We start from the raw sequence: 115,675 nt of genomic DNA on the forward strand, positions 1-115,675 counted from the left end.
GCTTGGTTTCACATTAAATGATACAAAACCTCTGTGTTCAGCATAATTTCAACCTGAAATCATAAATCTGCTCACAGTCACTCAGCCTAGGATCATGGAGAAAATTTTAAAGGGCCCAAATGGAGGTTTCATAATTAAGCTGTCAGCAGGTTTGGATTTCATTACAAACAATTTGAACAGTTCTTTTTACAAAAGCATGCATGAGCAACTGGCCAAAAGACCAATCACAACTGAGTCATGCTGTCACCAGAAGGAGGACATGAATTTTTTCTACTGATAATGGAACAAAATGCTAGTAATATTCACCACAGGTCTTCTTTTTTGGACAAAACAAGTCATTTATTGGTGCTCAAGATTAGGATTTTGGCAGCTAGACTAAAAACTTTCAGAAAGTTAACCAAACACAGCACCGATCTTATACTGTAAAAAGTCAATGAGAAGGTAGTAAATGCACCATGAGCTATCAAACCAGGAGCGGCTGTCTGTGAACCTAAAGAAGACAGCAGGCTAATGTCATGTGTTGGAGGACTGCCTCCTATAGAACTAGCAGAAGCCATAAAGGCTGGAGCTCCTCTGTCCAAACGTTCATGGCTTTTTGATCGGTATTGAGCGGAGCATTAAAGAAAGAATAATTATAAAGACTTCTCTCTGTTAAGAGCTATGCTGCCATTTTTAAAAATTAACTTTTTAAGAAAATGACAGGACTCTGAAGGCCAAAATAGCTGATATAATTTAAAAATGGGGAGATTATTAAACCCATGAATAGAATTTGAGAAATTGTCACGAAACTGCAGCATTCTTACAGACATATTGTCCATGCTCAAGATATATGACAGGACTCTGGGCACCTATGTGTAATATATCTTAAATGACTTCCTAGAAAGGTCTTGCTAAAAATACTGCTGTCTGTCTTCATAATTGAATGGCTCTAATATGTGCCTTTTAAAATGCTTATGCCCAGAAATTGTACTAAGGCTACTATAGTTCTAGAAGTTTCTTACATGTGAAAAAAAATCAACTATTTTAATGTGATATTGATTATAACATGATATATTAATTCACAGTGTCCTTCTGAATTTTTATGTCTTTAATGAATAAAGGGAATTTAATTTAAGATATTTATTTTATACTTTTCCTGAAACACAAGGGAATGTATTTCTCTTGATTGAGAATTAACTATTCTTTTGACTTTACAAGTTTCTTTGAAATATCCATGTACTATTTTCCAGTCTTTCACACTGGGTATTTAAGTAAAATATTGGAAGAAGACATGATGGTTTTAAAGGAGAAAGAAAAATCAATAGGCAGCTACTTAGAGTATTGCAGTATGCAGATAAGCAGCTTTGCTAAGTCTGAACTTTGCACAGCAACATCAATACAACTTGTAGAACAATGAACTTCAATACAAATGCTGTGGAGGGAGAGTGCAGAAATGCTTCTTATAAACAGAGCTGTAAATGGTGTTAATGCATGTTGACAAGAGCCTGCTTGAGTAATTTACTGTGTTCAAATACTTTGCAAACCAATTCTTAGCAAGAACTGCTTCAGAAAAAAGGCATGGAACTGATGTGTCCTATTTGTGTGAAATGCAGCCTTCCACCACTACAAAACTGACATGTTTAGAAAGGCTTCATTTCCACAAGGTGTATTCAGATAACAGGTTTTTGGTTTGTTTTTTTTTTTTTTTTAATTGTGTAGAATTAAAATGTCTGTACAAAAAAAAAAAGTATTTCACATGTTGTAAATGTTTCAGTATAAAAGATTAGAAGTATTTTGTGAATCATAGCTTCTTAAGTGTATGCTACAAGGATTATATTGGCATGTGTCCTGGATAACTGCATTACACTTATGAGTGGTGAAGGCATGACTAAGGTATTGGTTACACTAAAGAAAGGATGTGGTGAGTCTCAGAGTTTTAAGTACCTACTCCTTATGCCTCAAAAAATAATTCATTGCATACCTGGCTATTCATTCAGCTTTCTAAAATGCAGTAGTGATAGCCTTCAGACTTTGCAAACAGTGAGTGGGGCTGAAATAGTAATTCCAGATGTAAAAGACAAATACTTCTGTCAAATTTCTGTGTTTGCTGGGAACACTGGCTTCTTGGAAGTTCTTGGGCAACCCTTTGGAGAACTTCAACCTTGTCCTCACAGCTGTATCTGGAAGGTATAACTAATGCTCTGCCAAACTCCTGGTTTTTTTTATTTCTGGGGAGCATCTCACAGTTTTTCTTACTGAGTTTTTCCTATCTTTTAGTATGTATATAGAGTATGTATGTATACATATAGAGTATGTATATAATACAATTAATACAATGCTGGAGACTGGCTGGTTTAGGTCGGTCAAACAAATTGTTAAAATAATCACTGGTCCCCCAACTAGTAGCTAGAAACTGGCTTCAGAAAGCTCTTAGAGTCCTCATAGCTGCTGCCCCCTTCTCTGTAACTTGGAATGCATGTATGTTGTTGGGTGGCATTTGGGTGGACAATTGTTTTTCCCTTCCCTTCCCTTGCTTTCTTACTCCTCAAGCCCATTGGCAAAATCAGATGAGAAATCAACCTCTGGTTATAATACCAGGAATTAATTTTCATTGAAGGAAATCCTGGATGTTCTGGTAATGTCAACATTGAAATTTAAAATACATAGCTAGAAAATCTAAGGAAAAATATTATAATTAGGGTTAAAACCCAAACAGTATAAGTATGGGAAGCAGTGATCTCAAGAGTATGCATCTTGTTTTGATTCCTAGAGAAGTACATCCCAGCAGAACCTTCTGACTGTTAACTAGATGAATTATAAGTAAAAAAAAGTAAATATGTTCACTTTTATGAAAATGTAACTGCTAAATATTTTTGCTGTTTACCTATTTCTACATTTTATAACTATGAATATCACAGTTGTGGGAAAAAGTGGAACTGAATGTTATTTTAATTAAAAACATTATGAAAATTGACACTTCATTGCAACATAAGCAATTTCAACTACTCTCATTTAAATGTTCAGAACAGTTTTAATATCTCATGTTGAGATAATTGTAACTTTCTATAGATTGCATGATGTCATACATTGATCTTGACCCAGAAAGAAAAAAACTTTTAGCAAGCAGCCTTCAGTATACAAAGGGAAAAAAAAAACCCAAACAAAACTATGGTGATATAAGATGCCTGAGATCAGATCCAGGAACACACATTGGTATCTTTTTCAATCCTTGCAGGTCAATTATTGCACATGACCTCAGGTCAGTTTTTCTGGCCTGATGTCTCCCAAATGTCACTCAAAAGTTGTTCTGTGTCCAGAGCACTTTTATTATGCAAGCCCCAACTCAAAATGCTCGAGGTTTTTTGTTAGCTTTGTTTATTTGTTGAGGTGGTTTGTTGTTTCTGTTTGTTTTTGTTTTTGGTTTTTTTTTTTTAATTTATGGTTCAGAACAGTTTATCATAAGACCTTTAAACTAAGATGATGGTATTACAAAATGGCCAGCTACAATTTCAGCTCTGTCTTTCCAATGCTGTGATACCTCTGAGTCAAACACATTAATCCTACATGACAGTCAGGAAGAATCAAACTGTTCTTGTTGCCCTTCTGTCTTTCCTGGATACTTAAAAGTCTATCCACACTTTAATGCACTGAAATTTTTACTGTTATATTTGTTTTATTGTAAGTGTTTTTAAAATCATGGACTTACCAAGAGCTGAAAGAGCTGGTATAGTTGAAATACACATTAAAACAGGCAAGAAGCTTTTTGCAACATATCTGGTATCCTTTAGATCACTTTCTTTTAGGGATCTGAATTACATAATTTAAGAGAATTTAAAAATATTTTAGTATTTCTGCTTCTAGTAAAGTTGTATTAATATTTTTGCTCATGCTGTCCCTGTTAGCATGGAAAATGTCTAACTTCTCTTGCCTCAGAATAGTTTTTTCAGCTAGCTGCCTGAATTTTGGTACTTATATTTGCCTCACTCGTCTTTGTTGATGGCGCAGGTTAAAGCTGACTGTATACTTTTTCCCTAAAGGTGAAGCATTCAGCTTCAAGGAAAATTTCTTACCCAGTGGGAAAGCCACACAACTCTATTTGCCCAACTGCAACAATGCTGTGCTGCTCAAAAATCCGCTTCCATGCATTTTGCAGGTCTTTTCAATGACAATGAACCAAGATATTGCTACTGTGCACTTTGATTGTTTCCTGCACTTTTCTGTCCGGTAGTGGGAGGTGTAAATCTAAATGTGACTTTCAACATTCTCCACTCTGTCTGATGGGGATTTTTTATTTGTCACATCTCTGCCCTCTGTGACTACAGTGATTTGTTTCTTTTCTGTCCTTCTGAGAGTAATGTTATGTGATGTTGATTTGAAGAACTGGCAGAGAGGCCAGTCGTCCATTTATCTCAGAGAGGACATTAGAACTAAATCATTACTCAGCTGCTGAAATAAAGGAATTGTGCAGGAGCTGCTCAGCAGTGAGGGCTGTAAGCTTGTTCCCAAAACAGTCTGTCTTACTGAAAAGTAACTTCTGTGTGAATGAGGCCCTGTTCATCATCCAAATAAGTGAAAAGACTGTTCTCTGATGCATCTTAAGTGCTTGCTAACGTGAACCACTCAGAAAATAGGGTGTACATTTCCAAGGGAAATCCGGGATCATTTCTGATCATCATTTTTGCTTACTTCAAAATCTCTGGACACATTTGGAAAAGCTCTACTTCATGGGTATCAATTTGCAGTTTATGAAGCTGGGATGCCAAATGTACTGTTTCTGCAGTAGGTCATAATTCAACATTCTGAGTACACAGCAGTGTGCTGTTGATGCTCAGCTCTAAGAGAGGGGGTGGGCAAAATATGTGAATCTGATTTCCAGGACTGACTTCAGCAAAGGAAAATGTAAATAAATGGTGAGCTTTTATATCTTTCACAACAAGGACTGCTTCCCTATTTATTCCTCTTTTCCTGTATGGGAAATAGAGCTTTTTCTACATATTGCTGCATGCCATCCTTTCATGTTTCCACTTCTAAAGATTTTTTCTTCCAAATTTTTCATCTATTAGGTTTACATATGCAGTATTATTTAATCCCAAGAAAGAGAAAAGCGCTTGATTTTCATAGTTTTAAGTTATGAATGTTGTCATTTTGGGGTATCTACTTCCCTTTTGACTAGGAAATTAAATTTCCAAAGTTTACATGTTCAGTTCCTCTTTCCAAACCTACTGGGTGTATCTATCTCAGATGCAGTTATATTTTGAAGAACTACTTCTTCATATAGAGGAGAATAAACAGCAAATAGGCAATGATTTATTTTGCCTCTTGAGCTTCAGTGTTTGAAGACATTTGTTATCTGGTAACAATGACTCAGGTAGTTATTAATGAGTTATGAATGATGTTAAGCTCTTTTTATTCTGTATTAATAAGAAATAAAATGACCAATGAGACCTTTAATAAATGTATATAAGTTTAGTTCCCTGAACTTCATGAGGAGCAGTCATTCACAATTAACATATGACAAAAACATTGAAATTGGGGGTTCCAATGTCAGAAGATTAAAAATAATGCTTCTGATAACACAATGTCTCCTCAGCAGTTTGGAAAATGGACATGTAAATACTCTAAACATATTTAAAAGATGTGATGCCACAGTGTTATGATGAAATGCAAACCTAATGCACAGGCTTGGTTCACCAGCATTGGCTTTTATATGTATCAGCAAGCTGAGACAGATTTTGGTGACATTTAACTTTATGCTTATTCTCTTGAGATTTTTGAGGGTTGGTTTTGGGAAAAGAATAACAATATTCTTTTTAAATGTGGTCTGAGTACTTAAATTTTGTAGGACATAGGGCAAATAATTTTAATTTTTTCATCCACATTGTTCTCAGTAGTGTTTTCCATACTGTGTTTGCTAAGCAAATTCTACCTGTGATAAATGTAAGCAGTGAAAGATGGAAAAATATTCAGAATTTGAAACTTGTTCTGCACTGATTTCCCACCTAATCATTATTATGTTTCTTTCAGAACTGTCTCTGAAATGGAACTCCCTATACAGGCAGTCACTTATATGCATTACTAACTCATGTTACTTGATTTTTGTGATTTTTCCCAAGATAAGAAATTGGGGCAGGAACATTGCTGTTTAAATTTTATTCAAACTAATCAATCAGAACAGAAAATGAAGACATTATTAACATTCAAACTGCATTTTCACATCCCACAGACATGTTTTTTATTATTATGACTAACTGTGTCAGCAGTCAGACTAGACATAGACTCGTTGCCAATTAATATAAAAATTCCTTTCTTTGATTTACTAGGAGAGACTGAAGGGACAGAATTGTTTTATTTTAGTTCATGCATTTCCTTTCCCCAGGCTTCACCTGATTGAGGTATTTGCTCTCTGTGGGTCAGTGTATTTTAAAGTTATTAATTACTTCACTCCAATCTATGATACTTAATTAAAGCTTTAAACAGAAATAAATTGGTTATGTTTGGTGAAAACGTTGTCAGTCAGATGGGATTTTAGCAACATAATAGAGCCGATACATTTGTTTTGTTTATAGCGATACTGAATGACCTTGAAGTGTTCATCTGGCCAATGTGGACTCTTTAAGATAAGAACCCAATTTCTTTTCTTCTCTTTACCTGGGTTAGGATTAACAGTCTGCATTATCAAAAGGATATTAGTACATGACAAGCCTACAGATATTTTTTCCGTTGCTTTCCTTGCTGTCACTTAGAGCCAGCATGAAGGCGCTGTCAGCAGAACTCATGTATTTGACTGCAGCTCTGGCTGAACAGAGAAGATGGTAGCTTTAATATTCACCCTCCAAGATCTGTTATTGCATTTCTTAAAGTTTCTTTGTGTGACTGACCGAACAATGCTGTTGTTCTGTTGCTCTGAAAGGCAGAATTCTGAAATGAAAAAGTTATTAGATTGAAACAGACATTTCCCTGCATCCTTAGAACCATCCTTAGAGAGCAACCAGATTAAGAGTTAGGTATTAAGCTCTTCCAACCCTCTCTCCTTTGCTGGAATGATTAAAGTCCAGAGGACTTTGTAGCTGGTATCATTTAAAACCAGCTGGGCAAGTAAAGCATTTTCAACATGCCACAAAATATTCTGCCCTTTTCTAGACATCAGTGATAGCTACTCTGCTATTTCTATACTTTTCAGTTGCCAGCCAGGACTAGGAACACATGTTCTTTCTGTAATAAAAATAGAAACATTTCAGTAAATAACTCTATTATAAACTACATTTTTATCCCAAATTCCACATTTAGGCAACATACCATGATTCCCTAGTTTTCATCCAGCTGTTTCTCTAAGGTTAATTCTCTGTGAACAGAACTAGCTTTTGATATCCTAGAGAGACTTTTATACCTTTTCAATAACATAGATGCTCTGTTTTCTTTGGAATAACTAATATGGTCTTGTGAGGTGCTTCCTCCCATCTTCCTCCCTTCTGTAGTACAAATGCACTCCTTTAAAGGCAGCATCTGGGCCAAAGTTTTCTCCTGCTTATATAAAACCAAATGTTAAAAATGAATTTTAAAAAGGTCATTGTTTGGGCTATGAGTGCCAATCTGATATAGATGTTATTCAAAACTGAACACAAGCAAATGCCCTTTTGGCTAAGATCGAATTTAGCTCTGGTTTAATATCTGATTTATCTTACATTTAGCATTTTCTAGGTTAAAGCTTTAAAAAAATGGTATGTAATTTTCAGTAACTTTTTTTGTGCTGTGTACTTTTGAAGAGCTGGGCACCAGCTTTTAAGATGTAGTTAGGTCTGTGTATTGACTGTAAGTTGAAAACTCTTACAACACCAAGCAACCCCAACATTCACTAGCCTGTAAACAATTGCAGGGTATCACAGCTTGCTATTCTGCTGATCCTGAAAGACAAACCTTCTCCTTATACCCTGATATTTTCTATGTGGATGAGCCTCACACTCGGAACACTCTGGAGGTTCAGATTGTCAATATGTACCTTGCTGGTTGGAAAATGCTGTCTCCAGGCTCCCGGGACTGCTAATGCTCAGGAAGCAAGCTGAGCTGAAGCACTCAAAGACACAGAGGAAATACAAGGCAAGGAGATGAAAGAGGAAATGGAGAGACAGAAAATGCATGAAAATATTACCCTCCAAGTCATATACTTGTGTCATGTGGAGCCTTTTCTGCACAGATTTGGCAGGCCCTTTAGTGGAACCGATAGCTCTCTGGCAAGAGGAGAGGCATAATGTCAATTTGTCTGAGTTAAAGAGCCAGTTTAGTGGAGCATGGATTTCAGTGTACCTGAAAGGGGAGGCATGGATATACAAGAATTTCTTGTTTATATTCCCATTGCGTAAGAGAGATTTTCATAGAGATTTTATTGCATTCAGCAGAGATTCCTAACACAGGAAAATCTTGCACAAGGTATGCAAGTCCATGGCTTCATTGTATACTTGGCTGGGTTACTGAATATTAAATCTTGTGTGTACATGTAAGCACCGAGAAAAGATGCAGAGACACATAAACCTAGGTGTGTATCTATTGCATCTGCAATTTTTTCTTTGGTGTTGAGATTGTAGTCTGCTTTATTTTTCCAGAAAATGCAGGAAGTTGGAAAATAATATAGGCATCATAAACTATGGAAAAGCAGACAGTATGCAGCCAATCCAGAAAAATGAAACTCCAGACTGTGAGAACTTTTTAAAATTGTAAGATATTTGTAGTGCTCCAGCCTGTGCAAAACAGATCAATAAATTGAAAAGCTGTTGTACAGCAAAAGCTTGATCAGTTTGGGTTTGCAATTATCTTTGACTCAGTAATTACATAACTCTGGATCCTTTCTACCTGTCATATCCTCTGACAATTACTTTATATCCCTTAGTGTCACAACGTCATATTAGTTGATAATGACTTTGCTAGGGTCATATCTTGCATTTTATAACCTGTTTCCTATTTTACATCTCTAGTGTGGACCGCATGATACTGTGTAATGTTAATAAATTCCCTTCAAATTTAGAATCTCCAGCTGTTTGATACATAAAAGTGGCATTTCTGATCTGTTGGTTGTTTATGAAGGTCAGAACCCAAGTAACATGTAACAGGGAAACATTCTGAGGCTATAAAGAATTTGGTTTCATTAAATACCTTAGATATGGCTGGGATTTTTTATTATTTGATGCAAGACCTTCAGATGACCTAATTTAAACTGCACATAGGTAAATTTTCTTAGTCATATTAATTTTCCCCATGTCCATGCAGTCAGTGCTTTACCTTTCCTCTTAAACCAGGGAAGGAGTGATCAGCTTGTGGAGAATAATATCCTCAGCATATCTGAGGGAGTCGCATGCAGAGGGCCTCAGTTATTTTAAGCCCATACTTTTGTCTAGAAGTAGTAAACCTACTGTGAGGAAGTTGATTATTATGGGAAGTAGATGCCAGTGGACAGCAATGTGGATAAAGGTGTTAGCAGCATGGCCAGGTATTTTCTCCATTCCCAGGGTGCAGGAGCAGCACTGCTGCTGGGCAAAGGCTCAGGTGAACACTCTGATGTTACCCATATTCTGGTTGCTGCCTTTATAAATCCCATTGCGTGGACACAGGGGTCAGTCCTCTGAAGGTGCTGTCACACGATAGGGGATGCTGACATTACCAGTGCTCCCCTAACAGAAGGCAATATGTGGGTGTGAAGTGGGCTTAGAGAACATAAGCTCTGTACAAACACCGTGCTCTTTCTGCAGGTTAATCAGGTCTTTAATAAAAGACCATGAAAATGTCAGCAGTCTGAACAAATAAACCAGAATTGTAACTGAGTGTTCATTCAAACAAAGAAATAGAAACCCTTTTTTTATTAATGTTCTTCGCACAGAAAGAAAATGGATTAGAACTCTACTTAGAAAATGTTTATTTTAGAAATATTATCTATAAATTTCATAACACAACTGAATATACATTACACATTAATCTTAAAGAGATGATCATGCTTTAGGCCTGCAGTACACTTTTTTAATGACAGTTTTTTCTTAGTAAACAGATTAAATAAATAGAAGAATTAACTAATTAAGCAATGCTTGGTATAGGATTAATTGAGTGATGGTAACGACAGGAGAGAGAGGATGATAATATTTTGTATAAAGCAAAAGGCCAATCATTTATACTTTTGGTCAGAAATATAAAATGCTCTTTAGCCAACCTTTTCTTACAGGTAGTGGTGAAATACAGTTATCCATGGAAATATATTTTTCTGAGTACTAGATGATGAGACTGAATGGTGACTGGTCTTAAAAGATCCCACTATTGTATCCTGAATTCTATATTAGACATAACTAATTATCTTTCCAGTTAGTCTAATTCCCATTATACTGTTCTAGAAGGGGCTGGGGGAGGTTTATGTGTGTTGTTTTTTTGTGAAGGTTATTTTTGAAATCATATGAAAACCAAGCTGGCAAGCCAGTTTGATTGCTTGCTCTTCTTGTAACACTTCTCTCACTATTCTACAGTGTTTTAAAACACTGTAGTAAATTTTCTTTGGGCTTGCTTACCTGTAAAATAAGGTTAATATAATGACATAGCTTCTAATCACTGGAAATTAGTTTGGAAGACAGGAAAGCTATACACTTTGTACACTGCAGATAGGTGGAAATACAGTTAGTAAAACAAGATGGATTAAATTGCAGTGAGGAAAATTTACATTTAGTATAAGGAAAAACATCCACTCTTTAATATGGAGATGATGAAACATTGGAACAGAAAGCCTCGCCAGTCCTTGTAATTTTTTCTTTGTTTCAAGAACTGGTAAGACAAATATTAAGAATGACAGTCATGTCTGATCTTTCTCTGGAACCGGGGATCGACTGTGTAACTTTTGTAGAAGAATGAGTGTGGAAGGAATCATGCATCACCTATCTAAAAAGACTGATGAGAAAGTCAGTATGCACTTCATCATTTTTCACTGTATGAAATGGTTTCTGCCTTTTTTGTTTCTTTCTTTCTTTTCACTGTTTCCAGATGAAATGGAACAGGGTTTCCTAGATTCTATCATTCTATGGATGTTGTCAAAGTTGATCATACCTGCAGAACCACGACCACATCTTCTGGATCCTCCCTGTGCTCTCAGATTTGCCTTTATTTGCATTGTTCAGCTGGAGATAAGGTTAAAAAGAAGATTTATACTTAATGTAATGCAAGGTTAAGTCTAACTGACATCTTGTTTTGGCAAGGCTTCTCCTCTTTTATATGCTCAGCTCTAAGCTCTGGTGTTTTTTGGTGTTTTTTGACACAGGTGTGGTGTAGTGCCATCGTGTGGATTCAGGATGGGTGGAGGCAGAAAATTGGCTTGAAAGACAAAAGCAGGTAGTTTGAATCACCACAGCCAAAGAAATGACAGTGTTATTCTAGATTATCATGTTCTGAATAGCCAGCCCTCCAATATTTCTTGAATAGTGAGCATCATTCAATCTAGTAAACTGTAGAAGTAATAAAAATTCATAATTGTAATCCAGAATTTGTCACAAGCAAAACTATAGATTAAGAAGAATTCTTTGTAAGTGCTCTTCTCCTTTCCTAAATGCCTTTTTTTTTTCTGCATATCTATCATGCTTATTGCATGATCAGTGTAGGTTGGTATACTTGCAAAAAAGTTTTGTTCTTTGCATGATAGTCTTCTAACTAAGCTCAGCAGCATAAATAGTGTTGATTATGCCAGGACAGTGTGTTTTTTCTGTCCAAAATGGGGCAGAAAAAAGAGATACACAGAACAGTCGTAATGGAGACTATCAACTGCTTTTTACATGGAAGCAACTAAGTCTGGAATGGGGCTTTGCAAGTAGTCCCCTAAACAGGATCATATTTTGTAGAATCTATTAAAGAAAAAGACATCAAAGAGTGGGATGTGAATTTACATATAATGTGATACATTGTGTTGTAATTTCCCATGGAAAACAAATGCTTTATTTTTTGCCATGTAGAAAATAGCAATGCATATTTTGAAACTTTATAATGAGCTAAAATAACAGTCTGGAATTCATGCAACAACAGCTTAAAACCCTCTAATGTCTACATGGTTAGATGGGTAAATTCCTGTTGGGTAGCTGATTCAGCTTGCTGATTTTGGACCAAAGCATAAGAAAGTTTTCATCGATCATTAGTCTTTGCAGAAAGGTGTTTGAGTGTCTAACAGAGTTCCTGTTGGGTACTGTCCCTGTCATTGAACATATTATCCAGACATTAATGTTGATAGCTTTGCCAGTGTGTTTATGAGAAAGGCCAAAATCTGAAGAGGCACAGACTAAACTAAGTCCTTCCTTCCTTCCTTGTTATGGCCTTGATACTGTACGTGAATAGGAAACCTATTATTACCTCTGCAGTGCCTGTCTTATGGATTAATAGCAGAATTTAATCTCCCTGCGTGTTAACATGCACTACTCTCTCAGCAGCAATAAATTCACACAAAGGTACCAGCAGTTCACCAAAAACATTGAGTTCTGTGCTCTTTTGTTTCACCTCAGGTGCACTATGCCTGAGATTTCATATGAGTGAGTCTGCTTGATGACTAGTACATGAGAGAAGCCACATTACTGCTTTAATTACTTATAATGAAGGATCACGGGATGGTGATGTCATCATTTTAAGGCTGGCTATGTCTAAGTGCACTGCCAGGAAGAGGAAAGTTGAATGATGATTTATGTACCTTGGACAAAATTCAGGTAAAAACCACTTCAAAAATGTTAATTATTTGAGGTCATTTTTTATTATATAGGATCTGTTCTTTAGAATTTCTTCCAGGTTAATAGTGTTCAGCCTGGGCTGGTTTCACAAGAAAAAGCATCAACTGTGTGGGGGGAGGGAAAAGAAAGGGACAAAGGGTGTGATTTATTGACGTGCACTTTGCTATTTGTCACTAACAAAGAGATGGTTCACAAATGTCTCAGACTCAAAGCTGCGATCTGTCAGAACTGCTGAGCTGGGGAAATACTACCACTAAGCAAAAATAGATTGGTCAGCAGTTGCAGACTTCTCTGTAAGCAGGTCATCCCATACTATCTGCATGGGCAGCAGGCAGACCAATTTGCGGGGTTAGGAGTAAGGTAACTTTGTTGCTGTTTATCAATGTTTATCAATTAATGGTTTTAATTAGTTACATCATTGACTAAAAAACCCCTCCCTGATAAATTGATTTTTTTTTTCTGATCTGGCTTACACTTGCTTTATTACGAGGCGATTTTTCATTTGAAATAAATACTTTATTATCAAAGTGCAGAAGGTTTTTATCACTTCTGAGGGAGTGGAGGAGTAAAAGTGTGCAGAAGCAAAGGAATACTGACATCTGTCTGGAAAAAAGATATTAAAGGTACTACTGATCAGTGTTAGCCTGATAAAAAATATTTGAAGGCTCTGTGAAATAGTTGTGAGGGTCCCCACATTTTTTGAAGTCTACTGCCACTTGCAAAAAATCAACATTTTTCAATGATGAAAGGGATTTGGTTTAATATTATAAATATTTTTACAATTCTCCTATGCTTTGTGATACTGTTGATTGCATAATCTCTTATATTTACTAAACAATAAATCTAATACATATTTACACCTCAACGCCTCAACTCCAATACAGTTATATATATATACACATACATCATAGAATCAGAGACTATTCTTAATTGGAAGGAACCCACTCTGAGCCCTACACAGGACCATCCCTAAGAGTCACACCACGTGCCTGAGAGCATCAACCAAATGCTCCTTGAACTCTTGAAAAAGCAAACTGTTACCATGGGTAGTTATGTGCATATGAATTTGCTCATCATGAGCCTGAGGAAAGCTTTGCTATGGTTAGCAGATCCCATCACAGTAAATAAGTGATTATGAGCCATTGACTTGGCTCATAAAATCCTAATCCACACATGTATGTCATTATAGCTCGTGATAGTATCTCTGGAGTGGTAAATACACTGTATGTGTCACAGGAATGATTTTGTAGACTGTCTGGAAACACTGGAAGAGTATCTTGAGTAAGTTGACCAAGACTTCTAGGAAAAATGGACTGAGTTGTATAGTACATACTGGGTTGTAGGACTTTGGAATGCTAAGCTGGAAAGTATGAGCCTTGAAAAAGGGTCTAAGCAAAGCGATTTTTCCTGGCATATGGACCAGGATCTAGTTTTATTTCTCTTCATCTCAGTGGCTTTATACTGTTCTAGCATTGAATACCTTTATGTTCCAGGGTCTGTCATTGACCATGTTGGCTGTTTCCCTTGACTGAGAAAATGTTCCTGCTTGCTTGTTTCTGTCTTGAGGAAAAAAATTTATTAGACTAGTGACCCACAGCACCAAGACAGTAATGTGACTGAAGTTCTCCAATGACTATTGTGGGTACATCTGCAGGCCTAGAAGTCTGACTAACACCTGCAGGATCAGAGTGAATTACACATTTGTGGTTTTCAGAGAATGGAGATTTAATGAGAAAACAGCAAACTGACTTAAGATGTAGCAGCCTGGTAACGGATTTTCAACCAGTGGGTGTTTAGTGATGACTGTACATTGCAGGGAATGAGGAATGTACATAGCTAAGCTTACCTGGGGCTCCCTGCCAACTTCCAGCAGACAGGTAAAATTTTCCTTTGTCTTCTTCTGCCTGTCAATACTGTGGTCCTGGTCTGTATGTACTGACTCTGAACTCTGTTCCTAGTTGGTGACTCTGAACAACTCACTTTGTATCACAGACCACCTTTGGGGTCTCTTATTGCAAATGTGTTTTTCAATAACTCCCTTTTGAGATGAATAATAATAATAATGGAGAGCATGTGGTTAATGTTCATGCAACACTAAGAGAAACAGACATGAGTTATTTCCATGAACAACTCTGTATTTCTATTACAGAAAGATAAATCACAAGCTTATTTTGCACTGGAGCAACAAAAGCAAACTATGTTCTTCTAATACGTGCAGTGAACTTTTTTTTCTGGCATCTAGATAGAAAGTAGTTGAAGCACTTTTGCTGCAGGAACTATGCAAATAAGAAATACTCCATGCCTGCTAAGATGTCATAGCTCTGCTTTTTGGTACCTGATGGTTTAAATGCCTATTGCTAGCCAAAGGTTCTTGAGCCAGTAGCTAATGAATTGCTTTCTGCAAAGGGAGAGCATTATGGTAATTCTGATACCCGTGCAATATTTCCAGCTACGAGTCTTTGCTAAGCTTTAGATCACCCTTATGCAAAAGCAGTGAAGCAGGTGATGTGCAAAAGGGAAAACTGTCACTGCCAGATCCTGTGTTTCAGAGCATGTCCACTCACACACTGGAGACACTGAGAAGCTGCCCCAGCCAGGCTCTGAGCTAAACTGGCTGGTGACAAAATCACTGGGTTTATTCACTGGACCCCAGTGCAGCTGATGAAACCCTCTACTGCTAGTTGTGGACTCAGCATTTTTATACTATGTAGGGGGGAAAACGTTGAAGAGGAGGCACATTCTAATTTGGGGAAAAAAATTACTCTGTTGCCTTTGCCTTTAAACTAGGTCAAGAGTCCTGTTCCAAATGTTGCAAGCTCTGACACCTGGGACTGGCTTTAATTTCTGACTAAGGAGATTGCAGGCTGAGCCATGAGGGAGCTGCTTGCTGATTTGTACTGGGTCATTGGAAGGCAGCAAAGCAACTTTCTCAGGTTCATTGCCCAGCTTGGAGCAATAAGGCCACTCCTGTGGGCTCTATCAACAGCAGCTCTGGGCCACTCTGTCTGCCACTCTGCTCTGTGACTTGTAGCCAGTCTGTAGCAGCCAATACCAAAGTCTAGAAATAATGTGGGCCTGGAAGCCTAATTTTTTTCAGGAAGCAGATCCTGGTGAGCCCTATACAGGTAACACATCTTAAGTCAATCCTGATATTTCACTCAACATTTGTGCTAGAAAGGTGGCTCTTGGACAGGACACTGACAAGTACTGAGCTTGTCCTGCCCTGAGGGTGTCCTCCTGAAGAGCATTCACTGCTCCCATGCAGTGATGCATGTCCTTAGTTCAGGTCCCTTCACTGTGCCTCATGCGAGCCCTTGTGCTTTTACGTCTGTATTACACATTCTTCAGGGAAGCACTTGAACACTTGGTTGCAAAAGGCTCATTAGCAGACAGAAATTACACAGAGAAGTACAACAAGATGTAGACAAGAAGAACATGAACCTCAAAGTTCAGGGAGGAAGTTGGAAGTACAAACAAAAAAACTTCAGAGGACAAATCTTTAGTGTGATCTCATAGTGGAGATATTTTGAATTCCGACTCATGTAGGATTGTGTAGTGACATTAAGTCACCCTGCTTAAGTCAAGTTCTGAGTCATCTTTATGAAGTCACTGCAGGTTTCTTATGGCAATAATCAATAAAAACTTCTTTACAGTCTTATTTCAAGCATTTTCTGGAGGGAAAACTATTTTCAGGAGTTCTCTCTCATGGGTAATGACAGGAAGTTTGAAGAGGATAGGTGTATAGCTGACACAGGTACAATGGCATTTCAGGATGTATTAAAAAAGGCTGGATTAGATTCACAATGAGTGCACAGAGCAAATTAACTTTGTCTGAAAACATCCAGCAAAAATAGTTTGATTAATATTGTAGAACAAGACTCCTACGCTAACAGCCACAAATTTGGGATCTGTGGGACATTTGGGTAAATCTTTGACATCCAAAATGGAAGATGCTGAAGGCAGTAGGTGCTTTAAGATTACTTCTGGGTTGTGATTTGAGATTTTTTGTTTAATAGCTTAGAAGAAGCTATTACTCTTAACTTCACGCTCTGATAATGTGGTTCCAGTTGGTTTGTGCTAGAGCCTCCTGTCATTCTCTGTCTATTTAAACTTCAAGTTCCCAGTGACTTGGAAATCAGTTCTGACAGAGCAGGCATTCTTGTTTCCAGTCTTCTACAGAACAAGATGTCAGCAGGTGACAACCAGTGCTTCCTTAATATAGTTAACAAGGTTCAAAGCACTTAATCCATGGCCCTTGTGAATGTCTTGCTATTCTGACACTGTTTCCCACTAGCATCTTAAGCAGTGGGTATTGAGGACTGTCAGCTTAATGTCTGACATTGTACTTCAATGTAGACTGCTTAATTTCATCTCTAATCTGTAGAATCTTGTTAAGAATTATTGTGTTAGGCGTTCAAAAATAAAGTAGATTCACCAAAGGCAGTACCCGCTTAGCTTCTTGGAAGACTCTATTGAGCCAGTCTCAGGTACTTTTAACCTGAGACTGAAAACCTGAGACTGGCTTTAACTTTTTACTTTTCTCTTGTCTCCTGGCCAGTGGCATAGAAAGCTATGTATGCTTTGTTTCAAACAGGCAATTTTTTGTTTAATTTGATTTGACATTGAGCATCTTTTCCATGTAGATATACAGCAGCCTCTGAAAAAATTGCACACAGCACCTCTACAACAGATCCTAATAGAGCTGGGATTGTGGTCAGCAGAGTAAAGATCAATTCCCTACAAAATAATGTGTAAGTAGTTACTATTACATAGAGGGGACAAACTGCATTATACATTATTCCTTATCACTTTAGGCTGTTTCTGTGATACCCCCACGAGTTGTCAGGGTACCTTCAGGAGACTCAGCCTGCCAGAGTGGCTGGGGACTGCACTGGCTGCACATGCCAACACCTTGTATGTCCACACCCTTACAACTCTGCTCTAGGACCTTGCTTCTTACAGTCTCCATGACTGTTAGTTAGAGACATTGCTGCTTTTTAATAGACCAGACATCCCTTTCATTCAGGGATGCCTTATGCAAAGCATTTGCTGCAGAAGCAGTATAAAAAACTCAAGACAAAACCACCTTCCCCACGGGAGCACTTCCTCAGTACATGTTGATGAAATATGTCAAGACTCTCTAAATTGACTTCTTAGGTTCACTGCACAGTTTCTCTTTCAATCACAATCTTTTGTCCTGTCTGTGCCTTAGTTGTATATATTTTGTTACTCCTTCAATGGTTGATTTATTGGTGGAGAGACCAGCTGTGCCTAGTTTACATGAACTGTGATATAGGAGGCCTGAAAAGGTCTGGTTTAACTTAGAAATATTGGAGCTGTAAAATTGATGATTGCAGGTTGATAGAGCACTGATTTACCTGATTTCTGTTTGCCTGGATCAGTCAAACCAGTTTCTCCCAGGTGTCAACTGACCAGTGTTTCAGTGTAGAAAGTGTAATGGAAAAAAGGGCCATTTCAAATTGTCATTTCATGAATTTTTTTTGTCAGAATCTAAGGGACAAAGGCAAATATTTCCAAGTTTTCTTTTCCAATTATTGTAAGCCTCCTCCACAACTATTGGCCTGCATCAAACACCACTTTGTGTGGCCTTGCTTGTACTCACTGAGCTCTTAGTTTTAGTTAAATGCCGCTGTATGTGCTAACAAAACTGAAACAGCTGTGTTAAATTGCTCTGAGTTGCAGTGGTTAGAAACAATAACTGTTTCCATCATATATGAAACTCCAAGAAAGACAAATATCTCTGAGCTAGAATACAGGATGCTCCACAGCCCAAACAAATAGAAACAGACTCCGAGTAGCTGAACTGACCATGATGACTTCAAAAAGAAATTGCCTAGCTGTTGATAATAGGAGACATATATGACTGTCAGCTCATCTCGTAATAGGAATAAATTAAAAATATGATGGTAACCTACTTTTCGTTAGCTGCTTTAGGTACTTAAAGTTTCTCTTGTCTTTCTCCCCTGGGCTCTGATTCCTGCTCTTTGAGTTCATGGAAGTCAAGGCACAAAGGAATAATAGAATGAACTTCTAAGGGTTTATATTATTTCTGTGCATGTGTGTAAAGGTAGGCATAATTTCACTAAAACAGAAATCTATCATTCCTTCTATCTGAAAATGAGAAAAATAAACTGTCCTTGGTGATTTGATTGCAACACTAAAACAAAAAAAAACCCATTACTTTTATAACCTTTTAAATACATGTTTTACACTGGTAAGAGTTTTACTGTTATCTCGTACTGTTGTTGCTGGTTTTACTAGGGAAAGTGCAAGTCAGAGCCTTGTGCTATGTAATGGGTAACTGGGCAGAGACCCTGTCTCTTCTCCTTAAATAAACCTTATGTAAGATTTTGCACTTTCATATAGGTAAGTGTATCTTGCAGAAAAGAAATGGTGTCAGTGTATACTATGGAAAGCTGTCATGACCTGTCATTTTGAACAAGGGCCTCAGGGAAGAGAGGTTTGTTCCCATTCCCTTGAAAAATCAATCCACATCTGCCTGTGCATTAAGCTTCTAACTAAAAGAACTTGCACCCTCAGCACTTTCTGAAGACTTTCTGCTAAATCTCCAGAGTGGTCCGTTTGACCAACGCGTTCTGCACTGTACAGAGCCTCAGGGCCATGCAGGATGTTAGAGGGTCAGGGACCTCGTGCTACAGGGTGAATCCCTACTGGGCTGGCCAAGAGTTAGCAACGCTCATTTTGCTTTTTGTTTGCCATGATGATTTGGAGAAATTTCCAATCCTTTTAAAGTTCAAGCTATGATCAAATTCCAAAGTCAAAGAACAGATATGAGTTATGGCATTTTTTTTTGCTGTGTGTCATTCTTGTTTTGAGGCTTGTCTTCTTTTTTTTTTGCTTTTTTAGGAAAACCAGGTTGCACTAATATGCTTGGCATCTTGGTCATAGTTACCTATTGTAATGAGTACAAAGGACTCTTTTCCTTTTGAATAGTTGGTTTTGCCACTTAAAATCTTGTAACTTATGCAGCACTCATTGTGGCTCCATGTGATACAATTCTGAAATTTTAATTTTAAAAAGTTTTAGGAAATTACATACTGGAAAAGCCTACATAAAAGAACAGTGTCATAGTATTAGGCACTCAAAACATGAACAAGATTTACCTTTTCAATCTGAATTCACCCCCTTTGTTCAGAGTGTTTGTACATGTAATTGTATATTCTTGCATTTACTGGACTCTGGGCTTACTCAATGCACAGGAAAAACAAGAATTCTTCATGAGTCTCAGGTATGTTATTTTAAGGTTATATCTTTGGGTTGAATCCTAGGAATTTACAAGTTTGAGCACTAGTTCTGACACATTCCTAGCTGTACCTGAATGAGACTTCTACGGCATGTCAGTGAGCAAATAAAAAATGCATGGGGCAATCTCAATCCTAACATTTCCTCACAGGCAAGCTCTTGATTTCATTTTTAATGTAATGCTCTTTAAATGTAGAGACCGTGTGCATGTGTAATAGAAAAACACATCCTGTTAGATCGATGGAATACAGGGGCAAACGTGCCTCTATAAACCATGGCGTAAATGAAGATGTGTGACCGAACTATCTGAGTGCTCTCTTTTATGGCCATGATACCATATATTTAAGGTTACAGTACAGTGGGAATCCAGATCTCTGGAATTGCCCTAGGATCATATTTCCTGGTTTCTAGTGATTACAATTTAGTAACATATGGTGCTGAAAGTAAATCAGATTATGTAGATCATTTAACCCAATACAGGTTAACTTAGAGGTGAAGTCCCTTATAAGTCCTGATTCTGATATTTTTATACTAATTCCTATAATGACAAAATTAATTGTTATTCCATTGAATGTGATCTTCTCTTCATTAACTTTGGTGTGTCTTCATGCTTATATTCATAACTGAATAATGGTCATGATTTTATCAGTTCTTCTCTGACAGAATTTGACCTGGTAATTTTGGAGACTGAAGACTCTCAGGTCACCATTTCCCCTGATGGCACTGGGGCTAACCCACCAGTAACATTAGGTATAGTGCCTCTATTCTGAACCTATGAAGGTTTGAAAAAAGCGAGGCCCTCTCGTTGTCACTGTGGCATGTACTGAACCTTGCTGTGGGTGGCAGGAAGAGTAGCACTGCTGGGAAATGTCTCTTGGCTCCCTCATGCAAAGCTGGCTGTGCCTCTTCTAAGGAGCACTGAGACAAAGTTAGACCTGACAAGATTTTGGAGCTTAGTTGTTGAACTTAAAGCATAGGAGATTTGATACTGCTCAAGAAAGATATACATCTTCAGTCCAATTTAACTGCTTTTCATACTGAAACCCAAATATTTATATATTTTCAGTTACTTTCTCTACCATATTAGTTATTTCTAAAATTATGATATTTGAAATGTCTTTTCTAGATTTGCAAACTACATTTGCTTTTCAGGTTTGAAATCTCTAGGGTATAGTGTGGTTGTATTTTCAAGCTCTCTGCAGCCAAGAGTAATAAGGAATGAAAAAATAAAGTGAAAGCTCAGCTTCACAAATATTTACTGGTAATTTAGGATGTATTGCAGCTTTATCTGGTTGTTACTATTTCAAATTAAATTGGTAATGGAGTGTTTTTTAAGATCACCTACAAACTTCAGAAATAGTTGTAGTGGGTAAATCTGACTGTACCTTGGACAGAATCACTCTCCAACACATTCACCTCCCCCAGGTCACTCTAGGGGTAGTGCAGCTGGCAGGGAGCAGGAAGCTTGCCTTGGTCATAACCCAGGCTGGAAGTTCTTCATGAACTTTATGAACAAGTAGGGAATTGAGGTTATACATCTCTCATATGGGCTGTTATATTTGACACCAGATTTTAAGAAAGTGGGATGAAAAGAATATTTTATTGTTATGATCATAGTAGTGTACTATCTGCTGGAAATGGACCTGGAGAAGAGTCAACAAAGGATGTTTTCTATTTTGTTAGCTGGTTTTAATTTATCAGCTGCCAGCTTCAATATATTTCTCTAACTAGTTGTTGGAAAAGTATCTACCCCCTACCATTCAGATTCTGATGAGGGATATGTGAATATCCTTGTGCGTGTTCATAACATTTCCAGGCAGATCCCAAATGTTTGTTTAAAAGCTAGAAAAATCCAGCCTTCAAAGTTCAGAACTTTACTGCTCATACTGATGCGAAGAAATTTATCATGCCAATATCTGTTAATATCTCAGGGAAATTAATGCCTCTTGAGTAATGGGATAAATGTTGAGCCTCAATGCCAAGGTGCCCGTGGGTTACAACTGTTGGGTTTATGTTATAGTATGGTTCCAGGCAAAAAGGATTGTCTCTGCAAATGAGATAACCGTGAGTCATCAGCCCCGCTCCTGTCCCTGATGCTAGCTGGGGATATTCCTGCGGCGGTGGAACGACAGCTGCCGGCACAGCTCTGCTGGATGCCCTGCTACAGGCACACCAGGCCTGCAGGCTCTCTCACACGAGGCAGTGCTCATCATCACAGCAAGAGGTTTACATCCTCATCCACTCACACTTCTGTAATCCTGCTGCTCCACGAGAGTACAAAAATCATAACTTTGGATTTCACTGAGTTTGGAACTTCCATTACCGAAAGTACAGCAGTCGAGCGCCAGTGTGTATCACAGTGACCTTCACTCCAAATGCCTTTTTCTGACATAATAGCTGCATCCATGGCACTTCCAGGACAATCCTTAGAACAATGACATGAAAACTGAGCTTTTATTTCCTGACAGTATTAGAGGGTTTTTGTAACAAGATAGATGCAATATGACATCAGATTCTGAACAGAATTGAAACAAAAAAGCACCTGTTGTGCAAATATTGGGAGAATTTGTTTCCTCTCTGCATGGAAATGCTCCAGCATAGTCGTCCTGTGCTTCATGGAAACCTGCAGCAATAAAGGCAAGCATTTGAAAATTTCAGATAAATGGTTAGAGACCTATTTTGGTACTGACTTCTGATGGCACCAGAGACTGTGATTTATGATTTCAGGATGGTTTTGATAGTTAAGTTTATGCTTTCACTGAAACAATTGGATGGCCAGAAATCAGGAAATTTTTGAGGCTTAATGTATTTTCAAAAAGGCTTTATATTAATTTACAGTGACACAAAATACTGCTGTTGGAGGAACTTAAGAATTTTATTGCCAAGAAGCAGCAGTGAGGTCAGATGAGAGCAATCCTGGTGCAGCCAGCTCCCAGGAGGGACACCTTTGTCAGGTCATCAAAGGAAACTGGTTCTTCCTGGTCATGGTCTTGGCCCAGGGTCTGCTTTCCCTCATACAGCATCTTCACTTATGCCAGTCTCTTGTCACTGTTTTCACAAGAATCCGGGTTTTGCCTTGAAATCTGTTTATTGGACAATCCTAAGCTCTTGCTTGTTATCAGTTGTTAAACTTCTTGTTATCAGGACAGTCTGTAGCACTTTCTTCACAAGTATCACTTCTTTCCTCCTGACTTGAAAGAAATAGCTTCTTGGTTCCCTTCTCTAGGTGCCAAGATGGAGACATCTCCTAGCACAGGTTTGCTGCTTCTTCATGGTAGTCAGCACTTTCAGATGAGTATTTTGGGAAAACACACTGCTTTTAACTCTTTCAATGCTCTCAAGTGGACAAAAATTAAATAGATAATGTATGTGGATATTGTGCAGTTTATATGTTAGCAATATCTAACAAATAGAAAAGAAATTGACAGAAGGATAGGAAAATAAAGCCCAGTGATTGTGGAAAAACATGTATATAAGAAGTTTAATTAATTATGACATGCAGATAAATTCTTTGTCACTGTCAGGATCAAAGTTTAATCTGTCCTTTTACTATTAGATCTACCTCAGGAAGAGTATCTGTTCAGTGCCACCGTAGTTGTAACTGTATGAAAGACTTGACAGTTTGATCACAAAATAGTGTTGAATGTTAATAACCCGTTTTTGTAGGTTTAAAATAGTTTTTTCCTACATGATCAACAGCAGCACCTCAGACTGAGTTTCTACAGTAACCAACTTCATAGCATGGGAGAAAAAAGTATTTAAGCCCTGAACTGATCAAGAATTGGATTTTAAATACAATATTCTAGGAAGGGTTTTACCTGAAAATATTTCAGTGTTCATGCATGAGTGTTTGGAAAACATGGAAAGGTGGAACAGTCCTGACGTGTCCTGCCCTGATGCTAAATGAACATGATCTAAGAATTGTGATGAAACCAAGAAACAGTTATCAATCAGCATCAGTTTCAGGAAGCATTATTGTATCGAGACATCTCATGGTGCCTTTATAAAAGAAAAACCTACAATAATTTAATAGCTCGGCCTGCTGTGCCAAATAAATGAGTCAAAGCAGGGGGGTGAGGGGGGGAAGAGAAGGAGTATGAGCCATAGTTTCACAATTGCACTAGCCTGCAGGAAAGTGTTGATTTACTTCCAAAGTATTTCTGCTAGGAGAATGATGGGAGATGTCACTGCAAAGCTTGAGCTTTTCTGGGAAATTAAGGACACCTTGCTTTTTTTATTCTCCATTTACAAGCACAGATTTTCATTCAGTTTTCAAAAGGCCTTCAGACAAAGAAACCAAGTGAATGACGTGAAAGTGTATTTTATGCATAGCGCAGCAGAAGTTAGCTGTTGGAAAGAGATAGTTGCTATAGGCTTGTATGGCTCATGTAAACTCAAGGGCAGATGGTTCACAGCCTGTGTTGGGCCTCTTCAGGGATGTGGAAACCAGGCTGGGCAGGAAGGGTTTAAGATTTTTCTCCTGAAGTTTGAATTTCAAGTGGAAAATTTAAAATGCCTCCATTTTGATAGGCTTTTGCAGGGTTTGAGAGATGCTGCAGTTATGTTATTTTTGTCTTCTGAATGGTAGGCTATGTTTTCTGGATGAACTATATTTCCTCAATATATAAAAATTGCTGACATAAAGGACAACAACTTCAGGAAGAATGGTGACTACATTAACATGAGAGACATGATCACAGTAGCTGGGACACAGAAGACACGCGTATTTCATCCAAGTTGGCCAGCGTTTTCCAGGTGTGTTGTGTGTAAGCTACAATCCTCTGAAAACAAATAAAACTGCTTAGCTTAAAAGCCTGGAAAACAAATGAAAAAATTATTCTGGTGACCTTACTTCTGTTCCTTGCATGACGAACATGATGGCATCTAAAACCAGTTTTAGTGTGCTGGAGCAGAGCCTGAAGCTGGCAGAAGAGTACAGCTTTGGCTTCAGTTGCTGAGATGCCAGAAGAGATTGTAAGTCCTTGAAATTCTTCCAAGAAGTCACTTTGTCCTGGATGAAAACTGGCATTTATCAGTTCAGATGATAGTGGTGTATTTTAGATGGCATCAATATTGATTTGTATACTGCACGAGCTTTTAAATATGATTTAAGATAAAGCTTAGCTTAATGTAAGACATTTCTCCACAAAGCATTGATTTAATGTTAATGTTTTATGTGTTGCTTTCTTTGCTATAGACTTTCCTTTGGTTCACAGAGACTTCCCAAGTAACCTTCTCAGTTTCCTCTTTCAGGCACTTGCAAAAGCCCCACAAACACTTGACGTGTGAATAAGTACTCAAAAGTTTAATTTATACTATGTGACAGGCAGCTTCATAAGCATTTAATTAATGGTGGTCATTATTGTTCCTCTCAAATTCATTATTACCCTTCTAGTTGCTTCGACTTGGCTTATTGTTTTCCCAAGCCTTATGAAGACTTAGGAAGAAGATTTAACTTGATGAAGATCTAGCAGAAAAGTCAAAATAGGTTAGTTCTTTTACTATTCCTATAGGATAATTTCTCAGACTTTGCCTCTTAAAGTGCTAGGCATTGTAAGCAGAGTCCTTACTAACCTAGAGAGAGAATTTCCTATTTGAGTTCTATTTAAATAATCTACAGCAATTCTTGCTAGGTGCAACGGCACGGAGGATCAGTCTACTCTGTGTGTCTACTTGACCTTGCTTGGGCGTTTCAGAGCGTGAAGGCTGGGGAAGCCGAACGCTGTAGCTACTGATCTGTGAATCCTGACGACCAGATCTCTGGAGCAGCGCGGCTGTGTGGAAGCAGCATCAAGCTTTCGGGAGATGAGCAGGAAATAAATATCTCCTCGGCAGGTTGAAGATGCCCTGACAGGAGAGGTGCTGGGAGAGGGGCAGGGTTTGTATCAGCTGGCAGTCGCTGCGGCCCCTCCAGAGCCTGCGCGGGCGCGGTGCCCGCGGGTGTCGGGAGGCTGCGCCCGCCCCATCCCGGGGCTTCCCGCGGATCCGGTGCGGCTGCGGGGCAGGGGCCAGGCGCTGCGGCGGGGCCGCCGGGCGGAGGCAGCGCCGGCAGTGGCGCAGCGGGGGCTCTGGGCGGTGTTTCTGAGCGGCGGCTTTTTCGGAGTGCTTTTCTCGGCGAGCCCGACCTGTTAAAGCGTATTTCAGCTTTGGCTCGGTTAGGTTTCCCACCCCCCACCCCCTCCCGCTTGCGGTTTAAAAGTGGCGTTTCGCCGCTCAGCGGGACGCGTGCGTTCCGGGTTACTTTGGTTGCCTGCCAGGTAGCGCACATCTTCTACAGCATCCTCCTACCATCAAGCAAAAATTGTCTCCTCTCCTAAGGATTAATTATTCAACACGTTTAATGTGTTTCGGCTGACGGGGAAGACGGCCACTCGGGTACATCCTGGTGCCGCAGCGCCTGTCCCCGCTTTGTCTCGCACCTGGTGTGTTTGCGCGGCTCGCCTGTCTTCCTCCCCCCGAGCCGCCGCCTCCCGCTCCTCCCGCCCGCGCCCCGCTGCTGCCCGCGGGGCCGGGGGGACGCGGGCCGGTGCCCCGGGACGCCGCGGTGCCGCCGCCCGGCCCCGCACCTTGCCCGCGGGGATGCGCGGGGCGGGGCCGCCGCCGCGCCCCCTCGGCGGACGCTCCGCGGGCGGGGCGGGGCGGGGGCTGCCGGCCGGGCGGGGCGGCCCGGGCAGAGGGGCCCGGCGGCCGCGGAGGAGGGGCCGGGGGCTGGCCGGAGCCGGGCGGTGCCGCCGCCCGGGCAGCGCGGGGGGCTCGGCGGCGGGCGCGGCGGAGCGGGGGCTGCGCTCCTGACTTCGCTTCTCCCCGCAGAGCCCGAGAGGCGCCGGCACCGCTGAGGGAACGAGGCGCTTTCTTCCCGACCGGTGGCGGCGGGGCGGCAGCGGACCGAGGGAAGGACCGGCGGAGAAGCATCCCGGCGCGGGCTGTCCCGTCCCTGCCCGGCTCCGTGCGTCCCATCGCGGCCCGCAGCCGCCGGCCCGGGCCATGGGCCGGCCCGACTGAGGGCCCGCGGACCGTCCGGCAGCCCGGCCGGTGCTGCCCGGAGCGCCGAGGCGGGGCCGCAGCAGCGCGGGGAAGATGCGCTCGGCGGCGCGGACAGCCGGGTTCCTCCTGCTCTGCGGGGGTAAGTACCGCCGAGCCCGGCACCCCGGGAACTTTGCGGAGCTCAGGTGGCACAAGCGGCTCGGTCCGGCTCCGAAAATCTTGCCACAAATACAGACGAGATATAAATAATCCTGATGCGTTTTCTTCGTTTTTTAAAAGCTAAGTTAGAACAGATGTGAGTTTGCTTTTCTCTGAATTTATGATGTGAAAGGGAAAATATTAAAGTATATTCCTATTTTAAGTTTTTAAAACATGATTTCTTCTCTGCTATCCCACTCCCAGAGCTTTTTGTATCATTAGATAAAATGCGTTTTGGATTGGTAAATGAAGATGACCAGAATATAAATAGTGATTGGATTGTAACTTAGATGATGCTATCCACAGATGTCAAGTTTCTAAAACAAACAGAAAATCCATTATATCTCTTTTTCTTCCATATGGCTTTGTTTGCTGATGGATTTCTGACGTTTACATGAATAAATCAAAGTTGTATGCTAGAGAATGCAGTACAACCTTGCACATCAAAAATGCATTTATGAAAAAAAGTAAAGCCCAAACTAGTTCACTAGTTGTTCTAACAGTGAGTGGAGTGCAGTATTAATTCTGCCCTTGTAATTCCCCATAAGCGACTGACTCTTTCCTTCTTGTTATTAATTCAGATTAACTGTATTAATTTGCACCACTTTAAACTACTTTCAGTACATGCAGATATTATAAAGCTCCTAATTAATTTTTTTAATTTTTTTTTTTTACTATGCTAAAATATTTTTAAGTTGCCCATGTGTTTTCGCTTCTTAACACGTTGTTGTTAAGGCCTGATTTTTGTAAAATCTCACTAGTAGTGAAGTTTAGGATATAAGTAGATAAAATGTGTAGGAGTTACGGCATCTAAACACACACATCTAGTAAAAAAAAATAAAGTGGGTTGCATCCCAAGACATTTCACTGTCAGGAAGAATTAGCCGTACTTGTATTGCTAATGGATGATCTATCATGCCTACTTTGCTTTTATCTTTGGCAAATCCATTTTCTTTAATGTTTTTGGCAGAATTAGGAGAAACGTAATTTATGTAAGTTCCTCAGCTTGAGGGGTATGTTTTCATTAGCCAAAATGATTCACATGCATTTGTTTGAAGATGATTTTTAGTGATTTCTGTTTAAGCTGGACAGATAAGCTTTCTTCAGTTCATGCCGTGATACCCCAGATTATTGCACATCCTAAACTAGCTGGTGTTAGGAACTCCGGAGCTGCTTTCTCAAATGGCTTTTTTTTTTTTTTTTTTCCCTGCAGCATTTCCCTTTCAGTTGGACCACCATTTGATTTTACTTTTAATTGTACAACTTTACATGAATTTCATTCTGAAACTCTCAGATGGGGAAGGGGTTCTCTCTACTGAAGACAGATAGCTAAACCTTCCTGAATATCAGACCTCAGCAGTTGGAAATAGTTTCAAAGGCTTTTTATTATTAAACGTAGCCATAAATTGTTAACTTTTGGATCTGCCAAAAATATATTTGGAGGAATATTACAGGAGCTAGTTTATTTGAGTAGAGTAGGCTGCCAAGTAGATTTTTTTTGTATATTGCTTGCTTATACTTAAAGTTGCAAATGTTTTGTTTATGCTCTCAGCTTTGACTACTGCGGCTTAATACTTGGTTTCCCTTAGTTTCTACTAAAACTGTGGGGAAGGAAAGTTGTGTACATTTATGCCCACACTTTAGGGGCATTGTATTCATAGTTATTTCAGAAAGTCTGGCGTATTAGCAATGTTCTATGGGGTGTCTGTTGATAGAGAAACACTGCTTCACATTTACATGTGCAACGCTAATTAGCTTATATGCAATAAGAGCTGAGTTTACAGCATTATGTCTTGGAGGTATTAGCAAAACCCCTGCATGCATAGAGTTCTAGTTCAGGAGCACAGCTGTCTTAGGAGTGATGATGCGTTCCCATCGTGGGGAATACAGTGAAACTTCAGTGGGCTCCATCCTGGGGGAAAGCCAGGGATTCTTCAGTGGTAACTGACATGCTCTTGCCAGGTGTTGTGAAGTCTTTTCAGCTGAGCAAGACCTCATCATAGAGGATTGCCACCCAAAGTTAACCTGCAGGGATACCCTTGCACTCAATTGTTATTGGTGCATCTTTGATTTATATAAAGGTTTTGGAAAGCTTCAAACTGCCGTAGTCCATAAAACGTGTGCTCACAACAAACCCAAAGGCATTTTACTGAGTGAGCTGGCATAGTCAATCTGGTGAACGTGCTGTTAGTAGAAAGGATTAGATTTGGTTATTTTGTATTGGCGGGCTTCAAAAAGCACACTGGCCCATTTGTTCTGAAGCAGAAAGGCACAGCCTTGGCGTTTCTGTGCCACGGGCAACGTGTGAGTCTCCTGCAGGCACTGTCCTTAACGTGCAGTAGCCTAGAAATAGCAAAAATAAAAGGAATGTTTCTTCCCAAATTAAGGCTTCTGTCTCTTTTACCAATTAAAAGAAATATGCAGGGTTTTATTTTGGAGTGTGCACATGTCTTTTTCGAAAGTTTTGCATCTTGTCAGTTGTAGGACTTCAGGGTGTTTAGTTGCCTGTCATGCTGTCTGGTTGGTTGGTGCTGGAGTTTTGATTCTGAAAGCTCATTGGTATCAGAGGAGGACCTTGTTCAGTTAAATGTAGAAAAGAATGCCAGTGGGAAAGACTTGGTAGGACTGTCTTGTCTGGAAAGTAATTTTTGTAATTAAGGGGAGTACTTTTGATGAGATAATTTTTCTTCAGTGAATAAAACACAGTTTGTAAGCATTGGACTATGCAAATTTTTTAAAATTGGAAGGGAAATCTCCTCCTGGAAATAATAGGGTTCCTACTTCAACAATGTGCTCTTGAATGCTTATTATTCAAACTTTTTTTCTATTTTATTGACTGTGATATAAAACTTCTGGTGAATGTACTAGTTCTGATACTCGTTTATGGACTGTTTGGGATCGATTCTTACAGTGCATTTCCCTGCTGCTAAGAGTGCTGCTAATGTTTTGACTGGTTACAATTTAGAGCAAATCCAGGCTCAACTCATGCATCCAGATCAAGGACAGACCAACTTCAGAAACCAACTGCAGATACTGGCATTCTTCTCCCCCAAGTGTGGATTATTTCACATAATATTTGTATTTCATGATAGAAAATGAGTGCTTTCTCTAGGAAAAGAATACCTATGTGATTCTGTCAAATAAAAGATCTCCTGTGCACTCATACTTTTAGATCAAACCAGTGCTGATCAGTTCAAATGGTGGAGCACAGACCATTCATTGACTTCAGTCAGGAACTGGCTAAGACATAATTTGTGTGCCTCCTTTTTTTTTTTTTTTTTTTTTTTTTTTTTAACAGCTGTCTATCAGATAATGTATGATCAGGATTTTACATTGTAAAGTAAAAATTCTTCTGTTTTATTATAACCCTGACTGTGGGCAAAGGGAGTCTGTGGAGGAGCACGAGAGGCACTTCATTAGATCTTCTGTCTTAATCAGGAAAGAGCAAAGCGTTACGTGGGAATTTCAAACCTTGCTGCTCTTTTTGATAGGAAAAGGAGCATTAATCATGATGCTTTGGTTCCTTCCTACTTTGTTGTTTTTCTCTGCCCAGAGGTTCAACATCTTACCTTCTGGCTCTTCCCCAGGTGGCACGTGTCCTGTCTCTGGTCACCTGCTGCTGCCTGCATTGGACTGTGAAAGTGCTGCTTCACTCGCACAGCACTCGCCAGGGTTCATCCCAGCGCTCCTACCACGGAAGGAGCCTGGGCTCTCTGTGGCCCTCTAAGCTTCATGTCTCCCCTCATTTTACTCCCATTGTCAGGTCCTTCACCTTCTAGTTTCTTCACAAATGAAATTTTGCAGTGGAGTTCACCTCCTGCAGTGTTTTCCCTTTCACAGAAAGTAATTTACTGTGTAGGTTATTTTTTAAATTCATGCTAATTGGATCCATATTTGTGTTATATTTAGTTCCCTTCTCATTGTTATGTGCTGCCTTCTCAAGGTGTCAGTCAGGGCAATATGTGCTATTGGCTTGATTATTTCTGCTAGTCAGTTAGTTGCATTCTTGGTCTTTGGCTTCATTCAAGGGTTTTGTTACTATCATAGAGACAGTATAAAGGAAATGAATATGACGATAACAAAAAGCCAGCATTTTAATGCTTAAAGCTCATTTGTTAGTCTTTGATTAACAGATGAGATTCCTCATAGCATTAACATCAGCAGTCAGTCTGTATGACAGTGTGGGTTCAGCACCTGAATGCAAGATGCACGTTCAGTAGCATGCCCACCATCAGTTTTTCAACTGTATGTCATGTTATAGTCTCTTACATTTTTGTTTTTTTTACTGAAATGACAGACATGGCTGGTGAAAACACATGTATTTTGTTAATTTTCATTTTCTTCCATTTTCCCCAATTTGGCCCCTGGCAGGAGGGAGAGGATTTGTTCACTTTTTGGTGTGCTTTCATGTTTGGCTTGGCACGGCTGGTCCCACTCCTCCAGGCTGCTTTCTCTCCCATAAAGCAGCCTAGCAAACACAGATATGCCATGGGTTGGAAGAAATCCATACTATAGAATCTCGGTGTTTTCTGGAGAGCCTTGTTGTGCAAAGGTCATTTAGAGCCTGTCTGCGGTGGGGAGAGCGTTTGCTCTCTTCAGACATTGGCATCCTTCAGCTCTCCAGCAGAGCTGTAAGCGGTGCCAGCTGGTGATGGACTGCAATTATCTCTTGGTTTTGAAATTTAAAAATTGCCTGACAGTGCTTATTGAGCATGGGTATTTGTTTCAGGAGCATTGCAAAACTTACCTGAACACAGGCGGCGGTTCCCTGTGGGAGCAGGCTGGATATTAAGACCATCTTCTTCCAGGATTGAGGCACGTTCGTGCTGCAGTCTGTTCTTAGCTCTTACTTTCTACTTTTGTTTGGTTTGGCAGAAGCAAAGCTTAAAAATTCACCAAAATATTCTAAAGAAACTTTGGAATTGTTTATTCTCCAGATGATTTTTTTTTTTTTTTTTTGGTAACGGTCTTATATTTTGGAAAGCAAGCAACTGAAGCATTGCAAGGATAAATACAGCATTTACTGCAGGAGAAGGACAGATTTGAGGTTTGCATATTAGTTTGATTAGATCAGGGTTCATATTCAATTGACAGCTGTGCTACACATTTGCTCAGTTGTCTCACACTCTCTCTCAGTTTTCTGTAAAGTACCACCATCAGTTACTTTATCCTTAGAATATCATGTGCATTGTTGATTGACTAATGCAGTTCCAATCTGGGTGATACTGGAGCCTACGCAAAGCAGGGAAAACAGTGGGAAATCTTACAGAATCTCTAGAGTGATAATGCATCAATGAAAAACAGCATCGGATGTTCCACAATGTTTTGGCAAAGTCATTATGAGCCTTTTAAAAAGTTTTCATGTAGTTATGTTGCTAATTAATAAAGTTATTAAGAAAGTTTTTGTTAACAAAATAGTAAGTCAGCTGAGGTGTAAATAACCAGATGGATTTTGATCCTTTGGGAGCTCAAGATTTTTAAAAAAATTGTCTAAAGCTGTCTCTTTTTTCCTCACATAAGGAGAAGACAAAGCTGGTTTTCTTAAAAGATTACTTCATAAAAATGGCTAAATAGTGTCAGATTTCTGGATCTTGAAATGAGACCATAAACATACTAGGAACATTTTAACCGAAGAGATGCTCTGTAAATCTGCTGAAACGAAGATGATCATCAGCGCTTTAGAGCCTAAGGGAAAATTACAGTGATTGCAGTCAAAAAAGGGAATTGGAAACTTTGCTGGGGTAATAGTGCCAGAAATGTTGTTTGACTGAATTAGTTTAGAAATTTGTCTGATTGTAAATCAGGTGATTGTAAAAAGAAAATGGATGTATTACTCCTAATGGCTGTCTAATGGCTTTTCAGTCTATGCATTTAGAAAACTAATTAAACAATATATTTAACTGATATAACAAAGTTGCTTGTGTTGCTGTAATGGGTGGTTGGGTTTTGGTTGTTTTTTTTTTTTTTAATGTCCATTATGGCTTTTTTCTAAGTGAGACAAATTTCAATCTCAGATAATAAAATTAAATCTAGCTTTTTCTCCTAATTCAGAGGCACCAAGTTTTCTGATATGGACAATTCCATTATCTGTTCTTTTCACTTGTGAAATGGAAAGACTCATTTTGATGTGAGTAGACCAGAATTTCATGTATCTCCAAAGCCCCTAGTTTTGCCACTGAATAAGAGCAGGCATCCTGTGGTCCTGTCAGTGCCATTCTGAGGGTGTCTTGGAGATGAGACTTAAATCTCCCAGTGGCTTAAAGACACAAGTAATGGTTTCTCTGGATTTGGGAGGAGTGGAAGCTACTGTGGGTAGTTCTTTACCATTCCTGCATAAAGAACTGATACTTTCATTTTGGCCCCTAACAAAGACAATACAGAGCAGCTTCCTTTGACTCCCTTAAGAGGTGATACTTCTTCACTGATTGGCTTCTGGAAATTTTTTGTCTTTGTTGATGAGGTGCCCTTCCATACCCTATTAGACACTGAAAAGTATTTCTGTGCAAAGAGAAGTAAGGATGTAAAAAATATCAATGGTTCAGAAGATGTTGACAATGGATTTTATTCTCGTAAGTTCTCTTTCCACCCCTACCACTGTGTTGCTTAAAACTTGTCTCATGTTAAAATTACCTCTGTGTGTTGCTGCTGTGCATTTGGGAGGAAGGTTCTGACCGCCAGTGTTCCGCCTGTTTGGTGAAGAAGGGGAGTAATAATTTGCATTAACACAAATAAAATGTAACATAACATCGAAGAAAAGCTATTGTTTACTGAAATATAGCCCATAACAATCTATGACTCTAAAAAGCTGATTAAAAAAAATTAGATTAATTATGTCTATTTGGATGAGAATAGCCAGTATAGCATGATTAATACATATGTTTATGGCAGTCAGTCATCTCAGAAGACCAGAGGGTTTGAAATGTATATGTACTCTAGGGCAGCAACCAGGCTGTCTTTTGCACAGCATAAAAGCAGATACTAGAAAATTATATGAACACATTTATATTGCCAGATTGTGGTGTACAAGACTGTAAGTCAAAAGTGTGCTGTTCATGAAATCTGAATAACAGTGAGGGGAAAGGAAAGAATCCAAAGAATTCTCATCAAGAAAAGGCCTAAAGTTTTTATTTTCATAGGAAAAGTTTATTTTCCAGAGGGAAAAAAACCCACAAAAATTAAAATTGGGAGTAGTGGAAGAAAGTGGATTTGCATAAAGGGCATTGGCTGCCATGTAAAATTTGCACTGTGATGACTGGGAAGTTCTGACAGGACCTTTGGAGAAAGTATCCAATACTGATTTTTAACAAAACAGAGTGCTGCTTTGGCCCCTGCAGTGAGAAGTTATAATTTTGTAAAACACTTGAGTGGAGCCTTCTCACATCTCTGAAGTGCTTAGGCATATGCTTAGTTTTATCCCACATCAGCAAAGCATTTTAGAGTGGGACTGCTGCATCAAAGCCCCGTAAAGAACTGCACAGTTCCCAAAGTTAAAACTCTCTGGCAGTACATTCACGGGCTGGATTTCTCTTTGCTCCCATTTGATGTCTAGTTCCCCTTTCGTGGTGTGTGCTGTCTAACCATTGAAATGACTCTGAGGTGCAGGATTTCCTGTTGTGGGACCAACACCCCAACAGTCAAAATAATATCTCCAGTTCTTTTGCTGCATGGAGAATACAAAGATTCATCTAGTTTGGAAAGTGTTGCATGTGTTATTACTCAGGCACGTAGGTGAGGTTGGTTTGCACAGAACTCTGTTTTGCCTTGGTTTACAGTATCAGGGCTCGTTTATTTAGAGCTGGTTTGGATGTCTTTGTCCTCCCTTGTTTGCCTGAGGTTTAGGTACAGTGTTCCTGACCACTTGGTCAGTATGGCTAGGCTAAGATACACATCTGAGATTCTTTTCACTGACAGCATGAACCAAATTCTGTGTGTCTGTGTATATAGCAAGAGTGACTCTTTTGACTGGATAGTTTTAATGAGTAGCCTTAATAGTCTAACTTTCCTCAGTTAGACCAGGGGAGATGTCCTTAAGCCTTTCTGTAGGACTGTTGTTTACCTGGGCTGTAGATTTTTTACAGCAATTTCTGGTGCTACCTTGGCTTGCTTCTGCTACCTTTGAACTGTGAGTTATGTATTGGGTGCCCCATTTGTATTTTGATAGTCACAGTGTGTTTGGAGAGAAATACAGAAACAAATATTAAAAAACCATGGTGATTGTCTGTTACTGCTTTTCAGCAATTCTGGATAGAGCTTTCTCTAGCTGAGCTCTTGGATGCCAATGAAGTAAAAAGGACTGAGGAAAATTATTTCTGTAAAATGGCTCATCCCAATTGATTTTATGAAACAAAAAAAGCAATGAGAGTGTTTAGATTTTGGGTTTGAACATACACGTTTTAAAGTAATGAAGGGGAAACAATATGGCTGTAATATAAATTTTATTGCACATTTCAGTTCAGCGTTGCTGACACACTCTAGATGAGAAGGCATTTTAAACAATTTTATTGCTTTGGTAAACTTTTGCCTTTGTGAAGATTAGAAAAGTTGTCTTAAATTGCTTTGCTGAGAGGACTTTCTGGCTAGTGAGAGAGTTTGTAACATGTATTTTCTAGATTTTTTTTTAGAAAAGGAGACAAACCCCAAACCTGTAGATTTAACAGCAAACAGGATCATCTTAAGAGACTGTGAGAGATAACCCTTAAAAGCTCAGTGAAAACCAGAAACATTTATAAAATTATTTTTTCTTACCAAGGCATTGAAGTGAGCCTGTTGGAAAATGGGTCTTTTTTAACTATTTATTTTCTTAGATTCTAGTCTAATAAAATTTGAAATGAAAGTTGGACCAAAAGTTTTAGGGCAGTAAATGTCTAAAAAAAATAAGCAGTAATAGCCTAAGGTTTTACTTATCTTTTTGATGTTGCCCGTCCACCTCTTTTTTATTTTCAATCTTGCCACCATAGACTATTTTTATTTGTGCTTTTATAATTTTTCCAATAATTTCTTGAATCCTCATTTTCTTGGCATCATGCAGTTGTGTGTCAATTTTTTAGTTTATCGGAAAAATTTTGTCCTCTGTCTTTGCACAGGCAATTTTGGTATCGTGGCAGAGCCATCCTTAATACCTGGCAATTAGAGAGCAAAGGGGATAAATCTGTGCAAGTCTCTACTTTGGCCTTTCAGAATATGTTTGTCCACAACACAACTTCCAGAAGACAATAAAGGAAAGGTACATTATTTAAATATTTAGATTGGTCATCAGAAACTCAGTTTAGATTGATTACAGTAGTTATATTTGTCAGTGTAATAAGAATGGTGGCAAGGACTTTTACTTATTTTATAAAATGTTCTGTTGTTGAAGAGTCCTTATGACAAAAGATTTTTTTTCTCCTTTCCCTGGTAAACCTTGGTAATGGTATTTAGATAATGTAAAAATTAGTGCATAGAGTCACACCTGACACAATAGTTTATTTCCTGATGATGCCTGGCAATATCCAGTTTTGAATGGTGCATTTTGGTCTTCATACTTCTTGAAATGCAAAGAAATTTAGAAAATGCTGTTTTTGAAGAAAAATAGAAATGAGTGGCAACATTTATTTACAAAGACAACTGAGAAAGCACAGAGTTTAGAATTTTCAGTTTAAGCTGAAGTATTACAAAAGTGGATATACTGGTGGAAATTGAGTAATGGTGGAAACAAACACTTGGGAGATAGCAAGTGATGCAAGGGAAATATTTTGATGGCAGAGAGCTACGAGGATTGTTGGCTGCATTGTGGGGTTTCTTTTAATTGGGAATATCTTAAGAACAAGTGGGACAGCAGTGTATTCATGTTGGTTATATTTAATCAATCCTACCTTAGATGAGTTAGATGACCTCTTTTGGAAACTTCTGACTTCATCTTCTTATGGTTTTGTGCTCGGGGTGTTAAAAACAGGACAAATGCAGCCTTTGTATGTCTGCTGAAACTAATGTCTGGTGTTTCGTCAATCGGGGCTCCTTATGAGATCATGATAACTTAGTCTGCAGTAAATGTAACTTGAGAGTTAATATCAAAATACTTATATTGTTAATCATCAACAGCTGAATAGACAGGAGTTAGATGCCTTTGATGTCAAGACGAGCTTCTGGAGTTTCTGGTTTTCAGAATATCCCCAGGGATATATTTGATATGTGGTTGTCTTTGTCTTCTCAAAAATCAATTTCTAATTCCATGCTCAACATTCTCAAATCCCACCAGTGAGTTGGGGACCTCACACTACCACTGAGCATTTCCAATTAAGGCCTTAGAAAAGTCTGTATACATATGGCCTAACCTCGTCACTGAGAAGAGTAAAGAGTGCTGTTTTCTTCAGATAAAAAATGAAATGCATTGAAGTGATGATGTTTGTTGAAGTAGACACAGGATTTGAGGATCCATTTTCTCAAGAGTTAAACTGGATTTATGATTTGGTAGGCAGTTCTTGTTAAATAAGAATTTAATGACAGCAGAGAGACCATCAAAAAAATTAGCAGTGGGAATATAACTTTACTGTCAATATTTTCCACCCTGAATCCTAAATTGCCATTGCCAGGACCATTTATCTGTCTTTGACATCAGCTGCTAAGTCACCCTTTTACCAGTGTAATGCTTTGTTAGATTTTGATCTTTGAAAAACTTCAGCTTATGTTTTTCTACTGTTGCTTCTGTTTCACAGTTAGCATCTTCCACTGCATTCATTATAGCTTCACATGTTTGTGTTTAAATATGCTCAATTTAAAATGGGGTTTGGGACATGAGCTACTTAACTACTGTTGGTTGGCAGCACTGGTCTCATGGAAGGAGCTGGTGATAAGGTGTTTTACAAAACTCCAGGGGAATGTGGTGCAATCCTATAATGTTATCCTATTTCCCATTCTTAGAAGATTTTTGTTTACCCTATACATGCCAGCGTGACATTATCCCACTCTGAATGCGAGAAAGACAGAGGAAATCTATTTGAAAAAGAAAAAGACTGTTCCTCCTTTCCAAGAACTAAACTCAATCCTAATTAGTCTTGATTTGAAGCAGAATTGTTACCTTGCCACTTTTTCTGCCATTTGGACAGAAAGCTACGCGTGTGTGGAAAATGAAATTGCACTGGGTGCGTGATTACCTTTCCAAATGTCCTGATAGAGAGTGCAGACACTGTCACAGCATCTGTGTTTGTTTAGGCATGTGATTTTGTCTGGGACGAATGTTTTATTTGGATTTTTTTCCACATTTAACTTTTGAATAGCTTGTGAGTCCAATCTGTCTCGCAATAGAATGAAAACATTAAGCCTCAGCTCTTTCTGCATTCATTAAGAAGATAGGAAGGAGCATTATCATGGCAGAGGTGATTCAGAGAAACTGCAGAACCTAATTTTTGCCTTTCCACACCAGACACCTCTATCTAACAGCTTTAATTATGACTGCCCGTAGATACTGGCAGATAATGGGTGTAGATACACCCCTGGATCAGGGAGTGTATTGCCTGAAGCCTTTTGTGCAAAGGCCTGCCTGTACTTTTTTTTGTTAAATGTCCACATGGATTTAGGATTGACCAGAGATCCAAAATATAACCCTATTTAGAAAGAATGAGCTTTAAAAAATTGTCAGTGAGATAAGAAATTAAAGTAATGAAAAACCACAATGAAATTAATTCAGCTGCTACGTTTCAGCTGCTACATTCCAGCTTCTGTACCTGTTTTATTTGCCTGGGGAAATTTCAGCAAAGTGAGTGTTAAAATGCTTGTTTCTTTTCTGTTCCTTGTGCCAGTTTTACTGGATGAGGGAAAACAGACTGAAGCTTAGGAAAAACCAGGAAACTGTTAATCCAAAAGTACTGTCAAAAGCAGAATGGGCAAGATTTTCAGATAATGGTTCGCTTCTATGTTTAATGCGGTCATAGTTTTTTCTAGCATTACTTAATGAAGATGGATTTCTCACCTAGATTTCAGATAACCTGGAGACTGTAAAATAATTAAAACAAGAATGCAATTGTCACTATTATTAATAGTGGTTTTTTTGTTGGTGTTTTTTTTTTTTTTTTTTTTTTTTTTTTCATTTAAAGATGCCATACATGCTTCTGGAGAGCACAGTGGGACTTAGTTTCTATTCCTTTTACCATGGTGACTTTTCCCAACGTCAAGTCATAAAAAACACATTAGGTGACAACTTCAGAGTTTGCAAATCACTTTGGAAGAAAAACTGTAGGAGTAAGGGATTGTTCCATTTATCTCAATGAGACATTAAATCTGAAATTTTAAAGTCATTGAAGTGTGGTCATTGGCAGCTTTCTCACTGCTGATGTTTTTGTAGAGCTGTCTGGGTAAACGATTTTGGATTGTTGTGGGAACAAATGGCCAGTGATAGTCATAGTGATCTTTGCCAGAGTTAGGTCAATATTTAACAAGGTCTTCAAGCCCTAGTCAAAAATCACCTAGCAATCCTACCAACGGAGTATCACACAGAAACTTTGCATGGGCTCCGTGTTTTAAGTATCCATGGGAATTTTTTTATAACAAGATGTTGATATGGTGATATATGAAGTGTGAAGTTGCAGAGTGATATAAAATGAGTACCCTGGAAATTAAATAAGCCACATGGACTGTTTTGCTGATTTTTATCTCCCTAAATAATGTTCCTGTTATTTTGCAAATGCTGGTGGAGAATCAGGTGCATTTAAGGCACTTTGCATTTTCTGGAGTCTGCGTTTCTCATTATGAAATTAAGAGCCTACTTACCATCAAGTACACAGATAAATATACACAAGTTTATTTGGGTTTACCCTTTCTGGAGTGGTACTTCTCAAACTGTGGTTTCCTTCAGTACATGGTTGACTTATAGTGGTGGTCTTTGTCTCAGTGTCATTGTTTCTGTATTGTGCCTCTGGCAGTGGAATACCCATGGGAAAATGTGTTACCTTTTGATCACTGGTTTTTGAACTGTAGGTTTCTGATGGACTGTCAGCCATGGTAAAGATCTGAGATGCCTTATTAAACAACTGTTTCAGTATTGCTTGCAATTAAAGCCTTGATGATAAACATGTATTTGGTCATAAGAAGGGGATGAGGACTGAGAGACACACAGTGATACAAAATGCTGGGAACCCCTTTTGTGACAATCTTGCATAACAAAATTTTTGTTAAACAGTTTTGAATACACAACTGCTCCTTCCTTTTTTTTTTTTTTTTTTTTTTTTTTTTTTTTGAGGGGATTTTAATTTTTTGTGGAAAATACTCAGTTATATATTTACATGTATATGCACGTGTGTAAAAATAACAAGTTGAAGAAAAAAGTAAAAGTAAAGAAGCTTCTGACTGTCCAGTAGCTTGGGGGCATTTGCTGCTATTCTTTAAGCACCGAAAAGGACTTGGAACTTTCTGAAACAGTGGACATTTTCATTATAGGGGGCTTAAAAAGACATTCCAAAATAAGTTTAGAATCAAACCTTTGTCAGAATATATCCTGTCTGCAGCTGTTAGGTTACTTAGTTTGTTTAAAAATGAAAGTTGTGAAGTCAGGATTACTCTGCTGGATCTGTAAGGTAAGGATTTCCTCTTTGTACACTTTGGCCTGTCTGATGTGGTCTGGGCACTGATGTCATACTTAATATATTATATTTTAGCAGCGGCTGATGAACACCAATTCCTGTCAGCAGAGCTGGATGCATTTGTCAAGGGAGAAAGTGAGAAGCTGCCGTTTTGCATCACACTGTCACATCTCCCAGCACTTGTGGTATTAAGCCCTGCTTCCCTCACACTCGGTATGCAGAATGAATGAGGCTGTTTTAGTATGACTTCTGGTTTTATAGTTAGCTGAACTTTGAAATTGTCTCCTAAATCATCCTTGCCAGTAGCATTAACTACCCCTTTGCTGGTAGTCAGAGATTATTCTGCAGTAAGTTAAAGGGTAACTCATCTTCTTTTGTGATGACAGGAAACATGGAGGGATGTAAAAGATAATGGCTAATTCAAAGCAGAGCACTCCACTCTGCTTCTGGAAATCCATCAACTCCATTCAAACACAGATCTGAAATTTTGCAACAAACTTGGACATCTCTTTCCTTTTTGCTGCTTCAGTAAATTGGTATTGGGGGGAGGATGGTGCAGATGCCTGTGAATTATGATGCCTTTCATTACAAGGGGGTGAATTGCACATTAGCCTGGCATTCAGAAACCTGGAGGTTTTAGCCACTGTGCTTTTGGTGTTTCAAAAGAGGTAAAAGTGTGATGCAAAGTAGATAAATGATGTGATATTAAAGAAAGGTCTTTATCCTTCCTTCTCCTTTAGCAGCACCAAAGCTCTGAAAATAGATCATTTAAAAATGTTCTTGTGCAGAGATGAGTCATCCCAGCTGTACGGCTGGGCCAGGTAGTGAGCGACAGGGCCAGGTGGAGCAGAGGAACAGCAGGTGAATTGATCCTTGGGTAAACACCTGTGTTTGCTTTTTTAAAATTTTCTTGGTAAAGACAGCTGCAGCAAGGGAGCAAGAAAAATCTAATGTAATAACAAGCCATGGAAGGACATTTGAGGGAGTTACTTTTTTCAGAAACAAACTGTATCTATCTGGCTCTCTTCACATGGAAGTTCCATCCATGCTTCCTGTTCGTTACCTGGGGTTGCTTCTGCTAAGTAAAATCTTGCTGTTGTGGTTGACACCCAGATTGTTGCTCCTGTCATTAGCTACCTCAAAGAAATGATACTATTTTCTGCAGATGGAGGAGTGGGATCAAGAAAACATTTCTGCTGAGTCAAGAGCATTACCTTTTCATTTACTGTGTTCTTCTGGAGCAAGGCATCTTGTAAGACCTTGAGCAAAACACATGAAAATTCTGGATCAGACTGTTTGCTCATGAGGAAACATGGACAGTGAAAAGACTGGGTGGAAACAGGAGCAACCCACTTTTTAAATGTTTTAAAAAACCTTAGGAAGCTCTGTGTCCAAGACAGTTTTTAAGACATCCCTGTGCTCTGGGGAGCTCTGGAGATGGAGGAAAAAGACCAGATTCTTCTGTTACAGCCACTCTTAATCCTTGAGTATAGAAATAATTTACTTAGGCAGCATTTAGGTATGGCAGTCAAAAGCACTGTAAAAAATTATGAAGTAGATTGGTTTTGTTAGACTATGATTATACTTATTCACAGCTCTTGATAGGTGTCATGTACTGTGAAGCATTTTTAATTTCCTGAGAACAATGTAACTTAAGATATCTTTCTTCACCAGGCCATTTGATTTATTAGAAAACTGCAAGATCCATGTAGTGCAGGCTCTGCTAGTGATTGTTGTGTATCATTCCTGCTGTGAAAAAGTGGAAGCATGGCAGATTGCATGTGTTAAATTGATGCACATTTTAATATGCTACATACAATATGTCTTATACATGCTACATACATTATATATTTCTATATAAGGTGTGTCAGACATAAAGAAAACAAATATTCAATGCTGTCCCTACACAGTCTTTGTAAAGGATAGTGGGAGTTGCCTTACTGAAGTGCTGTTTCTTCCTACGCTGCCACATGCAAAAGAGATTTATGGAAAATAGAGGAAGCAACACTGATGAGAGAAACAGATTTACAGTGAAATCCACTATCACAATATAGCTACACTGTTTAGCAAACACCTTATGGAAGACAATACAATGTGCCAACAAGACTGCTTTTATTTTACAGTATTCCTTTACAAGCTAATAGACAGTGTGCTTGATAAAATAGTCTTGTTATGATAGATGTATTGTCATTATAAATAAGTTTTACTAAATGAATTAATTTGTTTCATTTACTCCTTAAAAAGTCAATATGTTACTGGAGAATTAAGCAGTTCTTTGCTGTCAGTGTCTTAAATTCTTAAGGGGGGAGAGGTAAATAAATAAATGAAATAGTAGGAGATAAGATAGGCATCCACCTATGATGGAAAATCTTCAAAAAGAGTTGAAATTTTGTCCAAACATTGACAAGCACTTCTGCCTTCCGAGGCTTGGATCGGTCCTTATGACTCACACCCTTATGAAAAAAAGAATAAAATTTAAAATGTCTGAATGTTTGCATTCACAAGCTTATTATCCATGATAAATCAGGGAAGGATATTTTGCACAAAGTCAGCTATTGTCTGAAAAGTTCATAGCTGTTTAATAAAACAAGTAATTGGTATTATTTTGTTGCAAGGATGCACTTTTTTCCCAGATAGTAGGCTTGCATGATTCTGACTTGTATGGTTCAGGTGCTTTTATTGGCAGCTTTCATGATTTATGGCTTGTTGAGAGACATTTTATTTCCTATTCAAGGTAGTAACAGCTTAGAGTCTTCAATTAATCACTTTTATAAGTAAAAGTGTGCTGGGTATTTCAAGAGCAATATTCAGGCCGGGTTCCTTGAGAGATCCAAATTGTCAAGAAAACCAAGAACCAAGTGGATGAACACAACCTAGTGCATGCAGATATATATGAGCCAGAGAGGATTAAGGAGGCTGTAGCTGTAATGTCTAGACTAGCATTTGTGACTGCTAATGCACTGCTAATATGGGTCTGTTTTTTCAAACAGAGGTGTTCAGAGGGGGCTCAAGGTCTATTATGAGTTTTCCTCCTGTGACAGAAGTGAAATAACTTTGGGTAGGATCAAGCTTTGTGGATTTCAGCTGCAAAACTCTCATTAAGTTTCATTTCACCTTTTGTGTTGGTTTTGAGACCCTGTCAGAATTGCATTTGGCACAGCGAGAGCAGTGAGTTCATTGAAGAAATAAAGAATTTTAAAAAGCATGATTGCTTTTACAGTCTCATGGTGTGTAGCCTGGCAGGACAAGTGTCTGTGCCCAGAGACTCTGTAGTTCATATTCTTGCACTGATGATTAGATCTAATTTCTTAATAAAAACATTAAGTGTGGTTTAGGGAAAACATTGCAGTGAGATGATTAGTGGTGGAAGGAAAAGACATGCTCTTACTGGAATTCAAGTGCCTTCCTCTGATTTTAAGGCACACAGTGATGAATATGCTGCTGCTAATGTGTGTTTTTCACTCTTAGCCTTAGAAGTTGAGAAACACTGAAGAGGCATGAATATAAAAGCCTGAGAAACTAAACTGGTGTAGGTATCTGAAGGGAGGTTTGTTCATACTTGAGAGAATAATGATAAGTTGAATGAACAGGTTATTGTCAGAGCTTCTGCATTTGAGGATTCTTTATATGGGAAAGAATAACCTCCATGATCTCATGGAATTTTGGCTTCTGAGAGGGCAACACACTGGCTTGTCAAGAAGAACTTGATAGGCTGCAGAGGACAAAATGTCAGATGAGGAGTTAGGAAAAATGTTTTCATTTCAGTTCTTGGCCATATTTCTTCCACTTTACCTGTTACTTCCTTCTCCAATTTATGGCAATGGAGATCCAGTATTGTAAAAGCTCTTTGTGGTCTGTGAATGGAAAAGTACTCTTAGTTCTAGTAACTAAATATTACAGTCATCTTGTTTGCTATTCTCAAGTATTGCTGTAATTTTTTAACTATCTCAGTATAAAGGTTAGTGAAAAATCCTATCTTTGTTTCTTTAAAGAGATATTTCTGATCAATTTCGTCATGTGAGATACTGCAACACTGGCGGAATGATGGAAGAAGATAAATGCTGTTAATCCAGTCTTTTGTTGGTTTAAGTAGGATTCTCTGGTGTGCATTGCCTCCATTTGGAAGAATCAGGCAGTACTTTTGCCTCTTGTAATATGGTATTTGTTTAAAGGCAGGATTCCAAATATATTTGTTGGCTTTTCTCCTGAATCATGACTGTAACAGGGACATGGATACCTTAGAGAGCTAAATATCCTGCAGTCTGGTTTGCTACTGATGTGCATACATAATTTCCACTGACAGTAATGGGAGTTACATGTGTATAGAAAACAAAACAGACCCCTTAAAAATGTTGGTTAAGTAATAAAAGCTAGTCTAAAGAAAGGGTGGAAGTATAGAGTGGGAGGGAGACTTTTTTTTCTTTTTTCAATTTGCTTTGTCTTTAACTTATCCTCATCCCACTCATGTTAGCTTAATATTTTTTTTTTAATGGATTCCATCCTGATCTATTATGGTACGAGGGGTAAGAAATAGGTAATCAGAAGAAGATTTAAAAATATATTTACTCCCTTTCCCAGCTCCCAGAGGAGTGAGATGTTCCCCTGTGTAGTGGTGGTACCACAGAAGAGCCTGCCCTACCTATGTGCTGCTGAAACTCTTCTTCATGATGCAGGAAATTGTAGCGTTGCCCCCGCAGCAAGGGCAGGGCTGCAGAGCCCCCTGCCACTGAATTAGTGCATCCCAGCAGCATCCAGCATCCAAAGTGGGAAACTGGCTATCCCACTGTGTTTATTGGGAACTCTACTGTCCTTTGCATGCTCTGTGTTATTTTGAACCCTGAACACAGGAAACATAACTTCTTTGGAGGCTGTCAGACTTGGAGTGTTTTCCTTGAGCTTCATTGAGAAGGGAGAAGCAAATTCCTGGATAGTTAGAATCAGCGCTCTGCAGTCTGTCCCGTAATTAAATTCTCTGCAACCTGTGTGTTTTCATTGTTAATCAATGGTCATTTGTCCTCAGAAGTAACTAGCTCTGGGGAATGTAAGAAAGAATAAAACTGTTCAGAACCTCAAATGTTATACAAAAGGCATAAAATTAAAATTGTCCTTTTCCAAAATAGCTGAGCATTATGGCATCTTGATAAAGGGAGTGCTAGAATATGTTCTCTTAATAAACCTCAGTAAAACCTCTAAAAATAACTACACAGATATATTCTAAGTTGATTACCAGTAATTGAACTGACTCAATGTAGTTGGATGATGTCATGTAAAATATTCCTCTAAAGTAATTTCTGTAGACAAGCCATTTGAAGTCCTCTTGCAGGCAGCATAAACATCTTCGTGTTGCTAAACTGAGCACTCGGACTAAAGCACTCAGCAGGAGAGCTCTGACATCTCTCTGTTTTATCTCCCTCCTTTGAGCCACTCTGGCTTGCCTGTAAGAGGCTGCTTTGCAATGACAAATGTCTCATCCTTGTTTTAGTGAAAACCTGAGAACTCTGTAGCAGTTTAGACCTGCTAGTTGTAGAATAAGAAAGGCTAAAGGTGGAAAGGACTTCTGGAAGTGTCTGGTTTCCAAGTTTCCCTGCAGTGTGCATTTCCAGTGTTCTGTCCAACTTCAGCCTGAGCAATGGGGACTGTTCCATGGCCTAATTCATCTCAGGAGAAGGAAGCTTGGAAAATGATTTTCCAAGGTTTTGGTCTTGTTTTTGCATTTGCTTATATGTTTCCTTGTATATTGGCTCTTGTATTTTTATAGCCTTTTAAAGCTTTGTAGTTAGTTAATGCAGATAAAATCTTCTTCCAAAATGTGTTTAGCTTGGATTGTTACTTTTATGGAAATGGTTTAATAGCATGGGGGTTTTGCTATGTTTATTTTTTTTTCTTTTTATTTTCTCTTTTATTTTTTGTTTCCTTGTTTGTTTCTTTTTTTTGTTGTTTGTTTATTTGTATTTGGGTTTTTGGGGGGATTTTGGTGACATTTTTTTGGTCGGTTGGTTGGGTTTTTTGTGTTTTGAGTTATTCTCTGGGAGCCAAGACATCCATGACTGATTCAAGTGTTCAGGGTGCAAATGTAGATTTTACAGAAATAAAGTGCTGTGTCCCTGCTCTGAGATTTTTCTATTTACTGACCTAGCTTGGTTTAATATAGAAGCACCTCAGAGGTTTTCTTCATCAGCCCTCTGTATTCCTTCTTCATGCCCTGAGGTACTGGCATATCAGTAACTCTTGGGCAGTTTTGTTTACTGGGGTACCAGTATATCAGTTACTGAGTAATCATTTTGCTGATACAATGGACAAATTCAGTCTGAGATTTGCAGATGCTACTTTTCCCTTTACCACATCTGGAACTATGCCCTGTGAGAAAATGCCATAATTTTGCTGTTTTTTCCCCTAAGGCCACAAGTTGTTTGTGTGGGTTTTTTTTTTGTTTTGTTTTGTTTTTTTGGGGTGGTTATTTTTTTTGTCCAGAAAGGTTGGTCAGTGAGTGATTCAGTAAAGCACTGATGTGCAAATCCTGACAGAAATTTGCACTAACCTCCTGAACCTGTCAAAATGCCAAAGGCACTGTTAGTTAGGATGCTGCTCTTAATCAAGAGGCCTGGCAAGGCCAGAGCTGTGGCTTCTGTTCTTGTATTATTAAATATCAACAGCTAATAGTGTGCTTAGTTAGTAGTAGTTGATTCTTTGAATGATAGCTTATGGGAGAAGAGCACATCCTGTGTATGAGGGGAAGAGTCATTAACTTCCCCTTGAATAATGACATTTAGGAGCAGGCTTCAACATGCCCATGTTTTGCCCCTTCCCCTGTTCGCCTTTGAAGAGGTGATTTCCTCTTTCTCTCGTATGTTGCTTTGCCAACTGTCCTGGGTTGCCCCCTGAAGCATTGAGTTCTGTTTCCCCAGAGGCCTTGTGACAAGTTTTCCTGCTGGAGCATGAACCTAGCTGGCTGAATGAGTATCCTTTTTGAAACCTCTGTTCTCTGTGCACTTAAGGGACATGTCTGTTGTAACCTTTTGCAGAATCAGATGCTTGCCTTGCAGGTTTGAGAGTTGCTGGTGAAAGCTATTGCCTTCCTAGGCATGGAACACAGCAGGACATGGACTGACAGATTTTGGAGTCTTCCTGTCGCTTAAAGACAAGTCTTAGTCATTCAGATCAGGACTGAACCTATAGTGTTTTGAGAGAGGCTGACAATGCCATTTTTATGTGCAACAGTGCACTCTATTCATCAAGGAAATGACCGCAGAAATGTGTACCCAGCTGTCTCTGTATCAGTAGCATCTATGCATAGCAGCTGCTGATGTTTGTGATCATTTCCTATCAGGCCCTTCTTATTTTGGTGGATAAGCCTCAAAATAATTAGTTAAAATCTTGGAACTCAAGGACACCTAAGAGCCAAAATCAAAGCCACTTCAGTAACACTATTGTTGCATTGCCTTAATCCAGTAAATTTAAGCCGACGTTGAATGATGTTCTCTCAGGGAGTTTGAGGCAGTATTCCCTGCAGTCCTTGTCCTTGAGTATCTCCTGCTGCAGCCCTGGTCTCATGCCACTCAGCCCAGAGGAGCCTCTGGAGTCCCACAGCACCCTGCAGACCCGGGTTAGCTCCATGCGCTGCGTGGGTGTCGGGTGCTCACATCTCCAGCTGCTCAGGATATGCCTGCGGCGCTGGATGCGGAGCGTGCCTTGGCCATCAGCAGATACCATCTGAGCAGGGTCCTACTCTAACACTTGGATTTCTTGTTGTCATTTTAAAATCTTTGTAGCTGTCTCTTCATCATAAAGAGACCTTCTGGCTCTTCTAAAGTTGTTTTTGAAAGTCCTTTTTGTACAATTTTACAAGAATCACAGTAAGAAAAGATATTATATCGTGGCCAGGGCTTTAATCTATTATTTATTAGACCTCAATTAAATGAGGTGCCTGTGACAAAGCAGGGTGCATGGTGTTGGTTAAGTCCCCTGGGTCCCTTGGTATGCAGTGTATCAGAACTGTCAGTGCAAAACACTCTTAGAGAGGAACTTCCTATTTGGACATAACGCCCTTACTACTTCCAGCTTCTCTTTGCAAAGGAAATTGTGTCCTTAAAAGCAGATTATAGGTGGATTAGGTCTGTACTGAAGACGTACCTGTGTTACAGACTTCACCTGATGGACATAGTTTTGTCATTTAGATATATCCTTAACCTTTCTGTGTCCCAGTTCTCCAGGTGTAAAACAGGGATAAGATTCTTGATAACTCAAAGTGGAAATACATTAAACATTGTGAGACCACTTAGTACTACAGTGATGGGGAAGAATTCTCTAACGAGGAGATAAAATTTCACATTTATGTTTTTAAGAGCTTGGCAGTGCTTATCCACACAGAAACTACACCACAAATTTGTGTCCATTCTGTGAAAACCTGCTGCAAAGAGGGAATCTTTTGCATCTTAGAATAGCTTAGAGCTGTTGTAGACCTGCATATTCAAGATGTCCTGTGCTTTTCTGTTTGGGCCAGTAAATATTTCTCACCCTAGTGCTGGAACTTCATTTTCTTGTCCTAAGTCAGGTACTGTGAAAAGAGTATAAGGTCTGTGGAAAGGATGAAAGAAATATGCTGGTGATTGAAAAACTTTGTTTCTACTAGCAACCAGGAGTAGGTAAACAAACATTACTTCTTTTTTTTCTCCCTGTTGATGTGATTTTAAACCAAATGAATGCTTACCCAGTCAGTACAAAAAGCATTCCATGATTTGTGCTGTTTTGGTTTGGGAAGGAGGAGATGTGGACTGGGAGACTTCGTACCTTGAGATTTTTTGTGGATATTTTGCTCCTCATAGCGGCAGTCCCCATCAGACACTTCTCAACAGCCTTAGTTTTTCAGTAACCTTAATCATCTTTCAATGGATGTTACTTTGAGAGCAGAACTAACACACTGACTACTTACAGTGGATGGAATGACATTTAAGATCAGGTTTGCCTTTTTTCCACCCTCTTGACAGTGTACACAGAACTGATGTAGCTGACAGTGGTGTGATCCAGGGGGCCACTCTAAGTGGCTGCTTTTTCAACCACTTGTTAGAGCTCCCAGTCTAGGCTGTACTTCTTGAGCCATTGAAGCCTTCTCTGTCAGATCAGTGACTTGGAACAGTGATCAGTGCAGCAGGTTTCTCATTTTGCATGGTTTCCTGACAGGAGGTAGACTTATTTCTAAGAGTTGATAAAATCAGAACTCTGTTACGAAGCTCCCAGTCTACATCCGTGTCAGCTGTGTATTAGCAGGATACCTTTGTTTTCTAAGGTGTGTAGATTGATACTAGACATCCCCAGTGCACCTCACATACTTAAACTGACAACAGTTCTAATGAACTACTCATTTACTTTGGCCCTCTTTTTTTTCTCGTGAGTAATACCAAGCCAATACCAACAAATTGTCTTAATACTTCAGTTTCATGGTTAGTTGGTTGCTCTTGTTTTGAAGTTTTCCCCTCTAGTTCTTTGAACAGTTGCAGTAGTTGTCTTTACATGGAAAACAGGCGAATTTGTAGTCATTACAAATAGTTCAGAGGGCAAACCCTAATAAAAGGGAGGAGTTCAGCAATATGCTTTCCATGTTTTAAGAATGTATAGAATAATACAGGCAGAAGAATCAGGGACAAATTATGCCCAAGTAGTGTATACTGATAAGACAGTCATTGATGATTTTTTGTATGTGGCCACCTAACTATACATCAGTATCTTTTGGATGATACACTGTACTCTTTGCAATTACCCACGAATTTTAAGAAAAATAAAACCCAATTGAGTAAAATAGTATGCAGAATGTAGCATTTTCCTGCTCAAACTGGTGTTTTAGTATCAATGAAGATTGATTTAATGGTATTTTCCTCATAAGAAGAGTTCAGAACACCAGTTTCCCATTTTTTCCTAGTATGTTGTCCAGGAAAACAGAATTGGAGTGAATTCTGTTAAAGTTACTGGAAAAGTCATGGAGGCTCTCCTCCTGGAAAGAATAATGGCAAATTTCACTGGGACATCTGTTTGGTTATTTAAAAAAAAATGGCATGATGTTAGCTTGACTTTTTTCAGAGTGGTTATTTCAAATATTATTTGGTTGAAAATAAATATTTTGGATTTTAGTTAAAGGTATATCCAGTGCTTTTCTGGGTGCACATGGTTATATACATGCAGAGAAATAAAAATCATTGTCTTATTTAGCTGCTCCTTTCTGACACAGTTTTATTTCATTCATGGAATAATAAGTAGAGAAAATGTAATAATAAACTTTATTGTGGTTAATGCCTTAAAGATTGGAAATCATCTGGAATCTGTGATCAAATTACCAACTATTATTATTTTAAGTACCCATTTTCTGTTTCCATCTAAATAATGATGACCAGTAGGGAACTGCTACATTACTTAGCATGTTCATTAGCAATTTTTCCTTTTGATGGGGCTTACAAAAAAAAAAAAAAAAAGAGGAAGAGGTAAGAGCTGAGTCTGAAGGTAATGCTGATTTGGATTAAGTTAATAATGGTATTTCCATTTGGAATATTCAGAGGGGCAAAGTACAAACCCAAATTAAACTGTATGTGAATTCAGCAGTTTTCAAGGCTGAAGCAAAACAGAAGTTAAGTTTTTTTCATGTCTCTCTATTGAATTGTGATAATTTCATGAAATTACTCTGCAGCTAATCTGGGCAGGAAACCAAACTTGTCAGACTGAAGTCTAATCCAGATCTGTAACTCTGAGAGCAAATTTATGAACGTGGAACTTGGTATCACCTCTTCACTCATTCAAAAGAATTTTAAGGCATCTTTTTTGGCTCACTTGTAATTTCAGAAGCTTATTCCCACTAGTTTGCTCACCTGCCTCTTGCTTTTGCCAGATTTACATAGCCAATTAGGCTTAATATAAAGATACATTAAATCATTTAAATTATTATAGAATTCACATGGTCTGACCAGCCAGAATGTTTTTTAAATACTTAAAACATGTTTTCCAAAAGTACTTCATAAAAATAATCTAACAATCTCTAAACTCATGCTACCTTTGAGGAGGAGATCTCTATGTTTTCTGGAGTCAATGTTACTAAAATGTAATGTGGATAAAGGGATGAAACTTGTAGGAGTGTAATCAGCTACTAAAATACTCCGAATTCATCCTTAGGTATTTGCTGAAAACTGCTACCTTAAGGTGACAAAGGTGTGAGGTAGCTGTGTAGACAGACATTTCAACAGCCTGTAGATGCACTTTCCCTGATTCAATTTCTGCCTCTCAAGGTCTCTTGTTGTGGTAGTGTTCATTTTCAAAGAGCAACTACTTCAGTTGTTAAAACATAATGGAGAAGTCTTTATCCATTACATCCAGATGATGTTTTCCATTGGTTCTGCTAAAAATCTGTTTTACTAATTGTGCCCACCTAATTGTTGAATGTGCTTTACCTTGGTTTACTAGTTTTCAATATTTTGTTTTGTCTTGTAGTTTTGGATGGTTTTCTTTATGTATTTGACATAAAACCACATTCATAGATTTTTTCAGTGCAACTGCCTGGTTAAATGTATTTCCTCCATGTGTGATTTTGTAGGTATCCAAATGCACTGTAGAGGACTTGGGTGTTTTGTCTGTTGTTTGAAGTAGAAGAGCTGTAGTTTGTTCATTAGGAGCATGAGGTTCAGGGTTGCAGATTAACCAGCTGCACTGCCTGCATTCATGTGGTCACAACCTTCCAAATTTACCCCATCATGAAAGGAAGAATTAATTATACTCCTAATTGACTGTTTCCTTGGATATAAGCAGGAAGGAACTGCTAGGAGGCAAAGTGATTAATCAGTTAAGCTAGTTACATCAATCAAATGTGTGAGAAAGTTCATCATCCCAAAGGCAGAGTAAAGTAATGCCAAAATACAAAAGCCGTCAACTCTTCCATTGGGGTTTTGCTGTGTTTCTTTTGTCAGTTTTCCGAGGAATTGCAAAAAAAAATAATAAATAAAAACACATGGTGATTGACCCAGTCTGCTTGACAATCTGTCTGGATTATAGTGGAAGAGGTAATGCAGCAATCTGTTCTCTTATCAGACATTTCATGTAGTTCTCATTAAAAGACCTTAGCATACGTTTTTCATGCAGATGGACAAGTCACACGTGTCTCCCAAACAAATAACTCGGTGCCACTATCTCACAAATCCCATCAGTGAAATGGAGTCCTTGGTTGCAGTCTCGGTGAAGTACCACCCACAGAGCTTGATCTAGCGAAAGCCTAAAGCTTTAACTCTCAGTTGACAATGCTTCATAGTGTTCTCCCTGTGTCCCCTGGCTGCCAGCCCTTCCTCCCCCAGGGAACATGTGGCACCTTGAGGGCAAGTGAAAAAATTCTGGAAAATCCCTCTGAAGCATTATCATCTTCAAGTGAAGATATTTTGAATAATTGTAATTGACTGGATTGTAAACAGCAGCTTTTAAAGAGCAGTTAAGTCTTCCTTGCTTTGGCTGACAAGCTCTGTCAGAGGGGAAGGGAGAAGGAAAGGGAACCACTCTTCTCCTTTGCTCCGGAGAGCCTTTGGACGAGCAAGGCCCCATGCACTGGGTGGTCTGTGTGTGCATCCTTCCTTCTGGGCAAAGTTGGTTTAAGCCCAGCTTGTTCCTTTAGTCACACACAGTTCCACGCTGGGAGACACATCTGAGGGAATGGGGTTGGAAAGGAAGAGACAAAATATGGGTGAGAACAGCTTCTGCTGGCCTTGCCAATAACAGCAAAGGTTGTGGCATGAAGGTCCCAGAGCCTTGAGACACAAGCTCAACACTGACCTTTGCTTCAGAGGAGCCACTTGTGGCTCAGAGCCACAGGAACTGAATTGCCAGGACTGGAAACTTCATTGTCATGCACTATTGTAGGAAACAATCCAATTTCAGTCACTTCTCTATGTCTATACCTAGAAGCTGATAAATAGAAGGCTTTCAGTTTGCTGGAGCTCTGGAGGGCTGTGGGTGCCAATCATGTGATGATTGAAGGAAAACTTGGGAAATAGAGCTGTGGAGGAGGTTATGAGGGGTATGAAAGTATAAGAACAAACAGGCTTCTGTAATTTAACACTGGAAAAACTCACTTCAATTCTGTAAGGTCTACTGGAAGTAGTAATGTGTTGAGATATAAAATTCATACACAATAGCCTATCTAGAAGAAGACTGTATGAACATTTATGCTGAACACTTCTTGATTGTCTAAAAGATTAGGGTTCAACATGTGTGTGTGTATCTGTATTACTACTTTCATTAGATTTTCACAGATGTGCATTTCTGCTTATGAATGAGCACATACTAGTACATAGTGTTGTTTGTACATCACCAATATGAAATTTAAGTGTTGATACGTAAATTGTTTAAATCAGAAGAGAAATATGAGCAGTATTAATTTTGTTCTTGCTTTGTTTCTATATTTGAAACACTGGACTGTGTAATGAGGATATGCTGAATGTTAGCTAACAGCTTCATTTATGAGCTTCCTAGGGTAAATTAATTGTTCTAGAAAACAGGGTTTTCTCCATACTTAAGAAGAGACAGATTTGATCCAAATTGCACCAGAAAAAAACATTATTTTTTTTTAAATTATTATAATTAAAGTCTAGGCAGTGCAATTTATATTAGCATATATATTTATTAAGTGTGGATTCTATGTATATTGATTTTGTTTTCTTTTATAAATATCAAATCCATAGCAACTTTTTAATGCAGCTGCTTTTAATCTTTTATCATTGTGCTAAATCCTTGGCAGATGGCTCTTATTTTGTAAAAGGAAACATTTCCAGGAAGGTCATCTTTCACTTGCGTACAGCTTAATTTTCTTGAATCAAAGGTGAAGTGTATGAAGTACTGTTGTGACTGTAAATGTCTTGTGGTCAAAATGTCTTTTGCCTGGCATACTTCTGGGCTTGGCTTAAAAGAGGTTATCTTAAGTAGTAGGACAAGTGGCTTTAGGTGGTGTTGCTTGAGGAGGAGTGTTGGACCAGATGATCACCAGAGGTCCCTGCCAACATCAAGCATTCTGCAATTCTGTGATATCTTGTTTTTAAGAAATCTATAGCACGAGACCACTGTTTCTAATCAAATACCATCTGTTTGTGCCTTCTCAAATTTCCTTTAGAAGTGGAAAAGGTACTGGTAACTGTATATGCTTGAGAGATGGCCAAGGTGTCTCGAAAATAAACTAACCTCCCATAATTAGGGTAGTGCTGAGAAAATGGAAATGCTGTCTGCGGGTGAGCAGGTGAATCCAATTTGCAATGGATCCAAGACATACCGCCATGGAGGTTGCCCAGTCTATTCTGGACTTCAGCCTTACAAACACAGAGGCCTGATGTCTAACTCTACTCTCTGTCTCCTGCTCCAGAAGAGAGTTATATTTTGCTCATACAGCTGTATAAGTTGATTTGCTCTGCCTTTTTTCAGAGAAAAGTGGATTAAACCCATAATGAATAAATCTAATTTTAAAATTACATTGTTGATCTTCACTGCAGCAACATGTGAGATCCTTTCTGAGGTTTGTCAATCAAATGTGCAAAGACAAAACAAAATAATGTATCTTCAGCTAGGCATTCCCATTTGCAGAGTCAGAGCAATGTGATCTTTGTAAAAAGTCGTATTGCAGCAAAAATTGGGTCAGCCAAAAAGCTTTGAGTAGGTCCACAAAGTCCTTATGGGCTTAACGATATATAGACTGACTGACTCCACTGGGCTTTTTGGTAAAGTAGCATTCATTCAAATGGATGGGAATCATTGAAAAATTACAGTTGATGTGCTACATTAATTTTGGTTTGAAAGGAAATATTGTCTAACCTTAAAAACAAAATAATGCTGAATTAAAGCTACAGAAAACCACATTAAACTCTTAGAATAGTGCTTTTTGTCCAAATATGATTTTTGAACCTAAATTCTGCGCAAAGAAGTTTAAAACAACATGCACCATTACCCAGGGAATTGTAGCTGAGACTTTTAAATATGTTTTCCTTAGCCTAAATTCTTAAAATGTCACACTTTCTCATTCTTTTTGACTAAACATTTTTATGCACTAGTCCCCAAGCATGCATCTTTCTCTCCTTAGGTGTAACCCATACTCTCACATACTTATGTCACTGTGGGTATGATAAAATTTGTCTTCTTATCCTGTCAGCAAGTATTTGCAAAACATTGCCTGTAGTTTCAAAGCTGGTGAAGTCTTAGAGGGTTCTTGACCTCAGCAAGTGTGGGTGAGGCAGTGATTGTATTAAAAATAGGTATTTTTGTGAGATGTGCTTGCAGCTGTCAGCTGTTCTGAGCCTGTAGCCTGGTGCAGGCTCAGCACTACTTAGGCAGTAGCATGAGCTGCTGTTCAGGACCATGAACCACATTAAAGCACGTGGTTCGTGTGCTCTCTGGGGAGAGCTGGAGTGCTGCACGTCCAGGTGCTCCTCTGTGAGTGTGGGCAGGCTTGGCTCACTGGTGCCAGCTGTGGTATCACAGAGCTGGTAGGGCTGGAAGGGACCTCTGGCCATCATCCAGTCCCACCCAGGGTCACCTGGAACAGGTGACACAGGGACATGTCCAGGTGGGTTTGGAATGTCTCCAGAGAGGGAGGCTCCGTGATGCCCCCGGGCTGCCTGCTCCATTGCTCAATGGAAAGAATCTCTTCCTCATGTTGAGGTGAAACTTCCAGCCATTTTACCTGTATCTCCTGCCCAGCTCTTCCCAACATGTTTTCAATCTAAGAGACAAGACTGCTGATGAAAAACACCTGGTCCTTAAAAGTTTGAAGCATTTAAGGAAACTTTTGAGTCCTCTGTGCATTTTTAAGTGAGACATAGTTGTCAGTCTATGGTTTTTAAGATTCTTCTGTTTCAGAAGGACCAGTCAGTGGATGAGCTTGAAAGTTGTTCAGAAGTGCTGGCAAATAGTAGGTCTGTTTCTAAGTGATATATTGAGGTACTTGGAGGCAGATTTATGCAGAGAACCTCCCAAGGAATGTTCAAAGTGGCATGAGGTGGCCAGGCTTCACTGGAAGTCCTTTTGTACCAGATACACAGGTGGAGTTTTGTTTTTGTTTGTTTGTTTTGTTTTGTTTTTTGGGTTTTTTGGTTTTTAATTCTACATTGTGCACCAAATGCACAAGCAATTGGGTTAGCTAGCTGAGCGAAGTCTTCTCCAGTGCATGAAAAAATATAGGAGGTCAAGCCCTTTCTAATAACATACAAAAACTAGTCACTAGGAACAGCATTGCCTTCGAAATGATTCATGCAAGCTGAAAGCCAGAATCTTCTCTTTCCTTGAAACCAGTGTTTATTAAATTGATAATTGCCTTAAATTAGAGAAATATGGAAAGGAATGACATTTATTTTCCTTCTGACTGCTTTCATCTCTGCCAGCCGGTGTGTGGGAACTTCCCAGGAGGGCCAGCAGAACTTGTCAATGTTCATTCCAGAGCAGAGCAATTGGAAAGCCACAAAATACTTTTAAGCAACTCTGTCCCCACTTTTCTCACACTGAAGTCTGGTTAACAAAGTGAGCAGTTGCCCAGTGGATTTTACTGCCCTCAGAAAATTATTAGCACATCAGCAAAAGAAATGTGTGCCAAAAATATAAAATCATACACCTGTGGTTGGGTAATGCTCTGGGAAGTGGCTTTAATGCTCATCAGGGACCTCTGTGACCTGAAGGTTGATTTATACCCTGAGGACCTTTTACTCTGTAGCCTGAAAATATTCCCAAAATTTCCTAGGTATCTGGCTTGGTTGTGGTGTGCATTTTGCATCATATTTATAGTGGTAGAGTCTAGAATCAATGTGGATCCATGTTAAAACTGAATCTGAGTTTTTGAATACAAAGATTTACACAGGTAATGTTTTGTTATGGACATTTAATTATATTATAGCGATCATGCTGCATTTCCTTCTTCTCTTTCTCAATTTTTCTAATTGCACCAGCAAGTTGGAACTTCGATCTGAAATTTCCTAAGCCAGCTCTTTTTAATCCCATGCAGTTTGAGAATCCCAGTTTAGTCCAGCAGGTTGTTTTGGTTTTTTTTATTCCCATTTCTTGTCTTTTTGTTACACTGACTTCAAAAATTCTAGGAACATTTAGCTTCAGCCTTGAATCCTGAACCTGTTGGCAAAGGAGATTTATAAAAGGAAGGTTCCACTTTTCTGTGAGCATATTCATAGCAGCTGTGGCATAGAAAGAAATCTGGAAGTTGTAAAGATTTGTGTATTGTCATCTCCTTTTGGCATGAAACATAACAGGTGTTATCAATGATAAAATGGGAATAGATAAGTGTATTCTGTAAACTTAAGCTTTGTTAAGTTTTTATGATAAAAAAGCATCAAGCCAGGCATCTTTTTATTCCTCGTGCAGGGAAACTGTTTCATGAGAAGCATTAACAGAAAAGTCAGTGCATTTGAGTCATGTACCATGACTTTAAAACCCAGCTTGGTTTGTTGATGACAGTATTTCTGGTGTGTGGGGATGAGGCGGTGTTTAAGGCAGAGGTAAAGAAAGGCACTTCTTAATGGACTCACCCAAGTTTTTAATTTGCATTTCTGTGGTATTCAGTTGAAATCTGAACTTACGTTTTCATTATATGTTACAGTCTACTACCTGTGAATATTGCTGCCTTGATCAGGATAGAGGGGAAGCAGAGGAAATGAGGATTTTTACTGACACTTAAATTTAAAACATAAATTTAAAACATAAGCTCTAGATGAAATAGTGCAACAAGCACCTTTGCAGAGGAGTAGAAAAATCAAAATGCCTTGATAGAGTGTGCGTGGAGATACTGTGCTGTAACGAAACCCGATTACTTCTTTGTGACAGAAGCCACTGGAGGTGTTTTCAGCTCATGGAGAGAGCAGGAGGCATCAGTTTCACCATCTAAGAAAAATGTAAATGTATAAACTTTGTGTTTCAATATTCTTTTTGGGTCGGGCTGCCCAGGAGCTAATCACTGAAGGATGATAGCCCTTCCTTTGACTCTGGGTCTGTCACTTACAGTTTGTTTGTACATCAAAAACGTGTAATCAGAATGACTGCTCTGGTAGTCTGAGTTCAGAATAAATGTCAGCATCAAGGACTATCTGTATGCATCAGTTCAAGCCAGGACTTGGTGCGGACCTTGATGTAGAAGAAGTAGCTAATAATTAAAGACAGTAAGAAGTTACCCGACAGAGAAACTGCAGCCTAGCAGCATTAGCAAAATCATTGTCAAAAGTGACTGTATGTATCACAGATATAAAGAATTGGTTCCTTTCTCTTGGCAGTGGAGGGTATAAACATGGGGCAAAGTTTTAGCTGTTACAGTAAAAATGTTTGTAAAGTAAAAAAGGCATTGAAATAGTTATGAAATATATTAAGCAAATTCAGTCTTTAATAATCAGATTAGGATTGTTCTGTGCATGTGCTCGCTTGGCAGTCCGTGGGTTTGGCATGCCCTCTAGCAAGGGACTGGGCTGGAACCCAGAAGTTCACTTATAGGAAAATAAAGCTCTTGTAAAATCCTGTAAAGGTCCCTGCTATTCCAGATTTTATTGCTGCTTTACTATTGTTTCTTTTAGACTTCCCTAGTTCATTCCCGTCCTTGTCAAAGCTGCGATGCAGTTCGTGACTGTCTCGAAGCCAGTAGAGAAGAGCTGTCTAGAGCAGGCAGCAGTGCCCAGCACATATCATTAGTGGTCTGTCGGCCCCTTTCCAAGCCTTGTCAATACAATTCTGCCCTTCTGCTGACAACATTTATGCTTTAAGACAACAGCATAATGAGTAGCTACTGTGCAGTAATGACTGAAAGTCCCCAAAGGAAAAGTTCTGTTTTATTAAACAGGGATGTTCACAGTTCACAGTTGGGGTAGTTGGAGTTCTTATTGTCTTTTTTTTTTTTTTTTTTCTTTTTTTTTTTTTTTTTTTTATGATGGCAAGTGTAATATAGATTTTTATGAAACTATTTTAGAAGCAGTCTGCCTTGTAAGAGCACTTAAGAAAATGTATTTGCTAGAATGTCTTAAGGAATTAGAGATTCAAGTGAAGGTGTGTCTTAACAGTATTTTAGTTCTTATATGTATATACATTAGAATGAGATAATAAACTATTAAGAAAACCCCAATAGCATAAGAGCTTCTGTTCTACATTTGATTTCATTGATCGCCTAAAATATAGTAATCTTAACCTAAAATACAGTGATTAAACCAAAATGCTCTGTTAATTCAAGACAAAACTTTAAATAAATCAATAAACAAATAAGCTTGCAGTTGCAGTGAGATTTCACTTCCTGGACTGAAAAATTGAACTGTGGGCTCATAGCTCCCTTGAGTGTTTGGAAAGAGAATAGCAGCTCTTAATAACAGAGCACTTTGCTGTGAGGGGTGGGCGTTCATGTCATTACCATTTTTCTGGCAACTTTTCAACCACCAGCAGCAAAAGTTTTCATTGATTGCCTCTTGCTGTAAGGCAGTAATTACACTGCTCTGTCTCTCTCTTTCATGAGCTGCAGGAATTGGAGAAAATAAGGGAAGCTAGAGATATTAGCTATGGATAAAATGTAATTCAGGCTGAGCTATTTCCTATTTTACTGCATGGGGTCAAGCAGGCTAATTTTTACACATCTGCACTAAATATAGAAAATAGGTTTTCCAGTGCAACGGTGGAAAATCCAAAGTAAAAATTTGATCCAGATGCTGTAAAGTCATCCAAAGCCTAGAAAATGAGAAGGTATCGCATGCAACTTTTCTCTGAAAATCAGACTCCTCTCGCCACCACCCGGGTGCAGGGTCACTGGTGTTGATCAAGAACAATTAAACATTGTCCAATTACCCCAAATTGGTCCTGTTACATTTGGCCAAGGTTCTGTTCATTGTTGTGGTCCAAGGATGCTAAGGGGAAAGAAGCTGTTGGTGAGAAATATTGGTACTTACTTCACCTGAGCGTGTTTTCTCTCTGAAGGTGGCTTAGGCAGAGGAAATGGATGGAGGTGTTTGTGAACTGCACTGAGGTGTCAGAAAGTGATCCCTTATGTCTGACTTCATCTATTTATAATTGACAGGAAGACTTGTGTTCATTTTGGTGATGCAGAATCAAGTGCAGCTGGAGGAAGAGAAATGAGGAAATTTGAGCTTAAGTAGTAATGGAATGCAGGAGATTGTGCATATACAAATCTTTGTCATAAATCAGCAGTTAATTGGTTTTCATTCATTTTCATGACTTGGGATTGTGAAAATGTAGTACTCTATATTTATTAAGGAATCAGCACAGTGATCTTGATCTTTATCTTAATGTAGGAAATGTTTTGTGAGGCTGATATCCTTTTAACTAAGATAATTAATTTAAACTTCTTTGTCTTTGCCTTTAAGGATCTTTTCATCTTATCAAGTATGCTGAACAATTTCTGCAGATAAGTGTCCTGTGATTTATTTTTATGTTTTTATGAAACAAATATATTTGGTTGTCAGTACTTTGTTCTCCAAATTGCTACTATAATGTTTACCTTCTGTGTTAGCTCGGCACTGTTAGAGTAAATAGATAAATAGAGTAAATACATACACTGTTAGAGTAAATACACACAATCTAATTAAAGTGTAACAAGGATTTAGAGCACTTGTATGTCACTACATTATTAATTGAGGATTTTATGGTTTTGATACAAGTAGTGTGTCAGTTTTAGCACAGAACAGTGAGACACGTGTCACTGGTCTTCTCTAGCTTCTCATTACAGCAATGTTTACATACACATAATGCATTAACACATTAGCGAAGGCACATGAGATCATACACAGAGTAAATAAATTCTATTAAGTATTCATTAATATAATCTGTGCTGCAATACAATTATTTCCTTGTCTTACATTTCAGCTATGTACTCCTACAGAGCAAAATTACATCCAGGTATTCTCTAATAATTAGGCCATATTTTAAAGAAGAAGTATTCAGTCACACAAGTAAGGAGAAGTGGCAGAATCAGGATCTGAAGAATTTTCAGAAACCCCTGCAATCTCTCACAAGAAGCTTTCCATGCATATTAATTTCTACAATGGATAGTTTAAGTTCTACTAACACTGGTATTTAGAACAGGGGAGCATCAAAATTTTGTCTTTTTGCTAAAGTAATAAAAAACCCCAAAACAAACAACAAATTGTAAGAATGCAAGAGGAAAGAAGCTTCTTGCCTTTGTGGCACTTAAAGAGGAATTTCCTGAAACTTACATAAGAGGTGCAGGCTCTGGAAGGAAACTGTAGGCACAGGTTTGACCTCTATCTGAACTCACAAGTGAAGATTCAGTAGAGTTGCTGTCATGTTCTCTGGTAGATCCTGAGCTGCACAGATTTTTCAGTCTTGAATTGAGACATAAACGAAAATCTTGGCAGTTCTCGCAAATCAAAATTCATTTCTTTTTGATAAATTTAGGGTCTGTCTTTGATCTGGACATTTTTTATATTTATGTTCAATATGCCTGATATAGGAAACAAACTTTGTTTTTGTCAGATCCATCTTTCTGATTCAACATGTCTGTCTTATTTTCCTATACTAGAAAATTTTTCTCCTTTTGCTGACTAGCAGAATATTTACTACTGTATCTAATTATATATTTGTATCTTATATAATTACATGTTCTGTAATACTATATTTAATAGAATATCTGATGTAATATTTATTTCTAATTAATTTCTAAATTTTCAGTCTAAAATTCAGGGTCATTTTCAGTATGAGTGTGGGAATCTGTTGAGGAAAATCGCAGGAGAGGCAATTAAGTTAAAACAGAGCAGTTCAACAGGTCTGGAGTATATTCCAGTTAAGGACTGTTTCTGCTTACCATCACTTTGTACGGACCTGTTTTCCCTGGAGGTACCGTGTTCTGTAAAGCACGTGTATTTCACTGAGGCTGCTGGTACTGACATTTATTCTGTTGTTCTCCAACAGTTGTGCTACATGTAAATGTACACAACAGGTGACATTTAGCAATTATCCAGCTCCAGAAGTTTGACTACAACCACTGTAAGAAAATTCTGGTATGAATCCCTGCGGTGAGTGATCTTTCCCCAGATCACTCTAACCTAGGCTCCAGAGGGGGAGCTTTGTGAAAAAAAAAGGAAAAAAAATCATTTTCACTTTAATACAGTTTCTTATGTTCTTGGGTTCATGCCACATCTGTTACAATTTCTGTAGTGATCAGCTTCAAAATGACACATCTAAAAGTAAATAAGATCACGCTGCTGAGCTGTGTAAATGGCTTGCTAGTCAATTAGGAGAATGCCACTTGTTCTCTTTGTCACTGTGGCAGTGACTCTCAGACCCATCAGGAGTTACAGCCAGGCAGGAACTCTGCAGCCTCAACAAGCTGGTGGCGGAATTTGACGGAACTTTTTGTATAAAACCAGGAGAAGTTCTGTGACTTCTGCTTGTGCAAGAGGCAGCGTGCCCTGTGTGGTGCCTGGGAGCCTGGCTCACCCTGGTGCCAGCCTGGGTGGGCACTGAAGGCAGCTCAGGGTCCCTGTGCCACCGCGGCCGTGTCCCCAGCGGGCGCGGGCTGGCTCTGCCAGACCACCTGCTCCGCTGGCGATTGAATCCAAAGTGGTGTTTCTAGCGCTGCTGCTCCATACTACCCTTCTGTCAAGTGACAGTGTTTTTCCTAAATTACAGACTTTTTGGTTTATGAGGGCAAGTTTATTTCCTAATTGTGTAGAGACTAGAAGGTAATTAAGTGGGCAAGTCCTTTAATTTAAAATACGAAAGTGTATTACTGGCCTTGTTCTCTGATGAATTGAACATTAGGTATATTAATACTAGTAATGGAACATAATGGCTACTTGTCAGAAGTAAAGATAATTATTTCAGGAACACAAAACTAACCTGGACAGATAATTGCCTGTTGAAATCTGATGCTGTGCAACAAATGGAGGATTATTAACAACATAGTCCTGTGTTCATCTGTTATATCATTAAATCCTGTATGTTACATTGGCAGGGCTATCATTGCATTAAAAGCATCTCCCTCTTCTTGGAGATGCATGTCAATTCTGGATTAAAGATTTTGATTGCCTGGGGCTGTTCTGTTCTAAATAACTTGTTTTGTTGTCCTCCAAAATGCTGAGAAGATCTGAGTAAGTTTTGTCAGATGTGGGTTATATAGGTGTATACCACTTGCTGAATAAAAAACAACCATCATTTCCATTTTGCTGATTTTTTTTTCCCCTTTTTTCTTTTTAAAAAAGGCAAACTGGTCCTATTTTTTTAAATACATATTCATCCAGCAGGCAACTTGAGATCTGTGAAGATTTTCATTTACTGGACAAAAGTGTACTAACATGAACTAGTGACAAGAAGTTTGAAGTTAACAGACACTCAGGCTTGAGAGACAGTTTTCAATTGCATCAGTAATGAAATCCAAAGTAACTTTAGTGAGTAATGTTATATTTCAGCCATCTGAATTTTTTAAATCAAGAGTAAACTTTTTGTTCAAATGCATAGTGTAACCTAAACCAAGCAGTGGTCATTCAAACTTTGAAGTTTGACTATGAACTTCATAAGACATCTGCTAGTTCAAAACTATTTGTTTGAAGTCTATAGTTGTACCTTGAAAGATGGTTACAGACATTGTCTGGGAGAATGTCTGTAGTGAAGTCTTGTAAATCTAATAAAAATTTCCTGCTCCTTCATTTTGTGACTAAAATGTTAAGTTGTATTTTCGGTCATCAAGGTTGATATTAAGAATATAATGTTACTGTAGTCACTTTAACAGTTTCATCGAGAGCCGTCCCCAAATGCTACTCAACATGACAGTGGCAAGCATAAAAAGCACTAAAAACATCTAAAGTTTTGTAGAGCAAATTGTGTTCAGAAAAAATCAATTTGTATCAAAAAAGGCATTATTTACCAAATCATTCATGACTGGAAAAAAGCCACATGAAAAATTGCCTTATTTCAAAAGGCAATCATGAAGGCTTCAAAGTACATATAATCTCATTTCTCTACTCTCATTTTACCTGCTTTCTCTCCCTGAACTGGAAAACTGCTGTCATAACTGTATCTATTTCCTGTAAGAGCTATTAGTTAGTAGCATTACATCCGCTTAAACGTGATCACTTTTCTCTTCTGTGTGTTACTGATATGCTATTATTATCCCATAATATTGCTCATCCATCAGAGTTTGCCATGTTTCCTGTGCTGATTGTAGTATGGAGAGCTGAAGTGTCCTCTAAAAAAATGTTCAGAGATGCCAGAATATTTTAATGTTTCTGTGATGTTACAGAGCGCAACCTTCTTGTGATGCATTTCAAGCTTGTAAAGTAAAATTTTCTCTGCTTATAATTCCTAAGCAAAAGCACATTAACCATCAGTTTTGAATGTAACCATCTCAATTCCTCTTTATTTAAATGGCAGATTCATTAAAAACTCCATCTGGCTTCCATAGGAAGCTCGCACAAGTCCTTAGAAATGGATTTTTTTTTTTTTTTTCAGGACACAAGGAGCTGTGGCCAGGATTAGAACCTCTTCCTCCTGCAGCATACTTGCCAGATGGCAAGTTTATTGAATCTGGTTTTAACTCACTAGGGCTTAAAGGAATGAACACACCTCTGAGAAGTGGGTGCTACATTTCTACTTCAAAGCTCTCCTTTGAAATTAGCCCCCAAAGATTTATATGCACAGAGTGGTTATGACCTGGGCAGTCTGCTGCATATCTCTCATCTCTGTCAGTGCTGAGTCAGAGTGACACAAACCACTTTACAAAATCCCAGTAATTTCACAACACTGGGTGAATCTTGCTACATGACTTCATCAAATTTTTTTTATATATATATATATATATATATATATATATATATATTTATAATTATTTATTTTGCCGTGTTGTAAAGTCTCTTCACTTCAAATACTTGTTTTCTAAGTAAAATATGGAAATTTGACATATTCACTGGTGTCACTTAAAACTATCCTTGGATATTGTTCTCAGTATGGAAGTCTGCTCTGTACTAAAAACAAATACTTTCAACGGACAGAATTTAGTTTTAATCAGTTTTAGTTTTGAATTGAGTAGAAAAAGAGTATGTGTCTATTTAAATCTCTTACAACAGCTTTTTCTAATTTCTTGTAGTGGCTTTGAAACTTGTGAAATACATTTCCAGCTAATTAGTGTGTAAATGCTAAATTATTTTGTTAAGGAATCCCCCTCTCATCAAAATGCAAAGCATTGTTTTGCATTTCTGTTATTTACAGAGAAATCAGATTTTTAATATTACAGGATGTTCTTTCTGACAGTGGAGAAGACTCCTCCTGTGAACTGATGCCAAAGAACTTCAGAGTCTGCAGCATCAGTATTAGTCTTTTCTTTCAAATGCAGAGCTGTGGTGATGCTGACTCTGCTGAGATGTAGTTGTGTGCCAGGTTTCAGGCATTTAAGTGGCCGTGTCTGTCATAATTATTTATGTGCTTGGCTGAACACGACTGTACCCGTGTGCAGTGTGAGCCCTCATTTGTAGAGCAAAGCATATAAAGATTAGCACACTTGTTTAAGATAAGGAAGCAAATAATTGCAACTCAAAATACTCCATTTTTCTCCCTTCCCACTTCCCATGTTACACATTGATCTTGTTTATGTGTACTCTGTATATGCTCCTTCTGCTGGAGGTGATTTCCTATCTCTGCAGTGGTGCTGGTTCTTGTGCTGCATGACGTGAGCACACAGGACTGTTCACCCCAGTCTTGGAAATAAGCAAATAACAGCTACTGTTGTCTAAGCCTCATTTGTATGCATTTATGAGTTGAAAGTAATTTTTTAGTCTTGAGTAGTGAATTTTCAGTGTCGAATTTTTTGTGAAGAAACTTTCATTGTTTTAAAATCAAGTTTTTACGCAAAATACCTCAAGGGAGTCTTATTTACTTGCACTGGGACTGGGCTTTGTATTTGGATATCACCTTATTCCTCTTGTTACTGAACCCATTTGTTAGGAATTCTAGCAGCACATATTCCCCAGGTTTTCTTGCATTTTAAAAAAGACTGAAGGACTGAAAAAAATATTTGTAATTTAATACAAATATTCAGGAATCTTACTTATCAAGAGGAGAGGATGATAGCCCCACAATCAAAAGTAATATTTTTTTTCTGGACAGAGAATGTCACAAATTAATGCTTTTCTAAAACTCTCAAAAAGACACTGGTTGAGTTCTCTTTGAATTAATTCCTTTGGAAGAAATTCACCTACCATATTACTTTACCACTTTATTCAAATATTGCAAAATATATGTAGAAAAAAAAAATGGGCCTCTGAAAACCTGATGGATGTAATTGCATCCAGGGATAGGGATGATGTCTGAATCTTTGCAAGATACAATGGTTTCTGTGGTATTTCTAAATGAAATTAGAGGTCTCTTGTTTACAGTTTGTTTGTGGTGCACTCCATTCAGTAGAACAGTGTATGGATCCAATACTAATGCAGAATAAATATGTGCTATAGCCTGATGCTCTTTTGAAGATGTTTTTATATCCCTAATTTTACTTCTGCATTACCATGATTTCCAGTTGTATCTGGTTTGATTTAAGCTGAGAGAGCTTTGTATTAGTAACATATGGAAGTTGTTATTGTTTACCTTTGTTCAGCAGATGTGTGACCTTTTTATATGCCTGACTCCTTATCAGTTGGATTAAATTATGCATAATTCTGCAGTATTCAAGTTGGATGAAAACAAGTAGTGACTGTCAGTGCACGTAAAGTCCAGGAGTGACAGTTCCAGTATTTCAGTCTGTGTGAGCATCACTTTGTCCCCTCCTTGCAAACCCAGCATTCCCCTGTATTCACATTTGCAAGAAGTGAAATTGGAAGGGAAGCGCTGCAAACAGGTAGAGAGGCCATTGCACAGTGACCTGGTGAGGTGAGATCAGCTGAAGAGACCAGCAGCAAGGGGCAGTTGAGCCCTACTAAATGTAAATGTCTTCAGTGCCAGGGTGGGAAATGCTTGGGTCAGTCACAGTCATTGTACTAAAAAGGCAACGTACGTGTCCCTTCTCGCTCACTTCTCAGCTTTCCCATCTGTCATATTTAAAATACTTAAAACACTTTCAGTATTTTTTAAACAACTACCATTTTCTGTATAAAAGTACCATGCTGGCCTGTTTAGAAAAGGGGGACCCAAAAAGGCTCTACAAGAGAGGTTTTATGTAACCTGAGGAAAAGTGTGCAAGCCATTGATGAATTTTTGTGTTTTCTTTCAGCAGAGAGCATATTTAAAGGCTTTTAAAGTGTCTGGTTTCATCTAAGGTTTTTTTCCTTTTTTGAGTATCATCTGTGAGGTGATGGAATTACAACTGAGAGCCCTGGATAGGAACTTAAGTAAAATTTGGCAAGCAGAGCTTCCTTAAGTGTTCATCTTAAACCAGGGAGCCTTGTCTACAGCAGAGCAGTTTTACTTTCAAAAAGCAGTTAATATTGTAATTGAGCATAAACAACAGGCCATATTTTTGGTGGCAGTGTCCTTGGCCTCACTGAAGTAAAACTGTATTTATTTACACCACACAAGGATCTGCCTTTTCCCATTTATTTTTTTAATGCTTCTTTACTTCCTAGAGAATGAAACCTTTGTTTCTTTGGAAACACATCTATTAAGAAAACACCAGTGCAAAAATCATTTAACTGGGCCTACCTCTTCTCTCGTGTACCTTCCTTTGCAGTGGCCTTGGGTCTCTACTTCCCCAGGAAGGAGTACTTGGAGAATGTCTACATTGACGAGCCAGCGGGAATGCCGCTCCTGCGCATCCATGCCTTGAGGGATTCACATGAGGAAGTGGCCCACTTTCATGTGTGCCAGAATCTCATAGTTCCTCGAGCAAGACCACAAGAAAATAATTGGTTCCAAATCAGAGAAAAAACAGGACTTCTCTACCTCAGCAAAAGTCTGGATAGAGAGGACTTTAACATGCTGTGTAAGTATGAGAAGACCAGCTTTTCTTCTTGAGGTATCTGTTCTTAAAAAAAAATATGTTCAGACAATGAGATTTCTCCATTGGAAGATGAGCATCAAATTTGAAAAAAACACATCTGCCCTTTTAAAATGAGGAACCAGACCTAGTGAAATCCACAGCAGTATGCCAAAGCATACTGGGACAGATCCTGTTGCTCACAGTGGGAACTCCAGGAGGGTGAGACAGTTGCATTACTGGAAATATTTTTTCTCCATTTCACAGCTGTATAGGTCACAACTTTACACTGAAATTTGCAGTTAGAAAGTTAGACCAGTTCTATTGTTTTAGGGATTCCCAAACAAATGCTGTGAGAGTGGTTCAAATTCCTACATCCTTGAATTCTGGTGACACGGATTCACAAATTACATTTGCATGAAACGCCAAAGAGCTCTTAGAAGAAGTGGTTAATTATACCTCTCTCCCTCTCTAGAGATTTGGTTTTGTTAGAGAAGTTTACTGTTGAACTACAACAATTCATTATCTCAGGGTTTTTTTTTTCTCTTCTTTTATGCTCTAGCAGTAAATTGGTTTTGATGATTGTGATCTATGAGGAAATTAGTTATCATTAGATAGTGGAGGAGGAGATGGATGAGGAGTTAATGGCATACCACTGTGATCAGTTGCAGAAATTTTACTGTTGAAGGGAGTCTGTAGTAACTGTCTTCAGTTTGTAAGATCCATATATCAACACTACCTTCAGACTTAGGTGCCTTTATGTTGAAATTTTCAATTTCAGACACTTAATGCTTTATTTTTGAAGTGCTGAGTGTTTGATATTTCATTCATATTTGGTACTCGGCATTCATGTATATCAAATATTTGTGCTGAACAAAGGAGGAATAGCTACTTAACACCTGAGAGCCTTGTTTTTTTCATACAGATCAAAGTGACCAAGAACTTCTTTTCAAGTAAGTTAGATCTATTACAGAGATAGTACTGTGCTGTCTGTAGTCAAGCCAAGCAAATCAAAACAAAGCTTGAGGATGTATTAGTAGATGCCACAGGTTGATTTTAACTTTGATTTTTATCTTTTGTCCACCTCTTCATATTTCAAAATGATGAAGCAAGCTGTTCTCCGAACCTAGACGATTTGGTCCATGCTGTTGGAATGCTGTGACTGAAATGTTAGTCCTGATAACGGATTTGTCCTGAGTATCTGTTGCCATCTCATGCATTACTTTTCCTGATTTCCACCCTGCTCTGCTCTAGTCCCTTCAAAAAGCAGTCCTATCAAAGAGCTGGTTACTGCCAGTGACTTGTTTTTATGTCAGTATCTTACAGACACAGAATACTGATAATGGTTTTGAGATTCTATGATGTAAAATTGGTGCTAAGCCATATAGTTTTAGGCTTATTTGGATTATTAAGGTTTAAGGTCTTCCCATGAGCATCTGGCACATTGAAGAGTTGCTTTGCCACATAATAGGATTAAATGATCATTTATGGAATAATGGACTAGGGTAGAATATAAGGAAAAGAAATGTTGGCTTGTCTTCTGTAAAATATTTCTTATGGTGATTTCTTCCTCCTGAAGCTGTAGGAAATTGGATGCCATTATCCAAGGTGATGCTGTATGTATGTGTATCCCACCCTTTCCAAGAGAAGGATTGTGACTCCGCTGCACGCACCACGGTTTTCCTCTCTTTGATCAATGCCACTGCACCAGCTTGCAGTTCCCTGACAGCAAGGCAGCTTTGCTTCACAGAAATGGATCTCTCCTTTCACATCAAGGAAAATAAACCACCTGGTACATTTCATCAGCTCCAATTACCCTCAGTTCATCATCTGTGTCAGAATCTCAGCATTTCCTACAAATTGCTTGCAGGTAAAACTCGATCTGAGCTGCTCACGTACTAGCAATAGATTCAAACAGCTGCACTGTTAAAAGATCTCTTATGTCATGGATCCTCTAGATTTGATTCTATAGAGGAAGCTCCTTTACAAACCTAAACTAAGCCTGAAGATTTTGACCTTGAGATATATAGAGGAAATGGGAAGGAGGACTATCTCCTTCCCTAAAGAAAACATGAGTTTTAGAATTCTATATCTGCTAAAAGTAGACTGAGAATATCCTGAGCTTTAAATTGTGCTGCTTCTAAACTGTAGAATCTTCCCATACATTCTGTGCTTTCTCCCTACTCTAATATAACCACAAAAGTTCCTTCTGTTTCTTCTGAATCTGTCTTTTATTGTGCAGTCGTGATGTCCAAATGGATTTACTGGACTGCAGAAAAGTATTAATGCCATTAGAGCCCTATACTGAGAAGTGATTGTGGCTGTGTGTGTTGTGGCTGTTTTGCAGCTGAAGGAGTTCCCTTTCGGTACAACGAGAACACCACCAGCGTGCGGGTGACACAGCGCCTGGATCGGGAGGAGAGGGAGAGATACGAGCTCATTGCCAAGTGCACTGTCAGAGAGGGACTCAGGGAAATGCAGGTTGAGGTGCCTTTCCTGGTGAACGTGTTAGATGAAGATGACTCTCCTCCCTTCCTTCCCAATGGCACTGATACTGCAGATGCTGTCGTGGAGTTCAACAGGAAAGAGGTAATTTTGGTAATGTTCCTCTTTACCTAGTCCCTGAAGTATGAGCACAGCAGTGGGAGGCAGGACTCCTGGGAAGCATCATGTTCTGCCTGGATAATGGATCTTGGCAACAAGCCCATCACCATACCATGCTCTGCAGATCTGCGATTGTGAAATGCTGTTTTTAGGATTCCTCTGCCCCAAGTTATGTCTTACTCAGATCCCAAAGAAAGAGGACTTTGGGTTAGTGATTAAAGAGTGTGAAGAAATTTGAGCAGTTTCCAAGGTCGGGATGGACATTTGCTGAGTCTGTGGTCAGGATCACTCTGGGTCTCTCCATACTCTGTTTGTTATGGGGTTGCTTCCCCCAAGGGATTAAAATCGTGTTGTTAGAGCTAGTGTATGTGCATGCCTGTCCCATACATGCAAATCTGTGTAATGTATCAGAACTATGTTCAGGAAATTTATTAGGATGCTGTAGAAGTAGTGGTTGACTTCCACTGCACCTGTGAAGTTTCCAGGCTGTTAATGGCAAGCTCCAGGATCTTCGTTTTAATTATGTCCGCCCATTTTTCCCTTACTATGCTGAGCTGATCTTTCAAAAGGTCTGAATCCCTGAGTGTCTTTGGTGCCCCTGCACACACACAGCCCAAGCTTCAGTAGAGAAGTACACATGTGGGCTCTTTGGCTCTTCTGAGGAGCAATGACCCTTTTAAAGTCAATGGTATAGAGAAGACTTTTGCAGGGGGTGGGGGGGCATAAATGATGTGTATTTCATGACAGAACTTCCATTTCCTAACAACAAGATCTCTTGGTAGTCAATTTTTCCTTCAAAGTACATTTTGATCATATTTGTGTCTGAAGGGAAAAGACTGATTTTAGGAGTTTGCTGCCATCTCCTGACTAGAACAAGTCTTGACAAGACACTTTTGAATACATTTGCCTGGGTTTCAGTGAACGTTGTAAGGTCTTGTTTGACCAGTATTTCAATCTGCAAAAGAGTTATCAGAAGAAGAAAGCTTCAGGTCCTTCAGCAGTGCCATTTATTGTTTCCTACCAGGGCACTGTTCTTTCCACGCTGACTGTGTACGATGCAGACACCACACCCATTTATCCCCTTGAAAGCAGCAGAAAGAAATACACAGGAACCATCATTACTGACGATCCCTGGATAAGTGAAACATTTCGTGTAGAGCACATCTTTGATGAAATCCACTTCAGCCCAAACGGCAGCCAAGTGAGGGGAACTCGGCACGAGTACAGTAAGGACTCTTTCTTCAAATAAAGGAGAAGTTGCTTTTTAGTAGTTGACTAATAAGCTCTTGAATTTTTTTGAGCATTTTGTAAGTATTGAGCCAAAGAAAGCTGAGAAATTTCATGTAAAAGAAAACACTGAGTTTTAAATATGTACTGAAAAAATGGAGCTTGTGCATCTCTGCAATAGGGAGTGTATGGGATGATGATGTATAAACTGATAAGCAAGAGGTTTTGATTGTAGGATTATTGGCTTGATAGGTAGAAGGGAAGAAGGCCTCCTAAACATCTTGAATGACAGAGAGCATAAGAACATATTTCATATTTAACTTGCCTTCTATTTCCTATTAGGAAACTTGGATGTGTATAATTAAATTTGGTACATCTATTTTTTTGGGGCTTGCAGTATTAAAAGACGCATTTGCAGATAATGTGGGTTGCTAATAGATGAATCTTTTCCTTTGCAGAACTGGTACTGAATAAAAGCATTTCCGTCACAGAGCATCGTTCTTTCCAGCTGGATGTTTTGGTGAATGACACAGAATTTCCTGGCCCAGAAAGATCGGTGATGCTTCATTTCAATGTCTCCATCCTCCCTGTCAGCATTCAGTTTTCAAACATAACTTACCAGTTCACAGTGAACAGAAATGCTGAACGTTTTGCACAAGTAAGAACCATGTTAATTATATTTCCCCTTTCTGATGGAGCTTAAGAGCTGGATCACTAGGGCCAGATGCATTACAGTGCTCAGTGGTTTTAACAGTTTTAAGGAGAATCACTGAAAAATGTGTTGTCATTGTGATTGTTGCTGGATGTAGGAGGTAGCAGGTAGGCTGGGCACTACCTCTCCCACCACGTAATAACTGAGGAGGGGCCACACATAGAAGTATTGATGGAGAGAAATAACGTGTTGTGGACAGGGGGACTTGCAACCATGAGTGGTTTAGGCGTGAATAACTGCAACAATGTCAAGGGCAAAAAAAAGGAATTTGTCCAGCTATTGGAGTCTCAGTATATTAATGGCTTTTCTTTAGGTAATGGCTAGTTAGTAATTAATGTGTTTCCTAATTTAACCCTTGTTTTAGCTTAATCACCCCCATTGCCATTAATAATGCTTTCCAGAGACACTTTCTAACAGGTTGAAATTAGTCAGGTGAAAATTCCAATGTAATTCCTATGAAACATGTACATTAATAAGGAACTAGTTCAATGCAATTAATATTATGAAAGTAAATACCAAAAACATCAGTGATGAACCCTTTTGGGAGAGCTGCTGGTAAGCATGCCTTGTAAGCATTTTAGCAGAGAGGAGGACTGAGATTAAAATATGGTCATCCCAAGTGCAGAGAAAACCAATTCATTAGAAGCATTTTAAGGAAGAATTAAGTTTTATTAATCTCTAAGCCTCTGGCTAATTTTAAAAAGAAAGAAAAGGGAAGTTAGATATATTGCATGTTATTATATCTAATCTGATGAAATGGTTTGCATTCATAATCTGATGAAATGCGTTGCAGCTTGGTAGCTCTTCAGAGTACAGAACAGGCTGTATGTGACCAGTAAAAATTCTACTGCTCTGACAGGGGACATTTTGTCCATAGTCTGCACTGAATATCCTAAATAAGAAGAAGGTACGAAGTGTGCTCGCGTAGCAGCCTCACTACAGAAGCTACTCCTTTATGACATTTCATGATTCCTTGTGGCTGAAATTTTTCAATTTGCAGTCTGTTAGAAACTTCAGAGGATAGTCTGATCTTTTTGTGCAGATCAAATTATTTTTGATGTTAGGTTTGAGGCTTTTGTAGCAACAGAATGTGAAAGCTTTACCCTTGCCTGTTGCCTGGGGATAGGGTGAAACCTGGGTTTTCCCCAAAAAAGAAATAATGGCACAGGTATGTAAGATACTCATAGTCTAACCCTTGCATCTAGAACTCTTGTATCTGTGTCACAACGTGACTGTAATTGAAACAAATGTGGACACTTACCTGTTAGGTATGTATGAATTTAGATTATTGAATTGGTTGAGTTGTTTTCTGTGTGCATGTTTTTATATATAGATGTATGCATACAATATTATTATGAATGAATGAGTTTCCCAATTAAATTTGGACAATCATGGTTATCTATGCATAACCTGGATTGCTTGAACACTTCAGTTTTAAAATCTGGGAGTATGTGTATTTTTAAAGTTATAGGGTGCAAAACCAAAAAAAAGCCAGTTGAACTTTAAAGCTACTGATGTGGAATATTGTCATGAGAGTCAAACATCTGAAAAGGAATTTTAGGATCTTCGAAAACAGTGGCATTTCCCTCTAATTGTGTAGTTTCACTGGGTGGCAGTAGTAGCAGGGGAAACTGTTCCTGGCAAGAGCTCCATGTCTCTGGGAGGAGATCTTTTTCTTTGTGCTGCCTAAACACAAAGTCACAACGAGATTTTGTTCTGATTATTGAGCAGCAAAGTGCAAAACTCATCCTGGCTCTGGAGATGGTGTTCTCAGTTAGTTAAAGTGTCATCCACTTGCTTCTGAAACTGGGTTTGAATTTACAGTGTGCTCAGCTTGGAGCACAAGTCAGTGTAAGCAGCTTAGTCCCCAGCACTTCACATTATTAAAGTTGGCTGCATAATTAGCCTTGATGTGCCAGAGTAGTCAGGGAAAGTACTGGGCCAAATCAATATGAAGGCTGAACTGTCTCTTACCCCAAGGAAAACACAGCAGCGTGAAGAAATTATTAACTGCTGGGCTGATGCCATTTGTCTATTTGAGCAGCTAAATGAATTGAAAAGCAGAAGCGCGGCCTGACAGTGCAGGCTTGCCCAGTGGCATTTAACTTATCAAAGGACTTAAAGCTCTATTGACATTTACTGAGACAAATGATGAATAACATTGGCTGAGATTTTTAGAGAGGTTTTATGTCCAAATGTTCCTGGAATTCAGTGAAGAGGAACAGTATCATTATCCAGACTTTATTAAACATTGGAACTTGAAAGGTGGATTTTTCTGTTCTTATTTCTAATAATGGTATTTCTGTGTTAACTGTTGAGAGTCTTGCAAATTTGTAGGTTCCTCCCCTGTAAGCTGATGTTATACCTGACTACCCTTTACCCTGATTACTTGTTTTTTTACCCTTTTGCGAAGGAGGAAGTAGCTGCTTTTACCTTTTTCCTCTGGAGTTGTGCTCTGCTGCACCTGAGAGCTGAGCTGCCTCCAGAACTTTTGGAGCAGAGCAAAGTTACGAGGTTGGGCTTTCCTCAGTGGAATCAGGCAAAAAGAGAAAGTCTGTCTTTTTTGTAGAAATTTCTTGAGGGAGGTCTTTATAGCTTCTTCTCTAATTATATGGAGAAAGCAAAATTGGCCAATGTGCTATTCTAAGGAATAAACTGGCTGATCTGCTCTTCGGATTTTATGGGGTCGTCTGAATTTATGGGGTCTTCTCCAACCCCACTGAAGGAAATTGCTGTGATCAAAAAGGTGCCTGGAAAGAGCAGTTATGACAGAGTAGGCAGAAAGGGCAGTTTAATGTGGTCTGTGTAAAGGTTAATGCCATGGATCATCACTGTGTTCTCCTCCTCGAAGCAGCACCATCTGAGCAGTAGCAGAGCACTGCCAGTTGCAGTGTGGCACCAAAGCTGTGCTGACGTGCTTCTGGAAGGGACATGTCTAGACCTTGTGTCTAGACAGAGTTTATGAACAGAGTGGAAATCTTGTCTTCTTCTTCTTCCTGCCAGTCCCAGCATGTTGTGCAGAGGAGACGGCCAGAAAGAAATGTCCTTGGTTTTGATGGTTTTAATAGTCTTTCTGTGTTATTCTGCCACCTAAAATCCCAACAGGAATGGTGCCAAATGACCCATCAGTGATGTGAATGGGAATAAGTTAGATGAAGTGGGATTATCCTATAACAAAGTATGCTTCTAGAACTGCAAAGGCTTCTTCTCTGACTTTAAATAGTCAAGGTTCATGGGAAGAGGTCTTAGTACACAAAAACTTCTTTGTTTTATAACATTCTTTAGTAAGAGTACTGAAACCATGATGTACAGATATGCTTTTACAGCAGTGGTGTTTCTTGAAAACATTTCTTAACTGCAGCATTTGAAAATAATCCATTACCAAGTTCCTTTCAATAACACCCCACCCTTCACATTGTGGTTTTCCCTGCGAAGAAAGCCAATGCCTCTGGGCCTGATCAAAATCCCACTCATGTAAATGGAAAAACCAAAGTGAGCTTTGGATCAGTTCCTGTAGGAGCTGGACAGGAGATGGGGCTTTACATTCCTGTGCTTCTTAGATGATGTGTTTTAGACTGAGGAGTGTTCTAGCCTAGATACTCTGGCACACAGAAGTTCAAATATGGCAAACCAACGTATTTTCATTTTTAGATTAAAATGTTTTAAAATTGAAGATGGGAAACAATGAGGTTCTTATTCCTTTTAAGGCATTCAGAGAGCTCTTCTGGCCAGAAAGTTTTTGACTGTAATATTATAAAAATTATGTAATAGCAATTTCTATGTTATTTGAAGAGTGTCTCAGCTTTGTTCATGCTGAATTCTTTGATTTCTCAAGATTGACAAAAGTGTTTTTCAATGATCTGCCTGGGACAGAGCAGAGATTGAACTCAGAATTTCCTAAATCTCAGGGTCTTGTTCTCACTGAATGCTGCTGCCCATCAGCAGTAGGCACCAAATACCACTGAGTCTTGAGTCAAGGCTTTTTGCATTTTCAGTGCTAGTCTGAAGGCAACAGCTGATGCTTTACATCTCATTTTTACTGAGAATAAATCACATTTAAAGCACTTACGTACTGCATTTGTAGGAAAATAACAAATCTGTGAACCCCAAATAAACACTTGAATTTGGCAAGGTATAGTATGCTCTATTTTATTTCAGATATTTTTGAGAAGCACTAAATATTTTTTGTGTAGAGTTTTGTTCCTGTCTGTGATTGCTTTGTTGGTGTTTGAGCCTAGGTAGGAAAGATCTGCATTGAAAACTGCATGAAATTCCGTGGTGTAAACATCACCTACAGGTTGCTGTCCCCCAACTCGAGCTGCTATCCTGTCAGCATTCTGCAAGGCCGAGAGGACAAATTTGGGAGCCTCTATGTGAACGATTCCTCTGTGCTACGCAGACCTGAATGCAAGGAGATACAATACACTGTTCAAGCTACAGACAAGCAGAGCAGGAAGCACACCAAAACCCTCCTCACTGTTGTCCTGGAAGGGACTCGTAAGTACCCCAGTCAGAACTCTTTATTTATTAGCAAGTGTTACTGGTATGAGGTGATCCATTAGCAGGGTGATCTGTAAAATGATAGCATTAACAATGAAAATGAGTCTGAACTGCCAGATAATGGATCAGAGTTTGGATTTTGAATTTTGATTTGTGCCTTCCTGTAGTAGCTATTTGTTTGAAGAACCAATGCACAGAAAGGTGGGATATTATATGCAATTCATAATGTTCATGATGACCTTTGATTTAGAAGAATCTTTAGTGTGTGTGTGTCTATGTGTGGCCTTTATTTTGTATTTCACATATTCCTGTGGAAGAAGAGAAAGAGTCTATAGGGGTGGGTGTGTGTGTATTTCTGTCTATTTGAAGAAAGAACTATATGGCCTAAGTATGTTTGTTCACTGTTTTTTCTCCTCCCTTGTCTTTGCAATTTTTTAATAGTTTTCTTAATATTCATGTAGCAATCACACTGAATTCAAGTTCTTAAGGTGTGATGACCTACCCTTATGGGGAAGGAAGTTAGAAATATCCTGTAACACCCACAGAGAAGGATTTCACTGGAAACATACTCATTTCTCTGCAAACTATATTGCATTTTATGCAAAACTGTACAATTGTACCTGGTAAATACCTCTGTTACATTTTATCAGATCAGAACTCCTATGCCAAGAGCAAATAGGTTGAAGAAAAATAAAAAAAAAAAAACATGCAGTGGACTTTTCTTTTTGTACAAGCCTCATATTGTCTGAAAACACACATTTCTAGCTGGTGCTCTTTGGATTACTACTGAATTAGCCCAAGAACTAAGTATTTTCCCCTAATTAAACATTCTGTATGAAGCTGTAAGTATCTGTGCTCTCCATTCTTCTGTTATCAGTATGTTTGCACATATCTATAGTTCTAGGCAGTGACAGTGTGCTGTCAAGCAGGCATAACCATGCCTTCATGATCTTGCTGTTGATCTTTTATTTCACAGAGAAGGAACACCTGGGCTTTTCTTTAATTGTTCCCTAAGTTTACTGATAATTGGGTCAGTCAGTTTTCAGTCTTCCACTGCTTTCTTCATCTTTCTTTCCTTCCTATCTATCCCTAAAAAGTTCTCCTGTTTTGACCTGACCTGCTTGTGTGTTCATTTCCCTTGTCCTGAATTTTTCTCAACAGTTTTAAAAAAAGAAGAGGACTGCCCTGACTCTTGTGCTATAAGTAAGCACCGTGCTGAATGTGAAGAGTGCGGTGGCCTGGGAGTGCTAACAGGAAGATGCCAGTGGAGACAGGGGAGTGGGAAAGGTACATATTTGTTGTGTAAAGTCAAACTTCTGTTTAGTTGTAATTGTGCATTTGAGTTCCATAGATACAAACTGATTTATTCTGACTGGAAAACATGGTATAGTAAATAAACTACACAGAAGCTGAGGCTAAAAAATATAATACCCATATGAAGTATGCACTGTAAAGGAAAATGAAGTGAAGTTGGAAGGGCCATTCTTCATCTTGTCCCTGGTGATGCTGAACCTGATACGTAAACCAGCAGGAAGTGAACTGAGCTTGCAGCAGTGTGACTGGAGCAGGTGCTGAGCAGGTGCACCCAGCAGACAGTGAGCACAAAGCAGTGTCTCTTTCTGTGGTCTGGAGCACAGATCTGACGGGTGACAGCACTCGTCTCTTCCAGAACAACGATTCTGTGTCGGTGCTTGATCCCTTCAAACTGCGTCTCTACAACCACTTGTAACCCTCGTATTCGAGTGGGTGAAATTGTGTAGAGAAATCCTCAGATGTGAAAGCTGCTCTTCAGTTTTCAAGTGGTCAGCCAGCTCCTTTTCAAGCAGTATTCACAGTAACTGCAAGTGACATGACCAGAGGGCTGTCAAAAGCAGAAAAGATAGCAAAAAATTATTTCTTCCATTTGCCTTTATTTGTTGTCTTGCCTGTTACTTTAGCAGATGTTTATAGTCCTAGATGTTCATATTAAAAGGCACTATAACCTGTGCTTTGGAGTGTTAGTGTGCCCTGAGAAGATGCAGTGAACTTTCCTTTCTTGTGGTATTAGTGCAGCTGTTTCTCTGTTAACAGGGATCACCACAAACTACTCCACGTGCACCCCAAGCATCAAGACTTGTCCAGATGGGATCTGTGACGTGGTGGAGGGCAAAGACCCGGCTGTGTGTCCCCAAGACTGCACAAGTAGGGAACATTTTAGAATGGGCTTTTCTGTTACACCTCTGATTGCTTCTCAAATGTCACTTCCCAAGTGCAGATACTTTTACAAGCTCAACATCTCTGCGTCGTCACACTTGCGTTTGAATCGTTCAGTCGAGTTAAGGTTATGGGGATTAATCTTGACCTTTTTTGAGCCAGGCAGATGAAACCCATTGGCTGACTGATGGAGGGATAAGGTGTTCTCAGCGATGCCCATTCTGCTCCCTGTTCATTCCCAGGTGGTGTTTTTGAGTGGAGGTACTTGCTAAAGAGGTATAGGTTCTAGGCACGTTAATGCCTCACTTCCTAGCTCAGGTACAGTATGACAGGAGCCAGGCCTATTTGAGCTCCTGGGTAAAGAAGTGAGAAGAAACAAATTTCCAGTTAAAATAAATGTGTTTACAAAATATCATCTGGGAAAATGTACCTGCCCTTTTTTGACAGGTGGCCGTCAGAATGATCCAATGCCTTACCTATTTGAAGATCCAGGCAGAGGCTCATATGAGCAGAATTTATGAAGGAAGACTTGAAATGCATTTGTGTTGGATCTTTTTGCTTGAACATCTATTTCTACACTCCACTCATATACCTGCGAATACCTGCAAATTCACAACTCACTCTGAAGATATACAGGCTAGAAAAAACATTGTCATTCTCTTGAGCAATTTCCATTTTCTGAGAGATGATAATTTTTAAGTGGATCTTTATATCTGACAGTCTAATTCAGGAATAAAGACGCTTGTTTCTTGAATGCTGCTTCTGACTCTGACATCATATACTTCAAGTTTAGATTTTAAAATGGAGTCTTAGAGGAACTAACATTTTTTTAAAGGCTGGGACTTAATGTTCTTCTATAAAATTAATTTCTAAAGAGGCTTCTTAGTATTTAGTACATGGAAGAATGGATTGTGTATTGTAAATTAGTGTTCTCAGAAAGATAATTATTTCATCAGAGTGCATAAAAACAATCCCTTAAGTGGGAGAAATGCTTGAAGGAAATGCAAGTAACTTCTCTAATCATCAGAAAAGAATTCTTTGTTGGTAATAATTGCAATACTTTGTCATTTTGAAAGTGGAAATATTTGTGCCAGGGTCTGCAGTGCTAAAATATGTACAACATATGCAACATTAAATGTTTTGCTCAAAAGAAATATTGTCTTTCTGGATAATAAGCAGGCAAGTAAGACAAGTTTTCAGGATGTTATGCAAGCCCTTTTAGCACCTAAGTTGAATAATTGTGTACATGACTTGACACAATTGAGAACCTGGGCTGCTGCCCAAAAGCAGTATACTTGCAGACAAAAAAATGAGTGTGTTCTGGGAGCTCAAGCTGCAGGAGTACCATTTTATCTGGTTTTACTGGCATGGGGCATTCCTTTGGAAATGGCAAACAGTAAGTAGGCCAAGATGTGTTAAGATCAAGGACACTCTTCAGGTACAGAAAGTTGTGAAAATACTTATTTCTGTAATTCATTTGTATTATGATGGCTATGTCCTTGAGTCCCAAAATTGCTTTCTCACAGTAACACTATGAATATTACATTCAGGGGCACTCAGCTGAAGCAGCTGGTGCTGTGGCTGTGCCTACCAAATAGAGGCAACCTAATTGCATTCTTAGCAAGAGACTGATGTAGTAAGCAACTGCTCAAGAACAGGTTAGGTAGGACTGGCTCATTTCCTGCTTCCTTCTTCTTCCAGGTCTTCAAACATAGGCAGATATAGATAAATGCATATGATTTTCTGTGGTAAATGGAAACTTTATTTCATCATCTCATCATGATAGAGGAAGTTGGCTGGGGAGAGGCAGGGAGGATAATGAGGAATTGTTGGGAACACCAGTGCTTTTAAGTGTCAGCTCAAAGGGTGGTGACTCAGCAGAGTCTCTTCCAAAATTAACCACCTGAGCTCTTGTAAAAGGCTGTTTGTGATTAAGGCAGTTTAGAGATAAAAATGTCACTACTAATGGTAATTTTTATAACATATACAGAAAAAAACTATTTACTTGGAAATGCAGTTGCTGTTAACTCTGCATGAAATACTTGAAGTCAAGAGTACGAGTTTCTGCAATTCTTTTACTAATATTAAATAATGCATTTTTAGATAGTGTGATTCATATTTTTTTTATCACTTGGCCCTTGGCATTTTCTCTTAGTGCTTTGACTAGACTGTCCTGTGGCATTTTGCAGAGGTGGTTTAAGTGTGATCTCCATTTGACAGTGGAACCAATGATACCTAGAACAGTAGGCTGACTTTTCCAAGGGAAGGGGAAATTGGCATCAGAAGCAGGAGCAGAACTCAGTAACACTGAGGACTGATGAGGACTAATGTTTAAACAGTGCAAGGTCCCCCCATTTCAGGATCTCAGAAATTACAGAATTTAGAGTCTTCCATCTCCCTCAGGAGTCCCTGTCATTATCCCTGTACTATGCTCCCTGCTTACATTTCAGATTCATGCCGGGGTAAACCCATGGAAAACGGAGCCTTTTCTTTTCCCTTTACCTGCATGTAAGAATCTTAGCCTGTTGTCTGTATTTGATTAGGTGGAAACATTATTGGTGGCCATGGGAAGGGCATTGGAAATCTTGGAATTAAGTCAGGACATGGGATTTGTTACTGCTTCCCAAGACAGAATTGTTATTGTGAGAAAGATGATATCAAAGGTAAGTCTATCTGCTGTTCTCAAAGTCATCTTTTTCTCTGTATACATCATGTGTACATATAGAACTGTCTACACTTGTGGCCATGTTAATAAGCCGTATCTTTGGTCAGAGACTGCTAATACAGAAATAGTGAGGAACTAGCACCTTGACATCCACTAGGGAGCCTGAAAATTTCCAGAATGGGTTATTTATAGCCTTGGCTAAGGATTCTTTTTTATTCATTACTACTTGATAAACAAGTTGGTCATCCTTTGATTTCCAGCACCATTTGCATTTCATTGAGACTTACTTGATATTTGCAGAGGCAGCTAAGAGAATTAGAATAATGATTTCTATTACTTTCAAGTAATTCCAGCTTTCTGATAATTTCTGAAAATCTCAGCTTCAAAATGTCAGAGATAACCATCACTCATGGTGTTAGGAGGAGGAGTGCATTACTTTTTTCCTTTGTTTAAACAGAAAAGCTTTGTGCAGTTTTTTGAAACAGAAAATGGATATTTTAAATTGTTTTTATTTTGGTTAATAATAAAAATAGCATGAAATAGTTTGCATCTTTAAAACTGAATTATTATGCAGAAGTAAGAGGCCACAAGGAAAGTTCTAAGAAGCTCTTCTTGGTCCACAGAGCAACTGTGCGATGACTTGTGCAAGACTGTGATCACAGGGGCAGTGGTGCTGTGCTTCATCATCTCCGTGCTGGTTTCTTTCTATTGCATCCACCGTTACCACAAGAACTCCCCGAAGCCGCCCATCGCCTCCGCGGAAATGACGTTCCGGCGCCCGGTGCAGCCCTACCCCATCAGCTACTCTTCCAGCAACGTCCGCCGGCCTTCCCTGGATTCCATGGAGAACCAGGTGTCTGTGGACACCTTCAAAATACCAGTAAGCCTGATGCCATTTTGCATGCTCTGTTTTGATGTCAGCCTTGTTTATGCATGCAGATGATGTTACAGGAGTGCAGTCCATTCATGGAAACACCCATTACTTCAAATAGCAGCATTGGAAATCACGTGCACGGAAGATACTTCATGAGTAATTGCATTAACATTTTAATTTGCTCTATAAGGCCAGTGTGTTCTTCCTTTTTTATTATGCTTTAATACATTGTACCTTTTTAGGTTGATATAAGCCAGTGATTTTTACTGATGTAACTGCATTTGACAGTACTGTGGTTTTACTTTTAACATTGTCCAGTTAAGCACTAATGATCAGCAGGTTTGTACTCTCTAAGATGTGCCAAAGTACTACAACAAGGCTAAGTTTCAAACATTACCAAAGAATCCCTCCTGATACCTCTTCCTGATTTCTGAAATACACATTGTAGATATCAGTTGGTGTGGGAGTTTTGCCCACATTTAAGGACTTTTGCCCAGTCATGCTGTCATACCTTTACTCTACTTTTTCCTGCTTTGAATCACACACTAGCCAGGATTCCTGCCAGATGGAACGTTTTCATGAGCCAAGGTGGTAGAGAAACACTGCTGCTTTATATGACAACAACAGATCTATTTGAGTGTTAGGTAGTGAGGTCTTCACAGACCTTGTGCTCTGTTTGCTTTAGTTTCTTGTCTGGTTTGTACATCTGTCATCATTTTGCAACCTTAAGGCTTATTAGCACTAATTTTATAAGAGGATGATTGTTGTCTCTGATCAATTCTTAAGGGAAAACCTTATTCTGTGAGAAAAACGTCTCCATGAAAGTCACGTGTTCATAGTTATTCTGAAAGCAAGCATTTATTCTGTATCACTTCATTTTTCATTTGTACCCAATTTGCCAGACCTGTAAATATAATCCATATTGCCCATAGACTACCTGTACAGCCTGTTTTGAAGGAGTTGTTTTCAGGTAAGGGAAAATACATTTGCAAAATACCTCGATACCCAGAAGCTTTTATAAGAACTCACTGATACTGATAGAAAGAGCAACCAAGCACTGCACACTGAAGTGCACCTTTTCCTAGGAATAGCCACTCCTTTCCTTGCTTTATCTCGCAGGGTTTCTTTTCTCTCCTGCAGGAAGATCCAAAGTGGGAATTCCCTCGGAAGAACTTAGTTCTGGGCAAGACTCTTGGAGAAGGAGAATTCGGAAAGGTCGTCAAGGCAACGGCATTCCGACTTAAGGGAAGGGCTGGCTATACCACTGTGGCAGTGAAAATGTTGAAAGGTACCTTTCAAAATTATTTGCAAACTATTTGTGGTAACCTCTGAATAGATTTTAAGAGGGGCTTGTGTGAAAGCAAAAGGTCAGCTAAATACCCAGCAGTGTCACTGCCTCTCTTTCTTCCAGCATTCTGATACATTTTGACAGTCACAATCTGCAGATTTGTGACTTTAGCAGTTAGCATCACATTGATCCAAGTAAGTAATTCTAAATCACGATGCACAAGAGGCGTCTGTCTTAACAAAGCAAATGTATTCAATTCTGTTTGGCATTGATGGAAATATTGCAAGGGTTTGTTAAAGCTTTCTGATTCTTTTTCTCTATCCAGTTTCCTTGGACAAAGCTTTTTAAATAAATCATGTGATAATCATATGAAGAGACAGAACAGACCTGTTAACTTACTCTCCTGATTGAGAATTCTGTTTAGTTTTATACTTTCTCATCTGCTTTTCAATCACTAGGAGCTCTATCAGAATGGCTTGAATAACACAGTGCTGTCTTCAGTTTACCCTAAGACTTTAAACCTGTGAGGAACAAAGTATGCCTAGATAATGTTAAGATAATATGAGACCTTGCACTGAACCATTCACTGCTGCTTATGAGTAAAAGCATGTCATTACAGGAAAATGTTTTACTTCTTTTTACCATTTCTGTTATTTTCAAAGCACATTTGCTACTCCTTGAGAGGAAAGATGCTGCATATCCCACCCCTTTACCTAAGAAGTAAATGCATTATGCAGTGCATGCCTTCATTGCAGGAGGTTCAGGTCACATGGAGGAAGTCTAGGAACTAAGATTTTTTGGAAGTGAAGACTAATTAACTATTACTTATAATACTCAAGTAATGACCTGTGTTGTATTATGTTGTCAATACAATAGTCACTATTTCATCTCATGTTTATTTGTGCACTTAGTGACATTGCTTTTTCTAGCACATTTTCATCAACATGTGACTGAGTTCAGATTCTAAGATATAGTGGTAAAAATGTTGCTTTTACTTGGAGATGATTTGACATTCAGTTTTTCCTATCTATTATGGAGGAAAGAATTGACCAAATTGACTATGCAAAGGAGTAAACCTTTATTTTAAGTGCCTTGTTTTAATAAATTGATCTGACATTTACAGTAATGCTTCAGGCTCTAATGAATCCCTCTGTAATGTAAATTAAATTGCAGATAGTCACCTGAAATTCCATTTTCCAACTTGACTGTGGGGAGCATTTGTCATTCTGCAAATATTTATATGCTATTATTGGCTTAACTTTACTGTTCACACATGACAATTGAAGCATAGGGTCCAGTGCATTAGCTTCAGTGGCCTTTGCAATGCTGCCAGGAAGGACAAAGGGCAGTTATTCTGGATCAGGCTAGCACCACCCATTCTTTCCCTGCACCAGATGCAGAGAAGGTCATTTGTCCAAGTGTTCAGGACTGTTACACACTGAGTGATCTTTAAAGGGCAGTGATAGGCACACCAGTACATTATTGCCTCTTACTGCATGAAAGAGATCTCCTGCCTGAGCTGGGTAGATGGGCACAATCTGGGTAAGAACAGACCAGGGCAGGACTCTCCCTGCTGTGACAGCTTGGTGTTAGTACTGTGGAGGGAACAGGGAGCAATGAGTTGAACCAAAATAGTCTTGAAGCTATGGATGGAGGCTTAAAGGAACAGATGGATAATTTTTTTCTCAGCCCATTATTACGACTTTTCTCATATGAATTAAATTTGACCTCCTGCCTGATATGAATGCTCTCATTACAATAAAATTAAAGGGGAGAACACCAACCAATACATAAATGCAAATTATTCACAGTTTGTTGAGTGGCCTAAAAACTTTAGAGCTGAATGTCTCCATTTGAAGTTCGTTTTTTTCAGCAGACAAACAGGCATGGTACATGGATAACTTTGGTCTGTTCTGTTTGTTCACATCACACAGCTCCAGAACTACAAAAATCGGACTTTTCCTACAAGCATTAAGTTGACATTTCTGATTTTTGTTTTACATAAATAAGTGCTTTGTGTAGTCTTTATCAGTAGTGAGAGACCAGCTGATATTGTCCTCCCTGTGGTGGAAGATTCTCTACTGTGAGTGCAGATTCAGACTACAAGATAATATAAGGCAGATACAAACATGCAGTTCTGATAGAAACATAACAGTAGTACAGAACAACTATTTTTATAAGGAGGGCAAACTGGTCATACATGAATAGGCAAATAAATCCTTTGGTGCACACAGCCTTTATGAAAAAACACATTGTACAGTCACAAAGAGCTGAAGTCAAACTTGTTTTATTATCCTTAAATCAGGATGAACACATCCTTGTCAATGCCCACTAATGACACTGGAGGAACTGTCCATGCTGGTTCTGTGTGTCAGAGAGATTAAGGATGAGGAAGAAGAAGGGTTATCTCTGACCTATGGTGTCTTTATGAGTAGGGATCTCCTTCAAGCCCCAGTGCCCTTAAAGAGGAGGCTTGTCAGTCTGAAGAATTCTGCAGAAAGGCAAAACACTTGAAAGGCTAAGCCTTTTGGAGCCATATGTTGCCACATGATTCTCACTGACATCAGTGAAGTCTGCATACATGTCCCCTGGTAAAATCAGTTTGAACTGTACATTTAGCTTCTGAACTCTAAATCTGGATGTATGCTACAGGAGTAAGCCAGTAGATTAGTGGATTTTTACTCTGTTGGAAAATGTATTTAGGAGAAGGAATGAGTGAGTCTTTTTTTGTTTGATCAGCGTGAGAGCTTGGCTTTCATATGCTTCTGAAGATTTTATTGCACTGGTTCACCCTAAGAATTTGCTTTAGAACACCAGAAAAGGTCTGTAATAATTTCATGGCATCTTTAATACATTACAGACTCTGCTTCTGATTCTTGCCTGACCTCCTTGTTCTGCAGTCATTAGTATCAGGGCAGAGCAATGCTTAGAGCAGGCTGCTTGCAAGCCAGAGCAACAGCAGTCGCATTCCCTTGCTTCTGATGTGAATGGCTGCAGGACACCGGAGATGGGAAAATTTCTCTCCTGTGGGGAAGTACAGAGTTTTCCAACCTCTTGCTAACTCCGGGAGAGATGGTAGATCTCATATTTCACACTTTACAACAGGGAACTCTTGAGTGATGCTTTCCTAACCAAAACTGTGTGTTTGTTCACTTTCTGCAGAAAATGCTTCCCAGAGTGAGCTGCGAGATCTCCTGTCAGAGTTCAACCTTCTGAAACAAGTCAACCATCCTCATGTCATCAAACTTTATGGAGCCTGCAGTCAAGATGGTAAATACTAAAAGCTTGTTACTAAGATGAAACCATCCAGAAAGGAAATATTGATGGATTTCAACAACTGCTTAGTGATTGCTGACCATCCTTTAAATTTGCTGTTGGCTGAAAAAAGAGGGATATATTAAAAAAACAGTACTTGAAAGGAAAGGGAAATACTAATTCAGTGTAACTAAACATTATTTCTGTGGTTTTCCTCAATGCACATTTTGATTCTGAAGCTATTTTAAATTTCAAGTCTCCTATAAATTCTCTTCCAATCAATATATATTTTTATATTATGTTAATAATCAGTATTTTCAAATATGAGTTATATATCAGGTTTGATTGAGTTTTCATTATTGTTGTTATTATTTATACTAAAACAATGCAAATAGACAACTACAGCCATATATAGACAAATATAGCTGGGTAATTAGGTTGATAATCAGTTTGCCTCCACTGTCATAAAACTATTGTCTCCCTCTGGTTATGATATGGTTTCTAAAAGCCACAGTCATCAACAAGCATGTTTCAAGGAGAAAAATCTGCAGAAACATGTATTATAAATTGCCAATGCAACAAATTTCTGCATAGGAGTTGCTCATTTTAAGTGAAATGGCATGGCAACATTCTCTTCCTTTGCATCTGCAGTGGTGCAGCCTGAAATCACAGCATGGATTCTGCAAACTCGGGCACAGACCTGCCTTCTTTGCCCACCCAGTTCTGTTGCAAATGTCACTTTTTAGTTGTAGACAGAGAATGTAATTCAGGAGTGAGTCATCTCTGAGTCTTAGTAAGGTAATGAGCCAGTGGGGTGGGTTCGTTTTTTTTTTTTCTTTTCAGTACAATATATTTTTCATCCCAAAGGAAGTGAAATGCTTCTGAGTCACAGGCTTTTAATAAATATCAAGTTAATTCATTAGTGTATGAGGTAGGAGGGCTTTGATACAGCTCACAAATGTATTTATCATTAGGTAGGTATTACTGAGTAGATATTATTCATGTGAGTAATGGGGAGGAGAAATTAATGGATTGTAATGTCAGAATGTTTCTAAGTGCTATCAAAAGGCACCTTAAACACAGTGCTGGAATTAGCAGATGATTTGAGCTCAGTATCACAAGCTCAGGAAGATTATTTTAATTTTAAAGTTTCTCTAAGTTAGGCTGCTTCACAGATCCAATTTGTATGAAGGTTGTCTGTTTTTTTGGTCTCAGATTATCTAGATGAGGGATTATAGGCAAGAGCCAGCATTCTGCTTTGATTTAGCCTGAAACTCATTCTCTTTGCATAGAGGATCTAAGCTAAAAATACTCTTAGTTCAGTGCTTTTTACATGAAGGGCAGAGGTGTCTGGAGCCTCTGACTGTTCAAAACAATATGCTGATTAGAAGAGACTTGTTTGAAAAAGACCCCTGAAATGGTTATCTATGAACTGTTTACTGAGCTGTGTGTTTGTTTATTTCAGGCCCGCTGTATTTAATTGTGGAATACGCCAAATACGGCTCCTTGCGCAGTTTCCTCAGGGAAAGTCGAAAAGTAGGCCCGAGCTACGTGGGCAGTGATGGCAACAGAAATTCCAGTTATTTGGATAACCCTGATGAGAGAGCCTTAACGATGGGAGACCTGATCTCGTTTGCATGGCAGATATCCCGAGGGATGCAGTACCTTGCAGAAATGAAGGTAGGGCAGGCAGGGGTGATCTCAGCGTGTGATAGACGTGGAGCAAGCAGCTGGTTCCTCCACAAGAAGCATAAACACTCCTGTTGTTTCCTTCCAACAGCTTGTGCATCGGGATTTAGCAGCCAGGAACGTGTTGGTGGCAGAAGGGCGCAAAATGAAGATTTCTGATTTTGGCCTCTCACGTGATGTATATGAAGAAGATTCGTATGTAAAGAGGAGCAAGGTACAGAGTGTGTTAAAAGTAGTAGTGGAAATTATTGCCTGATCAAGGAAATTAATTTATACTGTGGGACTTGAGCATGGATGAAAGCATGGCTATTTTTATTAACTTAAGATAATTATTTTAAGGAAATAAAAATGACAATGATGCAAAAGCATGAGCTTAACCAGTGGGATAGAAATACATATGTGTATATATATATATAAAAAAATATATGTATAATATGTATCATGTTTAAGTAACTATTACCTCTTCCACTCCTCATTTATCCACTCCTCTCATTCCACTCCTTATTTATCCAGTTCCTCATCAAACTACATGAAAACACAGACCAAAAAAAACATCTTTTTTTCTTTCTCTCTTCCTATTTATAATTTAAAATATCAACTAAAAATAACAAAGAGCTGAAAAACATATAGACAATTTATATCAAGTTCCACACAACTTCCACAAGTCAGTTCTGGGTTAGACTGTGATGTTCGTGAACACAGTGTCCCACTGACTGTGTCAGATGAGCAGTTCAGTTCCCTCTGTGGCTTAATATGAAGGAGCTGCCAGCAGATTTTTTTTGCGTGTGAAAATGTTAAGATTTTATGAGAAGATTTCCATAAATACTGTGAATTTTTAGTTTAGCTTTCTCTGTTTTTAAGGGCCAGTTTGTGTGAATGTTGCATAAGTCAAAAAGAGTTGTGAAGAAAAAAAAACTTCTGGAAGACATGATCTTATGTAAAAGGGCACTGCCATGTTCATTTAGCTATCTTCTGATGGATGTGTTTTTACATTGATTTATAACAGTTGCTCTATATTTTAAGAGTAATGCATTTACATAAAGGCAGTTTGGCAGTTTAGTTTCATTTGGTGGGGCATGATGTATTGAGTGGATATTTGCTCTTTACTTCTGAGACACTCACCACTGTAGTATTATTCAGAACCTAACAAGCATCTGTCTGCTTGGATGGGGAGACAGGGAAAAGAAGAATTTGAGAAGGAAGAGGAAGTTTGAAATCCTACTGAAATACTTTTTGCATCGATATATATGGATTTCGTGAGAATGAGAAGTAAGGCACATGAATGCTAATCATACTGTGAAGCTTATGAAACATCTTGGAAATTTTGCATACCTATATTTTTATAGGATTACTCAGATTTTCTCAGTGAATTTCTGCCAGTGAAAAATAGCAACTTGTAGATTCCAGTTAGAAACTAGTAACCAAATATGACTGTCCAGGTTCACTTCTGAAACCAAAGGTATCTGTAACATCCAGGTACTTCTATTTATGTATCATCCCTAGTATAAATTAGATACTTCTTCCTCTTTAATCATCATTCCTCATCATTTTTGCATCTGCACATTTTCAAAGCTCTTTGTTAAGAGTTGAGTTTATCTGATTAAGCTGGTGACCACCTGCAAAAAGCCCCACCAGCTTATTGCACATAAATAGATTGCTGAAGTGTGTGAGAAGACATGACCTAATTTTTTTTAAAAACTCTTAAAATTATTCTCCTCACTGTTTTTCTTATGAAATGCCAAATCATAAGTGCATTGGCAAGTGCTGTAGTATTTCAGACTGTGTTTTACTATTTTGAAGATAAATATCTTGTTTTTTCATTTGGAAATTTATTTTTCTGATCATTACTGCTTTTTTACCCCCTAGGGTCGAATCCCTGTGAAATGGATGGCCATAGAGTCACTATTTGACCATATCTACACAACACAAAGTGATGTGTAAGTGTAAATTCCTGAATACTTTCTGGTTTGTGTGCTTGTTTATGGAGCTGGCGGAGGAAGCACAGCAAGGTGTGCAGGAGCCAAAGCCATTACTCTTGCAAAGAAGTGTGAAGGAAGTTTGGGTGGCACCATCAACTGGCAATGATGCCCAAGATTTTTGCTGTTGAATTAAATCCGAATAAAATATTATCAGAGGTATTTATGTACATAATTCTTGTTGAAATCAGCAAGGGTTGGATCTGTTCGTGTGACATGATTGACTTTGAATATATAGACACGGGTTAGTAGAGTTTGCTACAGATAATGGTCATACCTGAACTTCTCTGTTCTGTTCATCATTTGTCTGCAACAGACTTGCAGGTGAGGGATGGAGTGGAAGGAAGGAAAGGGAATTTAATGCCTGACCTCTCTCCTGTTGAAATCAATGACAGAACTCCAGTCAGCTCAGTCAAGTTTCAGTGCCAAGATAAAACCTTATTTTCATGATTAGGGAAACAGAGGCCCTTAAGATGGATATGCTGGAATCTCCACCTGTGATGAAGTGGAGGCAAAACAACCACAGCTAAATTATCCCCATGTCTGATAAGCATGGGGCCAGGCAGAAAAGTGTTTGTAGACATTTTTAATTCAGGATCAGATGCTTTTAATTTCTTTCTCTCTGGGGTGAACGATGTTTGTGACTAGTCACCAGGCAGACTCAAAAGCTAACAATTATTTATTTAGGAGAAAAACCTCTAAAGGACTGTAAAAGCAGCAGTACATAGGCCTGATTTTATGCTAGGTAGCATCTTGATACCTTCTAAGTTTGCCTTGAAAGAGAGCATCTGACCAAAGTAATGTTTTTTGTTACACTCAAATGGAGTGAAATGCCAATTTGGGTTGCATTGCACTTTGAGGGGAAAAACACTTTTGATAGCAGGATGTCAAAATATGCACCTTTAGATTTGTGCTTCTAAAATTATTACCGTTCACTTTTTACTCTTCTCTCTGCAGATCAGAGCAGTTTTAGTGAAATAAAGTATTTTGCACGCCTTGGAAATTCCTTACAAAATGAATTTCCAAAGTATTCTCCTTTACTTTTATCTGTTGAAGTAAGAAAAGGAAAAAATCCTCTCCAGCACCAGGTTCCATGATGGCATTTCAGAGCAGCATACTGATCAGTGAAGTACTCCTTTTGCTACACTGATTGATGTTTTAGATAATAGCACTCACTGAAAATATTATTTTATGGATATTCTTTGTTGTTTGTGGTGATGCAGTTATATTTTAGGTGAACATATTACTCTACAACTGTTCCAATATGTCCTTTTTTCTGATATTCTGTTTCCGTTTTCCACCCTCTTCCTGCTCAAGATGTTCTGTATAGTTAGTGGTCAGCAGAGCTTAATAACAGTACCACACTTGCCAGCATTTATAAAAACCCCATTTTTGCTTCAGAGGTTGATGACATCAATGGAAAGCTAACCTACTATCTTCTTCTTCACATACTTTTCTTTCCTGGCTTTTCGTGATCATATTTTTATTCAACAATAAACATAACGCAGTGGGAAATTCTTCATCTTTCATTTCTTCTCCCATAGTACTTAATTTGTATACCAGTCTGAAAGTACTGCAGCATTCTACAACATTCTATTCTAATATGTTCACTTACTGAACAACTTCAGTTAAGAAATTGTTCATCTGATCCCCCCTTCCATATTCTGTAAAATTCCTCCTAAGCAGAAGTGGATTTTAGAAATAAAACTGCCATGCTCCAAAGTTTATTTGAATTAATCATGGACAGAATTATAACCTGATGGCAGAGCATAATTGGCTTCAAAAAGGGTATGAGGAGAAATATTAATAAAGTATATGAAAATGCTATAAATATTCATAAGCTTTCAAGAATGTGCAGAATGATTAAAAATTAATTCAGTGAATGGCATTAGGCAGAGGAATGGCAGCATACCACTTGGGACCATGTGAGAGTCACTTTGACTTCTCTGACAATTTGGGAAGTTTTATTGCTGTACCTTTGGGGTTACTTTTGTTCTTTAAAACGTGAGAAGCGCAGGTGGAAGAGAGTCAGAGAGGAGGTGAGGTATTTGGCTAACATTTTGAGATGGAATTTTCATAGGGAATTAGACATGGCTGTTTGGTTTGGCAAAGTTCCTACTTTGCCAAAGTTTCCCACTTCCTAAAGTTTTCTTTAAAATGGAGTTTACAGAGAAATTGCCCAAAGCTAGCATTTTCATAAATTGTATGCAATTTTGCTTCCAGATGCATTCCATTGAGTAGCCCCAGTGTTGGCTGGTTTCCTTCCTTTTGAACATCCAGATTTTGTCAGTTGAGCAGATTCAGAGTCATTTGTAGCTTCTTTGTGTCTCAAAAAGCCTTTCACTAAGAAAAGAAAAACATTTTTGCCTCATTTCTCCTGGCTTGCTCTCCAGAAATGGACTAATTTATCTAAATATTTCTCACCCATTGTGCAAGGTCTTTTTGTTTGCGCTCAACAGAAATTCACTATTTCTTCTGTTCATTTCAGAAAATGCTTTCTTGTGTTCTGTGTCAGAATTCATTTTAGGCATTTGGTATTTCCAGAGGAAATTCTTTCCTCTTCTTTCATCAACTCTAAGAAGAAAATTAAGTCCTGAATTACTGAAGTGGCCTAACAGACCAGCTGAAGTCAAAGGTGTTACTTATGATTGAAATAAACACCTTGTGTTGTCTCATAGTCAAGACAGCAAACCAATTTGTAAATTTAATTTGAGTTACTCTGAATACAAGAGCTAATTAGGGAGGTTAGACTGATGCAGGAACTGTGTGAAGCAGAGGAACAAGTCTTTGGGCTGGGCCACCAGAGGAAAGACTTCCTCTTTCTGCTGTCTAGAGAAGATGGATCTTCCAGGGTATAATTAGCTTTTGTCAATGGATAAAACAGGGGTATCTGTTCTCTCTACTGTCTTGGTTGCTAACATTTTCAATGAACAGTATTTGGGAACAAGGATGGCTCTGCTTGCATCTGAACAACTGCTCTGGCGTGAGGTGCCTTGAATTTTGTTGTTTTCTGAAAATACTAGGAAGAGGTTTGTTGTGTAAATGCCACACTAAGCTTGTGAAACCTACCACTATATAAAAGCTCATTTTCTCTTTTTCAGATGGTCATTTGGAGTTCTGCTATGGGAGATTGTTACTTTAGGAGGCAATCCTTACCCAGGTATTGCTCCTGAAAGACTCTTTAACCTCCTAAAAACAGGCTATAGAATGGAGAGACCAGAAAACTGCAGTGAAGAAATGTAAGTAACTCTTGATCTGATTAGATTCAGAAAACATTAATAAATATACTTGAAAAAAATTAAATAAATACCTCATAAATACTATTCTGTATTTCTTAGAGATATAGTCAAAATATGTCGAGCTTTAAAGAATGTGATGAAATTAGTGAACAGTAAAGTGAGGGGAAAAAATTGCCCACAGAATGCCTACAGCTATATCCAAACCATTTGTAGTGTATTGAATAACATGCTTGCCAAACAATTAAAAGAGTTTGTACATTCAAAACTTCTGAGGGTGAGGGAAGGAGGAAACTTCCATAAAACACAGTGGTAGCTGAAATATTCAAGAAAATGTCATAGTACTTTCTGCAAATGAAACAGATATTCCATCCACAGTCATTGTCTATTAGTTGTCATGGCATTCCAGTGGAAAAATGGTACCTTGGCCCAGAAATCTACACCCTTGAAGATAAAAATGTTCTGTGACTTGATAAGCCCATGGCTTTGGAGACAGCTCATAATTTGTTGGCTGATTTATTAAAAGACATTCAATGTGAAATACCTTTTTTTCTGTGATCTTCCATGGCATTTGGAGATGAGGCATGATTTTATGTTCAGCCTGCAAATTTGATTGTGGTTGCAGTTTTTTGAAAGTTTCCAAGCTTTAATCGTTGTGACCACTCTTTTCACTGATTTTCAGTTGGAAGGATGCTTTGACCACATTTGGGCTGAGAAAAAAAATTTCAAAGTAATTAATAATTCTTTTAACATACAGAGAAAAACATTAAGTATTTCCAAATTTAAGGCAGTGTAGAAGCTTACAAGAATGATTGGCAAATATAGTCTAAGAAATGATAATACTAATTCTTTATTTGTTTCATCTCAGTGAGGAATATTCATTCCACAGACATGTTATGTCATTGATAATTACTAGTTTAGGCAAGCTGACCACATCTGAGTTTCTGGGATTTTTTTAAATTGCAGCTAAATCATGGTTTTCTGACTTTTTTCAGATTTTCTTCTGTTTTACTCAGAAATTTTTCTGACAGCTTGTGAAAGCCCACTTTAAGGACCATTTTTCTCAAATTGCACTCTCCTATACGCAGTCAAGTATGAGAGGGATCGTGGATGAAGGCATAAAATGCAGTGCTTTTCAATAGCTTCCTACAGTTCTCATAGCCCACTGTTTGCACCATTAGAGCACTTATGTGGACAGATCACTCAGTCCTGAGAACAGCTGAGCTAGAAAAATGACATGAATGGCACAGGTTGGAGAATTACGCTTCCAGAACTTTCCAGTGTCCATCTGATAGTCACTCAACTATAAAACTTTAATTCTGATCCCTTTGCTTTCCACATGCTATGCTGTAGAAGGCAGTTAAAGAGAGAACAAATATGTTTAATCAAAAGAACAATAATAGAAGTAATCAAAAGAACATTAGTTTCTACAAATAGGCTTTGCTTTGAAGAAAAGTTTACAGAAACTTAAGAATTGGAACAAATGAAAACCAAAATTCTGCTTTTTGGTATAACAGCAGAGTTTTTCAATTTGATACACAAATTTCTTCAGTGTCATATACAAAGTGAACTAGCAATCTGGCATGCTGCCCTACATTTGAGGTGGTCCCTTGAGAAAGTGAAACCTGAGACTACAGTCCTTCAAGGACAGCCAAGTGCATCATCATTTAAACTCATGGAGACCCTTGAAAATAAAAGCCCATTGTTGTGAGTGTCAGTTGTTAATTCCAGGGAACATTTAACAGTACTCACAACAAAGATTGATGTACTTGTGGATGGCCTTCATGCCACAGTTAAGTTCAGTGCTGTAAATCATTAGAGCAGCAGCATGACCCGTTTCTAACAGTTTGGGTTTGTTTCACCCTGTGATGGGTCCCAGGTACAGCCTCATGTTGCGCTGTTGGAAGCAAGAAGCTGATAAAAGACCAACATTTACTGAGATCAGCAAGGAACTAGAGAAAATGATGGTGAAGAGTAGGGTAAGTGTGGAAAGCATGGAATTTGAAAGTTTTTGTGGTCTTCTGAGCTTGAATGTACAGAAATAATTACTTTTTAATTTTATTTTAAAGCAAAGTAACTTATTCTTCATCAAATCTTGAAGCATTTACATATCTAGTTCCTTCTGCATGCATGCAGCTTTTGGAAAGCAGTATTACCTCTTCTAATAGCCTTGGCGACTTCAACTCAAAATGTGGATGAATTATTCTTAACTTGTCTATTTTCTTTAAATAATAGTAATAATTTTAAAACTATTATGAAAAGTTACTCCTAAATTTCAGTCTTGAATAAATAATGTTAGAGAGCCAGTGGTATTTCATGAATTTTAAATTAGTTGAAAATGCTTCACATTCTTTTTTTTTTTTTTTTTGCATCAAAGCAATTCAGCAACACAAATAAAAAGGAATGAATTCTTATTGGTGACCTAAATATTTAGTTTTATAACAGCAACCAAAGCTTTATTTGGCAATATTTACATAGTTATTTTATGCATTGTTATGTAATAGCTTTTGTAAAATGATTATGAGATCTGAGTACCTTGTCCTTTAAGCATGCATGTGTATCTCCATATATATGTTTCAGGCATACATATGGATCAGGTGTACCAGCAACTGAAGGACAAACAAAGCAGTTAGGACAGCTTTTCAGTTTGTTGAGTGTTTTGCTGATGTGCAGAATTAAGTAGGGGAAGTATTCATATGTCTCTAGCAGGGGCAGTGTTGAGGCAAATCAGATGCTTCCAGAGCTGCTGTGGCTGCTGGAAAGCAGAGCCTCCTCAGGTGCCAGGGGTTCTAGAGAAAGGTTAATGCAGTTGGTATGTAGTTCCTTGCTGTAAAGAAAGCAGGTGCACATTCATGGTTTTTACCCAAACAGCAACACTGTCACGTGCATTAATGCAGCTTTTTGTGTATTCATTTCTCAGGACTACTTAGACCTTGCAGCTTCCACGCCCTCCGATTCCTTACTGTACGATGATGGGCTCTCAGAAGAGGAGACACCTCTCGTGGACTGTAATAATGCTCCCCTCCCTCGAACCCTCCCTTCCACATGGATTGAAAACAAACTCTATGGTAGAATTTCACATGCATTTACTAGATTCTAGCAACACACAAAAAAAGTTGATTTTTCTTCTGCACTGTTCTCAGACTCTGTAACCCCATTACAGTGTTTCTTGTCTGAATGAAGCCAATCAAAATTTGCTTGGAAGCTTTTTTTGGGTTGTTTTTTTTTTGTTTGTTTGTTTGTTTTTTCTTTTGGTAAATGTCAAAGTTTGCATCAGGATCATCCTTTAGTCATTTTGCAGCTGTGTCTAAAATAAACATTTTAAAAGGATGTGAAAATAAGTAAACTGACTAGATATCATACAGTAAAAGCAAAAAAAGATCAGGGAAGTATTCTCAGGGGAAATATAAAATACTAATGAGTATCTAATTCAACTATCCTGTTGGGGGAGGCTACAACATTTCAAATATGTTAGATTCTGCACCTCTAATTTAAGCAATATACTTTTTTTTATACTGTTTTTTGCCATAACTCAGTGATAAGACTCATCTGCAACATTTTTCATTTATTCAGAAGGATGTCTAAATTTCAGCTGCTATTAGTACATTTTGGATCTATAAGCTGAAATGTATTTAATGTATCATAGTATGAAAACAGATTATTATATACAGAAACTAGAAGTACTGTATATAAATATTATATACAGACTAAACTGACATGTAAAATCCTTTGAAAACTTAATTAACAATGGGCATTTTGAAAATATCAGCTGTTTTCACGTCCTTTGATTTGTTATGAACATGTTAGTACTAAACCTCGACTCAATGATGTAGCAAGTGTTTTTAAAAAGAACATACGCTTTCATATTGTGATGGTGAGATGGACAGTAAAAATGGTTCTTGCCAAAACTCCTATATTTTGTCTTCTGATTAAATATTCTACACGGTTTTAGATACTAACATCACAGATACTTTTTTCATTCTTCAAGCAGTATGACTTTTGAAAAGTTGGATCTTTTAGTTTAAAAGTTGCCATTAATACATGGCTTTGGGTCTATTTTTGATCTGTACTTTAGCTATTATTTTCTTCATTAGGTTTTCTCATGTTGATTTTGGGGCACTTAGTGAAGTAGCAGAAAAAAGTTGCCACAAGGTTGATGGCAGATGCTGAATGCTTAATAAGCAACAGAATCAGATTTCTGTTTTTGAAAATCTCAACCCTGCTATGGTTCTGTGCTTGCACAGCTGAATCAACATGGTACTAAGCACTCTGCATCTATTTTGGTTATCACTTGTGCCTAAACACAGAAACAGTTACTGCACTCAATGCAAATAATTACAGGCCTGAAATGCAACTTTAAATGCTGAATCAAGACTGGAGTGCTCAGCACTTTGTTGGACTTTACTCAGTTGCGCTCCTGGGATTTCCTGAAATTAAGCAGTGGATCCCTGGTGGGGATGTGAAAATGTCCCCAGAACCTCACCGAAGCCAAAGAAAAAGCATCCATTTAAGTATATGGAAGTAGTCTGTCATTGAAATGGACTTTGGATCCTGTCCCAAATAGGTTTATTAATTCTTGGAGCATTTCCTGTACAGCAAGAACTTTCTCTTGCAAAGCAATATATTGCTACATGATTGTTAAAATATAAAATTATGGAAAGTTGGAGGCTTATGAGAAGAATAATTCTTAGCTTTTTATTATGCACATGTGCATGCATGCACACAATTTTTATTGAGTAAGCACTTTAATTTATCCAGGTTATTTGCCTGCATCTGAATTTCTGCTTCAGGGATTTCAAAACATCATTTACATGAATTGATTTGGGACAAAATCCAGTGGACTGGCTTAAAGTATTGAAGGGAGTTTTGCCAAGGGCCTTACTGTCTGCACATGAAGTTATGGTTCTTCAGTGCAGAAAAAATTATCTGTTTTCATTTTTAGGCATGTCATACCCGAACTGGCCTGAGGAGAGCCCCGTTCCACTCACAAGATTCGATGGCACTAACTCTGTGTTTTCAAGATATGCAAATGATAGTGTATATGCTAACTGGATGGTTTCACACTCAGCGGCAAAATTTATGGACAAGTTTGATAGCTAAAAGTTTCTTTGTGAAAGGTAATGGACTCCTGAGGAAAGCAAGGAGGCAAAGAGTGGGAAGTCCATTGACGTGTTCTTTGTACAATCAACAACGAACTTTCAAATTGGCAAATCCCTTTATTGGTAGTTTTTCAAGTGTGTTATTTATGCTGAAGACTATAATTGATACTCTCCCCTTTCAGAAAACATATCAAGCTGGATAAGAGTTGTAGTTCTGGTACTTCTTTCTAAGTTGCCAGTTTGCATATGGTTCCATTTGGCAACTTCTTAGTGCAAATGGCCTTGCACTTCATCCTCAGTGGTTTTTAGACTAACCATCCTGTGTTACAGCGTTCTGGGATGGTAAAACGTACTTGAACTGCTACTTTTATAGTGGCTGTTAGCATACAACCACTCGATCTAAGCAGGAAGCACAAACAATATATAGAAGGGAGGAGGGCAACAGGCTCCCAGATGACTGAACTTGCTATCAGATGACAAGTGTTAGAATGACGTTGGCACTAACAAAGCCAATATCTTGGTTTGGAAGCAAACATTTAGTAACTCAATAGAGGACTTGAGATTCAACATTTGAAGTCTTGTAAAATGTATTGTCTTGTCTTAATGAGAAGAGAATTTGTTTTATTAGTCTTAACTTCTCTTACCTTTAGCACAATGGAGATAAATTTGATACAAGATAAGCTGTATAGACTGATGGCAATCAAGAATGTTCATCTAACACATTTACTTTCCATTACTTTCCATATTAGTAATGTTAAAACATAGAGTCTTATACAATCATAGTTTCTTTTATGAGTTAAAAATAGGCTATACAGGATTTTTAGACTGAATTCATAGAATAGAGTAGAATAGTAACATCATAGAATGGTTTGTGTTGGAAAGGAACTTGGAGGTCATCTAGCTCCAACTCCCTGCTTCGCTGCCCACTCCTCTGCTGTGGGGAGGAACACCTTCCACTAAACCAGGTTGCTCAAATTCCCATCCAACCTGGACTTTAACACTGCCAGGGATGTGGCATCCACAACTTCTCTGGGCAGCCTGTTCCCGTACCTCATAACCTTCACAGTAAAGAACTTCTTTTTAATATCTAACCTAAACCTGCCTTCTTGCAGTTTAAAGCCATTTCCCTATCCTAATGTTACATGCCCCGATAAAAAACTCCCTGTCAAGCTTTCCTGTGGCTCCCTTTAGGTACTGAAAGGCTGCTCCAAGGTCTCCCCAGAGCCTTCTCTTCTCCAGGCTGAACAGCCAACACTCTCTTACCCCTCTGACAGTCTTTGTGACCCTTGTCTGGACCCGCTCCAACAGGTCCATGAAGTCCTTATGCCGGGGATGCCAGAGCTGATGCAGCACTCCAGGTTGGGTCTCAAAAGAAGAGAGTAGAGGAGGAGAAAGCCATCCTTGACCTGCTCCCCACACTGCTTTTGATGTAGCCTGGGATACAGTTAGCTTGTTGGGCTGTAAAAATATATTCCGTGGTCATACTGAGCATCTCATCAATCAACACCCCCAAGTCCTTTTCCCCAGGGCTGCTCTCAGTCCGTTCTCCAGCCATCCTGTCTTCGTGCTTGGGATTGCCATGACCCAGGTGCAGGACCTTGTCTTGCCTTGTTGAACTTGCTGTGGGCCCACTCTCAAGCCTTTCAAGGTCCCTGTGGATGGCATCCCTTCTCTCCATTGTGTCAGCTGCACCACACAGCTTGGTGTCATTGAAAAACTTGCTGAGGGTGCCCTCGATCTGCTGTCGATGTCACCGACTAGGGTGTCAAACAGTGCCAGTCCCAATACTGATCCCTGTGGAACAGCACTCAATCACTGGTTTCCACTTGGACATTGAACTGTTGACAGCAACTCTGAGTGTGACCATCCAGCCAATTCCTTATCCACCACATGGTCCATCCATCAAATCCATGCCTCTCCAGTTTCAAGACAAGGATCTAAGATATGTAAGACACATCTTAGATATGCAGATATGCTCTGCACAAGTCCAGGTAGATGGCATCAATCGCTCTTCTCTTACCTACCGACACTGTAATTCTGTCATAGAAGGATGTTTTTTAGGGTTTGCCCTTAGTGATGCCATGTGGGCTGTCACCAATCACCTTATTTTCCATATTTTGTCATCAGGTTCCATGGACTTGTGGACCCTCGGGTTCCTTAGCTGGTTCGGAAGCTGATCTTTCCCTATGGTGGGTGGTTCTTTATTCTCACAGTCCCTGCCTTTGCCACCTCAGCAAAGGGGCTCGTGCCTTGGGCACTTGGGCCTCAGTGGCTGATCAACTGGCTGGTGAAGACCGAGGCAAAAATGTACTCAATGACATTGAGTACCTCAGCCTTCTCCATGTCCCAGGTAACCAAGTCTCTCATTTCATTCTGGAGAGGGCTCACATTTTCACTGATGTACCCGTAGAAGCCTTTTTTTGTTGCCCTTGATGTCCCTGGCCAGATAGAATTCTATCAGGGCTTTAGCTTCCTGACCTGATCCCTGGCTGCTTGGACAATTGCTCTGTATTCCTCTTGGGCTATCTGTCCTTGCTTTCACCCTTTTTCTGTGGGGGAAGCATAGGTTTCCTTTTTGTGTTTGAGTTTGTCCAGGAGTTCCTTGTTCATCCATGCAGGTCTCCTGACATTTTTGCCTGACTTCCTCTTTGTTGCATTGGTCCTGACCTTGCAAGAGGTGATCCTTGAATATTAACCAGCTTTCTTGGGTCACTCTTCCTTTCAGGGCTTTATCCCATGGTACTCTACCCAGAAGATCCCTGAAGAGGCCAAGGTGTGCCTTCCTGATGTCCAGGTCAGTGAGCTTGTGGTGTGCCACCTTGCTGGCCTGAGGATATTGAAGTCCACCATTTCATGGTCACTGCAGCCAAGGCTGCCCTTGAGATTCACATTGCCCACCAGCCTCTCCTTATTGGAAAGAACAAGGTCCAGCATAGCAACTCTCCTCATTTACTCCTCTGTCACTTGGAGAAGTAAGTTATCCATGTATTCCAAGGATCTCATGCCCTGCTGTGTTGTCCCTCCAGTGGATATTGAGGTAGTTGAAGTCCCTCATGAGGACCAGGGCTTCCTCATGAGGCAGCGCCTCTGTCTGTAGAGGGTCTCATCTGCTTGGCTGTCATCTCCTGCTTGGGTGGCCTTAGACTCCCATTATAATGTCACTTGTCCTTGCCCTCTCTTTAATCCTCATCCATAAACTCATCGAACCCCAGTACAGCTCCAAACACCCCATGTGGTCATGGACATAGGGGGCAACACCCCTCTCTCCTGTTCCCTGCCTGTCCTTCCTAAAGGGCCTGTATCCTTCCACTCCAACACTCCAGTCATAGGAGCCATCCTACCACATACCTGATGCCAGTAAGCTCACAGCCCTGCAGGTGTGCACAGTCTCCTGCTGCTCTTGTTTATCCCCCCATGCTACGTGCATTTGCATAAAGGCATTTAAGTTGGGGCTCTGATGGAGCAGACTTACTGGCACGAATGGCTGGAGTTCCCTTGCACAGCACTTCAGCTTCTCTCTTGCTGATTTGCAGTCCCTCTTCAGGCTCTGGGCATCCCTTGCTGATGCTGGCATCAAACGAGTAGGAGTGGAATGGATTGAGGATTCCCTCAATGTAATCAGCTTCAATGTAAGCCTTCTTCACCAGCTTGGCAAGCCTGTGACCACTGATGCTCTGGCCGTTCCTGGCAGGTGGGCCCCCATCAGACTCCACCAGCCCAGGAGGTTTCAACATGAGTCCCCAGGAGCAGCCAGAGCCCTGGCTGTGGCACTAGACCCCTAACCATTTGCTGATTGGCCAGATTCACCTGGCCCTTTCAAAGCCCTTGCCTTTGACAGGGAGGACTGATGAAAAAGCTGCCAGCACTTGAGTCCCTCAGTGCCACTCCCGGGGATCTGTAATGTCCTTGGTCCTCCTCAGAGCACTCCTGGCTGTATGCCTGGTGTGCATGTGAAACAACAGCAGCAGATAATGGTCAGGAGACTGTACGAGGCTCTGGGTGACATCCCAGCTGCAGCTCTCTGGTAATCAGTCAGGTTGATGAGTGTCTCTCCGTGCTGCTCAGAGGAGAGTCCCCTGCTACTCTCACCTGTCACCTTTGCCAGTTGTGCTGGTTGGTACACAGGGAGCAGATGGGGCTGCCTGACTCAGCTCCAGCCTCACTCCTGATGTGATGGGTCCTCCCTCTCCAGCCTGCAGAGTGCTGAAGTGGGTCTGCAGGGTCACCCCATGCTTCAGGGAAGTCTCTTCCTCCAGCAGGTCCTTGTCATTTCAAGTGTCCGTTCTTCTGCCTTACTGACACCCCTCCTCCCTTCTGTGTGTGCATGGTGGGGGAGTTTTTGCCTCTTTGGCTGTGGGTTTATTGCAGGCTGCCCTTAGAACCAGCCATCCAACTCCTTCACAGCCTGAAGTTATGTAGCCTTCTCAACCCTCCTGCAGCTCTGCCACAGGATGTCCTCTGCCTCAGCACATCTTTTGCAGATACTCAAATATAGAAATTCTGTTTGCAGTCTTGTTAAGTGGGTTGGAGACCTCCTCTCAGCTCCAAATTGCATATAGTGCCATGCACAGGACACTACCATAACATAATTCCAAATAAACCTATTACCTTGAAAGTAACAAATAAAAAACAGTTGCATGGCAAAATTGGTCTAAAACTCTGATATTGAAACTACCCAAGGCAAATGTCACTGGAATTTGTTAAGGTGGAATATAAAAATGTCCTTACAAAAGTTACTTGATACTTGGGAGAACAATCAGACTGTGAGTCATGTTCTATGTGGAAGACATCACTACTTTTGTCTTTATTTGTAATCTACCATGGTTAAGGGTAACCTTTCATTTGCTACAAATGTTGGGATGGAAATCCTGAGTGACTCGTTGTTAGCGTTGTGATGGTTATTCTAAATAATCCAATTCTACCAAAGCTTGCTCCTGTCACAGTCCAATTTAGATGTTTCAGATCTGTTTTCAGATGTTGTTTTGTGTATCAACTTTATGTTTCCATTAAAGTCTGTGATTTCAGAAGCATGGTCTTGAGTCAGACTGCCAAAACCTGAACACAGATTTTCATTTTGCAAAAAGTGGGATATGAAGTTGTGTGTTGGAATTGAAAGAGTTTCCCTGTTGGATTGATCCTGTCCTGGTTTCGGACAAGCAGTAGGCACAGCAGCTTTTCCTTTGCACAGAATTAGCCATGTTGAGTAATGCCTATGCACAGCAGACACGCAGCTCTGAATGCAGGAGGGGCTCGGCTGTGACACCACGGTGATCTTCATTGGCATGACACGACTGTCAGAGTGCATACTTGGAAAACAAAGGGCACTGAAAATTAAACTCTTGATATGGGCTGCTTTTTCTATTGAGAGATCTACAAAAAAGGAGACAAAAATTACACTTGTGGTAACTTCATGCTTTGTCTAATTGTATTCCTATATTTTATGTCTGTAAATGGGAATTCTTCACTTGCCATGAGCAGCTAAGGCATCAAGATTCTTGGTTTTGTTTGTTTTTTTTTCTTCCTTAAATGAAAAATGTAACTTTATCCAGTATGTTCAGCAAGAGTATGCAACTGAGAGATGTGAAACACCCGGTTTCTAATCCAACAGCCCTGTGACAACATTGCTGTACGGTAGGTGAGTGGGACAGTAAATGATGCTGAAATAACCAGTGGAGGCAGGGAGTAGTGTGTGCTTTAGACCTTCAGCATAAGTCAGTGTTGTTTCAACCATTAATTTGTGTGAAAATTTCACTAATAGTCATTGCTACCTATCCTACTGGACATAGATCCTGCATATAAAATACATACATGGCCCATAATTACAGTTCCCATGCACAATTACCTGCATTAAGTGCAGTTTAATGAAAAATTACATGTTTCCTAATCCAATTAATTTTTACTCCTTTCCTGCTCACGAATGTTGGCAAGAAATAGATTATTGCTTTTAAGTATTCATTCATAATATGAATTCATAAGGCTTCTTATGTCTTCTGTGTATGCTATTTTTGTAAATATTTCCCTTGAAGTGTTTCCTGTTTGTTCTGTGTTGCCACTAGTCAAAATGGTGACAATTTTGTTTCAGTTCCTCTTCGGAGAGTAAATGTACTTCCCACATGGGAAAAAATTGATACAGCAGATGATAATTTCCATCAGTGCCAGAAATACTTAGGCACTTGGCTGCCCTGAGGAAAGTGAATTCAGAGGGAACAAATGACTCACCTAAATATACAGGGTGGAGGGAATAACTTTCTAAAAATTTCTGCCAACCTTTTCTAAGTATCTGCAGAAATGACATGGTTTACCTGATCTGTGCTTTGGGTTGTGACAGATGGGGGAGAGCATGAATCTCACATGTCAGTACAGTCCTTAGAGCAGCACAAGGAAATCATTGCAATATTAGTTTCCACAAACTTCCAGAGGTAGGATACTCAGAAGATCTACTGTGAACTTGCAAATTTTAATTTTCCTACATTAGCCTGTTTCATATAGTAGAAGTTCTTAAAAATATTATCCCATGGATATGAGGTACATAATATTTAAATAATGGGGATTTTATCTACAACTCATCATGCAAAATATGCATTAATCTCTCTGGTACCCTCAACTGGACCTTAGCAATTCTCAAAAACATACAGTAAGAGCAAGCTTATATTCCTTATTGATTTAGCATTAGTCTTATATGAATAATACAAGCTTCAAAATACATATAAAAAGAATATTTCTACTCTACTTTTTTTGAAAGTCGAAAAAAATTGCTTATAATTTTGAAGTATTTTGTTTCAAAACTCAGCTCACCTGAAAATGTTGTTTCTCACTGTAGCTACGGTGGTAAATTTATAACAAGATACTGGAGATAATATGCAAAAGCACCCGCCCTTAAGTAGCACCAGCAATATTCCCCATGAACAGAGTGCAGATGGGCCATAATGTGATGAATGATCTGATCTTTTCAGCCCAAGCAAACTTCCTGAAAAAGAACCGAATCATTCCCTAAAAAATTACGCAAGTACTTAAAATCTTAATAAGAAAACCTTAGCTGTTCATGTCCTCTCCTCTTAAATAAAATTTAAGTTGTCCCTCTGAAGTTAGTGGGGTCATTCATAAATACATTATTCATAGACATGTGCTGGTCTAAAGTCCAATATCCCAAGATTCAACTAGCAAGAGTACAAAGGGTATTATCAAAATGTGGACAAAGTAGCACTAGCCTTGGGGTACCCATCCTTGGTACAACATTTTAGCTAGCATATTGGGAAGGAGTCTGTAGAATTAGGTACTAGACACTAGAGAACAGGTAAGCACAAATAAATTTCTAATTTATACCTAGAAGAGACAATGAATGAAATATTTTTTGATATTTATCAAATTCTCCAGTAAAGCTGAGTCATTAGTTTAAGCTCTGTTTTGTATTTCTCATTTCTAAACTGGGACAGCAACCTGTGTATTCCAGTTACAATAGTTAAGTACTCCTAATGCATTCTGAGAAAATTAAAAGTTTCACTTTTTATAGTGTTTTTTGGCTTTACCTGGTCTTTTAAAGGGTTATATGTATCATAAACCAACAAATTTCTTGCTGAAACCTCTTTCTTTGAGCCATTATCAAAGATGATGTTCTGAAGTTAAGTAAAAGCATTTTGCCTGCCTGAGGATAGATGAGTACACCTTCCCTTAAGCTCATCAAAAATAATTAGCTCCTTATTTGGTTAAAAAAGTACAATTCATAAAAATGCAACTTTATCTCACCTGAAAGCATTTTCATATGGAAATAATTTTCATATTATTTCACTTTTCATTACAGAGTAATCTAAATAGTGAGATCAGTTTAAGAGCATTGCAGTTGTACTTACTATAGATTTGAAATCTTGAACAATTCAGCCTCAATCTGGATATCAATCATTGCAGTTCCTAGTCTGATTTTTCTTCTCTCAGCATGTCACATTAATTCTTGTTTAAGCCCTTATATAATTTTTCAGCTGTTCAGGGCATTCGTTCCTGACATGATCATGATTAAAAGAGTTTGAAGTGAACCCTGATTTTTGTTTGGAACATGTGCCATTTTCATAGCTTCCTGCCAATGCAATTTCCTTTCTGAATTTACTGTGTTTAACGATGGAAGTATTTTAAAATTTTTAATAAAACTAAATCAAATGAGTATGTATTTTAAGTATTTGGTTTGCAAAGAATCTTGCTTGCCTGTATTTAGGTATATTTGAAAGTTATTTTCGGGGAAAGAATCCCCGAAAACTCCATTTAGTCTTTCAGAGAATGTAATGTGGTGTAAGCTATAGCCCAGTGCAAATCAATAAACTAATAGGATACACTCATTCTACTTTTTTTGCCAAACTGGTGCCAGTAAAAAGAATAGTATCCCTTTATTGAAGAGTATTTCACAAAAAAGGAAGACATTCGGAATAAATTCTTGTCTGTTGGAAAAGCACACGTCAAAAGGGTGGAATCCCAAGTAAGGGATGGCTGATGGGACAGATGAGGAGGCTGAGAGAGAGAGCTGATCTCATTCCTTGAGAAAGCTGGTAAGGATTCATCGTCAGATCATTAAAAAGCTTGGAAGAGCATTGTAAAGACTGAAATATGGGAAAAGTGTATGAAAAGATCCAGGAGATCAATACCAGAGCCATAGTATATTTTTTTAAAATGTCTACAGAGCTTTGAGAACCAGCCAGCAAGAAACAACCAGGGTTAACTGTTCTCTAAGATAGTTTTTGTGTGGTCAAGAGTGTCAGCAGAAGACAAGAATTATTCTTTTTGGTACAGGGTATAAATAACTGAGGGAGATTTTAGCATTGAGTCAGGAAATCATTTAACTGCATACTTCACAGTTCTTCCTGTGCAGAGGCTTTCTGAACAGTGGCCTGGTCTAGCCAGCAAACAGAAAGGCATAAAGTTTATGCTGCCTATAGGGATTTTTATTTTAAAACATTGCTGTTGGAGGTCTAACCCAGTGTTGTTCTTCCAGGATCATTTGTTAAAACGAACTGTGACGGTTCGTTAAGTACCAAGGAAAAATAGATGATGTGAGTTTTTGTAGAAATACTACAAAGAATACTTTAATTTATACTGCAAAATATTGATCCCCATTTTTACATGCACAAAGAAAAGTAAGCAATCAAGTTAGGTTACAACAAGTTACCCTCAGAGACAACTTTGTAACCAAACAGAAATAATGTTTATGGAATCAATTCTATTTGCTTACTGAGTCTCCATTACGGTTTCCTCGTGTTAGAAAATGTGAAATGCAAGCTTTGAAATGCTAGACCTTAAACTAGAGATTGCTTCTAATTGTTATGATTTCCAATGAGAATTCTATTTCCTAGGCAATACATAGCAGAACACTATCCAAGGGTATTAAACCTGGAAACGCAGTGATGAGAGTAGCACATAGTACCTTTATTGCTATGAAAGGCATCAAGTCTACACTAAAGACCTTGTCATACAAGATTTAAGCATAGCTCAGGGGGAGTAGAAAACATACATAAAATTATCAGCAGCATTTTAGCATTCACAAGTTAAGCTATGTTTTTTCACCTCCTACACGTGGCCAATTTTTATGGTTTGCATTTGTCTGCACTTGTAATGAACCTCTTCATGTTGTGAGTGTACATCAGTAATTTAAACACAGCTTGCACCCAGCTTCTAAGATGCTTAAGTTGCAGAAAAAGTCAGTTTGAAAAAACATTTTATCTCTGTGCTTATCCTGTCATAAATATGATTTGTTTTTTAAAATACTGCAAATCCTTGCTTGTCTAGCATAGTGCCAGAACTGGTAACTGACATTCTTTAAATTAAAAAGAGAATGAAACTGAAATAGAAATGTCATTTATAACTATTCAATTCCATCTAGTAAATAATTCTGAACGTGATATTCCATAATTTAAATGGGGTGCAGGCTGCCAGATCAGATCTTTCTCATTTTATTTCTAAAAATACGGACAGGTCAAGCAAGAACACATTTTCCTTGCTCTTGAGAAGGAGGGGGAACAAATTCAAGCGATTTTCAAAATGTTCAGCTCTCCTGTAGTTGCATTTCTAGTGTAAAATCTTGCTTTGAATTAATTTGATTTGGAGTTTCATTTTACCAACAGATGTGAGTCATTGTAAGATGCTCATTAGCAAAACTTTTTCCTAACAAAGATAAAACAAGTCAGCAATTAAAGAGAAGCTTGTGAGACTGCTAGGAATGCAGTGACATTTGATCCTGACTTTGCAAATCAGTTCATCCTTACCCATTAGTTTTATAATGATAATGATAGTGAAGTCTCAACAGCATACTTTAACACTTTTCAAAATCAACCACTGCTTTTATGCACCACAGGAACAGATGCTAATTTTCATGAAAATCTAAACAAAGTATTTGCAACTGCTCAACTGAGGTATGGTATTTTTTTCTGGTTGTCCATTGATACTCTGTGGTACCCAGGAGGGTTCTCTCTTGACAAGGGAACCTTCCTTTTGCCCTGTCTTAACACTGTTACAGCCCTGTGACAGTTTTGCAGTCATTGGTAAAGTACTGCTAATAAAATCAAAGTAGTTAGGTGATTTTATTATTACTGCCATGCCATTTTATGGAAGGGAGGAGTTTAAAAACATGAAAAATGTTGCTCTTAAAAACATTTTAATGATGTGTATTGCAACAACGAATGGTGCCAGAAACAAGAGAAACAAATAATTTGTTTTATGAACTGGCTGGAGTTTTTACTCAAATGGAGGGAGATCTTTTTTGGGCAGTGACAGACAAGTCTTAACACTAGCAAAAAACCCAACCCCTGAACTGGAGTAGATAAATATTGCAAACAATGGATCAGCACAGTACAGACAATGAACAATAGAAGTTTCTTAGTATCTGGTCCTGTCTAGTGAACGAAGAAATGAACACTGGCTTTGTACTAACTGTTTACTATATCAGCATGGATGATCATCTCTGTACTGTGCCTTTCTACAGTTTTGTTTTTGTGTGGAAGGTGGTGGTGGTTTTATTGACTGTTGGGCAGGCTCAGTGGGTACACCTGATCATGCAGTAATGCATGTTAAATACTGATATACTGAGTATTTTCTGTAAAACATGATGCACGTCAGATTACGAAAGCCCAAATATTTCTCTCTAAAGAGATGGCATTTACTGTATATATTTATCTGAATAACTTGAGCTTTGGTGCATGTGGAATTCAAGCACAGAAAAAAACCCAACCAGATAACCAACCAAAAGACCTTGATAATTTATATTGTTATCTCATCAAACAAGGAGTATCTATGAAAGATTTTCTGGCTTAAATCTCATATATAGAATGTTCTAACTTCTTTTGCTACATCCTAGGTAGTCAAGTCTACAATTTGAAAAACAATTTAATATACTTGATTTAAATCTGTTACTTTATGGTATTCATAGGTTACTGTTCTGCAGTACTGAAGGATGGAAAAAAAAAAAAGGAATGCGTAATTTTTTAGTATGTTTTGCATAACACCAAATCTTCCAGTCAAAACCCTCCTATTTGTTTTCCATTCTAGGCACAGAATATGGTTGCTTGGACTTTGTTTCACAACTGCTTTGCAGTCAATGTATTCGTGACAAAATTTTCTTCTCCTTTTAGAAAAATGCCTACGGCACTTCTCGGTGCTATTAGACAGAAGCTGTATAGTAAAGATGTTTTGGAATAGTCAGAAATAAACCAGTATAGAATTCCAGCACTACCTACGTGGATTACTTTCCATATATGTTGTTACTGCTGCCTCTGATGTGATACCCGGGTGCAGCTGGGAGTGAGCAGTGAAACTGTGGGCACACAACCCATTGTTCCTGCCAGGAAAAATAGGGCCATGTGGCCAGGAAAAATGCTCAGCCACCACTGCAGAATATTCCCTGCTGCTCTCAGCTGGAGCAGCAGCAGAGCCCAGGCATTTAATGCAGCTCCCTGCTGGTCCCCTTCTGTATTCCTTTTCCCCCATGGCACCAGCCAGAGTGACACTGTACTGATGGTACAGAAATGTTTCCACAATCCATTTGCTGCTGTCACAGAGCTTGGCAAACATTTGTTGCTAACAGCAACTATATGTTGGTTTCAAAGAGAAAAAGTTATTTGAAGAGATTGTATCCAAAGAGATTCTGATTTATCCTTCCATACACTTTTCCAGATGCTAAACTATCACTATTCAAAGAAAAAAGTAAGTGGACTACAGTAAGCACTTCTGTTATCAGAAGAAAGCCTTTTCAGAGAGTAGATAAAACTAAATTTTATTTACATTCGCTTACAGCTGTGATTGTATTGATTTTGTTTTTTATGATAAGGAATGTCTTCTACTTGCATGAATTAGTACCATAATTTTTGAGTCTGCTTTACTGTATGAAAGGACTCTATATAAATTTTAAGTCAGTTGATACTGTTTTCTAATGAGAATTTTTGAAAGGAACTAATTTAGCAACTGTGATCCCAAAACAAGAGGAAATGAGCAACCCATAGCAGTTCATTTACCAAACATTATATAAATTACATGCTTCTGAGTCCAAAATTCAGTACATTATAATATCAAAGAATTACTATTTATTTGATCCCAAAACACTACATGAAAAAATGTAGTCCTTCAGCACTCAAAGACATAGGGACCAAAACCCTAGGCATTGAGAAAAAGGCAGTGTTGCTCAGTGCAAAATAAAGGGCACAGTAACAATAAACACAGGAAGATTTTTGTGTGGTATGTTGGTACAGATGCACTGTCTCTCCTAAAGCTATGGTAAATCAAGGGATTATTCCAGTCTCTGAAAGCAGCGAGGTAAAATATCCTGCCATTCCAAGCGCCCGTAACTCGTGTCGTTGATGCCCCACGATGACAATAAGGCTGTGTCCTTTCAGAGCTCCAGAGCAAGCCCTGGACTGGGCTTTCAGTGCCCCAGCTGGTGCTGACACTGCAGCACTGCCAGCAGAGCCTGAGGTGGAGCTTGGCATTGCCCCAGGCAGGCGTGAGTTAATTCTGCTGAAGCCCACGGCCTCTCCCAAGACCCCGTTTCACTGCCCGGAGCAACAGGATGCGTTTGGACAGGAGCAGTGACAAAGGGTTACAGAGTGTAACTTAGTGAGAAGCTCAGATTGAGGATTTCGAGGGATATAAATCACAATGAATAAAATATTGTAGGAGGGTTGATTTCGGGCTATTAAAATTTCTTCATGATTTTGCTTGCATTGTTCAGTATCTGTTATAAATAATTTGCAACACTTAAGGAAAAAGAAAGCGATTTCACATGGGATCATGCTGGAATTGTGCCATCAGTAAAGCTGAGCTGTGGTATTTGACAAAAAGCCTTGTGTCAAGGCAAACTAATGACTATTGTTTGACAATTAAAGCTCAGAATTTTCAGGCAAAATAATGGACCATTTTTCTTATTCTGCATGCATATTTCACTTTGGCTCAAGAGGTTAACAGAACAAAAATACCCTTTGTTGAAGAATTGCTTTTTTTTCTTTTCTCCTTTGGCCTCATTTACATTAGTCCTTCACTTTGGTATCATGTTCTCAGATCAGCTCTTCTCTCTCTTTTTCTTTTGTTTCTTCCCCTCCAGCCCACACATATGCTTTAGGAAAAAAAAAAAAAAAAAAAAAAAAAAAAAAAAAAAAAAAAAAAAAAAAGGCACGAGAAAGAAAACCAAAACCACTAGAGGCTGGAGCTAATGCTGTTCTGGAAAACACTTCTTTTTTGAATAAGCTATTGCCAGCCAGCCACTTCCTTTCCCCCAACTGTACCAATTTAAGAACAGTGTTTAGCAAAGTTTAGGGAAACATTTTTAAAGTCTGTCTCCTAAATAACCATCCTATCATAATATTTTAGGAAAATTCAAAGCTGAGCCACATAAATTATAAATATATAAATATATATACTATTGCTCTCAGGTGCTAGGACGTCTGCAACTACCTGTCTAAGAAAAATCCTGAGGCTGAAATGAATTGTATGTTAAAACACAGACATTTCCTAAATGTTTTATTGCCTGCTTTATTCACAAACAACATGGGAACCTCTGTACGCCTGTAAGAATAACACCAAATAGGAACTATAACATCAATCTGCATAAATACAGGTCTGAGTTATGAAGGAATATCTAATCTTAGAACAGCTTGTTCTGATAGAAGAATCAGGAAACTATATGCAGCATCACTGCAAACCCGTCATTTTTCCTGACATGGTAGACCTTTCATACAGAGATGACTCTGAATACCCATGTTGCTCCTACAAGAGGTTAAGAAATCTATTTTTTCCTTCTCTCAATCTGGAAAAAAAACGCAACTTTTCTGGTAGAGAAGAAATTCTGGTAAGCAGCAGAAACTGGCACTTAGAGAAGAAGAAAAAGTATTCTGTGTATAATCCCCTGGAAGATCCTGTATAGCTCTCCCCACAGAGCAGCAACAAGCTCATGTGCAGAAAGGTGGTACCTGGGGAACTTGAAGGACAATATTCAGAGTCTGGTTGCTCTCTGTAGGCCAACCAGTGGGTGCTGCAGCATTGTCAGAATGAAGGGTTAGTTAACAAAATCAGTATTTTCAGTTATCTCCATTCCGTTATCTTCTTGTACTCACAAATATTATGTCTACAGTACACTGCAGTCTCCAGTGTGTCGGTGTCTACTAAACTCCCACTCATTATCCACAACAAAGATGACAAGCAGGATGCTCAACAGTCATCTGTAACATGCAATAATGAAATTTTGCATGAGGTCAGGTTTAAAATAGTAAATTTACATGCTGTTTTAAAAGAGTAATAAAGCCACATTTACCTAGTTTAAGGAGTACATATGTGAATACTTAAAACCTTCTAATAATTCTCTTCCATAAATATACTTTTTAAGTATGTTTTTGAGGGATACCTAAAATGATGATCTAGCATTGTGATAAGTTTTAATGGATAGGAAAGCGTCTGGTTTGATGGATGGTAACACCAGCCAAGTGTCTTTTCCCTGTTCATTTAAGGTATTCCCTGGAAAGACCTTTGCTGTCTGAGGGCTTGAAATCTAGACTGAACAGATCTGGTCCTTGGACACCCAGCCCCCTCCCATGCTGTGTAGTGTAGCTATTTATGAACCAATGCGTTTATGCCTGCCTGAAGACAAAGGGCTCCTCTGTGCTGAATGGGATACAGATCTCAACGGAGCAGTAACGTGACAAAGGATGCAGCTTCTGCTGCTCAGGCCATTGGAGCTCTGTGCTGGAAAGCCCTCAGTGCCTGCCTTTGAGGCAGGTGAGCAGTCCCAGGCAATCCAGCAGAGTGATATCAAGTTAGGGGGTGCAGGTCTGTACCTAATAAGCCTTTACTGCTTTCTCTGACTCTGCTTTTGATGAGCAGGACCAAAAACGTTTGGTACATAGTTGTGGAAGGCTATTCCTACCTTACCTGCTTCCTGAACTTTACCCTTTTAAACTGCTACAAGCCACCATTCATGCACGTGGCTGGAAGCTGCATGAGTTCCCAAGCTTGGCTTCTTTTCAGGTCAAGCCTGAACTAATAATTAAGAAAAAATATATAGTGTAATGAAATGTTCTTCTGGAAATACAGAACCATACATAAATACTTGGATAAGTAAAAAAAATAATTATTGGTAAATTCTGCTTGTTGTTTCCACCATAAAGGCTACATGACAATTTCAGGGTTTTGCTAACACGTGAGGAATCAACATCACTGTGCCGCTGCTGGACCTCTGCGAGCCGCGGAGCTGCAGGGCTGCAGAGCAGCGGTGCCCGGGCAGCGCCGCGGC

The 115,675-nt window shown here is 38.8% G+C and overlaps 1 protein-coding gene across 2 annotated transcripts; it reads left to right on the forward strand.

Moving 5' to 3' along the window:
- The first annotated feature begins 27,031 nt into the window (after positions 1-27,031).
- RET (ret proto-oncogene) lies at positions 27,032-103,141 on the forward strand. Of its 2 annotated transcripts, XM_053984013.1 has the most exons (20): positions 27,032-27,108; positions 68,367-68,618; positions 70,192-70,482; positions 70,960-71,201; positions 72,241-72,442; positions 72,902-73,101; positions 77,394-77,652; positions 78,817-78,942; positions 79,726-79,836; positions 82,392-82,511; positions 83,137-83,393; positions 84,528-84,675; positions 87,838-87,945; positions 89,396-89,610; positions 89,711-89,833; positions 91,486-91,556; positions 94,697-94,834; positions 96,711-96,810; positions 97,752-97,899; positions 99,774-103,141. In XM_053984013.1, exons 1-20 carry the CDS (start codon positions 27,063-27,065, stop codon positions 99,929-99,931), a joined length of 3,315 nt encoding a protein of 1,104 aa, XP_053839988.1. In that variant the 5' UTR covers positions 27,032-27,062; the 3' UTR covers positions 99,932-103,141. The 2 variants fall into 2 exon arrangements, with proteins under 2 accessions (XP_053839988.1, XP_053839986.1); XM_053984011.1 differs by lacking the exon at positions 99,774-103,141 and having other exon boundaries at positions 97,752-98,745.
- Positions 103,142-115,675: the final 12,534 nt, after the last annotated feature.

This window comes from Vidua macroura, chromosome 8 (assembly GCF_024509145.1).
Source record: "Vidua macroura isolate BioBank_ID:100142 chromosome 8, ASM2450914v1, whole genome shotgun sequence".
In the NCBI taxonomy this organism is placed as follows: Eukaryota; Metazoa; Chordata; class Aves; order Passeriformes; family Viduidae; genus Vidua; species Vidua macroura.

What these genes read in the sequence shown, in the direction of transcription:
- RET (XM_053984013.1), top strand. Translation starts at nt 27,063, where the DNA reads ATGCGCTCGGCGGCGCGGACAGCCGGGTTCCTCCTGCTCTGCGGGG. An exon ending in GGGAACTCGGCACGAGTACA is followed by an intron (nt 72,443 to 72,901) that starts GTAAGGACTCTT and finishes TTTCCTTTGCAG; the next exon opens with AACTGGTACTGAATAAAAGC. An exon ending in ATGCTGAACGTTTTGCACAA is followed by an intron (nt 73,102 to 77,393) that starts GTAAGAACCATG and finishes GTTTGAGCCTAG; the next exon opens with GTAGGAAAGATCTGCATTGA.